General features: G+C 34.3%; 4 protein-coding genes across 5 annotated transcripts in view; 3 read left to right on the forward strand and 1 right to left on the reverse strand.

Annotated features, from left to right (window-relative positions):
- The first annotated feature begins 7,821 nt into the window (after nucleotides 1-7,821).
- On the forward strand, nucleotides 7,822-114,233 carry stg1 (stargazin-like protein). Of its 2 annotated transcripts, none has more exons than XM_073075452.1 (6): nucleotides 7,822-7,954; nucleotides 106,499-106,622; nucleotides 106,997-107,235; nucleotides 112,419-112,511; nucleotides 112,837-112,977; nucleotides 113,205-114,233. In XM_073075452.1, exons 1-6 carry the CDS (start codon nucleotides 7,879-7,881, stop codon nucleotides 113,987-113,989), a joined length of 1,458 nt encoding a protein of 485 aa, XP_072931553.1. In that variant the 5' UTR covers nucleotides 7,822-7,878; the 3' UTR covers nucleotides 113,990-114,233. The 2 variants fall into 2 exon arrangements, with proteins under 2 accessions (XP_072931553.1, XP_072931554.1); XM_073075453.1 differs by lacking the exon at nucleotides 7,822-7,954 and adding an exon at nucleotides 29,025-29,222.
- Nucleotides 114,234-114,508: 275 nt separating this feature from the next.
- Nucleotides 114,509-120,291, forward strand: LOC140744019 (protein I'm not dead yet-like). The gene is made up of 14 exons (XM_073075454.1): nucleotides 114,509-114,587; nucleotides 114,692-114,706; nucleotides 114,986-115,115; nucleotides 115,851-116,003; nucleotides 116,313-116,437; nucleotides 116,920-117,031; nucleotides 117,381-117,471; nucleotides 117,965-118,025; nucleotides 118,209-118,334; nucleotides 118,506-118,608; nucleotides 118,753-118,868; nucleotides 119,168-119,259; nucleotides 119,508-119,603; nucleotides 119,969-120,291. Exons 1-14 carry the CDS (start codon nucleotides 114,580-114,582, stop codon nucleotides 120,181-120,183), a joined length of 1,443 nt encoding a protein of 480 aa, XP_072931555.1. The 5' UTR covers nucleotides 114,509-114,579; the 3' UTR covers nucleotides 120,184-120,291.
- Nucleotides 120,292-120,322: 31 nt separating this feature from the next.
- Nucleotides 120,323-121,561, forward strand: LOC140744020 (uncharacterized). Its single transcript, XM_073075455.1, has 3 exons — nucleotides 120,323-120,479; nucleotides 120,818-120,973; nucleotides 121,266-121,561. Exons 1-3 carry the CDS (start codon nucleotides 120,429-120,431, stop codon nucleotides 121,449-121,451), a joined length of 393 nt encoding a protein of 130 aa, XP_072931556.1. The 5' UTR covers nucleotides 120,323-120,428; the 3' UTR covers nucleotides 121,452-121,561.
- Nucleotides 121,562-122,413: 852 nt separating this feature from the next.
- Nucleotides 122,414-123,415, reverse strand: part of LOC140744021 (protein I'm not dead yet) — a 9,420-nt gene continuing 8,418 nt past the window's right edge. The window contains exons 14-15 of the mRNA XM_073075456.1: nucleotides 123,407-123,415; nucleotides 122,414-122,558 (exon numbers count right to left, since the gene is read on the reverse strand). The exon at nucleotides 123,407-123,415 is cut by the window's right edge and continues 129 nt beyond it. Of these exons, the coding sequence (XP_072931557.1) occupies nucleotides 122,430-122,558; nucleotides 123,407-123,415 (138 nt within the window). The 3' untranslated portion in view covers nucleotides 122,414-122,429. The remainder of the gene's footprint in view (nucleotides 122,559-123,406) is intronic.

Genomic DNA, 123,415 nt, shown 5'->3' on the forward strand with positions numbered 1-123,415 from the left:
TTCAATACTTTTAAATAAAGCGTTACAGGTGGGTGGTTAAGGATAGCTAATGAGGCTCGATGGCTATCCAGGACGAGAGGACACTGGAGCTAATGAGATGAAAAATTATGATCGTCCGCCTGTGGTGACCTCTTTCGCACCCGTAAGCCCTTTGCTCGCTCAGTATAAATAAGCCAGTGCACTGTACCAAGTATAAAGTATTTTTATCGCCTTTCATTAAAGAAAAAACTTGTTGCGACAGCGATGAGCGTATTTGAAGTTTATTCTAGAAACTGTGTTGAACTGTGTCAGTAAGGGGGTGATTTTTATAAGTTTGAAATGTGGAATGAATATTAGTATAAGATATTTATTCTGATGTAGGTTTTTAGCGTGCTAAGAATTAAAATCTGTTGATGATGATGATGATGATGATGATGTCTGATGATGTTTTGTGTATTGCCTAAGATTTTAACGACGTTAAAAATATGTTTTAGCCCTTAGATCAAACAACCTGAAGTTACAAGCTTTTTAAGAAAGAAGAAGAAGAAGTTACAAGCTTTTTAGTTTATGAAGAACATGCACATGATTTAGCGTTAGTAGTATGATGAATGGGATAAATTATTTTTGTTTTAGTATATTATACAATCTCCTTATTATTATGTTCCTTGACAATAAAGCCGTTTATTTTTTTTTACTTATTTTTTTAAGACATGAAATTTAACTATGTTGATTTTAAAATATTTTAACAAATTAAACTACATAAATAAAATATCAGTTGATGATGAAAAATATTCGGGTTTACTATCTTCAATATACCTACGTCTTGAAACTTCAAGATTTTGTCACAAAGAAATAGTACTAACCCTTAATTCTCTATACGACTACAGAAGCGTAATGACACTAGTAAAAATTAACTAACCCATAATACCTTATACTACTACAGAAACGTAGTCTGTGTCTCTACGTTAAGAAGCTTTGCTAACCGCTAGACGCAAATGGTTGACCGCAGCCGTTTGCAGGAGGTTTTATTGACTCTAACCAAGGCTTTGCCGAGTAACTTACTGGTACATAATGATTTTGAACTGAATCACTTTAATGTTGTAGTTAAAGTTGTGTAACGAGGCGACGGTATCGTAATTAGTTATTGGTTTTAAATAAATCACTTTGTTGTTTAATATAAGTACTCACACGATTTATTGTTTACGTGCGGTTATTTGTTATATTTAAGTATCTAAATTAGGTCCTTGGCCTCCGACGTATTCATGCATAAATATAATTGTTATTTCAAATATGTTGTAAAAAAGTAGCCGAGAAGCTTTTTACCTGGAAAAATAGGGTTTCTGCACAATAATAAAAACAACATAAAATTCTTTTGCATAACATAAAAAAACAACTATTTGCTAAACAATAAGTACAAGGCAGTATGAAAAAGGTATAAAGTACTACAAAGTAAATTAAACAATCAAGTAAGTTAATTTCATAAATTGTAATATGAAAATATAATTTTCACAACTTGCATATTTTCACAGATTAGTAAAATTCAGTGATGAATAAATCAATTATAGTCGTACTGAAAGCCATTTGCAATAATGTATGCGGAGGTATGTGAGCCAATGGCGAGGCAATCAATTTATAACTATCGGCAAGACATACAAAGTTGGTAGAGTCCACACGTGGGGTTCATTAACGTTAGGGATGTGCGCAGCTAGGCATGCGCTGACGTGCTGTTTTTTGGCACTGCAATTTTATTTTTAAGTCTATTGTTTTTATTTGGAGTCTAAAATAAGGTAAATTATATTATTTCTCTTAATTTCTTCTATATCGTCAACATGCTATAAAAGGTTCTGCGTTTAATTGTATTGCTTTAATATTGATTTTTTACTAATAACTTAAAAAATCAGGATTTTTTATACAGCACATAATATATGACACTTGCTTAAAATATAATAATATATGGTAATAAAATCGACGAGTACATTTTATCGTTATCATTGAATTACGGTAAAACTTAGATAAAAGAACTAAGATTTACTAAAGGTCTGTTATCGATCTTTCAACGATCTTTATATTAATACTAGCTGACCCGGCAAACTTTGTGCCGCCTCAAAATCTATTTATCAAATATGTTTCATATCTAATATAGTCTATGTTACTCGTAGATAATATAGCTTTCGAATGGTGAAAGAATTTTTAAAATCGGTCCAGTAGTTTTTGAGCTATTCATTACTATCAAACAAACAAAGTTTTCCTCTTTATAATATTAGTATAGATTAAAAATATAACAAAGTCTACCTGGCGTGTTACATCCTTGGTCTTTCCCCGTACCTAAAACTACTTCTAGGGCTCTAGTGTACATTCCAACTTTATCGTCGCTCGTAAACTATCAGTAAATTAGTTTCGAGTTTCTTGGCAGGGTAGCACTAAGATTTTAACAGCTTCGCCTTTGATGTGTCACACTGGATAACTTCAGTTTTTCCAAAATACATAGTTGCAATAGGAAATAACTACCCAATTATTATCGTGGATACATTTTTTTTATAATATAGGAGTAGCAGACGAGCATGCAGTCCATCTGATGGTAAGTGGCTACTGCATTGACATCTGTAATCAATCCCAGATAGGATTAGATATTCCTGCCTGAGGTCGGCCACAGACGCGCCGCTACCCCTGAGGACTAAGCTGAAATGCCTCGGAAAAGTATGTCTCCCTTACCACACCCTTCAAAACAGAACACAGCAGTGCCTAACACTGCTGTTATTAGGCAGAAATAGGTGTGGTGGTGGTGCCGCCGGATTCGAACCACAAAGGGTTCTACGACCTTAAAACCTACCAATCCGCACTTGGCTGTCGTGGTTGATTCTAGCGTAAACCACTCTTACTCTAAGAGAAGACCCGTGCCCAGCAGTGGGACGTTAATGAGTTAAAGGTAGTATAAAATCACTATAATGCTTTAAAAAATAATCATGTAAGTATATTTTCGTGAGTTTTTTAATTATAAAATTTAAATAGTAAACGTAGATTAGGTGTAGAAAGATGATGTAGATGTAGTGTGTAAAGTTAAATACGAAAAGTTTTTCATATAACTTTTGTCGTAACCGAGCGTGTATCTAGCCACTAGTTTATGTATTAAGTACTTATATCAAAATTGTACAAATACACAGAATATGTTCTACGTATGCAAGATATCTTATATATAAAATTCTCGTATCACAATATTAGTTACCGTACTCCTCCGAAACGGCTTTACCGATTTTCGCCAAAATTTATATGCATATTCAGTAGGTCTGAGAATCGGCTACTATCTATTTTTCATACCCCTAAGTGATAAGGGTTGTTCACCCTTAACATTTTTTTATTTATATGGCAACACAACGTTTGCCAGGTCAGCTATTATTTGTTATAAAACGCTTTCTACACCCCACACTAGGATTCCCTGTATCGTGGGTTCCATGGACACACACAAAGACGAATACACAACACCCAGACCCCGAACAGACATGTAAATACATCATTCAGATGTGTGTCTGGCCCAGGATCGAATCCGGTACACTTTGCGCGTCAGGTATGGTGACCGCTCCGCCACGCGGGTCATCAAATGAAATTGAAATATAGCCTCAGTACCTACAATATTCCTAAAATTGAAATACACATTTGAAAATGTCTTATACATTTATTATAATCTTATGGGCTTAGTTATTATAAATAATTTCGAATTAATTACTTATAATATTATAAATTAAAATAATGATCAAAACTGCTTTGTTACTAAAAGTCGTATCTTTTTAAAATAATACGTCGAATAAATTATAAATCCTACTTTAGTACTTTTAAAAAAACATAGTTCCTAACAAGACTTCAAAGAAATCATAAGTCTTAGTTTCTCAAAATAATATCTTTATTCTAAGAAAAATGCGGACGACTACAAGAATAATTAACAGGAACATGAACTTGCGTGTTCTAATAATTACTTTGAAGGTCCCAAAAAAACAAGATTAACATTTCTAGTACAAAGGTCTTACTCCCTTACCATGAGTTTTCAAAACATCCCACAATTTTACGTTACGTTTACTCAATCCAATGTTCTGTTTCACTTGCTTAGTAGACTGAGTAAACGTAACAATAAGTAAGTGCTCAAATCTTTCTGTCTGTCTCACATGTTCGCAAAAAAGAGAGACAAAACATAAAGCGCCATTTTGTCAATTTAGACATTTAATGTTACGTTACTGACACTATAGTTAATACAATCCGCTAGGGGTGCTGATTGGATATGTGTGGGCAAATACGTAAACAAATACCAAAACAGTCATATTTGTCAAAACGTAAAAACTCATAGTAAGGGTACTGAACAAAACTAATTATGCCACGCGAAACAAACGGACTTTCGGCCCTCGTTTGAAATGCAAACATTTTTGTAATGCGTATGTTTTGTATTAACATTTAAACCGAAATATGATTGGATAGAATAATAAAGTTGTAAAACCATATGGTTTGAGAAAATAATTCTTTATTTTTGAATAAATTTCGAACCTAAATTCTAAGCACATACGAATAATTGTAGCTCAAATAAAGGATTGAATACTAAATTGTAAAAGCTTAAACATTGTTTATGAAGTAAATTTTAGAAGTGAAGAAAAAACATATTTCTCTTTTATTTACTAATCTATGCTTTTATTATAGAAGTAGCGAACGAGTATACTGTTACCATGAGTTTTTACGTTTTGACAAATATGACTGTTTTGGTATTTGTTTACGTATTTGCCCATACAAATTCCAATCAGCGCACCTAGCGGTCCACATGATGGTCAGTGGCAACTGTTGCAGGTAGGTTATGCCGCTCATAAGGTTTCAACCCCAAAAGATAAGAGTCTTACCAGGAGGCCGGCTGTAAACGCGTAACCCCAGAGGACTAATATGGATCGCCTTGTTATAATGTCTGTCTTCTAACATACCCTTCAAACCCAAAAGGGGCGCTTAAAATTGTTATTATTGGGTAGAAATAGGTTGTAGTGGTCGAAATACAAAGGGGTCTACCATTTTCAAAACCTTTCGACTGAATTTGACCTTTGGCGAATCAATTACAATGGATTCTCCAATCCTAACCCAATCTTACCCTTTTTGGGCCTCAAAGGTACAAATACCCTAATCACGACCTCAAAAGCAGATGTCTATAGGTTTCATTCAAAAAGTAAGGTTGTGGAGGAAACCGTATGATTTTATAATTCCAATTGTATTAGTTTCAAGATAATACGAATATGTAATATGAAACAATGAAACCTTCTAAATTACCTCTCTTAATATCGTATCTCTAAATTCCGACTTACAAATCGACTACTCTACTGTATAAAATATACTGTACCATAATATAGTGAAGAATACGTTGTTAATATTATTTAGGATTCAATGTTAGGTAACTGCGAAGGAAACTAAATAATATGCTATATTGTTTTGTTTTATGACTCAGGAAGCTTTCATAAAGTTGATTATATGTGGGAGAATGCTTAATTTAAATTATGTGGCAGAGTGAATTAGTATTATAAACCTTCTTTAGAAAGTTATGATAATTATTTTTATTTAATTTTTAAAGGTTACATTTAATTATTTACAATATTAACGTAATAAAAAAGTACAAAATAATAAATGAAACAGGCTTTAAAAATACTAATAATAAAATAGTTAAATGTAATAAGCTTCATCCAAATTGTTGTCTCTTGGAAGAGTCCCCAAAACGCTGGCAACATTACCTCGCTGAATAGCAAAGCTGATTCTTTGCCCGAGGTAAGCGCCAGCCCTTTGGTCGTGGGTGCACTCGATCAAACGCCTTGAAAGGTGGAAAAAATTTATATATAAATATAAATAAATTTGTGCTTAATTTTATATATAAATATTCTTTTTTTTTAAATCACATGATATTAATTTCGAACTACCGCTCCGTTTTTAATAATTGGCTTACCTGAATCATGGTATAAAAATAGGGCGCGCAACTGTCGACAGATCAGAAGTTGTCCAATAGTGGGTACGGCACGGTGGTGCTCTGAACTGTTTGGTATTTTGCTTGGGTGTTATTGTTACTATGGTGGCATTAATGCTTATTCATTTAATTATATTAACTATATTTTTAGAAATATGGGTAAAATTAGTTGAATCGAAATACCATTGTAGATCTATCTACCGGCGCGCCCACATATATTATGGGATCTATAAAATTAAGCAACGTCAGACACGGTCAGCATTTGTATATAATGATCCCTAATATATTTTTTGCCTACTTCCTTGCTTTAAACCACCTTAAGCCATCGGTCCCAATTGCTATATTTGAGTAGCAGTTAAATAATTTCAAACCTCCCATGTTAATAATACGCCGAAATTTAGTAACACATTCTGTGGGCTCGTAAATGCTCCACTCTCCAATACTTCACTTTGGCAAAGGGTGATCTTCCGCCTGGCTAGGTGATCATGCCCGGGGAGCGGCCGCGCGCCGACAGTCTCAGTTCGGAACTTGTATATATGCAGGATATTTAGAAAACTTCGATAGTGTGATTCAGAATACTCGTGGCGCCATCTCTTGTCGAGTAGCGGGAGATCGCCACACACTCAGTGCTTATTTACTCCTGGAAAAGCTTTAAAAACCATGTACGTTGAAACTTTAGTACATTTTTGAAGTAAAATCTTCTTTTGCGGCGTTGCACACTTTTTGTGAAAGGTAAAAAATATTCAACTCGTCATTATTATTACTTTACTATTCATATAAAAGAGAGAAAAATAACTTTGTAAAACTTTTAATCATTATTCCTTGCCACGTGACTCTAGAAATCATAGTGGCGTTGGATGCGTATTTGTTCTGTGAAGACGGTAAGCCCGTCACGTTTTGTAGGCGATAGCCGACTTGTCAATAGGGTTAGGCGTCATTTGGGCCCTCAGGGCCTAAAAGGGCGAAATTACCCGATTCAAAATAGTAAATTTCGATATATTGTTGAATTATTTATTTCAGGTAAAACCGGAGAAAAATGAAAATAAAAGCACAAAATTTTGGTAAAACTATTCTGACGTCACGTTATTTTTTTACTCTTAAAATGAAAACTGATAATTTGGTGTAGTAAAATTCTAAAGTAAGATAAATAAATATTTTCTTTATATGCGTTTTATAATACGCATAATATTTTCTATCGTGCAATTCAATCGTATCAATTTAATAAATATCACTATAACCACTACTAGTTATTTGCAGCCTTCCAAAAGCTTAAATGCTGTAAAATTGACCGTAAAATACAGTGAATTTTTGTCAAGTGACCCATCAAGGCAGAGAGAGACACAAAATATTGTTAATAAAGTAGAATAAACAGCAACCGAGTAACAAAAATAACACATCTAGGCCGAGCGTCTCGAAATTCAGTTCCACACATATACGTTTTGCTCCAACACGATCATATTGAAACTATTTGTGGACACTATAGAATAAATAGTAAATAGAAATGTCAAATTTTCATGCTTATGATAGTTTCCTTATTTAAAAGGCAATACACATTTTTCTACTTTTTATATTCAGGCTAATATTTACTCGTGATTCTGCCTGTATTGGACTTTATCAGTGTACATTTTATCTCTCTGTTTATTAAATTAAAATTTATTTTACATGAAAATAATATTATTGGCGCAGAATAACACAAATAATTTTGAGGACAATTTGAAAAAATACTCCTGAAAAATAGATCGATACTTCGAGTTAGTAAAAATAGTACAAAATTTGTTTTCGCAAGGTACTTCTATTCATTATTTACTCTATGCCAGCTGTGGATGCAAAGACGGATCTGCATCGAGATTTTTAAGCGTTCGACGCGAGAATAACACTGTCGCGTCATTTCTGCGCTGCCCGTAATCAGCGAAGGGAATTAGCGCGCGAAAATGTTTAACCACACTAGCAGTTCGTTAAAAGTTACTTCGGGGAGCTACGTTCCGAGGGGATCGAAATCAACCAAATGTGAGTTGAAAGATAATTATACCGCTTTTTATCTTCACGGTTTTAAGCCCGTGCGGATTTTCCCGAATCAGCGGTACGTCCGCAGACCGCGCACCAATTATCTACTTTGATACTGAACATGGTTTATCGATGTGATATTTTGTGTAATGACCGCATTTAGTGTTTATTGCCGCATTAATTTCGAAGTTGCTTTAATATGCCGTTATCGTCAACGCTTGTGAAGTTTATAAACATTTTGAATGGAAAAGTAAAATGAAAGAATACATTGTGTTGATGGAAATAAACTATTGTAACTCTTATTAGACGAATCTGTTAAATTTATGCTTACTAAGGATTAAAATTTGACAATGTTTAATAGGTAAAATTATCTTCCGATGGTAAAGGTAAAATATTGGATTGAAATCAACTCAATCTGATTTAAAAGATAATTATACTGCTTTTTATCTTCATTGATTTAAGCCAGTGCGGATTTTCCCGAATCAGCGGTACGTCCGCAGACCGCGCGCCAATTATCTACTTTGAAACTGAACATGGTTTATCGATGTGATATTTGTGTAATGACCGCATTGGTGTTTATCGCCGCATTCATTTTGAAGTTTCTTTAATATACTGTTATCGTCAATGCTTGTGAAGTTTATAAACATTTTGAATGGAAAAGTAAAATGAAAGAATACATTGTGTTGATGGAAATAAAATATTGTAGATCTTATTAGACGAATCTGTTAAATTTTTGCCTACCAAGGATTAAATTTTTCCAATTTTTAGTAGGCAGAATTTATCTTCCGATGTTTGATAGGTAAAATATTGGATTGAAATCAACTCAATCTGATTTAAAAGATAATTATACTGCTTTTTATCTTTATTGATTTAAGCCTGCGCGGATTTTCCCGAATCAGCGGTACGTCCGCAGACCGCGCGCCAATTATCTACTTTGAAACTGAACATGGTTTATCGATGTGATATTTTGTGTAATGACCGCAATGAGAGTTTACACCGTATCATTTTTTAGTGGCTTAATATACTGCTTTAACAGGTATTGATGAAAACGGTCAGAATGTATTTTATTAATTTTATTTAGTGTTATCGTTGACGCTTTTGAAGTTTATAAGCATTTTGTATGAATAAGTAAAAAATAGCTTATGGTAATAAATTGAGTTGATATAAAATATAACAGACTTTATGATTTATACCACAATCAGCTGAAATGTTTTTCTTTGTCGAGATCAAATGTTGATCTTTGATAATCTTTGGCAAAGCATTAGAGAGAGATAGATTGGTCATAAATAGTCGTCAATCTTTTTTATAGCGAACGTACAACCGTCACTACTATAATTTATATTTTTGTTTATGTTTCCCACGTTTTGGACTTTTTTATTCTGAAACTTATTTGGTGGTGAAATAATTTCAAAATCCCTAGCGTATGTCCTATGTCTAAAATATCTAATGATTTATTCATAGCAAAGGTAGGCTAGAAATTACATTGTCACGAAAACTAGCTGACACCCCTTTGTGAGTTCATATTTATATTATACGAGTATGACTCTTAGAATGTTGATAAAGCTAGATGACCGCCCGCTGTCACGCGTGTTGACGTTTTTAGTTGTCCCGTGGGAAATATGTGACTTATGGGATAAAAAGGGTCAAGGTATTAATCTGGAACATCTCTACAAACGCTTGAGCGAAAATAAATACAGAAAGCATGAAGCTACCGAAAAGTAATTATGAGGTTTATAATGTTTTGATTCCTGATTGGTAATTAAAATGTGATTTGTTTTGATTTGTACTTTTATATCTTGTAATTAATTTTTATGTAGGTTAATGATGTGAAAAATCTGATGGCAAACAATATCATAATTATTTTTAAGATATTTATTGACCTTAAAGCAAATCGATTTTTATTATTGTTTTGAATGTTTTGCACTTTAAAAGTTATTTTCTGTGTAAAGACCTAAAACGTCCTTATTATGTAACTGATGTGGATCGTTGGACTCCGATAATTACAGTTCTTAGTAGCGTACCGACGATGACGATATACGATGACTGATAATGGCGATATATTGACGATGACGATTTTCAATATATGCCCTGTACACATTTCTTCGTTAAGCTTTTTTTGTTATATAAATTCACCGCTTGATCAAAATCGTGTAATATCGTGTTTTTAATTCAAATATTACAATATCATTGTAACACATTTTAAGCTGAATGGAAGTTTATAAATAGGAATAAAACATCTAAAATAATTAATTCAAAAAATCCCGTAGGTCGAGCTTTGTAATCCGATATTTGCGTGGGCACTCAATGAGTTAAAGGCTGATTTGATCCAGCCTTTGAAGCCTTAAAAGCCTCTAGTAAAAACAATAAACTCGTTTAAATTTATATTAAAATATTTCAAAGTAAAATTACCTTTTAAATAAAAGTGTGTCTAAAATTATCTAAGAATACACCAATTTGAAAAAATAAACTGAATAAAAAAAATATTATTAGAACATGCAATGTAATCTTCACAATTTTTTTTTTTTCAAAACTCATACATTACAAGTACTGTTGATGCATTATGTAGTATATATTTTCTGAATGTAATTGCATGGTACAAGTGTAACACATTTTTACGAAGATATGCTACACTTGTCCAGTGCTTTCTCGCACTATACAATTTGCTGAGAAAATAAGTGACTGTGAACACCCTGTAATTAGGAATACTGAACTTTTGCTTGAATTATTCCATTGCTTTATAACTACAACAATAAAGAAACAAAAACCAATTATTATAAAATCTTGACTGCTTTAAAATGTAGGCTACCTAATTAGCACAGTTTAGAAGAATCCATCGACACCTCATATGCTAAAATGTCTCACCCCGTTTGCGCTGTAGGGCGTGCCAAAGAATGAGACATACCTACAACATACATACTCTAGGAAAACATTATCCACAATCGTCTAAAATCCAGTATATTTTAATACGACAGGAGATTTATATTTTCGGGATACAGCAGCCAGGATATAGAAAGACCGAATTATGTACTTATTTTATATTTATTTAATCGAAACCGAATGTTACAAATTTGGAATTAAATGTAACCTAAATTATATCTAACTATCCTAAGTGACTTGCTGGGGCGATGTTAGCACCCAGAGTGAATTACCACGTTCGGGACTATGTCGTTGCAACGGAGCGGTGGTGCAGAGTCAACGTTCCCACGGCACGGCGGCGGTACAGGATCGGATGTCTTCCTGATAATTTTGTTTAAGGCGAATACCTATCTATATAGGTTAAGGCCAATATTTAACAGGAGTATGAATTTTGTTTGCAGTCTACCCCATTATTAATAATAGAAGTTGCAAATAATTGCGAACGCAGCTGGTATACAAAAGAAATAGGTGTGCCGTTGATGCAGCTGCAGTTAAGCCATGAGCTATATAATATGAGATTTATCACAGTTGTTTCAAGCTACGTACTCGCAATAAAACACAGAGACTGCACTTGAAAATTACAGAATGAACTTTACTTAAGATTTTCCCCGCTAGTGCTGTGCCAAAATTATCTACTGAGAAATTAAAGTGGTCGTGAGCCGCATAAAATTAAAGTCTCCCGAAGTTGCTAGTTAGGTCTTAAGGTGAGGATTTCAGCTCATTGCAAACTTCCCGTGTTCGGATTTGCACACGTAATTAAATTAGTGCTGTTATTTTCTAGCTTTGTGTAGTATATTTTTGTAATGTGACTGCGTAAAATGTGGAACATCGTGTAAATAGTAGTGTGTAGTGTATTCAATGTAAATATACATTCGACGAGTACAGTAATGTGAGTTAACTAACAGTACTTGTAAAATGTTCATGTATAAATAAAAGAAATTCCGTATGTTTGTGTCCACATAACTAAAAGCGTAGATAGATTTTTTATATAGATTTACTTGAATTTTGTTTCGGAACGAAAATACCCAAACGTTAACGTTAAGCACCTATTTAAGTTGTAAATATAAGTGTTTTAAAATGCATTAAATATTAAAGTTTCTATAAAAATACGATCAGATCGACACAGCAAAACATGGACGGGCTTGGAAAGAGTTCTAATAAATATTAGTTGATTCACAATTTCGCACAGTGCAATCATTAATACAAGTCGAGGCAATGAAATTGCGTAAAATCGTAAAAACTAAAATAGATTGAATCAAGCAAGCTGCGAAATGAGTAAAAATAACAAACAAGGCGTGCTATAACGGAATTAACTTTCGTTTACAGGGTTTAAAACGAAATGTATTTAAACATCTTGGATTTTTTTAGATGAAACTCGAAAGTTCTATCTAGGTAAATGCCCCCAATAACCTAACCTAACTCTTTATACTCTTTAACCTAATAAAAGGGTAAAAGCAGATATGGTGAAGGTACGGCTTTACTTGAAATTTGTAAAACTCTAAAAATACAAACATGTTCATTTAGTCGCGGTCGCGAGTTGGATGGGTGACCTCAGAAGCTTTTCACGTAAGCTTTCGTTGTGGAGTAGACGTGCCCCCGGTTTATCTCGGTTATTATAATTGAACAGTATATCTATACTTAAACTTGTCCGAAATCTTTCCGGTGATTTAGATCCGTATTCCCTGCTTCCTCATGGTAAATCCCCTTTGGCAATAAGACGTAAAAAGGGTACAATATTACTGTATAGCCATAGGACTAATGAAAGAAAACCAGAGTTCCGTATAATCACGGCCATAATCAAAGGAGACATAAACTAAAGCAGAAAAATGCAAAGATAAAAAGCAAATGTTAAGTTTGACGTAAAGCACAGCTAAGGAAATTGTAAAGATTGTAATCATCGCGTTTTATGGAAGTTTCTGTATAAATCTTATATATAAAACTCTCGTGTCACAGTGTTAGTTACCGTACTCCTTCGAAACGGCTTTACCGATTTTCACCAAATTTTTTATGCATATTCAGTAAATTGGATTTCACACACATTAATTAACTAACCATATAACCGTTTTTTTCCTACCGGATATAATTTCTAATAGGCACATAAAACAATGTGCGTAAAAATATTTATCCAAGCTTTATCCTTATTATTTCTATGATAATTTAATCAGGTTATCATAAAATATTACCCCACAACGTACAATACTGTAGGCGGGTAGCAGAGATACCCTTGTTTTATTTGGAGTCAAAATGTAGAGCTACATATAACTCGGGCGGAGGATTCCTGAAAATGTCATACCTACATATATTAAATTCAACGGGTCGCGTTGTTTTCATACTACGTTAGTTTAATTCAAAACGACTTAAAGCGCGGTGTCTACTGATAGAGAAGAGATGGCGAAGCGAAGATTATTGCTATGGCCTTTTTCTATTTTTTACTCGACAGCCAAAGGTTATTTTTAAGAATATAGAAGTAATAACAGAACATGCAGAACTTGATTGTAAGTGGCCACGGCTAGAATTAGCAACTAACAAATATGGATCTCTGTAATCTGGTCATAAATAAGTATGTATATCTCGCCGCTCTGTATTTGAAGGAAACCATTAAATGATTTAAACGGCAGACAATTCTGTAAGCCGTTTAATGGCTGTCATGGTATAATTTACGCGGAACAATGCCGACATGCGCGGTTATGACACGAAATCGAAGAAAAAGTGCGAAGAAATATCGTTTCATTCGTAAATGATCTAAAAACTACATTTTTTTAATATTTCTCATACACGAAAATAGATGACAGTGACAATTGTCAAAAGGTTACATTTCATTGTTAGTAGCGAGTAATCTTTACTAATCTATGAATCGATATATAAATGAATTAAATTGAAGGTTGGCCACAGATGCTACCCCTGAGGACTAAGTTGAAACGTCTCGGATAAGTATCTTCCTTACCACACCATTCAAAATGGAACACCGAATTAAGCAGAAAAAGTGTCTTGGCCTTTAGAGTCGAATCACAAAGGGTTTCAAAACATAGTACAGTACCTTAAAAAAGGAAAAGTATCTACCCTAAAAAAGTAAAATAAATGTTAGCTGGTTATCTCCTGTAAGTATCAGGTTATCTACAAGATAAGTACAATTGTTAAGATGTATAAAATCTTATCACTTGCCACCCGTTCATTCCATGCTCTTTATTGCCACGAAGTTGGGATACTTTGTATAAGATTGCCATTGTTTTCAAAGCAGGAACGGGTATTATTTAATATATAAGCTTACAGCGTTTTGAAATTTATGAAGATTTTTTTTTTCATTTGTAAATTACATATTATTGTAATATGTGGAATTACACAATTGACCTCTTTAAAATTATTTCTTTGTACTTATATATTTTAGAGCGAATACCTATTCCTATGAATTTTCTCTTATCAGATTTATTTCGTTTTTTATATAAGATTTCTCAAGCTTCTATTACCTTAACCTTAACAGGCGGTAAATATTATAAAGTTACAAGTTACGCATATTTGCATGTAATTATTAATAGCACGCATTCAGTAAATATCCATGTTTGAATGTTGCTTTAACTTTAGCAAGTTAGTAGAAACGATCAATAAATACCAAAAATCGGAAATAATGAATCTTTTACACCTATTACAAAATCGAAATTTGATCATATCTGTCTACTACAGTTATAAAATCGATTATTGGGATTCAAATTGGATAGATTGATTATTGATTATTAATAACTCCTTAATCCTGTGACTTACACCATACACCAAGGATTTATCGCGAGCGTGTTAAGGTGTGCTTGTTATTACAGTTTGTTTGGCAGATAGGGCCGAAGTCGTTAGTTGGGACCGGGTACCTTCTTAAAAGACGGTTTATATCCAATAGGTACGATGTTCAACGTTTTTTATATTTTCCGTTTTCTTTACAGCGTCAGTTTTATAGACGTTGCGATTTTAACTGTTATTTTGTAATCGCAAGGAAAGTCTGCAGCACAGTCAGGATATTTATCCGTGATAATTCCGAAGTGATTAAGATATTCCTTGAAACTGTTGGTTAGCAACTTTTTTATATTTTACAAAATTTATATCTGTGGAGAAATACGTGGGTTTTGCTTAATAGAAACTCTTAAAACCCAGAGATAATATTAAAATGAGATTTAGCCAAAGATTTTGATTATATTTTTAGAAAACTTCATTGGCCGTCTTTAATGGTTTCAAAAAGTGAAGAATCTTTTTTGTAGATTATGGATATGGAAAACTGACGGAAAAATATTCAAGTGAGTCTATTATTCCGTTCATGCTTATATTTATGCTTCTTTCATGCTTATGCTACATTCCCAGAATTTGATCCTTATAAACGACAATATCACATAGTGGAATAATATAGAGGGTGTATTATTTTTCTCAAAATGAACTCTATCGATTCCCGGTTAGGGATAAAGAAAATTTAAAAAACGAATAATGCGGTTTTAGTTTTTATCAAAATCTGCCTCGTAACTCCTTTCAGCATTTTTCGCTAATCCTTATAGTTTCGGACTTTGCCCTGAAGGCCTATTTGAAAAATTCACCCTGTATATGTGATCTTGAAATTTCTTCAATTGGTTTGTCTATAATCTGAGTATACTTACATTTAAATAGCGAAGTATTTTTCAAGTTTTCAAAGACTGTTCTTCAAAAAGCAATTTTATTTGCGAGCATAAATGTTTAAAACTTCGTTTTATTTTCGTAAAATATGTCTAGTTTTGTTAAATTTACGGAGATTGCCGGCGCTACTTTTGCAATTCAATTATCAAAATGGCTTCTTTCTGATGCGAATACTCATCAGATTTTATGAGTACTTACCCATGAAATTTGTGCTATAAATTGTATTTTTTTCAAAATTGCATCTTACACAACATGTACATTTTATAATGTACATTAACAATGTAATTTTTAAAATATTTTTTCTTATCTATTAAACAAGATTAACCTAAATTAATTAAAAATTCGTAATATACAAAACATCTCTAACTTATGCCCGTGATTAATAAACAATTTATCCGATGTTTTGTCAACCGAGGATCGATTAGAATAAAGGAAAAGACCCATTTTTTACATACTCAATTGATGTCATACCTACTATGTTTATTTTACGATATGTAATAATTCCTGCCACGAACAATTTAGATTTTGAATTTGAGGTACAAGTATTCATATATGTAGTAGGTATCACAGCACCAATACTAAACAATCTACTTGATTTAGTTAAAAATGCTTCTAAGTAAATGAAAAGAGCTATCTATTCTTCCGAGGCTCCATTGTGTTGTTCCATTAAACTTATTTACTTTCAGACTTCTTTGTTCATTTTAACTGTGTTTATTGTTACAATCTACAGAAAACCATTTAAAGTATTGAGAAGAACCTTATCCAATGACGATTGTCTAACATCTTTGCAGCCAACTTGTATATATATACATTACTTTCTTCGGAAAAGGTTCTATCCTTCCCAGTATGATGTATTATTACTTTGATCTTAATGAAATCTTAGAGGTTTGGTACAAATTGAGAAAATGTTGATTAAAATTTATTAATATCTCGACCTCATTGCCTCTTGAATATAGTAATTTTATCATTTTCTATTTTGGCACTCAGCTCGGCGTGGTTTATTTATAGAACATAATTGCTCGTAATTAATATTATCAATAACATTACATTTTTAGATCAAAATTACTCATAATATTCATTATGACTAATTCTTTTCTATAAATATACCGTTTTGAAAATAACTACAGCGCTCTGATACTCGTAAGAACCGCATGTTAGTCCAATCTTGACAAAACAAAATTTTACGTAAATATTAGTCAACAAGTACAAATTATTTATCAAAGGTGTAGGAACACAAAAGATTCTACGAATCAAGTGCAATGTGCAATAATGTGCATGGCAAGCAATGGCGATCGTATTCGCTTGGTTCGTGGGAACGCTGTGTTACTAGTCTGCTCCCCGCCCCCGAAACAAATACCTGTGTCTTGGGTGGCTAAATAAATGTGATCAAAAGTCAACATCTTTAATTTAAATTCAACTAAGTACTCCTAATTTCAACTCATAAATAGTGGCCTACAAAGGCATTTAGTTCAATCGATGCTTCTATTTTTGTACAAATATTTAATTTTCATAAATAGGAAATTACATAAATAATACATGAAACAGTGATGCAATATATTCATAAGAAAAATACATTACTACTATGAAGAAAAAGTCCAATAAAATTCATTAAAGCAGGCCATGTGTGATATACTCGTAATTGTATATGTACGCTTGCGGTAAGTCGGTCTCTTGCTTTGTTCTCGCGTACTTTTTGCTTTATTATTCTTACGGTTTCACATCTCATTAAATTAAAGTGGTTGGGAGTACGGCGTTTCGCAAATAAACATTTTATCATTATATTTTTAACAGTTCTCATACTGTTCATGCTCTTGAAAACACAGACAAATATTACTACAACAGATATGCTTGCAGATTTGTTGCAATTGACTTGTCTTAATATAATTACATATAATGTCAGTGTAAGTAACATGTTCTCGTCGAGATTTCAATGTTATGTAAGCACATAACGTAAAATTATTTACCTACATACCTATCATTTGTTATTAACTGATTTTTATTCGTAATTTTTAATCACTTCAGTCATTTACGCCTGTCAGCCCTAATACTGCCATGCGCAGTATTGCATAAGTTATAACTGTTAACTAAATAAGTTATACTGTGCATAAATAAATATTTAGGGGTAGCAACGCGCTTTAAGCCGACCCGTAGAAATCTTATGTGGGTTTGATTACAAATCCCCATGAGCGACAGTAGCCGCTTACCATCATGTGTTGTATAATTGTTTCTTTTTACTTCCACACTATTAACCGATATGTTGATCCCTCTCTCACATTTGTCGCCAATGTCAAGAAACAATAATAAAAAAGCCAATATAAAATCCATTTTTAAGAAGCACTTTAGTGTTCTAGTAAAACGCGTTCATATTACACGCAGCCTATTTTCATGACTCAATGATCTCAGTCAACAAACGAACGATATACTCTCAATAGCGTTTGACGATAAAGCCCCGTCCCACTGTTTACAACTAGTTCAACGAGTTCAAGTACCTTATCAATCTGATTGATGATCGCGGTGAAGGTGCTTCAACAGCGTCTACTGAAGATAGCATCGCTGTGTAGCTTGTGTTGAATATTGACAGAAAGTGACGTGTAAGCAGATTTCGGTAAGCTAAAGAATATCTCAGCTTAGCAATGTATATATCAAAAGAATTGGTTTAATTGGCAATTGATCTTAGATGAGATTTTGACTAACAAGAATTTGTTCTTGCGAATATTCAAAATCAAAAAGTTGATCTAATAAATTATAAAATATCTTATTTCTTTTTCTTTAAAAAATAACAGAATATAAATCCAGGTACCCTTCGCTACAAAAAACTTAACTTGCGAATTATGACAATAACGCAAAAGAGTGTCTATGCAGTAGTATAAAATATTATGTTTTTAAGAAGATTATCAATACTCGTCAGTGTTACATTAGCAAGTTTTCATGACACAACGGTCTCAGTCAACAAACGAACGATATACTCTCAATAGCGTTTGACGATAAATCCCGTCCCACTGTTTACAACTAGTTCAACGAGTTCAAGTACCTTATCAATCTGATTGATGATCGCGGTGAAGGTGCTTCAACAGCGTCTACTGAAGATAGCATCGCTGTGAAGCTTGTGTTGAATATTGACAAAGTGACATTTAAGCAGATTTGAGTAAGCTTAGGAATACGGAGTTAGCAACACTACCATTTCTATCGAAGTGGTTTTTCTATGGCAAAACGAAAAGCATAGAGTTAGCACTTGACCTGAAATGAGGTCATGACTTTCGCGAGGATGTGCTAATGAATGATCTAAATTAAAAAGGTAATTAATCTAAAAATATTTCCTTATCTGTTTCTAAAAAATGAACGGCACATTTTAAATGTCTTACGCCCGTTATTTTTATTTTTAATATACTATCCTATCTTTACCTACCAATGATAAAGATTTGACAATGTCTATTATGAAGAAATTGTTAAATGTCCATCCTTGATAGGCAAAACATTGGATAGATTGATTATTAATTCCGGGCGATAAAGAGATTTATTTTACAGATGCTTTATACAACACGCTGTTTAAAGAGTACTGACGTCATTGTCATATGATTTTTGCAAACTTTTTACACCCTGTCCACATCAATAAACGTTTGTGTTGTACGCTGAAAGCAGTATTTTCAAATATTTTCGCGGCAAATTCCAATTTATTTCTACGTGAATTTATGCGCTGCTGTTCGCGTATTTCATGTAAATGTTTTATCCAATAAAGCCTATTTCTTTTTAGTTTGAACACACTAACTGTGAGCCTTTTTATTTAACAAAATATTACTCATTCCTATTTACTTTTTAAGTGTTTTATTGATAAATATAAAATGTGTAAAAATCTGGAGTATACTCTCGGTTACGAGTGTTACGACGCTAATGTTTATTTTAAACATTTTATAATATATTTTTATAAATAATCCACGTTCATAATTCCACATATTTTATGAATATGCTCAGCATGATTGGCACGAAGCTATGCTCGAATATAAGCATAGAAACATCAAGTTAGAACACAGTAGATGATTATTAATTTACAAATTAGTGCATTGATTTATTTGCGTACTTTAAGATATTAGTATATTTTGGATGATCTCTTATTAAAAGCATACAAATATAGAGTCAACGAATGTCGACAAATCAAATGTGTATGTCTAAACATTTATATCTATATATAATATTTATTTATTGCTCGGGAAAAATAAAAATGACATTTTAATGATACCATATAATGAATTAAACCACGCGACAATTTATCCTATCTTAAAACAAAAATCTTGTGTGTGTTTACCTCTAAAATAAAATGTGAATTGCCAACGCCATTCTTAATGCAATTTTATCGTAGTTTAAAACCCCACCTACCTAATACCGTCATAAACTTATAACGAGTTTAAACTCGATCACGAGGTCACGAATGAGTCGAGCACGACATCAAATGGTCGTTAGGCGTCGAATAAAGATCTGACGATTCGCAGATCTATCGGAATATCAGTGGATACGACGGGGTGTAAAATAAAATTGAATGCAATAAAACCGGTAATACTTACCTGGCGTGCGACCGCAGTATGCCGTGCTTCGACGCTACGATCGTAAGGGTGTATTCATATGGAACAAGACTGAATACATGTGTAAATTGTCCTTAATCTTGTAACGTTAATATAGAGGGTATTTTTATTGATTTTGTATTGGTGTTGTGCGAGTTTACGTTTTGTTTAGGTTGAGTTAGTTAGAGTCAATCTTTATTTTAATCCTATTCTAAATCTTTATGGCTCGGCATGAAGTGTGTACATTTTGGATGCTCATCAGGTACACCACTGAAAGGGGTACCTCCCTCTTGTGACATGGATGGTGTCAACTCAAGCGCAAGTCACCGTTCCGGGGCTATAAATGTAATACTAACGCTTCTCGTGACCCGGCACCCAGCGTCCAGAGAAACGCTGCAGGGTTTTAGTTGAGTATGAGTCCGATTTACCCCTTTCCACTCCCCTAAGCGAGTTGAACATGGGCATTTCTCCGCGTAAAAAATAATCATTTTTTTTAAATTACTACTTTTTTTGGTTATGTGTATCCGTAAGTTGTAATAATCTCTTTTCAGGATGACTGCGTGATGTCCGATGACTTATTTTTGGTTTTTATCGATATTGTTGCATTGCATGAGAGCTTACATAGGAATCTGATAGATATTCTGAGCGTGAACTACTTTGCGTGATATTACTAAAGAAAACGTATTGCTTTTCGACTATCAGTATTAACACCTACTTTGTGCTCAAACTACAAAAGCATTTTTCAAAATAAAAAGTACCGAGGACCGTAAAATAAAATACCTATCTTGTTACTTACAAACTAGTCTCAGTGGAGAGCTAAAGGCTAACAAAGGGTGATAATGTCCCCGCATCGGCTTACGGCGATACGTGCAACATAATGCGTGCTGCGCTCATAAAAGCGTTAATTCCGTTTTGTAAAAGTAGCTTCGGCTTGCGACGTATATGTTAATATGTGTGAATTATCTATGTGTATATGCATATGTATGTATGTATGCGGCACCAACGCCGCACCTATTTCTATCTAATAACAGCAGTGTTAGGCGCTGCTGTGTTCCGGTTTGAAATGTGTGGTAAGGGAGACAGACTTTTCCGGCGTTCCAGCTTAGTCATCAAGGGGTAGCGAATATCAGGTAGGAATATCTAATCCTATCTGGGGTTGATTACAGATTTCCATGGGCGGCAGTAGCCACTTACCATCAGGTGGACTGTATGTTCGTCTGCTGCTCCAATATTATAAATATAAAAAATCCAATATAAAAAAAATATTAAAATGCAGTAGAAATCTCACTTCTTTTGTGTACTTGTATACGAGTAGATCTCAGTACTTCTGAGTAATTCCCTCGTTTCAATTCTCTACCGATTAACTTGCTCAAACTACTTGTAAAAGGTCGTAAGTCCAAAGCTATTTGTAGGTCACGGGCTTCTTAGCAACTATTCGAAAAGTTCAGTTATTTGCGATTCTACAGTCAGCATAGGAGGATCGTTGAACTATTAATATTATTAATAGATCAACGATCTGGCTATCATCTGTAGATTTAGTCTCTTTAAATCCACACAAACAAAGTAACGGAAAAAATATATGTAGTTTTAATGTTTAAGAGCTTTGATTTACTTTTATTCATGTTAAAATATGCAATAAAATACAATGTTATATAATGTAGCAAACAATCATGCAGTCCATCTGACGATAAGTAGCTACTGTCTCCCATGGGTGTCCATAATCAACCGCACATAAGATTTGAATCCTACATGAGGTTGAAATCTCGGATAAGTGTGTCTCCGTAACTACACCCAGCAAACTAGAACACAGCTTCCCTTACCACTGTTATAAGGCAAAGATGACTTATCTCATTACCAATACTCTGTTTTACGAAGATTAAATAACATCAAAAAATATTTTTAAAATAAACAATATTATAAATGCACCTTAGACTTCGCGGATGTCCAAACGGGTACATTATACCCAATCCGAATGAATCGTTTTATTATGTCGATGTGTCCGCCGGTCCGTTGAATGTCGTTTTTACACTCGGAATCACAAAGCCCTTGCGCAGTATTTACATAATGTTACGTGCTTTGTAAGTTCATTTTGTAACAGTTTATTTACAGAGTGTAAAATGTAACGTGTTTATTGTGAAACCTGTGATACATACGCGAATGGGAATTCACTGCTGTTGAGGAGTAGTGTACATGAATGGTATTTTAATCAGATTTCGACTGTTCCTGATATTTGGAATGATAAACGAAAAGAAAATCGATAATCTCTTAATAAAAACATTTCTTTTTAACTTACATTAAATAAAGGTAACGGAATTTCTCTAAAATCATTGGTTTAAAAATAAGCATTTATATTTAATTTTCAAAGTATTTATTCATTTTTAAAGATCATTTAATCATTTCTTATATGAGACAATGTAAAGCGACAGATTTTTGTGGCGCTAGTAATTCAAATTTAAATACGTTTCATATAATTACAGTAAAAAATCTCCTCAAATAACGATTACAGTTTTACCGTGTATGCAAGTTTTAAGCATATGCGTGCGAGTCAATACACTTTACGGACTCGTGCCGATACATCATTATTGGACACCAGCTAATGAACACTAATGAGAGGGGAAACTATTCGAAATGATTTCCCTGGAGTCGGCTATGCGTTTATGTTATTTTGGCTGTAACCTTTTTATAATTTATTTCTGGGTTTGGATCTCTTACGGTAATATGGGAAAACCTACTATGTGCCTTCAATGTAAATTAGTGGAAAAGGGTAAAGATTTATGACCAACACGTCTTAGATATTTTTAAACTATCCATAAGGCTCCCATTAATGATAATAATCCAAATGCTATAACGACTATTTTAATAACTCATTTTTTTCATATTGTGTTAAGATAAACAATATTCGCATTTGTAAAAATGTTTTAATAGCCGAAGGTTAACTCACACATCAGCATGAGGTTTTATGAAAGACACCGGCCATCAACAAACACATTATAGAAATATCAATAAAAGCGATCCAAGTGGCCCAATAACAATTAGACCGCATACGCCCGTATCGTTACTTCCCCGCGTGCAGTTAACCGCTTCAGACCGGTTCCGGGCCATTCCGCTTAGGGATGGCGATCTGAGATCGAATAATCGAAGAACTGATCTTTTTAATCGATCTCCAGTAATGGGTGGATTCAGTGAATCGATGTTCCATCCTGGAAAATTGAAAGTCGATCTTTCTGAAGTTGGTTGAATGTTTTATAGACATTTTTTGTTGACCTTTTTTCGTTATCTTCGCCCTTTTCGATCGAAGATCAAAGATCGATTTTTGAAGATCCCATTTTTTGGGCCTCGATATTTTTGTAAATCGATTTATTACACTTCGATTCGAATCGATTGAAGAATCGATTTTTTTTAAATAATCGTCATCCCTAGTTCCGTTATGCTATTATTGGACACTATCTAATGAACACTAATGACACGGAAACCATTCCAAATGATTCCCCTCATTCTGGCCACCCGTTACTTTAATTGTAACGCTATTGGACGATATCTTCGATATCTATTGGAATATTAATAGGTAACCGTTATGTAGTTTTAAATTTTTCGTGACGTATAAATTTTAAATATTTTGAATATTTATGACTATAGGACACATTTTATTAAATAAAGTGTATGTAGTGTGGAGCTAAGGCGTTATAATATAAGATAGTGTTAGAGTAATATTAAGTTAGTTACAATAAAGACATCAAACTATAAAGACGCCTCTCAGTACATAAGAACCTGCAACCTCACTACATGGCGACCCTGCCCGGCCGGTGCGCGTGTGGCGCTGCCACGTTGCACGCGCACCGGGAGGCGTTCGAAATGGAAAATAAATAACAGAAACAGAAGAATTGAAAATGAAGATTGGAGAAGAAATATGAAAAAGTACTGGGAAGATTAGATAGAAAAATAAGAAGATATATAGAGTAATGAATATAGAAGAAATTTATAAGAAGATACAGGATTTGAAAAAAATAATGGATAAGATAGGAACTAAATACAAATAACTACCAAATCGAAGAGAAGAAGAAAATATTAAAATATAGACGTAAAGAAAATGTGAAACAGAAGTGGATTTGAAGACAGAAAATGTAACCAACACAAGAAGACGAAGATGAAGACGATAAGAACATCTTAATGACCAAATAAGAAACTAATCAATCGTGCAAGAGGACATCATCAATTCACGGCAAATAACATCGGCAACGAGTTAGCGGACCATGACCTGTCATCATCATGGCCCATCATCGAAGAAGACGAGTCGTCCCACCCTCCCGTGGACATCCCAACTCAGTCAGCAGACACCTTGTTGTAATTCAAAAAATAATCTGGTATGTAACTATTACTTTGAAATGTATGTAGTTCGTATAAAGATTCGTTTTAAATTTGATATAAGAAAATTTATGACTATAGTCTGTTTGTATATTTTTTTTACATTTTTCTACAAATTTGTTATTTAATGTAGTTTCAGTAGCCAATATTGTTTTTGTAATGTTTTAAAGTCAAATGTTTAAATCAGCTATTAGACAATTATTTATCTATAAAAAATTATCTCAAGTTAATAATATAATAATGTAATTATTATTCCTTTAATAACAATTTTAATTGAATTAATCTAATGGTTAACAGAAATCCATGTAAGTACTAAAATCGGAGTCATAATATAATTTTAATGAAATATTAATGTTAAAGTAAAACCAGGTAGCAACACTAGTTTCAGTTGCATTGTTTAATTATGCTGAGTACCGAAAACGTGTCGCGATTCGCGTTACATCCTTTACGGGAACGGAATGTTCTTCGATTCGGATTGCATAGATCAGCGGTCGGCAACCTTTGAACAGGCAAGGGCCACTCAGTGGCAAAATAAACTAAAGGCGGGCCGCACTTGAACCCCAACCGCAACCCCAGAAGCCGAATATACCTGTATAATTCATCAAATACCATTGAAAAAATTAAAATGCTCTTCAAATTATTAAAACATACAGAATTTAATTAGTACACTTAATGTAATTCATTTAAATGAATGATTGGATGATTGGAGATGATTGAATTTAAATGGAAATTAAAATTACAAAATTACTACTACTCGGTCATTTATTGTTAATCCGCGAGCCGAGCGAAGCGCGTTACACACGATTGACTATATAGGATTATTTGCGGTTCGTTCATGCATTTATTTTGATATTATTAAGACTTATTTACAAAACATTCACGGGCCGCAAGTAAGACGTACGCGGGCCGCATGCGGCCCGTGGGTCGCGCGTTGCCGACCGCCGGCATAGATGATGCAATACCGACGCCGCTTCTAATTACATTGTATAAGATTGTCATCTAAATCTAATTTGTATTGTGGCTTATGTTAAATTTTTAGAATTGAAAGAATGATGATGTCTTGCCTGGGAATTGATTATTTAATGATAATATGAGAATGTTTTTATTAAAACATGGAACACAATTAGTTTGAAAGTCGATAGCAATGTAAATGTTAAGAAGAAAAGGAATGTTGTATGGAAATTTTGTATGGATTTCATCTGTAAGTTAGTATTTTTAGTAATGATCGGGATTGATCCCCCGAGAGTTAAGAAGATATCTAACATACAGACGAAATATTTTGTATGTTGTTATTGGATAAGAACATTGAAAGTATTATGGTTGTAATCTGAATTTGAATAAAATATATCTTGATTATGCTGTATGATCTGCAGTCATCGGTATACAAGAGTAGGATCTTAAGAATTATTATGAAAGGAGTAAAAATGAGATGTTGTATATTAAAGAAAAGAATATGAGACCATTATCTTGATCATGTAGTTACGCGAGTCGTATACGTGAAAGAAATGGATCGAAAGAATATACATTTGAATGTTATTAAAAAAAAATGAAGGAAAGAATGACCGTTATCTTGATCATGATGCACGCGAGACGTCTTTGTGAAAGAAATGGCATATTAAACCCAAAGTTATATAAATGATGAATACGTAAAATGTATAAAAATATAAAATAAAAATTAAAGGGTTTAAATGAAAATGATAATAAGTAGGAGCTGATGGAAATAAATGTAAGCTCACATTAGGTGGAAATAAAATAAGTAATGTCAAGAAAATATATAAGTTAAAGTATAATTGTGTACAATGACTATAATAATTCATGATTATGACTGACATTTTCTTTTGAATAAACTATAGGCCACATGGTTTGTTCAAGGAAATGTATTTATGTACTTTTAGGTACATGACACGGAAATGAAGACAAATTAACTGGATATGACATGCGTACGTACGTAAATATATAAAATGACTAAGATTTATATAATATAAGATGAAAAATAAGTTTATGTGTAGTTTTTAGATAATAATTTTAGTTTATATAATATTAAATTCATCTTTTCTTTTACTTATGTTTAGTTATGTGTATTTTTAAGAACTAAGTAACTAGGTCTTAGCACACAATGCACCTACCGAATAAAATACTTCATTAAAATAATATGTTTAAAAAAAATATAAATTTTTAGTTAAATTTTATTTTTTTAAATAAGCCCCGGTGGTGTAGTGTGGAGCTAAGGCGTTATAATATAAGATAGTGTTAGAGTAATATTAAGTTAGTTACAATAAAGACATCAAACTATAAAGACGCCTCTCAGTACATAAGAACCTGCAACCTCACTACATGTACAGTAGATATTCCTTATTAGCATTAATTCTATATTTTTTCTAATTCTATTTTTTATTGAGATATGATTGTGGTAAATAAAAAGTCAGATTACGTATATCTCTATAATACCGATGTTATTAAATAAATAAGAAATAGAGATTTTTCTTCTCTTTCCAACTCGAGTTAACGACTTCTGAGACTATTTTTTTAAATGGTCGTGAATACCAGCCGTACCAACTAGAGTTCTAAATTTCTATTAAGTTTTTTGTTTGTTTATTTATCACTGTGTATCTATATGATTTTTGAAATTGTAATAAACCCTACAAATTTCTATTCCATATTGGATTAAACGACGGTTAGTTCCTACAAAAGTTATGACCCATTTCAACTAATACGTTCTACTACACGCTACGCTTAGAACGCTGTTATTTCATTTTCTTTTTTAAACCGCATAGCGTTTCACTGCAATCAAATTTTAAAATCTTTTTGTTCTTTTATTCCGAAATATGTCAAAAATGTGACTTTATTTGCATGGATTTTTTGTAAAATATAATTGATATGGACGTTACTGTCGCGCTGTTCATTGATATTTGCAGTATTCCTATTGTGCAATATTGTGAAACATTTCGCGTTTGAAAAGATCGCGTAAATGTTTAGACTTTTTTTCAAAAGGTGTAAATCACAATTCATAGGTACCTTAACTTCTATTGCACACAAGTATGATCTTCAATGATAACAACAGGTAAGATTTACAATAAGTATGAAATAATATTCGCGTGAAGCATTATGTTTCCGTGAAGGGTATAAATTGCAGCTTAATCTTATCATCGACTTGAAAAAAGCCTTGTTCGATATGAAATTGATTACAGATATCTATTGGCTGCAATGGCCACTAACCATCAGATAGACTGCATGTTCGTTTGCTGATCTAATCTTGAACAAATATTTTTCCTCTTTGCACTTTTTGGTTACTGAAAATAAGTAAGTATACGGAGATGTAAGAACTTTTATAAGATGTCATTACACTTATGTTGAAAAGTGTCTTACTGATATTATATAAGTGTAACATATCTTTTATAAGGGTTTTTTTTTTTTTTTTTTATAATATAAGAGTAGCAGACGAGCATGCAGTCCACCTGATGGTAAGTGGCTACTGCCGCCCATGGACATCTGTAATCAACCCCAGATAGGATTGGATATTCCTACCTGAGGTCGGCCACAGATGCGCCGCTACCCCTGAGGACTAAGCTGGAACGCCTCGGAATAGTCTGTCTCCCTTACCACACCCTTCAAACCGGAACACAGCAGCGCTTAACACTGCTGTTATTAGGTAGAAATAGGTGTGACGGTGGTGCCGCCGGAGTCGAACCACAAAGGGTTCTACCACCTTTAGGTAATATATTTTACTGATATCCTATAAGATTCCCAACTTTGCAAACACTTTGCAACCGCAAAAAAGCTTCATTTTCTTTAAAATTCTTTGGAAAAGATTTCGGGTCCCCGTACTTGATTGTAGGGCTTAACAAGGATACTACGCAATCCCTCGAATTTCGCAATCTAAGTGAAAACGTATCAACTAAAGGATTTAATCCCTTAAGCTCTTCTAAGCGGGTGCAGAACCCTTGTATAGACAATAAATTCAATATGTGCAAATCGGGCGGCCCTTAATAGAGAAGATATTTGTTATTATGTCACCATCACCTGAGTTTGAAGGGTTATTATTAGTTATTAAGTAACTTTGTTTTTTAGTTATGTCAGTGTTTGTATATTATTATATCTGTTCATCATTCGGTATTAAAAATAAATATTTCTATAATAAACAAAAAAATATCAAAAGTACGTTAGGTATTTAATTTTTATTTTAATATTATTCGGAAAGAATTATACATTGTACCTAGTATCTACTCGATTCTCCCATTTAAATTCAATATTAGTTTTAGTGTGAAAATTTATGCGGGGATAATTTCTCTAATATTTTGCAATATTTGTATGTGAAATAGTAACAATTAAAAACCTCATATTATACATACGTTGCCAATAAGCTGTTACTGTGTAATATAATGAAAAAGAAGGAGGAAAGAAAGGAAGGAATTCCTCGTGAGATATACGAGCGTAGGCACGACAAAAAGTATTCCCTAAAACAAAAACCTCACTAGAACTACTCATTCCTCACATTTCATTTGATATCAATCACGACTTACAGCCTCTCGGTTATGTTCGGGTGTTATCGGAAACGTTCGGAGATTTCCTTCGTAGCGACATTACTTCAGTGTACCAAGCGTGCTACGGGTGACGCACGTGTGGCCAGCTACGCCGTAGCGGGAGGTTCGGACGTCTACGATACGTAGAAGCCAGACGTACAAAGTGGACAAACTCTTTACGTACTAACTACGCAAGTGAGAATTTAGGTGAATTGATAGTGAGCGAAACACACACGGATTAAAAGTTGTTTGCAGTTTTGGTTTCACATTTATTATATGGTGAGTACAAGTAACTTTTTAATATTTTAATGTAAACATAAATGTCTTTTTATACTTTAAGGAACAGCATCTTACACATATTTAAGGCGCATAATAAACTCTATATTAATTTTATAGTATTCAAATATCAGTTGCTAATTTTAGAAGCTCACTTTAAAAATTATATTAAACACTAAGCTGACAGTTTGTTAAAGCCTGATAAGCTACAAAGGGTGTCAGTTTGTAGTATGACGCAGTATTAAACAAGATTAAATGCAAAGTATTTACGAATTCAACTATTTTTTGTAAGTTTAAATCATTACTTTTGTAAATTTACTTGAACTTTCTATCACGGAATAAGTTATTTAAAAAAATCTGATTACATATGGTGCCGGAAAAATAAATATATTTTGATTAGATTAACAATATTTCCAAATTAAGATAGAATATGTAATTTATATCAAAATTTACCTTCGTGGAAATATATATATTGTTACAATTAATAAATTTAATCAAAAATTAACTGGAACCCGAGAGAACATTAATTAAATTTAATTACGAATATGTACGAGAATTAAGGCTAATTAAGATTCAGAATACAGTTAATTAAAGTAATTATTTTATTCAGTGTATTTACGTCAATTATGAATAATTGCACTCTGTATTGTTAACTTGTCCTTTGTATTTAAATAAATAATATTGTTAAAGATACAATGAAAATTGTATAGTTATAAAAAATGTGTGATTAATATTTAAAAAGAAATGTATATTTTCATTAACTTTTTATATTGGCTTAATGACTTTTCATGTGGAAATGATTAATTTATGACCACAATTTTTATTCAATCTCAATTACGAATTCAAATCAAGCACCTCAGCAGGGAAGTGAAATATTTAGATATAGAATTTAAAAACGAAAGAGTATTACAGTGTACAAAAAATAGTATTTTTTGAGCATACTATTTACTAAAAGTTAATTGGTACGTAAGCTGTCCTAATTTATGAAGTCTTTAATTTTATGCTTTTTAGGGTTCTGTAACCGGTAAAACGGAACTCTATTAATGTGTCTCTGTTTTCTGGCTGTCAGGCTCTATCTCTTGAACTATTATAGTTACATATTTATGGTTTTTACAAAATGAAGTAAAAATAAAAAAAAAAACCTAAAAAAATTATCCGTTCATTTTACGAAATATAGATATTACGTTTTACGGTATATCTATTGAACCTAAAAGGATCACCTTATATAAATATAAAAATATGAAATGATAACAAATATAAAAATTAAAAAAAAACATGTGGTACGGAACCTTCCACGGGCGAGATCGAATCGCACTTGGCAAATTATTACTACATAATAGCACCCCCATTCGAGTTCTGCTATACCCCTGATTCTCAAAATATGTTGTCAATAGACCACACTAGCACACAAAGCCGTCCAATTTAGTCCAATTCGACATTGATGACGGGGCATTATCGACGTAGAACCTAAATAGGCTCCTAATGTTAGTCGTATTAGCGTTCCGATACTGTACCATATGGAGTTGACTCAACTGAGGGAGCGATAGATCCAAATCATATAAATATTCATGTATGGCTACACCTACGTACGTTGCTATGAGTAGATTCAGGTATAGGTACGGAGAGTAGTAGTGATGCCTATTGCCCACTGGTTAAAACATGGCCGTTCAAGTGGACGGATCGAGGTTCGAATCCTAGGCAAGCATCTCTGAGGTTTCAATTATCACTTGCTTTAACGGTAAAGGAAAACATCATGAAGAAGGAGAGCAGTTCTTTAAAAAAACTTAAAGGTGTATGAAGTCTACCAATTCGCACTTAGCCAGCGCGCTGGACTATGGCCTAATCCTTTTCATTCGGAGAGGAGACTCATGCCCACCAGTGGAACAGTAACGGGTTGACGACGTATATGGTGACACCTGGTTATTTCTAAGTATGAATATAATATTATAGTGTTCTTATTAAGGTAATTAGCGTGCCGTCGGTGCCCGTGATAGTGGAGGCCTTTACTATGGTGTAAATCGTTTACTCGTAATTAGGATTTTTCTTAGAGTTACAATATATAGATTTGATCACATTACACGTTATCACCAAAGCAATCATGAAATATCATGGTAACAGCGTGTGAGTTTACTCGATTAACTACATACCTGAGGGTACCGGGTTTAAACCTTGGTCAGTCACACATCTGAATATTAAACTTAGATCATAATCTCGATCTCTAGATGTATGATTATAAATTTTATGATCTCGAAAATACATGTGTGAATAAATCCAAGTATTAAACATGTAATAAAATATTATATTAATCTGATTTATGATACGCTTAGGCGTGACTTTGGTTTTATTAAAATTTAGACGCAACAAAGGTCGTAGGGACATCGAGACTTGAATATAAACTTTTTAATATAAATATGGCACAAATAAATATGGCATTTCGCCTGTACAGTTTTATTATATTAAATATTTTTTGCGGTTTCATTCGCTGTAAATTAGATTTTACTTTCCTTAAGATACTTTTTAAAAGAGAGTTATTAAAAATAAAAAAAATAATGCTAACAATATAAAATTATATTATTGTCGAACAAATATAGGTACATTTTTCTATATTTTTTTATATTCAGGAGTTTGTATAGTTTTCTTTTTATGGCAAAACTCTTTATAGTGAATAGGTATTTGACATTAGAAATACATAACCTCTCTTCCGTGGGAGGTCGGTTAGATAAAATTTACAGAAATAAATTAACATTCTAAGATGTAATAATCAATGTTACAATTACAGTGGCACTACGCCTATATCTTTTTGAGTGGTAATAGTACGAGATTTGATTGCGTGATTAATATGTGCAGGTGATTTTAATAAAAATACGAGTACCATTTCCTATCACATAGATACTAGAAATGGTATAACGCGTATTACCTATATCAATTTCGAGATTAAGTAGGAATTCAAATTTCAATTTACTAAGATTCCTAATAGATTATTCGGCCTCTCAGCTAAGGGTCAAAGTTCACAAAGGACAGAACAAGCCGGAGCCCTTTGTTTGGTGGAATATCACTCGGTCCTATACTTGCACTGTATTGAAATATTTCGAATACCGAAAGCCTCCTTACCACATGAGTGTTTTATCATATTACAATTTTGCTTCTCAGGCAAAATATTTTTTACCACGCTTTTATTTGCTTGGGTAGTATGTATGTATGTAACGGAATCTTTGTGCTCGATTTTTATCCACTTTGAACAGTCCGATTACTTTAAAATTTTGAACAGTTATCAAGAACCAATGACAATACACGATTTTAATAATTTTATCCCATTCTACTTATCAGGATCGTCAGGAATCAGGATTAACGATTTTCCTTGAGCGATTTTAGCGTGGTTTTTAGTTTTTAAACTATGTATAATTATTATTTATGTTAATTTTTATTAGGATTTTGTATAATAATAAAAGCAGAAGGACTACCGGTTCTAGAAAGTTGGCAAATGTTATTACGATTACAGATTACATCTGTAACATATACCGTGTACATCTTATATATAAAATTCTCGTGTCACAATGTTAGTTACCGTACTCCTCCGAAACGGCTTAACCGATTTTCACCTAATTTTATATGCATATTCAGTAGGTCTGAGAATCGGCTACTATCTGTTTTTCATACCCCTAAGTGATAAGGATTGTTCATCCTTCACATTTTTTTTATATGGCAACACAACGTTTGCCGGGTCAGCTAGTAACTATGTAAATGAGGAATAGATAGTCTCATGAATGTTGAATTGCCTATTGGCCTAAGACCCGACTTTGTGATTATTATATCCATCTGATATTTAAACTAATATGGGAAGAATCTATTAGTGAATCGTGAATCCGGTGAATCTGTTACATATTGAAATGTATCTGAGTTTAAATTTATATTGCTTACATTTATTGCTCATCAATATTATTATAGGTATAAGATTATGCTGAATTGAAACGGATGACCACTTTATATATTTTAAATTATAGCTCCATCGCTTATTACCTTAATGTGGGACCGGGCAGAATGTTTGACCTTTGACTTTTACTAAAAAAATATTATTTCAAACACAGATTGTACTGTTTGGAATAAATATTACAATTTATTTGTTGGTTCTATTGTTTGAATGGGGAGGGAATCCGAAACTTTTTCATTCATTTGATGGTACACAAACGTCCTACGCTTCTAATATAACTCGTCATCTGTATAAGTCATTACTGTGGTATGTTTAGTTTATTACAATACTTGGGATAAGTCGTCGCATAACTCACGTGCATCTGTAATAAACACTTTCTACACTCACAGCCCCACACTAGAATTCCCTGTGTTGTGGGTGCCATGGACACACACATAGACAAATACACAAACAGCCAGACTCAGGAACAGAAATCTAAATTCATCATTTAGATATCTGTCTGGCCGGGGATCGAACGCGGTACCCTTTGCGTGTCAGACCGGTGTGGTGACCGCTCCGCCACGCGGGTCGTCATCAATACATGTTTGGCTCTCCCTCCCTTTGATAAATGTTTAACATATATTTACGAAACTTACTGAATGAAACTTAAGATTGTCTCTAATCCCAAAAACAGTTGATAAAGTCGTGACCACAGGTTATAAGGAGCTACATATTACTATTTGAAGAAGGCAGTGATAGCTTAGTGGTTGAAACTTGGTCTCAGAATAAGGTTTTCAAACCTCTATCAATATACTGTATCATGGATTAAAGTGGACAAAAAAGTGCAAAAAGATCCATCAATGGATTTTTGCACTGGATCTTAGTGGACATCGCCAATTTGCAGTGGACTATGCACTAAACCATTCACATTCTGAGAGAAGGCCCGTGGCCCGTAGTGAGACAGTAAATAGTTGACGATAATGCTATGACATCTATATCTCAGAAGAAAATGTTTTTCTTTTGGTATAATACAACTTTTTAAATAATTCAATGAGATTAAACTATTATACCATTATTAAATTTTGTTTTTTGTAAAACTATCCAGATTTTGTTCATACAAATTGTTCAAACATAGCATAATATTTCGACACGACTTGCCCTCTTAGACCCATTTCAAGTTAAATTTGCTGATTGTTATTGAAATTATCATCATCGTTTATTTTCTAAAGGATTTTGGTTCCATTATCCAATTAAGGATTCTCTTTATTGCCAGTAATAAATTTTAATAACGGATCTGATTTCCAATTATAAGTCTTTGAGAGTAATGGTCAAAACGTATTAATGGGTATAAAATGGGTGGATAAAGGAATTCTTAGTCCTTTAAATAATTTTAAAATATTTGGTTGTCCAATGTATATTTGTCCATTGTCCATCGAGCACCGGCACCGTCACCGAGCCACCGCACCGTCACCGAGCCGAACCGAGAACGAGATTATTTTGGGGCCGATTTTAATATGTCGTGACGGCGATACTTTGTCCACCGCGACCGACATCGGCGGTTTATTTTGTTCCTGCTGGCACGCGTGTAGCAGCCGTGTATGGACAAGTTCCAACGTGTTTTATATTGCCGGCACATCGGCCCGTCGACGTCTCGATGCCGATCTAGCGGTCACGCCGATCTACTGGAAATATCGGCGGCCGGATAACGGTGCTCGGGTAACGGGCGTGCGGTGGACAAGCGTCTACAGTAAATGTATGTACGCTTCAGCGCCGTCATTAATTATCGGTATCGGCTCGGTGACGGTTGCAGTGGACAAACAGCGTAAGGGTGTGGTAAAATATACTTATACGAGGCGTTCCAGCAAGGTCAAACTTATGGATAGCCGCACATATATGGCCGATAGTAAATGTTCATGGGAAAAGTTGTCATTTAATAAAATTATAATAATAGGTATTGTATAATTATAATTATAATAAGTATGTTAAATCAAATAAAAAAAAAGACCTCGGGGAAGATCACCAACTAGGTGGTCTGACCAGATCAAAGGCCTCACCAAGATGTTTGTTACGGAGTGCTTTAGAAAAGCAGACGACCGAGCACACTGGCTGGATATGCAGCACACCTGCATAAAATACTTCCAAAGCAGGCACGAACTTCAGCCATGAAGGAACGACTAAGAAGAAGAAGAAATCAAATAAGGATTTCCACTTCTATATACAAGATATTTTAAATGTTTTATATGACTAAATATATGTGAATAAAATAATAAGTAAAATGCTTTCTAAAGGTTTCAAGTAAAATGACTACGAAATTTGAGATTAAAATCTACGTAATATCTAAAGACCTAACATAAAACAGTTCTAATGACTAATAAGAGCCCAAAATTAATCCTAAATAAATGTTTGACAAGCTACTGAACAATTTTAATTGGTAGAATTATGTAATTTGTAACACAAATTTTCATCAATTGAGAGTATTTTCATCAACTCAGGCATTGAGATATTTAACTCAAGTTGATATTTTTCGTAAATATTTTCCTTTACAACGAAATTTGACGATGAAAACTTATTGCTTTATAATTCTTAATTGGTTCAAACGAAATAGAGTGTTCCTAAAGAATTGCTACATACCTTTCGTGGAAGTATTTTCTTTTATGTCTTTTTTTATTTATATTTTTTATGAGTTTTTGCTTGGTTATGGTTTATTTAAACTTGATTCATATATATTTAACTTTATTATACATTTTTTAACCAAGACGTACATATATTCTAGATACACAATAATTTTACACACGTTGTAGTAGGTACCTATCAAAATAATTGTTCGCACTTTGTAGACGTACATATTTATTTAGGTAAAATATTGTCAAGTAACTTTTAGGGATGCTGCAGCTGCTTTGAAGGTGGTAGAACATTTTGTGGTTCGACTCCGGCGGCACCACCGCCACACCTTTTTATACCTAATAACAGCAGTGTTAAGCGCTGCTGTGTTCCAGTTTGAAGGGTGTGGTAGGGGAGACAGACTTTTCCGAGGCGTACGCCAGCTTAGTCCTCAGGGGTAGCGGCGCATCTGTGGCCGACCTCAGGTAGGAATATCTAATCCTATCTGATTACAGATGTCCATGGGCGGCAGTAGCCACTTACCATCAGGTGGACTGCATGCTCGTCTGCTACTCTTATATTATAAAAAAAACAAATATTTTTTATGAGTTTTATGTATCTTGCTTGGTTATGGATGCTGCAGCTAGACTGAAGGTATTTCTAACTGAAAACAGTTGACATTTTGTCTATAGAGTCGATTTAAGTTATGTGAAGTCTACCAATACATATTTTGCCAGCGCGGTGGACTATGGCCTAATCATTCTTATTCTGAGAAGAAACCCATGCCCAGCAGTGGGACAATAATGTGTTAACGATGATAATGTGGAGCTGAGAGAGTGGATAGGGTCTTTTTTAATGTGTTCATGGCATCGTTTTGGGTACCTACGTCATAGTCGTTATGAAAAAAGATTAATTATAAAGAAGGAATCCAATACATACACTGGTTTATTTTATAATTATTTGTAACCACCTTCCTTAAACAACAACAAAACAAAAACATATCGGGGACTTTCTCAAAAATTTAATAAGCACACAAACTGAATTATCCCATTTATGATAATAATGTTTACAGGACCTTCACTGTTGTCCTTATTTAATTAAATTCCAAACGCAGAGGTCGCGGCAAGATTTTTGTATGTTCCGGTCGCCAGACCCTTTTATATGACCCTTTCAACAATTATATTTGTGTGCGTAAAAATACATGTAAGTGTGTGTTTATGTAGAAACAAATGTGTTTTATGAGAAAATGAGTTAACCTCATGAATGTAATAATTTCGACTCGTTTAGTATGAGTGGCCTTTAATAACAATAAGGACCTTTGAACAAGCTACAAACTTGACGGCACAATACAGAGGGAGTAATATCCGAAATTATTAAACACTCATTACATGAATTCAGATAGGGCTTTGTATCGAGATGAATGAAATTTCAATATAATTTACGGTTAGCTAATTTATTTTGGAAGTGGCTTTGGAATGTTGTACATTTAATATTGTAGCGTCAGTATATAAGAATGGCGTAGAAAATATATTAATGGCGTATAAATTTAGTTAATAAAACTGGAACTGATAAATAAGATACGGTTTAAAACGTTAGGTCTGGAGGCATGATATTTTACTTAAGAGTTCCTTGTATATTGTAAATGAGACAATGATGAACTAAGCCTAAAATTAAAGTTACTTTCTACTATATACATATGCATAATGTAGAAAGTATTCATCCAAAAGTTATTACTAAATAGAAAATGAATATTGAAGAATATATGTACTGCCGCCTGTAAGTAGATATCTAAAGCCAACCACAAATGAAAAGAAATTCTTCTCGCAGTCACTCACTTTATTACTACCACTGAGATCGACGTACGAACAGCTCTATTTAATTATCATTTAATAAACCAAAATACAGCAGCACTTAGTAAGTGCTAAAAGGCAAAAAAAAAACATCCTAGCAATATTGAAGGTGTGAGTAAAATAATAAGCATATACATAATTTAATATGTATTAAGGGACATTAAATATTATAATAATCGTAAATAAGACTTTCGCGATAAGAGTGGAGCGTGACGTGTTTCTCTTATCCTTCCCGCCCTCTCACCTCATCTGTATTTATTACAGTCCACATGAACGCGGTAGTGCTACCAACTGTTCTTGTAAGATGTTGGACATTCCTGATTATTAGACACAAAGCAAGTAGTAAATTTAATTATAAAACATATTTGAATTTAGAACGCTAAATGCTTGAATATATTCAATAGAAACCAACAAAAGCAATATTTTCTAAGAATACTGTAAATAATTAAATGTAAATATTCCACATTATATCCTTTTCCGAGTCCATTACCTCGTTTTTAAATGACACTTAATGATTACACCCACTACGACATGACGTCTTTTTTAAATTACCAAAAAAGTAATAAGAAATTATTACGTGTGTATAAAGCACACGAACTTTTTATTATTTTCATTTTCCTATTAATACTGCAAGAAGTAAAATAGGTTAACGTAATTCGATAACGTATTTCAGTTGCGAATGACGAGTACATAACCCGTTTTCAACGAAGCTATCCATCGTCATACTCGCAGTTAGCTTGCCATACGCACGTGACGCTACGCGCCAAACGAATGTGACTGATGTTGAAGAGCGGAGCGTATAGTGATGTATTCCAATTAAATATTGCAATGAATGGAGCGACCATCGCGTAGTCACGAGGTCGTTACTCACACGCATTGCGTTCGTTGCTAGTATGTCGTTAATAGATTTTGGAAATTTAAAACGTAGTAAATTTAGGTAATGATAAAGCCCTTATAAATAAATAGCTAAAATTAATGTTACACTAATGAAACTATTTTTATATTCCACTACTATGTACCCCAAAATTGAGGCACCCCCGGAACAAAAAGATGATTTATTGCGTAGTGGTCAAGAAAGTGACGAATTACCGGGCGACGCCTGTCGATTGTCTTTAAACTGCTTGAAAAAGTTTGTCTTTCGACAAATTTTAATAACTATTGTAGTTATAACAGCTTGTACCGCCGGTTTACCGTGCATGCGAGCCGTGATAATATTCTTATATTAATAGTACAAGTTAAATGATAAATTTGCATTAAATTTTAGAATATTCACATTCTTAGTTTTAGTAATTTAAACGCTTTTCTTCATATATTTTGGTGCTCTTATTTCCTGTCCCGTATTTTTATTTGAATGCCTGGAAACAGTAGTGAGGGTATCATTTTATTGTGCGTGTGTATTTGTAACGACAAAAACAATTTATGTGAGACCTTCATACTGTTGGTGATATTTTTTTATTACCATGAAGTTTTCGGATACGATGAAAAATACTATCATTTTTATTTATATAAAGAAGTATAGAAGAGTTCGCTGATTCTATCACAGAAATGAGATTTGTGAAAGACTTAGTAGTTTTGTACAATTAAATTGAATATGTAAGGAATTGTTCTTAAATTGCATTTCAGATACATTTCTATCTGTCCAGCTTACATTTCCCAAAATACCGAAGACATTTAAATGTAACCCATAATAGCGATTCAATTTCTATTCTACCTAACATGCTTTGTTGGTAAACGAACCAACGTGTGTCAAAGCAAGTTAAATTTGATCCATTTCGTGGAATGTGATTAAACTGAAATTTGACATATGTTTGGATTGAAAGACAATGCCTGGTAAGCTCTGTGCCGTTATTCTAAATCCAATATGGCGTACAAGTACAAATAAACTAGGTAATTATACATTTTTGGCATCAAGGGATGATATCATGCGTAACAGTAGGGTTTATGGCTGCTGTGTTCTAGTTTGAAGGATGTGGTACTGGATATACTTTATGGTACTTATACAAGACGTTTCTTCTTAGTTCAGTTTGGATTCTAGTCCTATCTGAGGTTGATTACAGATACACGTGCGGCAGTAGCCGCTTACCATCAGGTGGACTGGATGCTTGTTTGCTAACTCGTATAAAAAAAAAAGTCAAATAATGTTACAACAAACAATATAAAGTTAAAATTAAGTTATCTAAAGTGCCTTTTAATCTCGTTCTTGTTAAAAATTGACTAACATTAGCGAAACGCGGCCTTCTTGTTACGCTGTGGGCGTCGTAATACAATTATTTTAATTAGTAAGCAAGAAGCAACCTTACTTTCAACCAGTTTACGTAAAAATTCAAAATTCGAATTACTTAAATCTAATCCATAATGGCGATTCAGTTTCTATTTTACCTAACTCGTCAATGCAAGTTAAATTTGATCCGCTTCGTGGGATCCGATTGAGCTGAAATCTTAAGCTTATTGACGTCAGTCTAAATCCAAAATGGCGGACAAATATAAATAAATAATGCAAATTTATTTAATTTTTGGCGTCATGCGTAACAGTAGGGTTTAACGCTACACATTTATAGAAGACGTTCCTACTTAGTCCCATAGTTAGGATTCTAGTCTCATCTGACGTTGATTACAGATATACATAGGCGTCAGTAGCCACTTACAGTATTTCAGGTGGACTGCATGCTCGTTTGCTACCTCGTATAAAAACAAGGTTACAATAAACAATATTAGTTAAATTTATGTACAAGTTAAAATTAAGTTATCTAAAGTGCCTTTTAATCTCGTCCTTGTTAAAAATTGACTAACATTAGCGAAACGCGGCCTTCTTGTTACGCTGTGGGCGCCGTAATACAATTATTTTAATTAGTAAGCAAGGAGCGACATTACTTTCAACCGGTTTACTTAAAAATAATTAGGCTACCGAGTCAACGTAAATTTATTAAGGATCTGAAAATATTTTAGGTTATTGCACGGAATATTAAATATCTTGTCTTTTACGAATTAATAAGGATGGGCGAAACTTATGTCTATTGCACAGAATTTTATATTAATTTGATTTTCACTTTTGGAATGAACCCGTATTATTTAATAGATATGATAATATTTTTATGTTTCAGTACTAAAAGTCAAGTAGTCCTTAAGTTTGACCTATGTTTAAAAATATTTTCTAAATTGAAATAGGTAACCGGATATTTCAGTGAGTATATAGCATTTTTTTCGATAGATATTCTAACATATGGGTAAAGTGTATAAAAACTAGAGGTTCCTGTACCTATATTTTTTTTCATACCTATCATTAGTCCACAATATGAAATTATTAAGGTTAAGTGTAGTCCACAGTCTTAAAGTACTAACATTACTTAACCCTTGAAGTATAGGTAAAACAGCATACCGAAATATATCTTCTTTTTCGTAAGCTTAAAAGACAAAATAACTGGCATAAAGAAAGGACTTGTAGAATAATGTAAAAAATAATGCTAATACACTCCTTTATTAACTTGAAAAGGGTAACCCGACAAATATGAGGTAATCTTAAAAAGTAGAACGCGGACCTTATAAAACCCTAAACAAATTGCAACACATGTGTAATGTAATATGTAACGATAAACGCTGTTGTGAACTTGTAACGTGTTAGAACAGGATGGAAAAATTAATGTATATGGGGAAAAAAACAAGGATACTTACGTTACTTATAAACATGTTGAGTATACATAACTTGGTCCATACATTAGCGTCAAAGGTGGCGCGACGAATTGCGCGACTATCTGCGCCACGATCTGCTTGATGTAGATAGATGCGAAGAGTCGAAGAACGGGTTCAGTGGCGTGCCTTAGGAGAGGCCTTAATCCAGCAGTGGACTAACGTGGGCTGAAGACTGAAGATTAACGACAACAATTGGTCTCCATTTTTATTGACCAGGCTAACATTTTGAAGGTGGAACCCTTATGTAAATAACCTTTGGTAGAAGTTTTAGTGTGTTTCGACTAAGGCGGCACCCCAGCTACAACTATTTCTGCCTAATAACAGCAGAAATATCATCATGATTACATATGTCCATGCTCTGCAGTAGCCACTTACCATCAGGTGGACTGCATGTTCGTCTGCTACTCCTATATTATAAAAAAAAAAACATTTCTTTTAATATGAAAGTAGCAAACAACCATGCTGCCCCTCTGATGGTTAATGGCTACTGCCGCCTATGGACGCCTGTTACCAACCCCAGATGAGATTATCACAAATGCGTTGCTGTTAAGGATTAAGTTGGAACGAATAAGTCTCTCTCTTACCACACCTTTCAAAAATAGATCACCAATATTGGCTCCAATATTGGCTCCATTTATTGGCGTTGTGAAACAAGAGTAAGGTAGTGAGTAAAAATGAAACTGGGAATTTGGCCAATAAGAGCGGGGGAGACAAAGCCCCTAAAATACGCATTATGTAATATTTCACGTCTACCGTTCTCACGCTCGCTCGCATTATTCACACATTATCTGGAGGCTGATTGAAGAGAATTACTTTTTCTGTGTTAACAGATAACTTATCTTCATGGCTATGGAGTGTAAAACCTGTGGTATGTACGTTAAGCTACCTTATATTGGTGAAAAGAACTCTTCGCGGTTCTACTGCGGTGATAGTACCGCTACATTTATTTCTCTTTTTTTGTAGTGGAACCTAATAACAAAGCAGACGTTCTACCTGATGAAAATTAGTTGATTATGGATATTTCCAACACCAGTCGCCAATGTGTCGCCGGATTTGACGGAGAACTCTTTTTGCACCTATTTTTAACCGACTTCAAAAAAGGAGGAGGTTTCTCAATTCGATCGTATATATATATATATCTCGTATCGATCGTATATATATTATGTTTATTCGGCGATCTTTTCACGATGCCGCGACCGATCGACATGATTCATACACCATTGTATGTGGCTAGTTTCACAGGGGGTCCCATTTCGAGGAAATTTGAAAATTTTTGGCAAATTTCCCGGAAAATTGGAAAGACCCGATTTCATATAAACTTGAATAAGTCGAGTATTTCTTAACCAATTTTAATTTTCTTTTGAAAGGGAAATTTTAATTTTCATATGAAAGGGAGTTTTGTTGCGGTACTTTCCTACCTTAACATTAGTATGCTCTGATGATTAGAATTTAAGTTATGGGGTGGAACTCATCATCACTACCCCTGCTTTTTACATATTTTATGACAACCTTCCTTCTGCCCACTCAATTCTCATGAAACTTAAAATGAACATTGAGTATCTAAGTTAACATGATATGATGGAAAATTTGACCTTCAACTCTTCAACACTGGTAATGCAGAAGTGCCTCCTGCCTCAACCATACAAGTTAGGCATTTGGAACGCTCATATTGGACACGCTGTTTACGCTGTTATCAAACGAAATATATTGAGCGCCGACTTCAGAAATATGTACTAAACCAACATTTATTTCAATTATTTTTTACTTTGTAGTGACATAGAAGTCGGTTTTATTTTTTTGTTAAAATTTTTTTCAATAGCCCAATGTCAGAGGACTCCAGGAATATCTCAAGTGGAAGTTCATTCCACATACTGCATGAACGTCCGTGCAAACCGTACCGATTTCTGTTTTATATATAAAATATGCTGTTTTCAGACTGGAGTTTTTAAAAAGATGGTAAGAGTTTACTTTCGCGTATGGATAACCAACTTCATTATAAAGCAGAGTAGAAGTGGATCATAAATGCGTTGCAACGTGCCTGAGGACTAATATGATCGCCTCATTATGTGAGCCTGCCAAAATTTACATTCTTTCACTTAAAACGCAAGAACAACTTCATCCCATAATAGGTGTAGCGATGTATTAGAACGTGAAAGAATCGTGTGTAATTCCATTCCGGCGGCACCACCGCACACCTATGTCTGCCTAATAAGAGTACTGGTTAGCGCTGCTGTGTTCTGGTTAAAAGGGCGGGGTAAAACAGGCATACTTTTCCGAGACATTCCAGCATAGTACTCAGGAGAAGCGACATCGACATTCATCTGTGACCGACCTAAGGGAGGAAAATAATCTGGTGTTGATTACAAATGTTCAAGCGGCAGTAGTCACTTACCATCCGATGGACTGCATTCTCGCCTGCTATTACTATAGAATAAAAACCAATTAAACTATACTTGTTCTACAACGTTTAGTGTACGTATCTTAGTAACACATTTTCATAAACATTGAATAGCTTACCGTTGTTTATAGAAGTTAAAGCGAAATACGAACTTGAATAGACAATGCGATCTTATCTAAGACAATGCTTATTTTGGTGCCAAGTAGCGACGCAAACTAAATCTTTGTGAATATTCATTATTTCTGTTCCATTCCCATTTCTTCCCCTTTGAATGTCTACCAAAGATATCCAATGTAAGGAAAAACAAGAAATACGAGTGCAATATTTCGGGAAAAATATCGTGAAAATATGGAGTGGAAATTCTTATTTGTTTAATTAATACATTACATGTAGCATACGCATAGGCTACTTTTTTCAGTTGGAATTGTTGGAAGGTCCAAATTATGCCGGATGTATTAACCATACATGTATATTCACTACTTAAATAACAATTAATTATATCAAATTCAAATATTCATTGCTCAAGCGTATTATAATTTTATTCTGATCTTAAATTAGTACTTGAGATATTTACAAAGACAGGCTTAAATATAGAGACCCAGATCTAAAAAAAACTGTTTTCATGAACCCAAAACCCTGTGGTACCAAAACCAAAACCAAAACAAACCTAAAACAGATGTGGCATCTGTGCAAATGATAAAGTTAATGCTGACTATTAAAACCAGCACAAATGTAGCTCTTAAAATAATACTTTACAACAGTTCTCTTAAATTGCTACCAAAATGGTCATAAGGTTAACTTACAGGGCGCTATGTTCACGTAACCAAAAGTTTTAATACAAATTTATTGTACGGGGAACCGCAGAGAACATAACTTTGAGTTTGTACACTTAAAACTTGTGGTCACTAAAATGCAGTATAGTTTTACAGCTGCCCGTTAATCTACAAGGATTCAATTTAACGATTTTGTGCACTTATACGCTATAATTCAGTAATACGAAAAAAAAAACAAAAATAAACGTAGTAGTTACGGTACGGTATGAAGTAAAATCAAACCCACATAAACACTTATGTAAATTCCGATACAAAATAAAAAAACAAATTCGTATACAAAAATCATGGTTTCTCAAAGTATTAAGATTTTAAATTACATCAAAATGCTGACTACAGTTTTATTCTAAATAAATTAAATACTCTACACTCACTCCTTATCTCTAGAGTACTTAACCGGATAACCTGTATTGTTGACTTAATTTAGTAAAATTAGTGTTTATCCTGTCATGCACATTACACGTCCCATGTATAATGTATGTGTATTTCACCAGAATCAATAAAGTAAAGCATCTATAGTCTGATTCATAATTAGGTGTCTAAAATGTAAACAAAGGTGTTGACCTATCAAGAAAATACGTTGGAAATGGTAGTTTGTTATTTTTGACGATATTAAAGTAATACGACAATAATAAAATAATAATTTAAATAAATTAAGATCAATTCACATTTTCCAATATTTATATTACCTCAATTTCGTTCCATACATTAATAATAATAAAAACAAAGTTTATGGTAGAAAATTAAAATGTGATAATGGTAACACAATTGGAATTCAAAACATTTCTTATGCCGTCATTTTTAAGTTCGTAGCTGATGTTATTCATTTTCTTAATTGTGATCGAACTCGAATATTTTCTCGTTTTCATAACGCGTTTGTTAAATTGTGTATAGTTGTTGAAGATTTCATTTTTTGTTGAGTTTGTTAAAGTTTTTGTTTCTTGCTAATTTTGACAGTGACATTTCTTTGTTTACATTTTGGACACCTAATTATGAATCAGACTATACAATGGTCATCATATAAACTCGCAGTTGTCAATGATGTATGAATAATCTGTTCGAAAGAAAAACATTTTATTTCTTTAAGAATGTACGTAAATTTTTGACCTTTTAAAGCTTACGTGGTATATTATTTTTATAATATTTGATTATTGGGGAAACCGAAAAGTAATCAAAATTTTGTGCACTGGCGTGAGTAGTTATTTACTCGTATTCTAAAAATCTTAATGCTTGTAAATAAAATTTTATAAAATAAAATTTCCATCATTTTCTATCATTCGCAAATAATTATTTTCGCCAACAAATAAGATTTTGATTACTTTCTATTTGGTTTAGTTTACTTTCTATTACAGGTCTACTTTCTATTACTTTTAGGCTTAAATATGTCGCCATACCAGTATAGCAACTTATTTAAGGCTAAAACTGAGGACCTGAGCTGGAACGCCTCGGAAAAGTATGTCTCCCTTAAACCAGTTAAGCAGAATTAGGTGTCGCGGTGGTGCTGCCAGAGTTTAACCACATAGGATTCTACCACCTTAAAAGTAAATAAGTTAAGTTTCATCCAGAAGCTTATTACATTACGAAATATGAGTGTATTTGGCATGCCAGAGAGCTTCAGTTTGCAGTAAGCATTCTTTCCTGAGTAAGCCGTGTTATATTTCAGATGTCGTACAATTTAACCATTTGTGCCGATCTTACTGGATTTTATCTTTTTATTTTAGAAACATTTTACATATAAATGCTTTTAAGTTCACATAATATTATGAAGTAGAAGTCGAGGTACAAAAAAGACAGATAAGAGATGTTACCAAATAGATACCACATAGAATTAGACTCTGATTGGGTCGACAAAGTATTTATTTTATGTTAGACCTACAATATCTATGGGTAAGGCTTCAGAGGATAATATCCTATACCTTCCTAGCAAGTTGATCAAGTTTGGTTCCCTATTTATCAACAAAATAGCAAATTTATCATCATCCCAACATCGTCAACCGTCCTCAGGAGAATGAACCGATCATCATCGTCATTGTTTACAAATTAAATGCTGGCTAGATATCTTATTTTATCAACATGGCACTGATGACGACCCTTGTCTATCCACTTACTTCTTCTTCACGAATAATACTTCTTAGTGCCGTGACAAGATCAATTCGCCATCTGGCGAAAGATTGTCCTTTGTGGCGTTCGTATACCTTTGATTGTAGATTCTCCGTTACATGTGAACAGCGTATTGCATTGACTTTGAGCTTTTTAAATTGTCATTTTTGGCACTCAATATCAGAAATACTTTCATACATACTAACAGCAAATTTACCACAATTTCCCCACCCATATATGTCATATCTTTCTGAAGAGTATGTATAATGAAAAACCGTTTTCGTTTATCGCCATAGAGTTTAGTGACGAACATTTTTTCAGTCCATCTAAGCTTCGTAATGGATCGCTAATCCTCTGCCCATCGTCCATCATTCATTTCACAAAAAAATCTTGCTCCCATTTGTAGCGTACAAACATTTGTGGCCTTCAAGTAAAATTTTCGATTCTCGAGTATTAAGGTTAGGGTTTTTTGTAGGGATATTATTAGGTCTTCGTGTGGGCGGATGGTAGAATGTAAATTATGTTGATACGAGCTTTACCATGGACTCTTGGTACTATAGAAATGTAATATACGAATCTACGTCATGACTTAATCATATTGAGTGTATTAACATTTATTCAAGGAATTTACTGCCTTACAAACGCATTTACCATATTTCCTTTATCGGTATAATGTTATCTTAACGGCCGTTACGTTTTAGATAAACTTGAAATATTATATCAATAAATTAATTTTAATGTAGTTTTTTTCATATGATAAATTGAATCAATAATGTTCCAAAATATAAAAAAAAAACTTAAGATTACAATAAGAGTAAGTAAGGCAAGAGATAACTGTGACATTCTTATACTCATCTATTTAATTATATCCGAAATCACTTTGGTAAATTGAAAGTATGGCGCGACTTAGAAGGGTGGACCGGAAAAACGCTCCATCAATCAAAATATATCATCAAGCGCTTTTCATCGATCAAATGATTGGTATAAGGCGGATGTAGACAAGTTGTATGAACGGGTCGCAGCTAAGAATCGAAAGATTGACACCAGGAATAAGTTGGAAACGTTTAGTATTGAAATATATTTGATTTGTGTGAAAGGAAATATAAATAGGCCTTTATATAAGTAAGTATACGTTTTTATAAATGTTATTTCCTCGTCCAAGTGAAAGTGAAAATTGTTACACTAAATCATAAAATATCAGTTATCTTTTCAATTAAATAAGATTAGATCAGAAAATAGGAGACGAGAAGAGAAAAAGATGGATCAAATTAGACCCGACCTTTGTCTATTTTTTATTGTTTTAAGAAATTTTAATATGAAAGGTCACAAGACTTATGGTTTTATACTTATTCATAGTATCTTAAATAACTATAATTCCATGACAAGACGTGTGTTTATAACGATTTCATTGCCCATTTTTTGTGAAATCGTTTATTCAGTGCTACTAGACCGATACAGTTTTATGGTGATAAGTTAGAATGATACCAAATTCTCATGCATTTTGAACCTTTAACTTTAGTTGTCGATGCAAATGCCGTGGAGTTAAATATATATCCGTGTCAAGCACCATTGATTCCGTAATGTAGTCTGAGTGAAATATTTTGTCACGCAGTGCAAGCTAGGATGTATGGAAATGTGATGGAGACGTATCGTATTCTCGGTGGAGTCTACTGAGTGCTTACTTCGTTTTGTATTCGCCACGTTGTTCCGTGTTTGATGCTTTTTGTAACGAAAACAATGGCTTCCATTTGGCGCACTTCGCATTAAGGATATTCGGTCGCTACTCGTTTGCTGGTATTGTTTGTGCGTGTTGATTTTCCATTGAGGATGTGACGGAAATGTTTCGCGAAATGAGAGTTGACTTCGAGTGGTATTCCGAGCGAACAAAGAATTTTATTGTTGCACGATTTCCTCGAAAAGAAATCGGAATGTTTTAATGGTTTTGTCAAAGCTATTTAAATGGAAATTTTTGTTCAGTTAAAGTCTGTGCTTTAATTAATTCTTTTTTAATGAGCGTGTGGAAGTAGTGCTGTTATTTTTGTAAATATTTTATATGTTGGATTCTGATTTGAACGGGGAGTAGGGATATGCTTATATGGGTCGTTATAATTTAGTCTTCATAAGATGCAGTATATTACCGTTGAAATTAAAATTTTCATTTAATGGTAGCTACTATCCATGGACTAAAATAACTAAAAATTAAACGGAAGCCGTTAGACAACCTACGATATAATATAATCTATAAAAGCCCGATAAAACTAAAACAGAAGATTTTAAAATTTTTATTTCTGATTTCTTTTATCATTATTTAAGACCAAAACCAAAGGTCTCATTTGTAAGCAAATCGCGTCGATTTTTGCGAACTTAATACATCCATTACCAAAGTAATTGAGTTCGTAATGAGGTGTCACATGTACGATTTATTGTATTCCCCCAAAGGCTCTTTAGAAAGATTGCTTTTGCTTCCGAAACGCTTGTTAATTACTGCGTCCTTACGAAGTAAATGTATTTAAATGGGATTTTAATCTTTAAGCGAGATTGCCTTGGGTTTTATTATTGCTATTATTTGGTGATGGCGGTTGGGTTAAGAACAGTTTTACTGTGACCGTTTGATCTGTTGTGATCATGTTTTATTGTATTGTCTCTTAGGACAGTAGCAAACATATACACTTGGTCTTCAGAGCCTGACTTCTAAACGTTGGATCACGTTAGTTTCCAATGACTTTGCTCTAGGTTATCACAAAGCTTTTGCAGATGTGTATGGCATATTTGGTCTCCTATCACAATCTGTCCTAGCTTTTAGTTTTCTTTGTTTTGAGAGCACTATCGGTGTCACTGAAAATGTTCACTACGGCCCCTAAACACGTGGAACCCATCCCTTCATACACTGCTGTTTCTTGTGGCACCTTTAGTATCAAAATACAGGTGTAAAAAGAAATACGAATTTGAGCTTAACTTAAAATTTTATATACATTGATATTTCAAGAAAACTTTGATAAGTTTTACCTTAAATCAGACGGACTAATAAACGAAATAATTTTATTTGTGTAATCCAATTACTTAACACCTGCTTCAAAAATCTAACACCTGCTTGAAAAATCTAAATACTATTTGAAATTCGTACAGGGATTGGACAATTTTGGAATCTAATTTATCTAATGCAAGAAAAATCAATTTGTAAAATCTAGTCACTTTAGATTGAATTACCTATCACTTTATATTCGTATAAGTGCAATCTCTTCAATACCGTTCATGCTTTCACGGCTACGTTAGTCGAAGTCACCATCACCATGCAAACTATAGATAATAAGAATTGATAGTCATTTTATTCGAAAGTCGAGCTCGAGTTTTCAAACTGAAAATACCACTGTTCAATTTCCTCTTCAGCACATAAACTGCTTTTTAATGCAAGACTTTTCAACGGTGGCATTTGTTTTATAAATTGTCTCTCAGTGGGTACAAATCTTCAGCAGACAGAGGAATATTATTCAAACGGTAGATGGTTCATTAAAGCGTCCTTACTCAGAGATTGTACTTAATGGTTTTATTATCCCATTGTCTCCTGGGCGATGAGTTAGAGTGTGTAATAATGATTCACATTAGACCGAGCTTTCATATTAATGCTTAGTAAGTTTGCTAAAATAGTAGCAAACGTACAAGTTTGTTATGAGTTTGGCTACCGATTTGTCTTTGCTTTTTGGATAAATAGGTTGAAAGATTTGTATTGTATTTCATTGTAAATCATTTGTTTGTGTTAACATTGGAACATTTATAATATTCCAATTTATACTTAACATTGAAAAATTAATAATGTTCCAATGTTAAGTATAAAGTATAAATTCAGCGAGTGGTATATTTTGTAAATAAATTAAGCAGTGAATGAAACTTATCTGATGTTAACTCGTCACTTGCCTGTGGACAATAGATCTGTAATAGGCCTTAAATAGTGCTATTTAAGGTCTACCAATACGCACTTGGCCAGAGCGGTGGACTATGGCCTAATCCTTCTCATTCTGAGAGGAGACCCGTGTCCAGCAGTGGGACAGTAATGGGTTGATGATGATGATGATGATGAAGGCCAAGTTCTGTTAAGTCGATTGGTAACGCCGTGCTACAGGAAGCTGACCACTATACGAACTATACTGGTTTTATCACTTTCCAACTATTTTTGAGAACAAAACTGAAAAGCCTTATTTTGGTATTTCAGTCCTACTAAATCCCCTTTAAATCAGAATACAGTAGAAATAAAGAAAGTATCATGGTGAAAAACAAAAAATGTACCATATTTAAAACAAATATTATATATTTTAATAACCTAATCCTTTTACGTGACTTTTAAAGAATAATTTAGAATTGTTTCAACATTTTATTATTTCATTTGTCCAGAGTAGCGTAACACAACTGTTTCGGTCATTAATTTCATTATTTATAGCTATGAAAGGAAAATAAATATAAAAAGTTTTCTGTGAACTGGAATTGTGAACTTATTTTACGTAACTAGGTCCAATTAGTTCACATGCAGCCTTTGAGAACGAAGTACGAATTTCAAAGGCTCGACTGCGGTTGTACAACCTCCTTGGAAAAACCGCAATGGCAATTTTCGGAAATCTTTTATATAATTTTTTTGCAAACTTGGCCGACGGTTTTGTACTCAAATTTAAGTTTCTCGCTGTATGAATGTGTTTCTGTCTGAATTTATTTAAATGAAAAGTGATATTTATTACATTCAAAAGCCTAAATAAAATCTGCAATTATTTTCTAGATGGTAAATAAGATGTTAATATTCCTTTACTTTATATTCCTTATTCGTAGGCGGTAGTCGTAGGCGGTCTTTGTGCTAAAGTCATTTACTGCCAATCAATCTTAGGACGGTGAATGATCAAAGAAATATAGTTGCGAAATGATCTAAGCTGCCGGTTTTGTTAATGACGTAACGTTTTACTATTAATTATATTTTTTGAAAGACGATACGTTCTGCGTAGAATTCTAATTCGACGTAGGCGCTTTATTAATAATTAATCTGTCCAATGTTTTGTTTATCAAATTTCGATTTTTGATAATTTCTCATCATCATCATCATCATCAACCCACTATTGTCCCACTGCTCGGCACGGGTCTCCTCTCTGAGTGAGAAGGATAAGGCCATAGTCCACGCGCTGGCCAAGTGTGTATTGGTAGACTTCACATATCTTTGAGATTTTTTTAATAAATACAGGGAGAAGGTTTCCTCGCGATGTTTTCCTTCGCCGTTTAAGCACGTGATAATTAATTTCTAATACGCACATAACTTTTTAAAATCACAGGTGCGTACCTGGGATTTGTACCTTGGGCCCGTCGATCGAGGGGTCGAGTTTCTTAACCACTAAGTTATCACTGCTTATAATTTCTGCTAACTAGAAAATTTCAAATTCGATATTTAGTAGGCAAACTTATTAACGGGACGGTAATGTTACATTATGACTTTTGAGAACCATTAAATCGATCCCTAACCGAATCAAACCGACACAAAAGCATTACGTATACTTAAGGCCCGTGACTGATGATTTGAGAAGATTATTCTGTTTCCGTAGCCCAAGATTAAGTCGAGAAACGAAAGGGAACGCGCCCAATAACAGGCTGGATATCGCGCAGTCACCTTGTGTTCAAAATGCACGGAGAATAGTCCATATTTCATTTTCATCCGCCTCTCGAATACACAATGAGTGTACCACCATGAATACTAACTAGACAACAGTTTATTTCGTTAATCTTGCAAACAAGAACTTACAGTTTGCGCCGCGTTTTGACGAATGGTAAACAGCGGTACCTATTATGTTCGGATTATAAGTTAGCTCTTAAATCATGAGGACATTACTGTCCCTTACGGGCACAAACCTTATCTTAGAATGGGAACTATGGGCTATAATGCTGACTAAGGTAGGTAGGGATTGGTAGATTTCATAAAACTTGGGGAATGGCGAAAAATTGAGAAGTATCAAATGTTTACTCAGCAAGATTTCTTTCATCCTTAAATTGTTATTTTATTTAAATGGGCTGTTGAGGTCATTAGCGTGTGAGGCCTAATCTACATTCTAATTAATTATTAATTGGAATTAAATTACCAACAGTATGTTATTACTTTAGACATTTAATCTTAAAGGTTTTATTATCTTTTTACCCGACTGCCAAGGAAGGGTTATGTTTTTCGCGCGTATCTTGTATGTTTGTCTTTCTTTATTTGATCCGATCTAACAAACGGCTGGATAAATTTCAACAGTTAAGGTGTCATTATATTTGTCTCAATGACCCGAGTGTCCTTAGATAGATGTTAGTAAAAAAAAAACAAAATGGCGGATTTTTGGCGCGAAATAGTAACACATTTAAAAAACAAAGTTAACCGAACCTATCGAGTAGGGTATCAAATGAAAGGAAATTAAACGGAGATTATAAAAACATATTTGTATATATATAAAACAGCAAGGTGACTGACTGACTGACTAACTAAATGACTTTTTCATTTTTCAGAAATCAACGTACAGCCTAAACCAAGGACCTTACACTTCTGAAATTTTGCACATAGGTTCTCTATATAGCGTGAATAAGTACTAAGAAAGGCCTTTTGGAAATTCTACCCTAAAGAGGGTAAAATAGGGTAAAACAGTTTTTTTGAAATCCTTTAATTTTGAATCAACTGCTATAAAATTTTGTATTTGGCTTTCTGGACAGTAACAAGGACGCACTTATTTATCGCCTGCCGAAAAATCAACCCCGTAGAGCGTAAAATAAGGGTTTAAAGTTCATTTGAACAATTGTCAATTTTGAAGCAAACACTATGAAATTTTGCATCAGGCTTGTTAGATAAAAATAATGAAATTCTACCTCTAACGAGGTAAAATAATGACCGAAACTCTGATTTACAGAAGTTATATATTTTATAGACCGTAAATGGTGGATTTTTTCGCGAAATACGAGTAGTAACACGTTTTAAAAAAAGTTAACCAAACCTATCGAGTAGGGTGTCAAAATACAGGAAATTAAGAGGAGATTACACATACATTATATAATATATCTTATATATAAAATTCTCGTGTTTGTTACCGTACTCGTCCGAAACGGCTTCACCGATTTTCACCTAATTTTATATACATATTCAGTAGGTCTGAGAATCGGCCACTATCTATATTTGTTTACCCCTAAGTGATAAGGGTTGTTCACCCTTAACATTTTTTTATTTATTTGGCAACACAACGTTTGCCGGGTCAGCTACTACATATATACTCGTATATACACATCAAGATGACTGTCTGACTAAATGAGTGAGTTGCTGTACCAGAGATCGACGCAAGGGAAACCGCTGAACTTAAGCGTGCTGGAATTTTACACATTTTTTAGGTTCTTTATATAGCGTAAATGAGCACTACGAGGATAAAATAGGATAATATTGTTTGAACATCTTTTGTTTTTGAAGGAGACACCTACTATGAAACTTTGTATGTGGCTTTCTGGATAAAAATAACGAAATGTCTATTTCACTGCTTTTGGAAATTTTACTTCAGCCTTTTTGGTGCAGTCGGGTTTTTGATTTTTTAAATTAATTACTTGTTTAAATACCTAAATCTAAAAAAGTATTCAATTTGTCTCGCAAAGTATTTCTTTAGTATTTATATGTTCGACGATAACTCGGCGATGTCTCAACCGATCGAGATGATTTAAACGGTATTGTATGGCTAGGTCCAGATGTGATCTTATTTAATATATTTGGAAATTTATTCAGCAGTACCTATTCATAAAATATTGGAAGAACCCATTTCTAGTTATATTAGATAATTTAAATGTTTCTGAACCGATTTATGTTATAGGTGGGCGAGTTTGAGATAGTTTTTCATTGGCCAATAACATTTTTATCCTTCTGTTGGGAACGGATTTTTAAAGGTAAGTTTTTATAGCACTAGTGAGAATCACATACTTTAATGTTTCTTACATTTTTTACATTATATTCGTTTTTACACTATAGTAGCTTCTAGTGACTGATTGTCATATTTTTTTATACTAAAAGTAATCTGGAGCCCATGGGGATATGTAATCAACCCCAGATAAGATTAGATTCTCACCCGAGGTCGACTACATATGCGCCTTTGGTGTAGAATGTCTATCTATTTTGTACCTGTCTTTTTTGTCCAAATCGTAAGTGTTTTTTCAATAAGCAAAATAAAGTTCCATGTCCTGTTTTGTTCGGGTTTTCCTTACTATGAGTACAATCGATATTTTTTATCTTGAATGTATCTCCAACCGGGGAAGGCTGGAGCCTTGAAAGCGTCATACGATTAATGTGTCAGTATTTTGATACGCTACTCAGCGTACCAATAAGGAAATACACGTATTCTCGCATTGAGAGTCCTTTTTTATTTTCAATCTCCAAATTTAATGAAATTATATATTTGTGGATAGAATTGACGTGTGATTTTCTTAATTCTCTATGTTACTCTATATAAATTGTGAGTAAGACAAACTTAGTCCAAATACTTATCTGAGGCAACTTAGTCCTCAAAGTAAGTCACGCATGTGGTAGACCTTCTGTAGGACTTAAATCTGGTGGTGTGTTATTTACAGGTGTCCATAGCAATAGCCACTGTCAATGAGGTAGACAGACATGCTCGTTGACTACTACTAAAAGAAATATCTCTAAAGTAGTTATCTTTGTAGAATATTTTCAGTAAGTTGATAGTTGATCAGTGATCTTTTGCAAAAGTGCACGCAATGCTTTGTTCCCGATTGAAGGGCGGGAGAGCAAGGATGATTACTGACACAGAAATCAACATCGGAAAGGAAGTTCTTTGTGCGGTTCAGTCTCACTCGCTAGCAGTCTCATATAATGCATACAACTATCACTTGATAAAACAATTATGTTACAAAGTAAATAGCATAGGTTAATGTTTTTATGATATGAGGCGATTTTAGTTCTCAGAAGTCGTATCGTATACAGGATGTGTTATTTTTCAAAATGAAGTTGTTCGATTCTCGGATAGGGAATAAGATATTTTAAAAATGATGCAGTTAAAATAAAAAAAATCTGCATCCTTTTTCAGAGGATAAAAACGGAACCTTATTACTAAGCCTCCATTATCTGTCCGTTTTTTACAGGGCTCTATCTCTGGAACCGCAATAGATAGACACTTAAATAGTTCACTCAATAAGTACGAGTATAATGTTGCCAGTATAATTAAAAATATGAAAAATACAAATTTTCGGAATAAATGGGGGTCGCCATATTAGAAACCCCAATTTGTAGGCATTTTTCCCTTTATATATTGAACCATAATAGATAGATAGTTCAAGTTTACAAATTAATTGTATATATGCTATGATAACCAATAGTCTGTTTTTTTTTTTGTTTTTAATGCCATATATAAAACTCAGAAATCATCTCTATAATACAAATGTTCTCGCGTATTTCCATCATCATTACAACACTGTGCGTATTAATTACAGGCGAATTTCTCAAAGTTATCAATCGGCTGTGTATAACTGTATAATTACAGTTCGAGACACAAGTTTGCATTTGCTTTGGAGATCCCATGAATAATTAATTCAATCCGCCTTTACAACTTAGTTTGCGATGTATTAATACGGAGTAAACTATATGTCTCTTATGTAATTTGAAGTTGGGTTAGATTTAATTTTGATGTAATATTTTTATTAGCCGCTTCTCTAAGGACAGGTTGCTAATATAGTCAATCCGGCATCTAATTTATGAATTTAGAATTATATTCTAAGTCTGTTTAAGTATCCGTGGATCTGTGGATTCAATACAACAGATTATCTTAGTAAGGAATTGTGGGTGTTAAAAACGAACATATTATTGTTTATTAACACCTATTTCAGGTACTCTATGTTATTATGAAACTATATAAAATCTATTATTTGATTACTGCCCATGGACATCTGCAATCGTCCCCAGATATGATTAGATATTCCTACCTGAGGTCGGCTACAGATGCGCCGCCAACTCTGAGGACTAAGCTGGTATGCCTCGGTAAAGTATGTCTCCCTTACCACACCCATCAAACCAGAACACAGCATCGTTTAACATTGCTGTTATTAGGCAGAAATAGGTCTTCTACGGGTAATGCGGGTAATTTCCATCATCATTCGTGTGCTATCGAGGCCACGTTAAACAATCTCGCTTGTTATTGTTTGACAAAACTTTTTAAGTAAACCTTGTATAATAGACCTTCTCAGAACCCTTCGGGCGGTTTGGAAAACTTCTTATAAGCCGGTGGCATCATCGAAGCCATGAAAGCGCAGTGGTTAAGAAATTCGTCCCCATATTCGGGAGTCCGAGGTTCAAATCTCGGACCTTTGATTTTACACACTTTGTTACAACCCTTGTGATCGAATCTCAAGTAGATAGAATTCACTGTCAACTTTCTCGATCATTGATTAAGTATGCAGTCCAAATGTAAATGGTAAAGCTGCCTATAGATATCTGTATCTCGTATCCGTATTGTATCCGTATTGGTAGAACCCTTTCGTGGTTCGACTCCGGTGGCACCACCGCCACACCTATTTCTGCCTTATAACAGCATTGTTGAGCGCTGCTGTGTTCTGATTTGAAGTGTGTGGTAAGGAAGACATACTTTTCCGAGGCGTTCCAGCTTAGTCCTCAGAGGTAGCGGCGCATCTGTGGCCGATCTTAGGTAGGAATATCTAATCCTATCTAGGGTTGATTGCCGATGTCCATGGGCGGCAGTAGCCACTTACCATCAGGTGAACTGCATGCTCGTCTGCTACTCCTATATTGTAAAAAAATCATATTCCTGTCGTACCATATTTTTAAACCAATATTGATCTCTTATATCATCTTACCGCGAGCCTGAAGTAGTACCAATAACTTCAAAAAATAATTAAAGTGAATGTAAATGCCAGTGCTAGACATGAATATCAATTAACCTATGGCAATTGAAGATGTCATAGTATTAAGTCGGCTTTAATAAATCTTGCCCACGACCTCTTTTTACCCCTTTGACCTAAACTATGTTACTGACAACTATTTGTAATGACCCAGAACATGCCTCTGGAAGCTTATTTCGCATTCTTTTGTACACGCTCCAACCGAAGAATCTCGAAAAAATTACTCGGTTAACAAAATAATAAGGCGTAACAGGACCGGCCAAACGGGCTTTTGTAAGCATTGTTTTAACTTGGTTGTTACACAAACTCGTTAATTAAGTGAACTTGCATCATTACCAAGAAACAAGTGCCACTCAGTATGCTCGCGATAGGGTAGATATTTGGGGGTTTTACACTTGTTGAATGATTGTAAAAGTGAGATAAACTTTCATAGTTTGACTTGCATGCTAGACTCTGTAACAGCAGTGCTAGGCGCTGCTGTACTCTGCCTTGAAATTGAGAACACAGCAGCGCATTGCAGTTATAAGGGAGAAAGAAAAATAAATAAATTTGGTAGTTTTGTAGATCAACAATTACTTTCATGTATGCCTATTAACCTTAATACGCAGAATTATTTGTTGTTGTGTATACGTGAAAAGTTATATTGTATTTTTCTTTTGAAATCCCTTGTAAATTACTAGGCAAAGATTTTCAATCTTTGGCATTGTAAAAATAATCGTATAATGACAGCTAGTTCGAAATCACGGACACTTATACTTTTTTTTTTATACCCTAGAAATTATTGCACGCTAGAAAGTCGAAACCTTTAAGGTTTAGCCATCTGAATACTAGGAACGTCGTACGTGCCTGTGAAAGCAGAGAGACTAGCACTCTTAAGATGCGTTATTAGACTCTTCTTCACTGGAACGATACGACACGGCACCGGCACAACAAACATAATGTGTAAAAGTGTAAAAAATAAGCCGTAATGGACTCGCTGTATGTACTTCAAGTATCACAAGGGAGAGCTCTTGTGCATTTATAGATAGTTAACAAATTGTACAGTTCGTATTAGATAATAAATTCTTTCATCAATTTATTTCAGTTGGATATCTTTGTTCTGAATTGAACAGCGAATCATTAAAACGCGTTTATACACGCGTGACACACGCGATATCTATTTAGTTTTGTTTCCATGGCTGGCATTGACAGAAGTTCTGTGTCGTTGCCGCGTCGTGTCGTGTCGTCTGAATAAATAAGAGTCGAGCTTCATCTTAAAAGCAAGGGTTCGTGAAAATCGGGTCGGATTTGCTCTATCAAAGGCAATCTTCAGCACACCCTTTGTAAACTGAGAATTTCTTAATATTTTCCCGTACTCTTTTTCCCTTTTCTTTCGAGAGGTTAAAGTTTTATTAGCGAAGACTAGTAATATTGATTTTGTTCTTCGGAATTCTCAAAATATTTTATTATTACTTTATTAATTAGCCGTTCCGGTTATTTTTATGAAGATAAATCAGTTTTATATAAAGCAGAAAAACTGACCAAATTAATATAACATTTATTAGAAAATTTGCTGTGTCTATCATTCTTCGAACCTTCAATATTGATTGACTCAAGTGATGTTCATCAACGGAACAGCTAGAAATATAATATTGCAGCCAACACAAAATCTAAAATAGTATGAAAATACCATAAGCGTCATACACAAGAATGTAGGATCCTAAACTAATATCTGAATGCTATTACGTGCTTTTTTTGACAGATTCTAGGTCTCACGTTGCGCAGTTATTGCTTGATGTTACAAGCAAGAGAAAGTTCGAACAAACTCGACGCTATAGCATAAAGAGCTTTATCGTAAGGTGAGTATCTATGACACTCTTGTACTATCCTTTAGTAAACTGAGTAGGATCTGCAAATTTTCTGAATACTCGTTTTATTTTCTTTAGGGAGGTATTTGTCTATTATGCACGGCAGAGAAATACTATATTGTAGGCAACACGAAATCGGAAATAGTAAAAATATACAATTCTCGTACGCTTCATACACAGGAATGTAGGATCCAAGACTAATATCTGAATGCGATTACGTGCTTTCCTTGAGCAAGTGTAGCTCTCACGTTGCGCAGTTATTGCTTGATGTTAAAAACAAGAGACAGTTCGAACAAACCCGACGCTAGAGCATAAAAAGCTTTATCGTAAGGTGAGTGTAGATCTATGACACTCTTGAACTATCCTTTCGTAAACTGAGAAAAATTTGCTAATAGAGGCAAAGTTTTATTATGAACGGCAAATTTGCTCGTATACTACTTAAAACAGTCAAACACATGTAATATGACTGTCCCTATTTACGAGTAGCAGAGAATATTTGATAGATTTTGTATGAAAGAATGAGTATGGATTTAAGGGATCAGCTATTTTCATAATACATTATTTTAATAGTATATTTACTGTTTTTAGATAACGACAATATTTTAACTGTCATTTGCGGAAATGCTCAGTGTGTGTGACATTCTTCAAACCTCCAGTTTTTGAGAAGTGACTAGTCTCAATGCAACAGCCAGAAAAAACCATTGCAGCCAATACATAAATCTAAATTGTTAAAATAAGTTCCATATACAAGAATGTAGGATCCATGACTAATATCTAATTGCTAGTACGTGTTTCCTTTGAGCAAGTCTAGCTCTCACGTTGCGCAGTTATTGCTTGATGTTAAAAGCAAGAGACAATTCGAACAAACCCGACGCTAGAGTACACAGAGCTCTATTGTAAGGTGAGTGTAGATCTATGACACTCTTGAACTATCCTTTTGTAAACTGAGAAGGATTTGCTAATATCCTGAATTCTCGTTTTATTTTCTTTGGAGAGGTAAAGTTTTATTAGGCACGGTAGGTTGCTCGTATACTTAGAATAGTCAAACACCTATATGACTGTTTATATGTAAGAGTAGCAAAGAGTATATGATAGTAACCCTAAATGTGATAAAAACATTTCTGTCTTACCTGTTGAGTTCATTCTATGCAAGAATGAGTATGTACTTAAGAGAAATATTATTGTAATATAATGTTAAATGTCTTTAGTTAACGACAAACGATAGAGGACATTTTAAATGTAATTTGTTTGAATGCTTAAATAAATTAACATAAAGTTTTTTTTAAAAGGTGGTAGAACCCTTTGTGGTTCGGCGGCGGCACCACCGCCACACCTATTTCTGCCTCATAACAGCAGTGTTAGGCGCTGCTGTGTTCCGTTTTGAAGGGTGTGGTAAGGGACACATATTTTTCCAAGGCGTTCCAGCTTAGTTCTCAGGGGTAGCGGCGCATCTGTGGCCGAACTTAGGTACAAATATCGAATCCTATCTCGGGTTGATTACAGATGGGCGGCAGTAGCCACTTACCATCAGGTGGATTGCATGCTCGTCTGCTACTCCCATATTATAACAAAAAAAAAACCTTTTTCCTTTCGGAATTCTGCTCAAAATTAGCACCGTTTAATATCATAGAACAAGTACGTGCACTAGCTAAATTAAGTTTAGAAGGGCTTTCACGGTGCGCTTTTACGCTGTGCTCTATTGAAGAGAGACTCTCGATAAAGAGAAGTGTTGATGTCAGACGAAATTTAAAATTAGGTATATTACAATGAGCAATAGCTTTAGTATATCGAGCTATTTTATATCACTTCTGATACAAATTAGATTGTTAAACGTTTAAATAAAGGTTTTTATAATATTATGACTGATAGAAAGGATTGATACATAACTTGAAAAAGCGTATTTTCTTCATCAAAATAAAGTAATTTTATTTCATAAATAATTGTTTTAGCGTTATAATTCTATTCTATATACTGTAGAAATCAAATGGACTCGATAATAGTAATAATAACAATTTTCAAATCATTGCCTAATATATTATGTAACATTACGTCACCAAGTTATGTGAAATAAACTTATTAGTAATATGTAGCAACTTATAGTAACTTCACATAATTGAGAAAAAATACTATTCAAAGTACTTACTTTGAATAGTATTTTTTCTCAACCTAAACGGTATACTTATACCGTTTAGGTTCCTTTGTGAACTAATGGGAACCAGTAACCGAAATATTGCCTGACTTTAGAAGTACACTTATGGAGTGCATGCACGATATGGGAACAAGTGGGTTTCGATAACACTATTAACGTTCATTGTAAAATTTCAGGAAAGAAAATGAAAATGAAAAATTGGTTTAAAAATATGTGTCAGTTATGGAAATTTCATTCAAGCGCTTTTCCGGGTGTTCCTGTTTTCAGAAAGTAGTAACTATATTGACAGTTTCCGAATCTTTTACATCAGCACTAAAAAATAAATACAATATAATCAAAAGCTAAGTTAGAGTACAACAGTATGAATATAATCTTATACTACTACAGGTATGAATATAATCTTATATATAAAATTCTCGTGTCACAATGTTAGTTACCGTACTCCTCCGAAACGGCTTTACCGATTTTCACCAAATTTTATATATATATTCAGTAGGTCTGAGAATCGGCTACTATCTATTATTCATACCCTAAAGTGAAAAGGGCTGTTCACCCTTAACATTTTTTTATTTATATGGCAACACAACGTTTGCCGGGTCAACTAGTAATATATGAAAATATTCATTTTACCAGACGATGTAATCCATAAAGAAAATGTTGGTACGGAACCCTCCATTTGCGAGCTCGACTTTCACATGACTAATCATTTTCGCGCTTTTTTTAATTTACAATATAAAATGTTTTTAAAAATATATTGCACAGTTACGAAATACATATTCTTCAAAATAGAGCTACCTGAACTCTATACCGTATGTGTGAACGCATACGGTAACTATACTAAGTTTTTAACAGGCAACACCTATCTTTAAAGTTGAATAAGAATTGCGACACTTTTAAACTAGTTTGCTTTTGCAAAATGATAAAAATAACGCAAGAAAAATACTTTTACCTGCCCTCTTTGTTGCCTCCATAGCGAAGCCATTCGTTATTATAGCAGATTTGAATGTGAATAACTCTTAGGAATGTTTTATGTAGTGTTTTTCATTTATTCCTTGGCTGCTTTTCATATTCTATATTCTCTGAAAATAGATGCGCCCTCGTAATATTCTACTATCATAAATATTTAGCATAATACGAATCGATGACTTCGTATTGCATTTCTAACAGTTCCTGTTCTAAACCAGAGGTTCTCAAACTTATCTGTCTACCATTTACTTTTATAAGTTTATTATCTAGCTCCCCAAATATATATTACCAATTTTCGCTCATTCATCATCAGCCCACGTTAGTCCAACGCTGGACATAGGCCTCTCCCAAGGTACGCCACTGAGCCAGATATTCGGCTCTCCTCATCCAACTAGTTCCCGCCGCCCGGCGCAGATCGTCGCGCCACCTTGCAGGAGGGCGTCCCACACTACGTTTGCCTAGACGCGGTCTCCACTCCAAGAGCCGTCTATTCCAGCGGTTGTCGGCTCTTCGACAGATGTGGCCAGCCCATTGCCACTTCAACTTGCTAGCCTTCAGAGCTATGTCGGTGACTTTGGAATCAATCCTCATGTTTTGCTCATTGTTCAGGATATTAGTTCAATAAAGAAATCCTTTACCGTCCCTCTACAGGCCTCCAGTGCCGGGGGCAGTACGCTCACTTTGGGCAACATTGTTCTTAACAATGATAACGACTCGAAACGTCTCGGTACATGTTGTGAAGGTAAATCAGATCCCATTACAAACAATATTGTAATATACGTACGTAGTATTAAGAAACAAAAAAGACTGATATCAAAATAAACGTATATTTGGATATCGAATATGTTTTCAAAAGATAATGAGTGAGCGTTTCTACAACGTATTATTTGTAGTTTATCGTAATGATTCCAATTTTTGTATGAAAGATCGTGAAACAAAGGAACAGTGTAATTGGGATATGAATATCTAGTGATTTAAATGTGATTTTCACGGCATATGAGGTTAAATATTGTAGATTTAAGGAGAAAAGGTTCGTGTTATTGAATTTTACCTTAAAATTATATCTCGTGTGATTTTCGTTGTATTTCAAGTTGATTCCAGTTGAGTATAAGTATCCATGGTAATCCAAAATACTATTGAAACAAACAACTAATAAATGAAATTTACGCCAGCACACAGTGATCGCAAATGGTTTGGATTTCATTTGTGGGGTCCTAGATTTGATTCCCAAGCGCATAATTCTGTTCTTTTTCCAAGTTGTGTGTATATTATAAATTATTTGTCATGTAATTAATCAGTGAAGGAAAACGTCTTATGTAGGTTTCTTGTTGAGTTCTGTAAAGAAAAATCTTAAGGTCTACTGTTCCGCACATGGCTAGCGCTAACTTTGGCATAAACCTCTCATTCTAAAAATCTAACCCATGCGCAACAGGGGGACAATAATGAGTTTACGATACCGTTTTGTTCCAATGCGGATAAGAGAAAATAATGTATTGTTATTAGTGAATTAGAAGAAGAGTTACTTCACTTGAGACATCGTCAATAACGAATATAGGTTTTGTTATTTGTGTGAGCGCCGCAAAGCCATTATCTACACATTTATTACATGCGTCGTAATAGTGTGTATCACACACGCGCATATTAACGCGACTTTGCGATTTCACGACTTTAAAACTTTACTTTTTTAATATAATATTTCATAGACTTTTAATTACCCAGTATTGTAATAACACGTTATGTTGTTTTAATTTCGTGTGTTTATATTTATATAAAGTGACTAGCTGGCTCGGCAAACGTTGTGTTGCCATATAAAAAAAAATAAAAATCTATGAAAAATTATGAAATCGCTGAAATGGCTATTAAAAATAGGGGTTGATGATAAAAAGGTAAAAATTTAGGGTTGTATGTATTTTAATGCCACATTATTGAAAAATAAAAACAAAAAAATATGTTCAAATATTGAAAAAAAGGTAAGGGTGAACAACCCTTATTACTTAGAGGTATAAAAAATAGATAGTAGCCGATTCTCAGACCTACTGAATATGCATATAAAATCAGCCGTTTCGGAGGAGTACGGTAACTAACATTGTGACACGAGAATTTTATATATAAGATATTTAAAGTAGGTATTTTTAATATAGAATTGTAGGACATTTTTTTCGCCTGCAATCCTTTTTATGTCACAGTGCTAAGTACGAGTTGTTCCTTTAACTGCTCGCTTGAAGCATACTTAACCATGAGGCTCGGCCGGTGGAGACCTAATTTTGAAGCCACACTCCCTTAATGGTTTTTATTTTGACCTTCTTGTAAATCACAATCACATTTCGTTTAACGGTGGTAGTACCCTTTCTGATAAGACTGGAAGCACTACCTATTTATGTTTTACAACAGCAACGCTAAATGCTGCATTGTTCTCGCTTTAAAGGTGTGGTGAGACTTACCCGATGCGTTCTAATTTAGACCTCAGGAATGTCAACGCATCTGAGACCGACCTCAGGTGTCTAATATTATCTGGGGTTAATAAAAGGTGTCCATGGGCGATAGTAGCCTCTGAATAACACGTGACCTGCACGCGCGTTTGCCACTTCTATCAAAAAAGTAACCCAAAACACCTAAAGTCGTGAAATCGCGCTAACATTATCGCCATCGCGCACACGCCCCCATACCCTTATCCTCACATTTTGCGAAAGTTCCTCAGCGAGTTGCTCGTCATTGTTATTGCCAGAGTTTCAAGCGGGCTTGATTGATGAGAGGGGGCGCCACCATCCACAGTGACATAAAAATAGCTGTAATCCGCGCTCAATTGCTTGATTATGGCTGTTAATCTCTCACCAAGATGGAAGCTAAAACGCCCGAAAGAACCTTTTTTATCGCTCCTGTTTTATTCGGTACGCCCAAATTGTAGGCAATCCAGACTACTTAACTAGATTGGAACACAAGATGTATACAATACTTCTTTGTCAGTGCCAGTAAATTATGTGTATAATTTATAGCTCTATCCTCGACCAGATTAAATATAAATGAATGTAGACAAATTAATAGCTTTTAGATATAATTATCAAAAAATGCGACGATTTTGGTGATATGATCCAAATCTTCACGTTTTTTCGAAATTTGTTAACTGATTACACTTTGACATAATTGCTAAAACGAAGGTTATATGTGTAAATGTGAATATAACTCAGTGCATTTTTAGCGTGGCCAATATTGTCTATTTGTACATATTATAAGAAGTACCACAGTACATGTATGTTATCGTCGTTAACACGAAGCTTGGATACTAACGAAATCGTATGTTTATAATAGCACTTTAAAATAATAAGTCACTCATTTGACACTACAGTTCAAACACAGATGCAGTGGGGACGTCAAGTGAGGATGATATCATGGCGGCACTCGAGTTAACAGAGAGCGGCATTCTGGTCGGAGACTTCAGCAAGAACAGTTTAATAATGGGGACATACGAGTAGTTATAATACCTCTAATCACTAGTGTATACTTACTTATGTGTAATTGTAATATCGTTACTCCGTACTCTGTGCCGTATATATAACTATATTTATACATGACTACCTTCAAGAAGACTATGATCACATGCAAGACATTTTTGAAAATTTAAAAATATCACAATTACGACTAGGGAACCCTTCACTTCGATACGCGCTCCGCCGGTTTTTTATGACTTTATGATCTTTCTCGCTGCCATAAGGTTTTCATATGTGAAGCGGGTAGCTGTCTTTATGTATAAATATGTTTGAAATATGTATGAGACCCACGTCACGTTAGGCACTTACATCTCCGTCTAAACCTAGACTTTGAATTTCCGCTAGAGGTCGTTTCCCTCGTTTATAATCCGGATTTCATACGCCAGGTACCTTTATCTTCAAGATTTATATATCTATACTAATATTATAAACAGGAAAAATTTGTTTGTTTGTTTGATTGTAATGAATAGGCTCAAAAACTACTGGACCGATTTTAAAACTTCTTTCATCATTCGAAATCTATATTATCAACGAGTAACATAGCCTATATTTTAAATATAATATTTGATAAATAGATTTTGAGGCAGTATAAAGTTTGCCGGGAGAGCTAGTCGCTTATATATTTTAAGATAGCCATTGCGCCTGGACTTGCTCACGTTTTTTATAATAACAAAAGGTTTTATTTATTTATTTCTTGGTTACTTACAGAATTAATTAATGTAGTGCAATTGGCGTCGTCGTTAGGTACCTGGGAATTGCGGACCACCGATTGAGGTCAAGTTTCAAAATAGTAAAGTATTACAGTTTTTCTTGAGGACCGCTTAATATAAATGGTAAAAAATGTCAAAAATAAATAATACCATTTAAACACACGAATGTATTACGCTTGACTGTGTAAAATTACGAAACACGAATTAATTTCTATATTCTTTTAGATATTACACAAAAATATATTTTCTTCTTTTTGCTACATTTGTAGCAAGGTATTTAGTTAGCTAGTACCTTCATATTTCACGCAGGAATAAAGTCACATTACAGTGTTTATTATATTAGCCATAAAGTCACGAACATGAAACGTATGTTTGGTGAGGTCCGGCCCTTTAATAACTATTGATATCACGTGTAACGCGTGGACTTTAAGAGGGCCGGAGTGGAGAAAAGGCCTTGAGATGATAATACGTTATTTATTACAAGTTTGGTAGATAGAGTTATTACGTACAGTATCAAATACCACGTTTTGCATAAATTGTATAACTTATGTGTAAAATTGAAGTAGAAAATTAAGTTAGTTGAGCAAAAAATTGGAGATAACATTTCTATAACTGATAAGGAAACTTAACATAAGTAACTCAACATAATCGTTGTTTTTTTGCTGATGATATATAAGATATGAAAAATAAATAAAGTCATTAAGGTGTGGCGCTATTCTACAAATTGTAAATAGAAAATTAGTAGGTAGGTAGTACTAAATTTAACACGAAAAATACCTTTGGTAAAGGTTTAAAATTAAGTCAGTAATATAAAAACTTACCTTTAAATTGGATTTGTCAGAAGCCCAAGCCACATACGTTTTATTAAGGGCGGTAACATACGAGCGACAGCTTGCAACAATCGCTGACGACAGACACCGATATTCGCGCGCGTACGACGTCGCTCATCTATAAGTTTACTGTCGCTTATGTGTCACCACCCTAATTAAGGTCGCATCACCATGTAATAAAAAAGACCGGATCTTGGAAGGATCGACCAACATAAAATTTATGTACATTTTTATGTTGCAAGAATTACGACGCCTGAAAGGGTGTTTTTATGTAAATATTATGCAACATATCAGCATCATGAAGGAAATAAATATTGATGTTTAATTACGAAAAGTTCTGAGAGTTTTTGCCTCTGAACCCATCAGTAATGGGATCAAATCACCAATTATGCTACATTGTTAGAATACAACCCATAGCTAGTCGCTTAAGGCTTCGTCCGCGTAATTTTAAGGATTGAGTTTCGTCGAAATTTTACTTATATAATGAATTATAGTTGAAAGTTTAACACGCTTACGTAAAAGATTTACGTAAAGATTATCTGCCAGTAACGTCATAGATAATACTAAGCTTTCTTCCTTCTAAATTAGTTCTAGCATGACTTTACTAAATATACGTACCTAGAAATATGAAAAAAAATATTAAATTGTATGTTTTTCAATTTGACAATATATAAAGCATACAAAGTATAACAACACAATATATTTTATATTTAAATCGAAATATAAATACCACAAACATGACCCGAAATATACTCGTACTTAAATCCTTAAAAATGAAAAAGTTCATTCAACCAGAATACTTTTCCTTTCGAACAGTACAGTACAAAATACGTCGAAACGTAACAAAGTCCACGGACAGGGCAAAGTTTGTGAAAACAGCCCGGTGATTTTCTCGGAACAAAATCGGATAGAAGTCCTGTAGGACCGGTTAAATGAATTAGCCACCTACACTCCCCTCAAACTGGGACAATTCAATATACTCAATGTATTGACTATTGTCAAGCAAATTGGACATACGTATACCACGTATCGAAGCGCTACAATAGATGTAGACGTAGGTTTTAAATATTCAATCTGTTCTTTGTTTTTCCTACTAAAGATTGATATTTAATAATTTCTTCAAATTTGACGTTGTCAAATTTCAATCTTTGGTAGGTAAGAAATTAATTGTCCCTGTTGTTCCGGGACCAGAATAGGGCTACGGTATCCCACTGCCTGTTGTAAGAGGCGACTAAAAGGGGGCTTCCTGGTTTGTGGGTGGCAAGTGTGGGAGCTCGAACCGCCCAGCCAGCGGCCCCGGGAAGGACGGCGGTATGTGTGGTCGCATACCGTCGTACGTACCAGACGGTGTGACGAGCGCCAAGCTCACCTGGCTGGAGCCCGACATGGCAACGCGCTAAGATGACTCCGGTTGCGTTCCTTTGGAGATCCCGGAACCCTTAACGCAGCGCCGAGGACGGCCACCGGGGGGGTTTTAGTGCGGTAAGAATTCCATATAACTCTGCGTCGCTCCTACGGCACCGGGTACCATTTGAAGGTTTCCCCCTCGTAATTAAAAAAGAAGGTAAGAAATTAAGATATAAAAGATATAGATTCTAATTTTCGATTCGAATTTTGATAAAATATATATTTAATGGTAATTTTCGGTGGCCCGTGAGACCGGTGATTCCACTTGTTACTGCAGGGACGGTGGACGACCACGAACAGTCACAGACCGCACTAAGTCTCTTCCAATAGTACTTGTCAGTATTGAGATTACAAGCCATTTTGTCATTCTAAAATGAAAAGTGAAAAAATGCAAAGTGAGATGTCAAAAACGGTTGAACCCTTAGAAGGTTTGTCTCGTGGTCGATTCAACGCACCGCTACGGGTTCATAGTTAAGTTAATCAAAACTTTCATAAAAGTTATTAAAAAAAATGTTATGCTCCTTTTATCGGGATGACAGGCTCTTGTTGTGACTCAAACCTGTCTCTTCAGATTAAAGGTCAAGAGAAATACTTTACTTATTATATTTAATCTAAGTATTAATGGGAAGAGACGCTTCTCAGTAGTTCATCGACCCCAAGGTTATATCATTTTCTTTATAGTAGACTTTATAATAGACATGTTACGTGTATTCATATTAATATCTACAGTGCAGTATCTACACTTAAAATCTATAATTAATATCGGCCTTTCATGTCCAAATTTAATGAGGTTTTCCAAAATAATGTATCATATAATAAAACTTATAAACCTAATAGGTTTCTGCTATTAACTAATTAACTGTCATTACTCATTAGTAATATCCAATCATACGGTGAATGGTTAAAGTAAATGAATCCTTTCATTACAGTCCAGTGCAAATTACACGCACAAGCATTTGAAATTCATTAATTGTAATTGGTCAAGATCTATATAATTGGTTAATAGATAGGCGTACACATAATTATATACGCGTAGTACTATGTTAGTGTAGTTTGTGTAGATGTTGTCAAAATAGAACCTGATTTCTGTTTTCTTATTTTTAATATAGTAGTAGCAGACGAGCATGCAGTCCACCTGATGGTGGCTACTGCCGCCCATGGACATCTGTAATCAACCTCAGATAGGATTAGATATACCTATCTGAGGTCGACACAGATGCGCCGCTACCCCTGATGACTAAGCTGGAACGCCTCGGAAAAGTATGTCTGCCCTACCCCACCCTTCAAAACGGAACACAGCAGTGCCTAACACTGCTGTTATTAGGAAGAAATAGGAGTGGCGCCGCCGGAGTCGAACCACAAAGGGTTCTACCACCTATTAAATTTCATACATATAACTATGATTGTGATACTATAACCGTTTGGATAAGATGTTCATCGTAATTTATAAAGGATCCCCTGTTGGCTTCGCGTTATAAATCAATCCGAATGATAATATTTACATGCAAAGACATGTAGGTTGGTAGAATTCATACATTGAAAACATTAAGAACTGTGAAGTCGCTAATTTTCTAAAATATCTTAGAGACACAAACAATTGTTTTTAATATTTACCAGAAACCAATAATGTTAACTACCGCAAGATAAACAATATACAAATGTACACTACACTAGTTCAACGTGTTATAAGAAAAGGGTAAAATAATTATGTATACTTTACAAAATAACTCATAATTAACTGAAATCCGTAATTTGATACATTACATAGTATTTGTAACGTAAGTATTTCTTTCAATTAAAAAAATGGTTTATTAATCTAATAAACCATTTTCAATTGCATTTATGAACCAGATATTTTCACGAATATCTGCAATAAAATCACGATACTGCAAGTCGCTAACGATAATACAATATAGACTCAAGTTATTTGAGTTAGTGTTACAATGACAACATTTACTGAGTGGATGCTGCACTGAACTGAACTCTGGCAGCACTCAGCGTGTAATTGGTGCTAATTGTTTATTGATGTGAGATTATCCGGCGTTCCGGTTAATGAAGTTAGGATAAGCATCGCAATAGTTACGTGTATAGAAATTATCAGGTATTTTTTGAATACTGCAAGTCGTTAACGATAATTCAATATAGACTCAAGTTATTTGAGTTCGTGTTACAATGACAACATTTACTGAGCGGATGTTGCACTGAACTGAACTCTGTCAGCGCTCAGCGTGTAATTTGTGCTAAATGTTAATTGATGTGAGATTATCCGGCGTTCCGGTTAATGAAGTTAGGATAAGCATCGCAATAGTTACGTGTATAGAATTATCAAGTATTTTTTTAATACTGCAAATCGTTAATGGTAATTCAATATAGACTCAAGTTATTTGAGTTAGTGTTACAATGACAACATTTACTGAGCGGATGTTGCACTGAACTGAGCTCTGCCAGCGCTCAGCGTGTAATTGGTGCTAATTGTTAATTGATGTGAGATTATCCGGCGTTCTAGTTAATGGAGTTAGGATAAGCATCGCAATAGTTCAGTGTATAGAATCGTCAGTCGTTTTTTGAGTAGCAACCTTGTTTGCTTTTAGAAAATAACAGTCAAGTGCGAGTCGAATTTATAAAAAAATTCCAGTCATTTTTTTTTGTTACATTTACTTGCGGTAATAATGCACTTGCAATCGAACATACTTAATTGTGTGACTTGTTTAATACGGATCAAAAAACTGCCCACTATTTAAGTCGTTAAAAGTAGTAGTAAGCTATATTAATACAGAACAGAGCGACCTTAACTTACACGGTCTCTCGTTCCATTTACCGTCTAATGACAAATTAAACTAACAAGCTCAAGCTAATAGGATAGTATTTAAGCGTTGCACCGAACTACGCTACAGATTGAGCGTGTAATTGGTAATTGTTAATTGATGCGAGATTATCCGCCGTGTTCCATTAAACAGAGGTTAGACTGCGTCTTGGAGGGAATGTGTATCATATAATTGTAAATAAATAGTATAAGATGGTGGTGCAACAATTCTTCAAGGTTCGATTCCATTGGCACCACCGCACACACCTATTTCTGCCCCATAACAGCAGTTAAACGCTGCCATGTTCTGGTTTGAAGGTTGTAGTAAGGGAGATATACTTTCCGAGCCGTTCCAGCTTAGTCGTCAGGGGTAGCGGCGTATCTGTGGCCGACCTCAGGTAGGAATATCTATTCCTACCTGGGGTTGGTAACAGATGTCTATGGGCGGCAGTAGCCACTTACCATCGGGTGGACTGTATGCGCGTCTGCTACTCCTATTATATGTAAAAAAACGTCTAAATATTTTGAAAGTCAAACCTTTCCAATTTTTCCATTTATAGAACGAGCAATATTGCCTTAGTTTAAATTTAAAAATAAGATCGACGAATTCTCTTGAAAATTATTACTTAAGTTTGTGAATTAGGTTTATCTTGCTGTAAAGAAGACTCGTAGGTATTACGGGGGCACATTTTCTCTCCATGCATGAAATGTTCTAAAAAGTTTAAATGTGCAAGTTCAATGTTCTAGCTTCTGTGATAGCCTTGTGGTTGATACTCCGCCACTCGATCGTGGATTTTGTGGTTCGAATCCCACCTCTGATTTCTTAAAGCAATTATCACCTACTTCAACTGCGAAGGAAAACATCGTGAGGAAACCAACAAAAACTTGAGAGATCTTATTGGCGCGCCAGTGCAGTGGGCTATGGCCTAATTTATCTGATTATGATAAGAGACTCGCACTCAGCAGTGGCCCAGTAACGAGTTGTCAACGATCAAACGTGTAAACTTTAATTTAACAATAAAGCTATATAAAAAGCCTGTAATTTTCAGCATGTAGGAAAGGGTACTAATTAAATTTAGATTCTCATCGGCCGTATGATAGCGGTGTACAGTATCATAATTGCTGATAATTGGATTAACATTCATTATTATCAACCACTAATTATGTTTTATGATCAGAGGCGTAGGTATTACATATGTGGTGATTATTTCACTGTAATTATCATTTGATCTATTAATGATATTGGTGTTATGTTTTGTAATTTTTTGTAGTACATAGTCAGAAACGGTAGGGTGAATATTTCATAAGCTAATATACGGGTGAGTGAAGTAGAAATTATTGTAAATACAAGAACCCGAGTATTTGTAAAAATAATTTAATGAAAAGGAAACTAGTGTAATCTATGTCACTACCATAACTTAGATGAATATTACTACCTCATAGATAAAAATCCGTCAAGCTCCTTGGCTGTAAGATTGCCAAATAATGAACATTCATACTTACTTACTTACGTATGTACATGGATATGCTCGAAAAACATTCCCCTCCGCAGTCGGGAAGAAAACAAAAAATATATCATGCTAGTAGTACCTACGGCTTCACCCGCGTTTAAAAAAAATAACGTGATAACATTGGAAACTCAAGTTAATTGGAATATTAGTGGCGCCATCTGTCGAAAATTGGCTGTACCTTCTCATACACCTTCGTGGGCTCATGCACAACAACTTTTCTATTTATAGATCATAATACGATCAAATACATAGTTTCCGATTCTTTAAAGGACATACAGGCAAACAATTATTTTCAACAACACAAAAACGAATTAAAACACCTTGGACGATGTTATGATAACCGCAACCCTTCGTCGGCCACGTGGTTTTACTTTAATTTAACTGTATATTACTACAAATAAATAAAATATGTATAGTAAAATATAATTACAATATCTATTTAATTTTGAGGAAACTCTGTTACTTAACTTTTCAATTTGCATAAACAAAACAGTCCAACAGTTGGCGGTACCGAAATGTAACAATAATATCTCTCCGAAATGAAATATCAATCAATTAGCACTTGCCGAAATTTCCCTCATTTCCATCCAAAAAGTTTTGGCATAATTTAATACAAAGAGGGCAAGTTTATCTTCCGGAAAAGTTAATCTCACAGGCGATTACTGCAGCGCAAATTGTAGGTGACTTCCTCTTTTACGGAAATTGAAGGTTTCGAAAGTCAATTCTGTTTCCCTTAAGGACGTCTTTGTCTTATTTTCTTTTTCGTGCTCTTCTATTATGTTTAAATTTGGATTTTCATGGAAATGTTTCGCTTTTATTGATATTTATACGACAGTTACTGCCACCTATAGACATCTGTAATCAATCGCAGATAAGATAAGATTCCTACCTGAAATGCCTCAGAGAACTCTCTTACCATACACTTAAAACCGGAATACTATTTTTAGGCAGGAATAGGTGTGGTGGTGGTGACGCCGGAATCGAACCATAGAGGGTTCTACCACTTTTATAATGTTAAATTAGAATGATTGATATAATGCTATGTTGATAATTGGTAATTAACACGCTAAGGCAAACAGTAGCTATGGCAAAACAATTCATTATTCTAGTAGTGGATTTGTTGCGGTCGGGAGTTCGATGAGTGACGGGTGGCGGCTAAATTTATAGTTCCGTGCGTTCAGAGGAAACATTAAGCTTTGGCCTCTATTTTTGCTACTGCAGTCATAAAAACAAAAATTTTTACAGGATGTGTGGGTTGTCAACTAAGAAATAATTATCTTTCTTCATCATTAGCCTAATCGAGTCGCTATCATTAAACCCACTCGAGACATCAAGTCATCCTTACGTGTGAGTAAATATCCTTACTCACCAACATACATACACTAGAAAAATTACTATAAAACAAATATTCCCACTGTTTCAACCGTATGCCAATTCCACAATTTACACGAATCCAACATATATGGTAAAAATCTGTGAAGCCGTTTAGGCTACAGGACGTACCAAAGAATGAGACATATTTACATACGCACTAAAACTATTACCCTCTCTAGTAGGGTTAAAAGATTTGGCTATCTTAACATAATGGCCTACTAACACCCGACGATACATGTAACTGACCCCAGGGGCACTCCTTGGGGTAGACTACAAATTAGTTGCTCAATAAGGATAAAGTTAGACCATCTCATAATACCATTTGCTAATAGGATAAAAAGTAAGAAAATCTCGAGCCTCACGTCAAATCAGCGCCGCTTGGCGTGGGATGGGGGTACTTGATTGATTATGTTATACTACGAACCCCACGTATTATTTTTGCAGCATATCATGAGATCACTATCATTTGTATCCGATTGCGTCGTTCGGGGTTTAATGACGTAATATAATAATGTAACCTAATGACGCAAGGACGGGTTCAGTAATACAATATCCGATAAAGATACTTCTACAGTTACTTCACAAATGATGTCATTTATAGATTCAAGATTATAATAGAGTTTATTTCGTTTTTACTTTCATTATATCCTTACTATTGATCTTAGGAATTAACATCATGTCATTTGATGCTCATTTCATTAAAAAGCTATTATAATGAACCTAACTTATTAATATCGAACAGGTTAGTTTGAATTGCCTCTCAAAATGAGAACAGTCTTTCTCGTTTAGCTTTCGATGTTTTCCTTCGCCGATAAAGCAAGTCGTTTATTTCTTCATGCTTTTTTTAGCTTCATGCCTTGAATTTGAGTTTGACGCTGGGTTTGTAGTTGACTGTTGTATCACCAATCACCATTTTGATTTACTTGTTGTAATGTCATGTGTAAGAATTATCTATAATCGGTGTTAAACGTTCTAACAAAATTAAATAAAGTAGCGTGGAACAAAAACATCGTCGCTTCAGCCGCCGCTTACTTGGAATGAGGGCGCTTGATTGATTACGTTATGCGTACATGCCGCTCCAGCATTTATTTTTGCAGAACTTGAGATTGCTATTATTTATATCTGATTGGGCTGTTAGGTTCTTATTTTTTTGTTAACGAGGGGTAAACCTTCAAAAGGTACTCGGTGCCGTGGGAGCAACACAGGGTTATGTGGGACTCTTACCGCACTAAATCGCATCTCTGAAGAGTGTGGTGTTCATACTATATTAAGTAATCAAAGGAGCAGTGGAATCCCATGACCCATATTTCGGATAAATATTGCACAATATTGTTTTGTACTTAAACGTAGCGACAAGGCAGACGGACTTGTTGATGGAAAGTACTTTTGGCTTTAGTAGTTTTGAAGAGCCCTATGTCATAACTCTCCAGACAATCAAGAGGAAGCACATTCCCCATCTTGCACAAAAACCTCCATGCGATTTATAATCATGTTATTTACAATTTGAGCCGGAGTACCGATGAAGTAAGACTGGCTAATGATTTCAAATGCCTGATATTAGATCGAAACCAATCTACCGTACTTCTTAAATTGTTGTATTTATGAATAGTAACAGAATAATACCAGTAACATAGGTTTACATAATGTTATTTGTCTAAAACGATGTGCCAAACACAGTATACCCAAATGCTTGTAAATTATGTAAGTAACATGCGTCAAGACTTACGTGATCCGCCGTTATGAACATCCGTTTCCATTTCCGTTTCTTTGTCTTATAATATTTTGAATAGAAAAGAAGGTAAAATATGCTATTATATTGTTGAAAGTAAATCATCATGCCGTCTACTAAAGTGGTAAACACAAAATACTAATAATATAATATAATAGATTCTTCCTTTAGGTTCGCAGCACTGGAAGAACCAAACTCGGAGGACTAACATAGAATTATCTAGAGTAAATGTAATTAAATGCCCTGAAAATAAATAATTTACTGCAGTCATTTCATGTTAGTAATATTAGCTTATATCTGATCTGTAACGCTGAACACTGCAAAAGATGCGGTGATGATACTACTGAAGATGAACCGCTAAGATCACATTTAATAAAATGGACTTAGCCTCACTTATTTAAATATATCATCATGTAGATACATTAACCTTACGGCGAACTAATGGATATTAATGAAGTTTGACTTAAATAGATTTTAATTAATGCGAACTTGTCATGTAGTTGAAACTAATTCATCTAACTTGAGACTTAGTTTGCCGGTCTTGATATTATACAATTTGAAACGGAACCTTACCACAAGCAACTTAATTTTTAAAGAATTATGCAAATTGTTTCCTCTAGGGTTTCGGATAAATGGTAAAAGTTATTGGAACGTCTTCTTTATTTATTTTTAAGGAGTTAAGGCACATGATACGAGTACGTAGGCTTCGTAGTAACAGCTTGGACGAACCTCAAAGAGAATAAGAGCCTTACTTGAACTAGACCAGTGATGCGTGGTTTCTATAAACTAAGTTGGAATGCCTTAAAAAGGTATTTCTGGCACATGACATCCTTAAAATAAATATAAAAGTGTGAAGACTGGTATTTAAAGAAAACTCGGAGGTTCAATCAAACTACCAAAGTTAAACACATGAATTAGTAAATAGGTCAAAAAAGACTTAATAAATTTGAGTCCGGCCTGCTACAATGATCTCCAAAGTAAACAAAAGTGTACTTATGCCGAGCCTAACGAGGAACATGTGTAATCACTTCATTGGGTGCAAAGGGCGCCATCGATCAAAGTCCATTTCGCTCTCAGATCCGGGATGAGCAACCCTACTCGCACTTATAATATTTAATCCCAACTGAGTTGGATTGTATGATAATAGACGGAGAATGATCGAGTAGCCCGCGGAACAGGTAGATCGATGTTGTTATAATTTTCATATATGAGTTATAAGGAAATATTTTTGGGTTAAAATGTTGTCCGTGCAGGTGAACTGGTTGATTACTGAACGCATTTGGTTACAACTTACAACACGATGGCGGTCGACGGCGTTAGTTTTGACAGTTAGACTGGAGATCCTGGTAATATGGCAATGATTGGAGGACTGCATCTGATTAATCGGGAAACTTGATTGATTGAAGATCTCTGTATATTTATGTTGATTTTACAAAGTTAATATTGTAGAAATTGACGTTTGTCGTTTACTGTCAATCTCGTTTCTTTAACATTATGCAACATTTGAACTTAATAAACAGCTTGTATATCGAAATAATCAGTTTATCATAAGGTACATAATATTATTCCAATTATGTAAAATGCTATTTGTGTATTAGTATATTCGGTTGTAAGGAAATTGTTACAAAAAAATCATAAGTAATGGTAATAACTTCACATCTAAACATTTATGTAGGTAACTGTCATAAACGCAACCGTATTTGACATGTTTTATCCTCGAAGCTTCGTTTAGCTTGTATATCAAAGGACTAATTTCGGTTCTTTGCATGTATCCAGCGTTTGGCCGCAAAGCGTGACATTTTTGCGCAAAAAGGCTATTGTTCCCGACGGCTTGGCATCCAAATCAAAGTCCGTCCGTTGCTTTCCACAGAGAGATCTCGACGAACAAATCGTAACTAGTACGTTGATTGGATTCACGAAACTGTATTTTTTCTTGGCGTTTTCGCGGCTCCGTACGTTGAATTGATCTGTCTGTTGGTTACGTCACGTGATAATTTATTTATTTTATTTATTGCATTTTAGCAAAGTCTATTAAATGTTAGTATATTCTTACGATCTATGTTAGTACAACAAATTAAAAATACAAAAATTATATATATTTACATTTAAATTACATTCATATTATTTAATCGTGTAGTAATGATGTTTTTAAAAATGCGTCTAAGAGCTTTTGAAAATTCCAGTTAGTCTCTAATAGTGGAAAATAGAGCTGGATTTTTTGTGATATAAGTTGGGCGGGTAACTGGTTGTTTTAGAAAAACAATAAATACCAATTTCATTTGTTGCTATTCGCCATATTCAGATCATAAGATTTATAATTAAAAAATATAAATATAATGAAATAAATAAGTAATAATAATCCAATAGGGCAATGAAGTTTAATCCAAAAAAATATATTCACAATGGAAGGAAATGTAAATTATGTATCATTGAAGTTAAAACGATTCGATTCGAGACATAACACAAATGTGTTATGTCTCGAATCTTGCAATAAGTAACAAACAGTCTTCAAGGATATTTCCGTTAAAGATAAACCTATGTTACGGTTTTATCAGCGATGTACCAAATCCGTACACGAATAGAAACTCCATATATCATTCAGAATACGGAATATTTCACGTTGTTATCCCAACAACGTAAGTATGCATAATGTGTCCTTATGTTATTCATGAACTTTTTTCCATACATCGTTAACTTAGGAAAAACTTTCGATGTTTTTATCCGTATGACCGCAGCGCCATAAATTTAGACGGATTTACGATATGAAAATATATGTATGTATACAGAAAGTACAGGGTTTAATTTTTTCACTCCGTTGAACAACAATGCGAAGGCGGAGGAAAGTTTGACGGCCACTCAATAATAAGAAACATTTCGATACTTCAATACAGAAACATTATATGAGTATCCATTTGGTATCGCTCAGTTTTCGTAATAATTTTCCCGTTATGCAAAAACTTGGTTCTGAGTATTGTTCGCGAGTTATATCGTAAACAAAGAGAAACAAAAAAATAACATTCCGTATTTTCCCTAAAAGTCACTGTTTACTATTCCTTTATGTTATTATGTAAATAACTTACATGAAATTATATAGAGTTGCAATTTAGTCACGACAGCAAATAATGAGTATAATTGTTCGTATTAAGTTTAGTAAATAACAAACATAAAAAATATTTTAATATTCAATATCTTTAGGCACTCGTTATAATCGTACGGTAGATATTTATTTAATTTGGATTAAATTTTAAAAAATCTAAAAAAATATTAATACACATTATTATTTAATTACATGTATTATTTGTGCCTACATTATAAAAAATCTGAAGATTTTGTAATTTTGGCATTTTATGCGAATAACAGTTTTAATAAAGTACCATATAGTACAGTAATGAGTAATAATATGACAATAATATGAAATATATTACAGTAATGAGTAATAATATGAGTAGGTATGTTATTACAAAGTCAAATGACAGTTATGACGTAATGTCCAGTCGCAATCCAGTCGTATAAAACCTTTAACCCCAGAACCTTTGAGTTTTTAAAGTATGTGCGTATTAAAAATTAGTTTTCACTTGCTAAAATGTTGAAGAAAAACATAGTAACACCTACATGCTTGAGAGTTCTTAAAAAAACGATCTGAAAGGTGTGTGAAATCCATCAATACAAACTTGGTCAGCGCAGTGGAACAGGTAATAGATTGATAACATTTGTATAACGATCAATGTGGTCAGTATCCACTACATTGTTGATTTGTACGTCAAAATGTGGTCCGTAAATAACTAAGCATTTTAATATAAAGCGTCTGTCCAAATATTGTGGTGTAGTTGTGGTTACATGTGAATAGGTACAATGTCGTAATAACTTCGTGCGTCATAATTTGAAAAATAGATCGATCACTCGTTATTCCAACTTCTGCCAGATCTGATAAAGTCGTACAAGTTCACGTCACTCCAGACAAAGTTCTAGGATATTACCATATCATACGAGAATGCCAGAAAGCATATAAGTTCCCAACCCAACGATATGACCAACGACTAAAGTATGCCTTCAGTATTTCGTGGCAATAACATTCATTTTTACGGTATTTCGTATGTAAGTTGAACTTATATGCTTTCTGGCATTCTCGTATGATATGGTAATATCCTAGAACTTTGTCTGGAGTGACGTGAACTTGTACGACTTTATCAGATCTGGCAGAAGTTGGAATAACGAGTGATCGATCTATTTTTCAAATTATGACGCACGAAGTTATTACGACATTGTACCTATTCACATGTAACCACAACTACACCACAATATTTGGACAGACGCTTTATATTAAAATGCTTAGTTATTTACGGATCACATTTTGACGTACAAATCAACAATGTAGTGGATACTGACCACATTGATCGTTATACAAATGTTATCAATCTATTACCTGTTCCACTGCGCTGACCAAGTTTGTATTGATGGATTTCACACACCTTTCAAATCGTTTTTTTAAGAACTCTCAAGCATGTAGGTGTTACTATGTTTTTCTTCAACATTTTAGCAAGTGAAAACTAATTTTTAATACGCACATACTTTAAAAACTCAAAGGTTCTGGGGTTAAAGGTTCGAGAGGCCGAGTTTCAACCACTAGATTATCACTTCTATTGAGGCCGTATAACTTTTAGGCAAGGCAACATAACGCAACCAAATCGCAACCGCTGCTTACTTTTATTACTGCTGTTTGGTGTTGTAATGATTACGAGATATGTGTAATTTTATACCATCGATATTATTGTGACGACATCCACGTCCACAGAATAAAGAGAAAATTGGGAATTTGTTTGACGTAGTAACAGCAATGTCAAATAGAAATTAATTATCTCTAATGTTGAAAATTGTTGTTAATTTGTATTTCTTTATCCGTATTTGTGAATTCAACATTGAATTAAGCACAGATTAAATTTTCACTGAGCAATATTATGTTCTTTGATGATTTCTTGTATTTGAAAATTGCTTTAGGAACAATTTTCTTAAAATTTAATAATAACACCTACTCACTATTTTTAAGGTCCAAAAATTATGCGATATAGGTTTTTAACAGTTTAGTAACGAAAAATACGTGTCGATCGAGTGCAAAAAAGCTAGTCATTTTTTATCGTAGCAAAGTTGCAAAATGGCGTCACTTAATAAAAGATCTCCAGGAGAAAGTAACGCAAATGACTCAATAAGATAGACGGTATCATCGTCGGGTAAAAAACCCGTAAAACGCGGGCGGGGAGCATTAAATAAATTGCAGGCGCCTACACCCCGCTGCGACAGCTGCCTTGACTCGCTCCGTTTGGAAAATCCGTTCCGCTTAGCGCGTTTCATATTTTAATTATGAGCCTTTTGATATATGGAAAATAAAAAATAAACTGAACCAAAAAGTAATAATTATGAAAATAATATTTTGATTACAGTATCATTTGCTTTTTAATAAAATGTGCGAGAGGCGTTTGGGGATTACTACTTTCATTTTAGCGGATTTGTAAACAAAATAGATACGTACGATAACTGCCCTATCTTTTATTATTAATACACGCGGTACTGGTTTTTAAATTCAAGGCTGTGATTTGGATGTCATTCTGTACATGTAACCTCTTGCAATGTAACGTTGTATTTGAAGATAATATCTAATATTTATCGAATTCAAATTCATGGAAATTAAAAAAAATGAAAGCTTTCAAATGGCGTAACTTAATAAGAGATATTTGCGACAAAGTGAAGCAAATGACTTAAAAAGATAGATGTTATCATCATCGTCGGGTAAAAAACCCGTAAGACGTGGACGGGGAGCATTAAATAAATTGCAGGCGACTACACCCCGCTGCGACAGCTGCCTTGACTCGCGACGTTAGGAAAATCCGTTCCGCTTAGCGCGTTTCACCCTTTAATTATGAGTCTTTTGATATATGGAAAAAATACGGTACCAAAAAGTATATTATGACTGGCGTATCACTTGCATGCCTCGACAGCTGCCTTGATTTGCGACTTTAGGAAAATCCGTTCCGTTTAATTATAAACTCTTTGAGATATAGGAAAGTAAGAAAACAAACTAAACCAAAAAGTTACATTTATGAACAGAAAATATCATTTGCATTTTAATAAAATGTGCGAAAGCTCTTCGGTTTTTTTTGCGAAAAATGTTTATATTCTTTACCCCTAGCTCTTTTATTATCCATTCCTACTCGTCCTGCTATATTCTAATTTATTATATGTAATACAGATAACAGACAAGTAGTTTATCTCACTTTTAGCCTGACTTAGCTTAACCTTTGTTTATTAGAAGATTTACCGAGTTACATTTCATCGGTTTTTAGAAAAAAAAACCGATAATGCTGCAAAATGGTGTCACAGAACAAAGATTTCGATGAGCAACTAACCGCGATCGATCATTACGGGTAAAAAGCCGTACAACGCCCGAGAGAGCATTAAAAAGTTGCAGGTGCCTACACCCCGCTGCGACAGCTGCGTTGACTCGCTACGAGTATGTTAGGGAAATCCGTTCCGCTTAGCGTTTCACCTTTTAATTACACGACCTTTTCGATGTGTAAGTTTGAAGTAAAAGTATCTATTATATGAAAATAGTTACGCATTCTCATAAGTGTCCTCATAAGTATAATAGGTATAGACAAAGTGTATGAATTGGATAAAAATACTGAAAGTTTGTTTAAAAGGGGAAGCTTGATGGTGTCATTTCAGACATTTTGTAAAATAAATTTCGCATTTAATCTATGAAATCCTATTTTATAATAATTAATAGCGAAATAAAATATTATCATTCTTACATTTTATACATATCGTGCTATTCTCGTACAATCTTTCACTTGAAAGTTACTTTGAAAAGAACGTAAACATGAAAAAAGGTCAAGAGAAACATTCACATAGTAATTGTTATAAGTCGCTGCAGAATTGTTACCTTTAACAAATATCATTATGAATGAGGACCTTTTATACAACAAAGCTCTTTGTTTATGATAATATACAATACTGTGAACACGTGCCGTCTTCTTTTATTTTATTTTTTAAATAAGCTGTGTAAATCTAATTCATAAACATTGTTAGGAAGTAGCAAACTAACAATGTGGGGGAAAAAGTATATAACTGTTTTTCAAGTTTTTTAAATGGCTTTTAGTGTGAATAGCATTGAATACGATTAATAAAGTTCCGTGGTACCGAAATACTAAATAATATAAACTGTCCTTATATATTACTGTTATGTATTTGAATACGGGTCTTAATATTGAATATTCTAGGATAAAACGTTCTTCTCGTACCTACTCGTAGCAAATCAAAGGAAGTATTATACAACACAAATAATCTTATGATATTAAAGATATACTCTTATCACGTACATCATTTTGTATGGTCATCGGGAATTTTATTAATAGGATTCTCCAACTACAATCAAACATTGTTACACAGAAAGCAATGTCATTCAGCCGATCAGACAATATACAATATCAGATTAGTTTAGATTACTCTGAGCTTTAGTTCAATTTTCGTGTGATTCAGCATCTACTTCAGTTACTTTGAGGCCTTTTGTCTATATCTCAGAAAATGCTTGGCTGTGATTTATTGTTCTAAGTCCTAATACAATATTGTTCTTAAATTTGATAACCGATATCTGTCCTATATCAAAAGGATAACTTAATTGTTTTACTAGTCAGCATTGAATTGTTCGATGAATCGTAAAGTAAATTTGTTTTATGTTTTGTATAGTCATCGCTTATTTGATGTAAATATTATTTTTCTACAAACTATTGTGCCTTAAATATTGTATTTGTGTACACGTTATTATAAAGCATAGTATTCAAAAAACATTATTCAGTTTTGCTTTCAATTTAGTTGAAATCTTAATGACTTTATATTTGTACGTTTATTCGATTGCGTTTTCGAGCGAAGTGTTTTCGAGCGCATGTATGTACCTATGTCTCATTCTTTGTTACACTTTGAAGGTGGTAGAACCCTTTGTGGTTCGACTCCGGAGGCACCACCGCCACGCCTTTTTCAGCCTAATAACAGCAGTGGTAAGCGCTGCTGGTTTGAAGGGTGTGGTAAGAAGACATACTTTTCCGAGGTGTTCCAGCTTAGTCTTCAGGGGTAGCGGCGCATCTGTGGCTGACCTCAGGTAGGAATCCTATTTGGGTTTGATTATAGATGTTCATGGGCGGCAGTAGCCACCTACTATTAGCTGGACTGCATGAACCAAACGGCTTCACAGATTGTAACATAATATAACTATGGGTTGTAGTTGAATTGCCTACATTTTTAAGCAGTTGGGGCAGCAGTTTTAACAATAATTATTTCGTTGACTATTGGATTCATTATATAGCCATTACTTAAATATGATATTTGGAAATGTGCCTAGTTTGTGAAATAACAATATTATAGTTTCCTGATACATCTACGATAGTAAACTTCTGATTTTGTAAGCAATGTTGTAGTTGGAAACTAAACGCAAGTGGAGCCCAATCTTTTGCGCCTAAATGAGTTTAGTAACTTTTATAAGTAGCGTCGCGACGCGGCTTTAACTTGTCGTCAGCGTCGTCCCCTGTAATTATGTTTAATGGCTCCGTTTATCGCCTTGACTACTATTACTTTCATAACACGTAATATAAATCTACTTTTGATATCTGTCATCTTTAATATGATTAGGTATTGATATTTGTTTGAGCTTTTTCGTCAGTTACGCTATAGTTTCTTTTGTTTGTACCTCAATATGGAGTGTAATGTTTTTCGAGCTCCGGCACGCCTTGCAGCCCAAAAAGGCTTAACGAATTTTAACAGGCATCGTTGAATTCGTGTAAATTATGGGAGTTATTTTTGTTTGTTGTTTTTAATGTAATGTAATTTAATGAATTATACATTTTAAAGAAATATGTAATTGTAAAGATAGACAATATTACTCGGAAATCATCAGTTGATGTTTACATTTTTTTATTTGGAGATTTATCGTGTTTCCGTTATTTTAATGGGATATTTACCCCCGTTACTACGCCTTTTGGATAACATTTGCTTATGTGGTCGTGCAGTTTATCTGTCGTAATATTGACTGGAATTTAACTAGCCTATTTCTAGGGAAAATCACGATATTATCGTTTTACAGGTTTGGTTGGCGACGTACTTTGTTTGATCGTATAAGTAGTAAAAAAATAATAACTTATTATAGTAAGTTATTATTTTTTTTACTAATTATATATATGCTCTATATTAAAGTTAAATTTGACTTATTACCGTATTATAAGCAGTGCAATATTGAACATTACATTGTCCAGTTACATTTACAGTTGTACCTATATATTTATAATTTAAAATGAATCACAAAAACATTAAACGTAAGTAGGTATAATTTGTCAGTACCATAGATAAGTTTTCTTAACGCTAGTCAGTGCCCACCTTTAAGTTTTACAAGTTTCATAAGTTGCCTCCACGGAGACAGTCTCGGCTTCTTGGGTAATTATGTTTAATGGGATCGCTTATCGCCCTCGCTCCTGTAACACACTTTGTTTTCATATTTCATCGTCTACCTCATTGTACTTGAAATTCTAAGAACTCTTTCGTTATTTTATAAAATGCTGTAACGTGATATGATGTTAAGATAACAATGTGAGATTCTTTTTTGACTACTTATTTTTCGACTCCTAAGAATTCAAAAGCCTCAATCTTTACATAAAAAATACAAATACTGGGTTTAACAAAGCTAGTTTGTAATTCAGTGCCAATACTTTTATGTATAATCCTAATTAAGAAATCCAGCAGTGGAAGAGCGAGGCGTTCCTATCACAAGTGTCTCTGACTACTTACCAGGAAGCCCCGACTACTAGTTTTAAGGATTTTTTCTAAATAAATGCATATTTTTTAAGCTATTGCATAGCTTTTATCGCGGGCTTTGAGCGCGGCGACCGAATCGAGAAATTCCGTAACGAAAATAAGTAACACCTTTCAACAACTCGGTTGCCTGGAGACTTGATATCCAACTATCAAGTCTCCAGGCAACCGAGTTGTTGACTGTCAATAGAAAAATATGGATATAATTGAATAAAGTATTATTTTACATTCCTTATTATTTTATTTGATATTGGCGACGAGATGTCGAATGAACTAAAAAACAATAAGAAAATACGAGCCACATTACGTGGGTTAATGAAACGAACCGAAAATTACATTTCGGGAATAGAAAAAATTGACAATGAAGAAATAAATATACGACTGAATTCTTTACAAGAAAATTTGAACAAATTCTACGCGATTCAAGAAAAAATTGAATGGCTTACAGAAAAAGAAAATTTAGAAGAGGAAATAAAATACAGGTACGAATTTGAAGAAATATATACAAAGCTAAAATTTAAATTTTTGAATGTACAAAAAGAAAATAATCGGCTAATACCTGAATGTTCTTTTATATCAGCAAGAGCGGAAGTTTATTTGATAAACTGTTAACTGTCAAGGCACGCTTGAGACGTACACCTAATACAAAAGAGTTATCACCTTATCAGTTTATGTTCGGCAGAGAGGTAAGAACCTATATGCATGCCTTATTTAAGAAATCCGCCCCACTATCCAGATTACATTACAATGCACCGCCAACGCAGGAGTTCGGACAAGGTGATAAGGTACAAGTCCGCAGTTACACCAACCCAAGAGTTAAATGGGAGTTCGGAGTCGTCATCCGAAGATTAGGTAGACTCCATTATGAAGTCAGAACTGAAAATGGCATACTGGTGCGCCGTCACCTTGACCAAATGCTGCCGGCGCCCCTGGTGGTGTAAGTGAAAATAGCGGTGGAGGACTGTTGGATATCAAGTCTCCAGGCAACCGAGTTGTTGACTGTCAATAGAAAAATATGGATATAATTGAATAAAGTATTATTTTACATTCCTTATTATTTTATTTGATAACCTTAATTCGTCAACTTGAACACAGATGGCAGTAATACACATTTTTTTATAATCCGTGCAGAAATCTTAAAATTGCGTGAAGTATATTTTATATTCCCATTATAAAATTCAAAATTATATTACCATATTATCAAAATAATATGTTTTATCAACATAAGCTATGTTGAATTCTGGATTGATAAAATAACGTAAAAGAGTGTTTGTTATTTTTAAACGTACAATTACAACTGACAGCCTTGACAGCACAAAATCAAAACACCATTATGATTTATGGTACAAATAATTTGCGTACAAAGCGTTTTAAATATGAATAAACAAAGTGCATTTATTAATGAAAAATGCGATGTACCTGTAACATTCGGCCAAATGTCACAGGCACATCGCATTGATCCATTTATATTGCTGGTTGTTAATACTTTACGTCACTTATTAAATACTTTTCTATTTTATATTTTAGAATGTTCAGTCTTGCTTGGAGTTATGAAATGTCAGCTGATATTTGCAATGTCTTATATAATGGAGATATGATAAAATAGTGGATAAAGATGTATTAATGTAAATGTTGATGATTATGGAAGAATATATTGTATTTCTGGAATTCCTTCTGAGCGTTTTCATAGCATAAAAAATGCTATGCAATAGCTTTACCGCGGCAGTCTCCGAGTGCCACACGTATTTTTTATTTTATTTAAAAGGTGTGCAGTAGCAAAAGCTTATAGATACATTATAGTAATTACAAAGACAGTATGGTCCTCAATATCAGCACTTTTTGTGTCACTACAGTCTTTTAATAATGAAAAGGGTTTAGTTCTATCATGCTAGACAAGTATGGATTAGTAGACTTTAGTCTTTAAAGATTCTATGTAAGATTTTCAGAGATATACATATATTTACTAGCTGACCCGACAAACGTTGTGTTGCCATATAAATAAAAAAATGTTAAGGGTGAACAACCCTTATCAATTAGGGGTATGAAAAATAGATAGTAGCCGATTCTCAGACCTACTGAATATGCATATAAAATTTGGTGAAAACCGATAAAGCCGTTTCGGAGGAGTATGGTAACTAACATTGTAACACGAGAATTTTATATATAAGATATTTCTGGCAAATGGTTTTGCTTACACATATAACTTAGAAAAGCTCCCAGATTCTAACTTTAAATTACATATCCCTGTTTTTTACTTTACTACTGGGACACAGTAATAATAATGCTGTGATTACCAATCATATTTAAGGATTAACGGCATTACTATTTCGTATTCCGATAATATATTAAGTAAACATATAATACAGAATTGTTTTTATGTTAAACATAAAATAATAATTACACTTACTTGATATTTGGCTGCGACCTACAACTGTTAGTACTAATCGTAACATTTACGACCACTCAATCTGTTTAACACTCGTAAATAGAAACATACGTCTTCTGCTACTGTTTATAGACTTTGCATCGTAAAAGTCAACGGAACATCGGCTAAGACGGTTAGTGCTGAAGGACAATTTATTGCCGCTTTTTGTTTGTACAATAGTTTTCTGTGACCTTGAAGCAAACATCAACTATGAAGTAGTTATAGACTGAGGCGGGGAGGAAAGTGCCATTCACGACTTATTACCAATTAGTTATTCTGAAGTTAGTTAAAGTTGTTCTTATGTATGATTTTGAAGGTGGTAGAACCCTTTGTGGTTGGACTATAGCGGCACCACCGCCACACCTATTTCTGAGACATAACAGCAGTGTTAAACGCTGCTGTGTTCCGGTTTGAAGGGTGTGGTAAGGGAGACAGACTTTTCCGAGGCGTTCCAGCTTAGTCCTCAGGGGTAGCGGCGCATCTGTGGCCGACCTCAGGTAGGAATATCTAATCCTATCTGATTACAGATGTCCATAGGCGGCAGTACCCACTTACCATAAGGAGAACTGCATGCTCGTTTGCCACTCCTATATTATATAAAAAAAATGTCAGATATTCTGAGATGGTTTCAACGCGAAGCAAAGAGCAAGAACGTATTTGTATAAAAATCTTATAATATCGACTCTATAACTCTATGTATTAAATTTTCCTCGAATGTAGCACAATTTGGAAAATGGTTAGAAACAATAACTTACATTTACTTAGAGATTGCAGCATGAAAATAATTATTGTTAGCTTGTAAGACTTCATATTGCTACGTAGAGCGTCGATTATTACTAATTTAGGCTGCAGACTTCTAGATCACAGAACACGTTTTCTTTACCAGCTACTTATTTGTTGCTGTTGTGTACGAATATGAAGATGTCATTTTTTTCCAAGTTTTTGAAGTCTATGTTTCTTAGATCTTTTTTCAGCGACAATGATTTTTTACAAATAGTATTATTATAAATAGTAGTACGACTATTTATAAATAGTAGTAACTGCAACATTTTAAATATATTTTATATAAATGAGAATATCTCTGAAAAAACAGATCAGATTTACAATTTTGTGCCTCAATTTCCAAGCAAGCGTTTCGCTTCTACTTGCTCTTGTAAGCCCATTCATAATAGAAATAGTATAAGACATATAATAAATAGATGTAAAAATAGTTACATATTTATTCAACACTCATGTTTGTTAGGTATACGCTTTTAATTTCACCGAAGCGTCCATATAGAAAGAAAGAAAGAAATAAACATTTTTTACGTAGTGACACTACAATACAATAATAAAAAAGAAAGAAAAGAAAAAGAAGATCTACAATCAAACGGTATTTGATTCAGATTACCTCCGCCAGTCATCATTAGCAAGCAACGGCGTAAGCTCAAACTATCAGTATCTGTGTAATTAGTTATCTATTATGGACGGAGACAAATGATCTGTCATCTTGATATATTGACATCTTGGCTCCGGAGAATCCATGACATATAGGCCCGGAATTCGTGATGTGTGCGGATTTCATACTTACTATGTGAAAACACATGAACAAGTGACGTAACGTGTGGACGAGCGATCACTGTATCGGTCCGATACGCAGCGGGTTCCGTGTTCGATCCCCGGTTAGCCAGACATCTTAATGACGAATTTAGATTTTTGGTTTGGGTCTGAGCGTGTTTATCTTTGTGTGTGACCATTATAGCCACAACATAGGGGATCTTATTGTAGGGCTACGAATGCACAAAGCGTTTTGTGAAATACCGTAAAGATATGGGGTGCTTAACTTAAGCTGTTATCTACTTGTTTCTAGCTGCAATATATTACTTTTTCTCTTCTAGGCTCTTACAAGTGTAACTAACCTAACTAATTTATGAAAGTTAATTCCATATTTATATCCTATTTATTCCCTTATTTTCCATATAACAGCAGTGTTCAGTGCTGATTTCGGTTTCAAAAGGTGAAACATTGCATTTTCACGATGCGATCTAGATCGCAATGGTAACAATGATGCGACAGCTCACTAAGACAGAACTCCAAATCTATTTGGCATTACGAGTCTAACTACCATCAGGTAAACAAGTTTCTTATAAGCAGTCATTAAAAATACTTTGAATATTTTATGCCTGTAAAAAATAATCATATTATATCACTAACAATACGATTAAGTATTTCTTTGCAAAATCAAACCGCACGCTATAGCTACTTAGAAACTCAAGAGCCCTGAATTTGTACGGTTGGCCATCTCTGCTCCTACAGCTATACTAAATTTGCTTGTTCACTACGTAACCCCAAAACCACTAATGGATAGCGTAATTTAACATGTTCGGTTTAGACATCCAAGTCCTATGTGAGATTTGGGTAACAGTTTGTTAGTTTAGTTAACGGGTTGCTTTATTTCAACACAAATGTATAATTGAGGTATAATATCCAAGTAATTTACAAATATATGTAAGTTTATGATTAGTGTAGGTATATAGATAATAGGTTGGACACTGCGAGCAAATGAAAGGCAAAAAATCGACACCTTTGAAATGTGGTGCTGGCGGAGAATGCTTCGTATCCAATGGACAGCAAAATGAACCAACATCTCAGTATTAAAAGAACTGAAATTAAAAACAAGGCTATGAACCACCTGCCTCCAAAGAATTCTGTCCTACTTACTGGGAGATGACTGCTTAGAGAAAATCATGGTAGTTGGGAAAGTGAAGGCAAAAGACCTCAGAGAAGATCACCAACTAGGTGGTCTGACCAGATCAAAGGCTTCACCAAAATGTCTGTTACGGAGTGCTTTAGAAAAGCAGACGATCGAGCACACTGGCTGGATATGCAGCACATCTGCATAAAAGACTTCCAAAGCAGGCATGAATTTCAGCCATGAAGGAACGACTAAGAAGTAGATAGATAATAGGTAGGTAGGTTATTTCTCTTGCTGGACGCTGGACACGTATTGGTCACGTGGGGGATCCGGGTTTGATTACCGATTATGCTGATATTGAAATGATGAATATAAAAAATGTAATTTAGATTTTGAAAGAGTATGTGTCTATTTAATTTATGTGAGTTCATAGCATTTGGATCAAATCATATTCTAAAAAAAACTCTAACAAAGTTTTTTTAAGAAAATTTTAATATGTTAATTATTTCAGTTTTATTACATATTCATCTTGTTATATATAGTGCTACGGAGTTAAGAGTAAAGTGATTTTGATTTTCGTGCGACAACAGATTCGCGGATTTCATTTCAGTAGCGCTGCTACACTAAACGCAATTTTGTTTATCACAGTAAAATATTACCCTTAAGAATTTACCTTTCTTATTTTCCGTTCTCCCTTTCAACAAGAATTTAGTATAAAACCGCCAGGTACTTTCAAATTCGAGGTAAAATTTCACCGCTTACACTAATCCGATAAGAAAACGACTAGTGGTGGTATAAATAAGGCTTTTTATCTGCAATTACATCGCTCGCGGTCGCAATTCTACCGTAATGTGACTCTTTTGCTCGTTAATTGATGATAATAAAGATATTTAGCAAGGATTTCTAAGAATGCTAAAGATTTTTTGAAGAAAATAATTTTTAAAAATGTCTATTCTGTATTTAATAAAAACACAACTCACTCTCACTCTCTCACTCAACTAATAGCAGATTCTACGGGTATTAAACTTAATTTCCATTTTATCTAGTATTCTAGTAAGGTGGAACCTATACATAATACCTGATTAGTACATCTGCCATATTACTGTACTTAATAGTCCATATATTGGTAGAATAAATGGTGGAGCAGTCCTTGCGTTTCGTTGAAAAGATTTGGATACTGGCCTGACATTATGAAGCGTCAACCTCTGTAAGCGCCTTTACATAGAACTCCTTTACTATTTATGGATTTGGTTCCATATGACAATTGGTGGCAGTAACCCCTTACCGATTACATGCCCGTTAGTCAGTTAATCCTATAAAAATAGTTACAAATTCTATTAATGATTATTTAAAATATACCTTTACTATGATCGTCCGTACATAAAATACAATATAAAAATATAGATACCAACATTAACTCCTCCTGGCCCTACAGAACTGAAACTTCAATACAGTTTGAGTGTTCTCTCGGCCACTTCTCGAGTAGTTCTCAAGCCCATTAGCCTGGAGTTTGTGGAGCGAAGAGTTTGCGATGGATTACGTTTCAAAATGTATTATAGGTCAAAAACCTTATACTTTGCGCGGTTTACTTTGTTTTTATTAAAGGAAAAGTGTATTATGTCTCGTTCCGTATAATAAATATTTGTGTTTACAACCTTATGATTAGACAATACTTGAATAGATGGTAGAACGTCTCTTCAACGTAAGTTCAACTCTGGCGGACCACCGTTACATCTATTAAACTACCTAATAGCCGTCACTACCTAATAAATTGTTCTGTTTTAAAACGTGTATTTTAAATTAAACTGTTTTCCTTAATTTGCTGTTCAGATCTTTAACACTAGTTATCACTTATATTCTAGACTAGCTGACCCAGCAAACTTTGTACCGCCTCAAAATCTATTTATCAAATATATTTCATATAATATATAGCCTATGTTACTCATAGATGATGTAGCTTTAGAATGGTGAAAAAATTGTTAAAATTGGTCTAGTGTTTTTAGCCTATTCATTACAACCAAGCAGACAAACAAAGTTTTCCTCTTTATAATATTAGTGTAGATAAACATCATTTTATTTTTCCCATGGCTTGATAAGTGGTAACTATGGAATGGAATATACAATCACCATCTTCGCCGTAGACCCGGCCACTAAGGTAAACCCCTTGGAGATTGTCTGACATTATGAATGACTAGTAAAGCGGCCAGCGGCTTACCTTAATAGATTTACTAGTCAGAGGACTCTTAGCTTTCATTAATTAGTACAGCGGAAGGTGATTTCGAAACCCAATTTACTTTTACTATATTAATATTATAAAGAAAATACTGGAAGAGAGTTTTAATAAAGTAGCTTAGGTCTATATTTATAACAGTTACTTTTTATGAGGCTTTTGTTAGAAAGTACTTTGATAACACGATGATGATATATGATAATATTTTTAAGTAATAAAAACCATCATCATCATCAACTTGTTTCTTTTTCACTGCTGGGCTTCCCTTCTTAGAATAAGGACTTCGGCAATAGTCGCTGACCAAGTGCTATTTAGCATTTTGATTACACCAACCTTTGAGAACCGATGTTTTGATATTGATATTGATATTGATGATATTTTTATCTACTTATTCTTCTCGATGTGGATGCCAGCTGGCTTACATATGAGGTCCATCACAGTCCCTAGAGTGGCAATCCATTTGTAATCGGCATCATGAAACACCGCTGTTCTAAATCGAGTTCGTTAAAAACTTCTGTGGGCACCAGTGGCCAAGTGGTCGGTCACTGTCAGTCAGTCTCAAGCTCCCTTTAGTTCAAACTTGTAATAAAAACGTTTTATTTTTAATAAGCGACGTATTAAAAAAATACTTTATATATTCGAAATATTTTTTATGACTGCAAACTTCATAGTAACCTACTCCAAGTACTGGAAATATAAATGAAGAGTAATGTAATTATATTATGTAATAAAGTTAATAAACTAGTCGCTGTAATAAGATAATGAAACTTGTATAAAAGATACAAAAGAGCAATTACGCGTTTGCGCAAAGTAGGCCGGATCAAATCAAACATTTACCAGCAAATACGTTACAGCGGCTCTTCACAAGTCAATGATACGAGCGCATTAATGATTCTATCAACGCTCCCGTGGACCAATTTGTTGAGTCTGTCTACACACGGCATTATGAATTGTTTTGGATTGTCCTTTTATCTTTCTTTATACACATACTTATATAAATCACCTGTCACTTTATTTATATTCGCTAACTCCAGAAATGGCTCTATTTACTTCAATGATTTTTTGTGTAGGTAAATAAAATAAAGTTAACGGTAACGGCGGTACCGAAGGATAGTGTTGCTGTCTGTTTCGTTTTTAGAGGACAAACTCTTTCCGAGTCTCTTGGTATGTGCTACAAAAATGTATTATAATAATTATGTAAAAGATATAAAAGTGCAATTACGCGATTGCTCAAAGTAGGTCGAATCGAATCAAACACTTACCAGCAAATACGTTACAGCGGCTCTTCACAAGTCAATGATACGAGCCTCGCGCATTAATGATTCTATCAACGCTCCCGCGGACCAATTTGTTGAGTCTGTCTACACGGGCATACTGGATTTCGTTGTATTTTCGTTTTATCTCTTTTTAATATTTGAAACATTGTGTTACTGTGTTCGTATTTGGTAATCTTTAAAATCGCTAACTAATTTCTTTGAAATTTTGTTAACATAATTATATGGTCGGTTTCTGCTGCAAAGAGAGCATACTTTTGGTACCGGTATGTGGCAAAGTTGCCCAAATTTTTCCTTTTATTTAAAAACTTTTCCTCAATTCCACCAATATGTAATAAAATTCTATGACAATAAATCTGTAATTAAACTTGTATAAATATAATACAAATACAAAACAGTCAAATCAAACACTTACCAGCAAATACGTTACAGCGGCTCTTCACAAGTCAATGATACGAGCGCATTAATGATTCTGTCAACGCTCCCGCGGACCAATATGTTGAGTCTATCTACACGGGCATACTGGATTTTATTGTATATTCTTTTTATCTTTTGTAATAAACATATTTATAAGTCACGTGTCACTGTGTTTCTGTGTCAAAGTTATGACAAACGAGTTCAGTAGAATTTTGGATCCGATAAATGAGTATAATGTCAAAAAGTATTTTTTCATAAGAGCGTTATTCTCATCTTGATTAATATTTTTAACTAAATACAAGTTTTCCTACAAAGTAAAAGATAATTTAAATATAACTTGGTTAGGTATGCAGAGCTGAATTTAGCACTTGTAAACTATTATTTTGCACAACATTCACACGTTAGGTACTTACAGTACGTCTGTACGTCGCATGACAAGTTAAACTGTGTCCATTATGAGCGCTCACTTCAGTACCCTTACTATGAGTTTTTACGTTTTAACAAATATGACTGTTTTGGTATTTGTTTAAGTATTTTCTCATACAATTTCCAATCAGCCCCTAGCGGATTGTATTAGAACTATAGTGTCAGTAACGTAACATTTAATATCTAAATTGACAAAATGGCGCTTTACGTTTCATCTCTCTTTTTTGCGAACATGTGAATGTGAGGTAGACAAAAAGACTTGAGCACTTACTTATTGTTACGTTTACTCAGTCTACTAATACAAACGGAACAGAATAATGGATTCAGTAAACGTAACGTAAAATTGTGAGATGTTTTGAAAACTCATGGTAAGGGTACAGAACTGTATACATAACTAAATTTTATTTAAATTATATTTGTATGTCATATTATTTAAGTCAATGATATAAACTCATTAATGATTCTATCAACGCTCCGCGAACCAATTTGTTGGGTCTGTCTACAAAGGGAATACTGGATACCGTTGTATTTTCGTTTTACAACTGATATTAATGCAAAGATTTGAAATACGGCCGACTCTGAAGGGCTCTGGAAACACAAAGACAGATTTATACGAGATTAAAAAATAAATAAGGTCCTTTGAAGCAGAATCAACATGCCAATAAATTTCTGTTTGCTCTAACCACAACCTACACTTTATACATTTGAGTCGATATACATTTATTAAATAAATTTTCATGAGTACTTGTTACATAATTAAATGTATAATGTAAGCGATGATATTTGTTATATCGAAATTGTTGTTCTTGAGAAATGTGTTGTATTACTGAATAGTTTAAGACAAGAAATTAATTTCTCTTCCAGGAATCAGGCAGACTAAAGATATGATAAGGTGCTTTATTGAAATTCCTCAACTGCAACAATTTTTAATTAACGTTTAATCGTGTTGGTATTTTATAAATTTCTAGTACAGGTTTCATGACTCTTTAGGTAGTGTTATGTAGTGTAGGTAGCTTAGGTATGCACATTGAAGGTAAAACGTAACAAGGAATTGGGTATACAACAAAAGGAAAAATATGAGGTAGATGGCATTGGGAACCTAAAAAAATGTTTCAATATTATTTACGAGTATACATCTGTTGTTAACGAGAATAAATTTCAATTAACGTAGATCAGTGTAATAATGGTAAATATTAATTTTCAGTCAAATTAGTCATAATGTACGAGGTTTAAGATTTTCATGTAGATATTTTTTCAGCCAAATTTCTACACCTATATAGCGTAATTTATTCAATTTCAGTGTAATTTAACAAGACATTTTTATGTTGCTAGATTGAGATCTTGAATTATACGTTTCCAATGATTCAGATTAGAATTTGAATCACAAATTGTTGTTTCCCTTTACGAATTGCCAAAGTGAAACACAAGTAGTATCTCGTCAAAAACCACTTTCTATTTTCTATCTCCGAGTATCTCTCGGGGGAGTAGCCGTGACAGGAAAAATAAATCGAATCGAGAAGTTAACCCTAGGGGTCAATTCGAGTTCAAAAGTCATGACATTTGTGGGAATTTCACTTTTATATTTCATAGATTACAAAGATGGCTATAACTTTTTGTATACAACTGCTGGGTACGAGTCTCTTCTTATAACAGGAGGATTTTTTGTTGACGAGGAGGAACCTTCAAACGTTGCCGGTTACCAGGTTATGTGAGATTTTAATAACGCCGAACAACGCCAGTTAGATAGATAGATTGATCTTAAGCAGGTAAAAATAGATTGATTATTAATTACGACTACGGTAACAAGTGGCTACGTTGAGGACTTTGGAATCTTGAAAGGAAACTTCAGTCTCTGCTATAATGTATCTGAAATGTTTAATCATCTATACTTTTTATGAAGGAAAAAACTATTAATTTATTTCTTAATAGGATTCGGACCAAACTATGTATTATTATGCTTCACAAGGAATGAACTCTGATAAATTACAATTTTATGTTTAAACTATTCCATTTCTATTTATCATCAGTACAACTCCGCTCTTTTTGCTACTAAAGGTTAGACTTAATCCAATGAGTTTTCTTAATTAAGCCACCGAAGCTTGACAACAAATGGTTAAAGAAATATAAAACGTACCGACGGATTCCTCTTTTAGTAGAGAAGACATAGCGTGACGGTAACATAATTGAATTTTATCTTAGAAGTGCTTTGAATTATTAAATTATGAATCGAGACTGTGAGGAACAATTTGGTTCTTAAAAAGTAAATCTTTATTATTATTATCACAGTATAAAGCTATAAATATTTGTACTGTGTCATTATTTAAAGGTAGCAATCATTGTGGTTCGACTCCATCGGCACCACCGCCACGCCTATTTCTACCTAATAACAGCAATGTTAAGCGCTGCTATGTTCTGGTTTGAAGATTTATACATTTCGAGGCGTTCCAGCTTAGTCCGGTGTAGCGGCGCATCTGTGGCAGACCTCCGGTACGCATCTAATCCTATCTGGGTTTGATTACAGAGCCTGAGCTCCAGCAGTCACTTAGGTGGACTGCATGCTCGTTTGCTACTCTTATATTGTAAAAAATAATTAAATAATGAATCGCGGTTGTGAAAAACAGTTTGTTACTTACAAAGAAAATCTTTATTACCTTTTGTGTTTAAAGTAAATGTTAAAATGATAATATTCAGCGGCTTTGATATAGGTTCTATTAATTTTGAGTAAAGACGAGTTCCTAAGTTACAATATTGGGTAACTCATTAACCAAGTCGTTACTAATTAAATACTAACTTTGAATAGTATTATGTAGAGACAATTCTGTAAGACAACGTACTTAGATAATTCTCTTTATTTCATATCTTATTATTTCTAATTTTAGTTATCAACTTAACATGGAAAAGTTACAATGGCAAGACCACTACCAAAACTACCACCACCGCCAGACCTATTTCTGCCTACTAACAGCATTGCTAAGCGTTGTTGTGTTCTGGTTTGAAGGTTGTGGTAAGGTTTTTGTAAGGATATTTCGGAAATAAGACTAGGTTTGCAAATTATATTTGGCATTTGTGCTGTTACATCATAAGAAATATGATACTTTTATTTTTATCTACTTCTTAACCTATTGCAGTGAATATTATATTTAATTCTCATATGTTTTAACATGAACGAAACACTCCTTAATTAATTTAAAATATACTATGAAGATAACGTTAACGACGTTTCTAAGCGAGGGTGGATATGAAGGCGGTTGATATACGTAAATAAAATAATAGGGAGTAAGGCCAGAGTTGAAAAGATCTTTTATAATATCTTTCTAAGTAATTATTGGTTTAAAGTTATGTTTAGAACCAGGTTCTGCTGTGGCATAGTCTTTGTGCGGAAATGTGGGCTAATACTGTTGTCTTGTTCCCAAATTGTATCAACACGTACAATGAATTAAGTTTTTTGATAGTTTTCCGAAGTTAGTTGATAAGTAAATGTAGAATAATCTAAAATAAGACCATTAGATTTTCAAAAGTCCATTGAAATGGTATTTGTTTTATACAAAACTAAAAAATAGTTGCGAGTAATGAAACAAGCAACCGTCTTAATCGCTAGGAACGGCAACCCATCTGCGATCTTTTTGTAGAACCTTTATTCGATATAGACTTAGTTGCAAGCGTCCATGGCCAGGACGACTACTTATCATCGAGTCGACTGCGTACTCGTTTTTGAATCTTGTAGAATAAAACACATATTGTACAAATAAACTCAACATTAAACATATTTTATTTTCCATTATTTGTCCGTACATCTAAGAATTACTGAGTAAATGCAATCTCTAGAAAATTAGCTCGCCAATTTTGGCAAGCACGAAAATAGTAGCGATAAAGAAGACATCGGCGTGACTAGAATTATTACGAGGAGCTTGGCTTTCGCTCAATACAGGTAATTTAGGAGATGCTTCGGGCACCTTTAAAGACAGTTAGCCCAATTTTCTTGGCTCAATTTTCTACGCTTTTCAAGTTATTACGGGGAGCTCCAATAATTTTGGCATGCTGAAATCATCCATCCGTCCTGTTTTGTTTTAAGGGCAATTACATTTTATTTTATCTATCGGCTATTGAAACTTTTTATAATATTGAAGTAGGAAGTAGCATTCCACCTGATAGTAAGTGGCTACTGGCCATAGACTTCTGTAATCAATCCGAGATTAGATTACATTCCTACCCGAGGTTGGTCATAGATTCCTTGATAACCCTGAGGACTAAGCTGGAACGCCTCGAAAAATTATATGTCCCTTCCCACACCCTTCAAACCAGAACACAGCAGCGTTTATCACTGTTGTTATGAGGCGGAAATAGGTGTAGCATCGGTGCGTCAGGAGTTGAACCACAAAGGACCTTTAACAACTCTGCACAATTTAATTTAATAGGTATATTATTTGTTCCACATAAATGCTATATTAAATTTATTCGCTTCGTATCGAATATAATGGTAATGGTTGAATGCACTGTATCTCGAAGCGTCCTAATTTGGTTCTCAGATGCAGTAACAGAATACACGTGTAACTGAATTCAAGACATGTTCATGATTGTACTATGATATATTGTACGTTGCGGTTACTGAATAATTGTCAATATAACCCTTTTTGGTTCGACTCCGGCAGCACCTCTGCCACACCTATTTCTACCTAATAACAACAGTGTTAGGCGCTGCTGTGTTCCATTTTGAATGGTGTGGCAAAGGAGACATACTTTTCCGAGGCGTTCCAGCTTAGTCCTCAGGGGTAGCGGCGCATCTGTAGCCGACCTCAGATATCTAATCCTATCTGGGGTTGATTACAGATGTCCATGGGAGGCAGTAGCCAATTACAATTAGGTGAACTGCTTGCTCTTCAGCTACTCCTATATTATAAAAAATAATATTGACTATTATTGCGGACTTAATTATGGATCCATTATTTCACAAAATACAAAACCCAAACTCGACTCTACAAATGAACACAAATACAGAAAAAACTAACCAAAAGTACAATAAGTATTAAGCAGATTTTTTATTTGTATAGTAATTCGATTAATTTTACGATTGAATTTACCACAGGTAGTACACGTTAGCGTTTACTTACAAAATACATAATATATAGGGACGTAATCATCAATCAATCAATCAAAACGTATAATAGGTGAATTTTCCTAATTTAAATACATTATCTACCTCAGGTAGGATTAATCTTGTCTGCGATAGATTACAGATGTCCATGGGCGGCAGTAGCCACTTAACAAATTAACACTCCTTTATATTTACCTTTTATAAATGCCATTATTAACATACCCTTATGCATCCCATTATATTTGGTCAACGACACTGCAATGACACTATTTCTTCCGCGCACATTTGCGGGGCTAATGGCTGCGGCTACTGAAACGGCCCCAGAACAGATTCAAGTATCAATTAGCGGTGCCATGGCGCGGTACATTTGCACATAAATTAACATCTGCATCGCAAAAAGTTAGCTTTACATTTTAAAGTTCGTAGTCAAAATGCCAAATTGCTATGCAGTCCTGTAAAGGTGGTAGAACGCTTTACTGACAAGCACATGACAAATGTATATCCATATTACACATAACACCCATCCATTCATTAGTTTTTAAAGTTGAACTATACTTAAGCCAAATTTTAGTTAGTCTTAACCCCTCCCTCTCCTATTTTCAACGAAAGTAAGTAAAACTTTTTACCCTTCCTTACTAACTTTAATATTACAATTGTACCGAATAATAATATTTTGCAAAAATAATAAATAAATATTGCTGTCGTGACCACTATCCAGATGCCCCAGGTCCCATGTCATTAAAAATAAGCGAATCAAAAACAATGCTATTTATGTGCCGTGCCAAAGTGTCATTTGTGATTTACCTGATATATGACTTCTCAAGAGTAGCAGAGGTAGTTGCATGAAAGCTGTAACGCTTAAATAATAATAATAATAATAACTTTTTTAATTCAAGCCATAAGACTCATAATTATGTGTTGGTATTACATTATAGACTTATCCTATGTTAGTACTTAATCTAAAACTTATGGTATAACATATTGTGAAATCATTGCTATGCCATTCCATTAGAAATGGCATAGCAATGACCCACGTATCGGCAGTCTAATCTGCTTTCAATCATGTTCAGGATGCTGTTGGTACCGCCCCGCAGTGTGCGCACAAGGGATCCACATCTTTTGCGCATAGTCGCATAAAAGCAGTCGACTCGCGCCTATTAAATCCTATACGCCATAATAATGCTCCCTTGTTAATAATAACATTGGAGTATCAACCCAAAATAGGATAAGTCTAAACTCAAGCCGATTAGGTGCAATATTAACCCATAGGACGTAGCGTCTTTATAACTTAGATGAGTAAAATACATAGATTGATCACTAACAAGAAAGTGTAATCAGTTTTGAGAATTTAAATTGTTGCGTGAATAAAGTTGTACCACGTCTCCGTTTTAAAATGCCCCTAAAATGTGTGAAATACTTATTTATTTATTACGTAGTATTAGTTATTTATACGTAAATTTCCTGTAAAAATGTTTTTTGTTCGTCAAGTATTCAAGAAATAAATGATAAAATCAATTTGTGGTTACATTCAATTTCAAGGCGGTAAAGTTCTATTTCTTTTACTTATCAAAACCTTCTAACATACATACTGTATTACATTATTTTAATCACATCAACCTATTACCTTACTAAAGGTATAGCGGTACTTATGCAGCTAATGACCTGCGGTGAGTGAAATAATCAGAACAGATTTCAAGTATCAATTAGTGGAGCGAAGTGAAGCGGCACTAAATTTTAAGCTAAATTAACATTATGCGGTGCAGGTAAAGTACACTACGGTACAGCGGTGTATGAACGAGATAGATTTAATGGTAGTAAATGTCTTCGGTCATGTGTGAACCAGGTTTGGTTTTTACAATGATATGTAGTAGTGGTCTGTTATGTAGATGTTCAGGGTACATTTCTGGGTAAGGATGGAGATAAAAAGTAAATAGAGAATAGTACCTACATTATCTACGTCATAAGTTTGAATATAAAATATATTTAATTGTTGGGGCTTAATTTATCGTAAAAAAAGTCAATTCCATATTATTTTATACCTATTTCTAATTAGAATTGGTATGGAGTTTATTTAAAATATGTTATGATCCAAATATTTCTATAAAAACATTTTTATTTCAATCTCAATATTGTTTGTATTTCAGAATAGTTGCTACATTTAAAACAAATATAAAATAAAAAAATAAACACTTTTCAATAAATCTTATGTGAAACAAAAAAACTGTTTAATTAAGCCAACGTTTTCTAATATGCTTCCTGTTTTCTTATACCTACGTAAAATTTACGAAAACATTGAAGTTTCCAATCTGCGGATATAATTTTAAAATGAGTTAAAATAAGCCACGTCTAAGGCAAACTCCGGCCGTATTTTGTAATTAAAGAAACTGAATTCTCAAGTTTCAATACCAAACTTGAACTGGGTACGAGTCACTTGCGAGTTCTGAAAGGAACACGAAATTCAATTTGGAGATGAACGTCCAACAGGAATTTTTATGTGCTTACGGGTCTGCTTTGCGGACTTGAATTATTAATAAAAAGTAGTAGCCGACAGTTTTATAAATCTTCAAAGTTAGATACGAAAAGATTTGAGTTTCTTTAACGGGAGAGATAAAAATTATTTAGTTATTATAGTGTCTCGTACATAACACCTATGATTGAAATAGCTTTTTATATTATTTCCGAGACCTGTAGGTACACAAAAAAGTGTATTCAAAATGTATGTTCAGAAGTAGGATATACTTAATACATACATACAGTTACCAATCTTATCGCTGTCCAATCCTTTTTAATATTACTTTAATAATAAGTAAGTAAGTTTCCACACACCACACGTATATAATATATTTCACTGTTACCATACTACAATACATCATGCCAAATGGCAAGATAACTTCATTGGCTATCTTTCTTCAGCTCGATTAATCCCTAATCCAGATGTTCTGATTCATGCATTATATACGAGGCATTAAACAAGAACTTAGATCAAATCACCGGGAGGTAATAAATTCGAGGAGTTTCGCCGGTCACTAGATCCCAGGGGATCGCAATATGCCATTTGTCTTGCCCACATGGAATTGGATGGAGCTATGTAATTTTCCTACAGTGTCGGTCCTTTAGAAGCTATGCGACGAATTTGAAGATAATGTTGCAATTTTGAACGTCCGAGAGATATTAGTTTGCTGGGATCTTTTAGGCAGATAAGATGCTTGTTATGAGGATTTTGCAACGCTCCAACGGAATATTTAGACATTCAGAATTTTCATCAAACTCACACAAGTGCTTCTTAAGCATTTGTTGGGAGCTAAACTCGGCAATCTCTTTAGATATACACTGTAGAATGGAAAATTTAAACAGTATTTACATGCAATGTTCGTGCTACATAGCATACATTGTTCATATTAACAGCAATCAGGTAAACTAAAAAATAATTTAAGGCAGATTTTTAATCGATATGCCATTGTGACGAGCAAAGCGGACATCGATATCGATATAATTAGAATATTTTATCGTTATCATGTATATCTATCATGTATCGTTATGCGTTACTTATATCGGATTGGGTATAACCCGACTACAATAGCTTAAGTGACTGCTGTTTATCAAGAGATCAATATCGTTTTATATCGTTTTTGATCAATATTGTTATATTTAGAATAAGTGTTTTTAAGTATTCTTTGCTTTGGCAATTGAGATTTTTTAAGTCTAATATTACCCTAAAAATCTTGTACTCATTAAAACAAGGAAAGGAAAATTTTCTTTCCTGGAGTGGTTCTGCTTACAAATTTATTATAATTTGGCTCCTCAAACCGTTTACTCAATAACAAAATTGGGTGTATTTCATAAAGATTTTACGCAACATACTCGTACGATCAAAAGAATATGCACACGTAACCATAATAATACCATAACGCAAATGTGTGGTCGTCCGCAGTATGAAAATGTTAAAGTTTATTCCCACGGAACATCTGCAAATAAATAGTGAGGACGATAATGACCATAACGCAACGATACTATACAAAAGGCGCTGGACTCTATAATAGGGCAGGCGAACCTTTATGCATCAAAGTGCCATTTCGTCTAAAGAATGTTTAATGGGGTCATTGACGTGTCATCAAATAATTTTGACTTTCTGATTATTTGGAAAATAGTAATAATACATACTATCAAAACTCTTTATTCACCGAACACTCCGTAGCGTAGGATCACTCGCGTTCGATCGTCATAAAATACTTATTTAACACATTTTTACACATGTTTTATGATCGGCGACGTGTCCAAAATATTGGGTCGCGTACCATCAATGGCACGCGTGCCATTGGTTCGCCATCCCTGCTTAACTAACAACTGCACGATTGCCTGCTGCTAACAAGTGCTTTTTAGCAACCACAACGCAACCACAACGTTACTAAAACGCAACCACAACTATAACCACTACATCCTGACATTGTTGTTGCTGTGTTATATGTGTTACGTTACGTGAATATACACGAAACATTTGAATCTAAATTAACTCTAAACTTACTCCAATAATCGTAATAATAGCAGTCTATGGTAGTTTATAACAAATTTAATCAACTCCAATATCAATAAAACCTTAGCCTTTGATGAACGTATAGACAAAGGCAGCTATTCGTTAATTACATTACAGAGCTTTCAAGGCTTTAATTTAATTGATCAACCGTTTAGTGCGCCGATATGTGAAACTGGAAGGCACGATATTAGTTGTTTAATTACGTTCATATCACTTCAGTATGGTTGTTTAGCGTTCTAATAATATTCATTGAGTATAATGTGGTCGGAGTTCGGTTATATAGTCATAGTTAAGTCGTACTTTATTGATATTGCGTTTCTTGAAATACCTTAACGCGGTCTAACAACATGTTCCTTATTATGTAGTTCTTAGTTCATTTATTATCCAAATCATGTAGTTTATTTTGTCATTTGATACAGGTTGCAAGATGAAGGTTTTGTATTTGTCATATATTAAGACATACAATAATTGTGTTACATTAAAGGGGTTTTTTATTTTTACATTGGCCGCAACCCTTATTATTTTTCAATTAGGTATTTAGCAATCGACCTATCTTTTACGCCATTTCCAATGTCAATAAATCATCTAAAAGGAGACGAATAAGTTTTTTTAAAAATAGTCAAATCAAATCGCAATGTGTAATTTGAAAAATTCAAATGACGGCAGCGGTTTCTTCTGTATTGTTGAGCTCAGTTTTTTCTTTTTAGCTAATAGCAGACATCCTTTAGCATTTAGCAGCTTTTCGGAAATCAATTCGCAAATGTTTGAGCTCGCAGGATGAAGCTATTGAGCGCGAAATTCGCATTAATTCACTCGCATAAGCCTGTTTTCGATACTACGGCCGAATGCAGTACGTCACCAAAACGTGGTAGAGCATCGATGCAAACGCTACTACACGAATCGCTGACGCTAAAAGTAGTTAATCTGCTAGGGCTGTCATTATAGCATGACGGTGTCCAAACCCCTGTAGGCCTGTACGTAAGTCAATTTATTATTTCTTGTAAAAATTGAAAAGTAAATACAAAAACAACTAAATAGGTATAACTATTGAGAATGTATAAAAAACCATTATTTATTTATTTATTTTAATTTATAAAGGGTTTTTTTCGCTGAGCGAACATATCATCCGGTACAAACATAATATAAAACAGTTCATTCATCATAAATAATGAATATTAATCAATTAAGATAATAGTTACACATATTGAAAATTAAACTTTGTTTTTTTAATTGTATTAAATTGTTTTTTAAAAGTAACCTTTTTAATTGTATCATTATTTTTGTCACCAGTAAAACGAAAGCAAGTGATGTGGGGCGGCGGCGCGCAGTGCGTGCACGCCTCGCTGCCGCGCGGCGCGCGCGCACAGCCCGCCCCCACGCTCAGCGGTGCCATCGCCAGCCGCCGCCCGCCCAGGTACTGTATTTTTAGGGTTCTACGCCCAAAAAATAAACTCGGAACCCTATTATTATTACTAAATAGGAGTAGGAGAGAGCATGGTGTCTATGTGATGGTAAGTGACTAGAGCCGCCCAAGGACATCTATAATCAAACCCAAATAATAAGCAACTGATCCGCCGTTACCCCTGAGGACTAAGCCGGAAGTATGTTACTCTCACCACACCCTTCTAACGAGAACTGAACAGTGCTTAACATTACTGTTATAAGAAATAAGTAAGTGGGGTGTCTAAGAAGATGAAATAGTAATAATTACTAAGTATGGTTTACTTTCTACTTGAACTTTATAAAAAATATAAATATACTCCAATAAACTTCTCTCAAATGTTCCAGGCCGACGCCTCCCTCCCCGACTCTAGTGGCTCAGATCGACTCTTCAGTAGCTTGCCTCTGGCTGCTTACGCCCCTGTCCGCCGGCACCGCAGTAGTGGCTGTGCTGGTAGCTGTCTCCACCAACAACTGGCTCCATACCGAAGAGAACATGCTGAATCCTGCGTTCAATGGCACTGGCAAACACGGACTGATTGCGAAGATCACTGTGTCAGGACTGTGGAGGATATGTCATACGAATGGTGAGTTTGTCTTGTTAAGTGTATTAATTATGTGGTGGAATAAACATAAACATAGGTAGTGCTTAAGCCTGTTTATAGCAGTATCCCCGTCTCCGCATTCTGGTCTGCTAGCTATGTTAAGGTTGACTAGTTATCTATGAGTTCTATCTATGTAGTCCTTAGCGGCTGCAATGCATCTTTAATCGATTTGGGACTTCAGGAATCCGTCCTTTTTGGAGTTGGTTTTATCTGGTCCAGTACTTTTAGATTGTATAAAACCGGGTTGCCTTTTTATAAGTAGTAAGTTTCGCATAGTTACGAGTTCCTGCTACAACTGCTCAAACTAGCTGGAATTACGGCAGTAGCGCTTAATTATTGTTGTTATTTTATTGTTAGACTTAAATGTATGCCGATGATGCTTCCGAGTTTTGACTCGGAAAAGAAACTACTACGAACGAACCATCCGTCTCACTAAATATTACTTGTATACCAAAAAAATATTTCGTATGTACGTGTTTTTTTATCAAATTTTCCCAACCACGTGACATGTTAAAGAAAGAAATACGAGTACGTTTAAACATGACACGCACGTTCGTAATATCCGTCTATGAACGTTTTTACGCTAGGCGGAACGAAAATGCCGTTTCTATTTTCCTTAACAAAATTTACTCTAATAATATATTAAACGAATGGTCTGTGTATCCGTTGTAATCAGAATGATGAACTCGAGGATATGTCAGTATTTTTTTCATATATTAGTCCTTTGTCAGAAATATATGTGGAAATAGTTTTACTCGCGACGCCATTTATATCTCCATGCTATAAAAGTAAAGTTAAAGAAGTGGATTAACATGGTCGACTCATATATAAGTCGACATGAATAGAGTGCTTTTATCGAAATGGTAGAATTTCTTAACGTTAAAGTAAGTTGTGGTGGTGATAACTCTCTGGTCTAGTTAGACAAGAGAGCTATCAAGAATAATCTTGAAAAAAGGTATAACTTTTGAGCCCATTATGTGTAGCGGCAATTTCAAATGAACGATGTGACGATATTGTTTCCTTACTAATCTTTATACTTATAATATATATACAAATGAATGTTTGTCTGTATGTCTTTTATAGAATCGTAAATTGTAAATTTGATCATGCCATTGTAATGATAGTTAGCAAAGATGTTGTACATGAGACCACGAAGGTTTCTGAGTTTGTTCAATTTTCGACAGATGGCGCCACTGTCATTATAATGAAGGTACACATTTTCAGTTACATACATGTACCTACAGGTATAATTTTTTTTATAGTGGGCGAATCCGCGGGCACTACTAGTTTCAAATATTAGTACCACCAGCTGAATATTAGTTGCCCAGATCAAAGGATCTAGTTAAACTTGCGCTAACACCCATTTTGAACTGTTTGAAGATAATATTTATGTCATGCTCATAAATGTAGGTGATCGATCATCGAGCAGTCTTCTCATATGGGGTGTACAAAGCTTTCACAATTTGTCATAATCAGAACACCCCATTACAGCATCAGTTTGCTCATGTCGGTTTTATTAAATAAATCATATTATGAAGGAATTTTGTTTATGTACAACAAAAACGTGAAGAAGAATAATGAATATAAAGTACAGTTACGTGTCATGTGATTACTACATATAGATATTAATACGATCCGTCGAGCGAATTATGGTAAATGCGTACCTACTTTAAATAACTGAGAGAACTGTTCCGCAGCTTAGTTAAGAATAGTCATACGCATAATGGATTTGTGATGTTTAATGTAAGTGAATTATTATCGTAATATCATGCCTTTAAATGCCTAGCGAATATTTTTTATATTCTCTACTTGTGGATTAGTGATATTCAAGTCTGACAATTATTTTAAATGCGTACCCTTACCTCAATAAATTATGTGGTTAACTTTTATCACCATTAATTGTCGAAAAATTGTCTGTTACATTAATGATGTTTCATACAAGTTCGTCAGGTCAATTATCGTAAATCTATCTGTGAATCGATGAAAGCAATACCTCAATAAATTGATTTGATGAATCAGTAAGTGGACTAGTAAGCTTAAACATGTCCAACTGGCGAATTATCGTAAATGCGTACCTTTGAATCCGTGAAAGAATCTCATTAAATTCTATAGACTACTCCGCACACTGCCACGACTCGGGCAATAAGTTTCTACGAGGCACAATTACATTCACATATGGCTTCCGGGCCAAGACAGTTTCCCGGACGATTTTTGTACGGCTTACTTCCTTATCTTTCTCCTATTACAGAGTATTATGAGCTCAGTTTGATTAAGCGCGGGTTCAAATTTCTTTGTACGAAATTACGCTACACTTCACCTTCGATAGTTACGGCGTATTTGATTCGTATATAATTAATTTTATGTCAGAGAGAAGACAAGATTAGAATGAAATGAGTACATCACATGAAATTATGAAACTGAAGGATTTTTTAATTGTATTTTTATCTGTAAGTAAATTGTACATATTATTAAGAGAAATAAACTCTTAAACCATAATTAAATGAATTTAGGAAATAAAGTAGATAATATAGTAATAATTGTGATAAGCAATCATAAGTTGTAAACCTAAGACATGTAAGCTTTGGGCTCACATAAGAATTATTTTATAAAAACACCAAAGTCCAAAACAGGGGAAATGTATTTACAAAAAACAGATTGAATTAATTTAAAATTTTCTGCATCAGCTGCATATTGCATGGCCGAGAATCAAACATAGTTTCATTACCATCAATATGGTGACCATAGCCATACTGATTTTCAAGTAATCGAGTAATCTAAAGTTCCAAATGCAATCTACATGTACAACTTTACAAAGGCGAAACTTTATGATTAGGTTATCGCCTGGAGCGAGAGCATTGCGGCCACTTCACGGTCAATAACCAACGCCTCCATAGCAAACGATCAGCCTGTTTGTATAAATTGTGATAAACTATATCGTTACCTATAGTACCTACATTTACATCAGATAGAAAAGAGGTTATTAGTTCCCAAATGAATGTACCGATTTCAGACGGATTTATCAGAATGACACTTTTCTAGATGATCTTTAAAAATAGATACCATCTAAAGTTTCATCGGTTTACGACACATAGTATAAATTAAAATTTATTTGAGTGTGAACCCAAATCGACAAAATCAATAGACCTGGAATTATTTTATTAATGTGTAATGTTGAAAATATAATGTCTAGTTTCTATACTAATACGCTACATGAAATTTAAGGTGCTACGAGTCATATAAATGTGTGGCGGTTTCATCTATCTTCAAGAGTAGCATCAAACTGTTTATTAATTTCAGATAGAATTGCAGTTCTCAGTTGAATACAGATGAGCAGTAAACACTCTTCACTAAGCCACACTTTGTTACTATGCTACAATTACATAAAAAACAAAACAATTTTATCGAACACTTGTATACTTCAACTTGTTAGTATCATCATCGTATGCAGCATTGTGTAGCCACATCCGTCCGCACGGAAGTACATTGTGCTGCAGCCGGTTCTCTTGGTCCAGTTTCACAACTGTTCATTACCTATTTATTTTATTGTTACGAATACCTCTGCACAAGTTTGCTCTACTGGTTGTAGCGTGGAATGTGATGGTTATTTAGAAGTTTTATAGTATGCGATATGCTACATTCTAGATGAAAACATTGATTTGAGCAAATTTCAATGGTCGTAATAAGTTTGAAATATTCCGTGTTTTGATCGATGCTGCTTTTATTTAATTGACCAGAAGAGTTTAATGTTCTGTAACCGGACTATATTATGTGAAAGAAGTTGAAAGTATCCACCGGATTTAAGTTCTAAAAGAACTAGGCAAGTTGAAATACTCACTAACTATATAACCTCAATATAAAAATTAATACAATAACACAACACAGTATGATGTTCCGCTTTTGCCTCTGTACTTATATTACGTAGCGAAGTACTTCTTATAAAGTAACATATTACTCAACGCGCAAATATTGTTGTTCATCGTACCTCATCATTAACTATAAATTTTATACAGTTAGCTCATTACTGCGTGGGATGCGCCGTGTGTGACACGTGACGTGCCATTTCCGCCTGCGGTGGCACTGTAGTGCCCGGCCCATTTCCATTGCAGTTGCGAGAGCACTGATGCGTCGATGCCGTGACCGTGACTGGCCCATTTATGAGTATTCCATTTCCTGCGTTTGTGAAGCTGATATGGCCTTCCGTTTCTTGGTGCTTTGATTCTTATAATTTTGTTGGAGAGAAACTTAGAGATATTATCACCTTAGAAGGAATTTTGAATTTGTTAATTTAACATTTCCTCAAAATGTTCACGATAAAATTATCTGTAATAAAATCTTTCCTAAAATAAACTATTTTTAAATCTTATTCATAATTGTCTTTTACCATGAATTTTATAGTGTTCAAACATGTAAATTTTATTATTAATAAGCGAAAATAAACTAAAATAATTAGCAAATTATAATGTTCGCATTAGCATTGCAGGTTTGCTGTATTTAGTCACGAATGTATTTCTATTATGAATATGAAGCACTAAAAATACTCCTATTTATGAAATCTCATAACTAACTCGAAATTTTATACAGTTTGCACAAATTTCCTGCATGGGATGCACCGCGTGTGACGCGTGACGTGCCATTTCCGTCTGCGGTGGCACTGAAGTGCCCGGCCCATTTCCATTGCAGTTGCGAGAGCATTGATGCGTCGTTGCTCTCACTGTGACTGGCCCATTTATGAGTATTCCATTTCCTGCGTTTGTGAAGCTGTTATGGCTCAAAGCGTTCCGTTTCTTGGCGCTTTGATTGTTTGTTCTTTTGAAGAGAAAACATATCTATATTATATGCTTAGAATGATTACATTTGAACTTCTTAATTCTTATATTCCTAACAAAATGCTTATTATTACACTCTGTGACATTATTTTTCAAGAATATTTTTTATAATGATTTTATCGTGTTCACATATTTTGTTATAGGTAAACGAAAATAATTTAAAATAATCGGTAAAATACAATTGACACTGTAGGTATGCGGTATCTAAACACAAATAAAACAATTCGTGATAGTGAGAATCACGAAAATGAAGTTACTGTTAACAAGCATTATAGGAAAATACAAATCGCCTTTCTGTATTACTTAAATTAACTTCAAATTGCCATTTAAATGTTTCAGCTGGCAGTACAGTGTTCCAGTGCTTGGACATCCCGTATTTCCCGCTGTCACGATACGCGCCGGATCCTAGCGACTCAACGAATGCAATTCCATGTTAGTTATTCAGTTCTAATTTCTTTACTAAATTTACTTTTTATATTTATTCTTAATAACATTACAATTGACTTTTTTGGCAATATTATGAGCATCTATGTAAAGAAATTCTGATTTTTGAAAAGTTTCATAAGCTATAGGTAACTTCCAAATATTCGGTGGACAAAGGTATCCAAATTTTATAACTTAAGCATTATTAAGATCAAAGCTTAAGTTAACCAATTCACAGTTCTATGTTTATGCGTTTACTTCCATTTATTTAGTCAGTGCCAATATCCTGTAACGTTTTAGGCTGCGTTTTCATTCGGTCTGCAAATATTTTCAGATGTAGTGACCCGTTCGGCCGCGCCGCTACTGCTGGCAGTGTTCACTCAGGCGGTAGGCGCGCTCTGTTGTGTCCTGGGCCACTGTGTGAAGGGTCGTCGGATATGCACCTTTGTTGCCGGAGTGCTATTCATCGTGTCCGGTAAGTTGATTTTGTTTGCCTGTATAAAGTACTAATATGCGAGAATCTTTTATTGATTTGGGCTTTTTTATTATACCTGTATCAAGATATTCGTATTTGTATCTTCGTATTCTAGAAATTATGAAAGATCTTTCCAGTATTGTTTCAACATTAATATATATTTAAACGAAGATAATAAAAAAACAAATAAGTTTTAGTCATTAACTCCTTGAATTTTTCGTTTTCAGGTCTGATCATGCTGACTGGTATAGTCATGTACATATCTGTGTTTAAGTCACAATTGGGTCACAAGCTTCGCTACATGACATACTTCGATGCTCCTCGAATGTCATACAGTTACGGATACTCTTTCGGGCTTTACATCGGTGGTTTCATCGCAGCTGAGCTAGCAGGCACGTCAGCGATATTCCTTTTTCTTCAGTGGTATCAGAAGGATTGGATCACAGAATTGACAGAAAAAGCAAAAGCGGACTGTCGAGCTTGGGACCGCGAGTATGCGTTCTCTGATTTCAGAGAACGAGATTCGACGCTTTTGGAAAGGCGAATGATGAAAAGAGACACCTATCCACCGAGTGGGTCATCGGCTGCCACGCCTCGTGAGCGGCGGAGATTCGTTTTCGATGGAGACGAAATGCCACATTGTTCTATACATAAGAATAGAAGAATAAATTTAAGCTCAGCGTCTCTGAAAGATTTATCGTCGTCGACGCTTTACGGATTCCCAGCGGCTCCACGGCCGACGGCCTGCGACAATTACTTCGAGGAGTTCAAGGAAGTGCCTCAAAGTGCGAATACACTGAGTGGGCTTAGAAGTGCGTCGATCTTCCAATCACAAGCATCAGTTGCTAGTGGCAGATTTTTGGACACATCGGCGGTAGAACCGCCACCGTCTCGTGAGGAGGAGCTGGTCACGTTTGGTGCAGGAACCAGAACCTTGGTCCCCGAAGACAAGCCTCCGCGACATGATCGCGCTGTCGGCACCGATCCATACCGAAGGACTACGCCTGTCTGACTCGAGGCCTCGTCTCCAGACGATTCCAGGAGACTCCAGCAGGGTCTGTTACCCCCCAAAGCATATCGTTAAGTGATAACAGTGACACTGTTTTGCATACTATCATGTTCACCCGCTATAAAGACTGTACTATAGGTACGGGTAATGATAAAGACAAGTGATTTTCGAATTTATGAAGTTATGAACGTACGTAAGTGTCTTGCGTTGTAAAATTTTTAACTGTTACATTTCCTTAAAATAAACACTGCCATTTGTGTATAAACCTTGTTTTTCTTTGTAATTATACAGTATGTATCGAATTATAAGATTAACTTTAACTTAAAAAGTTGTATACATATTATGTACCATTTCAAATAATATACGTTCTATTATATGTATATCAGTAGTAATCTTTAAAATAATGCCACTATTATTAAAAAAAATAATGTCTACGTTAAAAGAGTTGAAATAGCGTCTAATAAATTCTTTTTGGTAAGCAATTCTATATTTGAACCTTAGATGTCTTTTTTTTATAAATTCACAATTTGACATTTTATTGACATGACTAACTTGAAAATTTTGTGAGATTTTTCAAAAAATAAATAATCAAAATGGGAGGGTAAGTATATTTAAATCTTAATATAATATTTTTACTATTAATTGTAAAATGTAAAAAAAATATATGTTTTAAGAGATACTAAGTAACTGTTTTATTTTTTACAGGTTCACGTCAATGTTGTAAGTGCACATCATCTTTATAATATCTTTATCATATATTTTTCGATTATATAAAATGGGTGTCTATTATATAGTTTGATCAACTCCATATTATTTGAAACCCGTATCTTTATTATGAATATAAAATAATAAAATGTAAAATTAAAATCTTTATCAAACGATATAGTAGTGGCTGCTTTGAATTGTTATCTTTTACTTTTCTTCATACCTTCATTTATATTGCATGAGTAATCCTATATTAATATAATGTAACATTGAGTAACGCTAATTATTTGACAGTCGCGGAGACCCGAGAACTCCCGTAGGAATAGTTCAGAAGTTCAAACATATTATTAGACAACATCCGAGAGGACTTGTTGGATGTATTGTACCTCTAGTGGTGTTACCATGGCTACCAGAAAAAGGAAAGGTAAGATAAAGCAATATATACTAAGTATCATCAAGTCTTAAGTTTAGTGATCGGTGTATTTAACAAGTATTTTCAACAAGAGATAGGTATGTCCATCACAATTTATAAATCTTATATATAAAATTCTTGTCACAATGTTATTTACGTACTCCTCCGAAACGGCTTTACCGATTTTCACCAAATTTTATATGCATATTCAATAGGTCTGAGAATCGGCTACTATATATTTTTCATACCCGAAAGCGATAATGGTTGTTTACCCTTAACATGTTTTTTTATTTATATGGCAACACATCGTTTGCCGGGTCAGCTAGTATTTATTTTAAAAAAATATGAACTTGCCGGGCTAAGTCATGCAGTCTCGATACATCGGCTTGAAATACTACCTCTTTTCTGAAGTTATGTACGTATCAAATCTCAATTACTAATTGCTTTAATGGTAAAAGAAATTAAGGAAGATATCGTGAGCAAATTATCTGGCCTGATAGTTCTGTAAAACTTATCAATGTTTCATCAAACTTTGGTCAATCTTCACATTGTCTTTTTTGGTATAGCTCTTCTCAGTTTGAGAAGCTTCTCTTGAAGATCTTTTTTGATTTTGATGATAAAAATGATGATCACAGTCTATAAATTGTGTATCACATAAAAAAAATGGAGACTATTATTGTGTATGTTTGGCGTTCAGCAAACTAATACAACATATTTAAGAATTAATGGAACCTTTTTTTCCTTCAGAATGACATAACCGTCCAGTGTATGTGGATGTGGATGTTTTGGAGTTTCCTCGTGCAGCCGGTCAATATACCGGTGACGGGGTTCATTCCACTGTTCCTGTTACCAATGACTGGAGTACTGTCCAGTGCAGCTGTTTGCCAATGTTATTTTAACGTGAGTATTTTAGATCAAGTTATCATAACATAAACTGTATTGTAGATTCCCTATAATTTAATACTTATAGTAAAGTATATTTTATTAGTGACAATTTAATTAAAAGTTAATTTTGATGAAACAACGCTGTACGTTTTTTTGCGCTTTGGAAAAATGCCAAACAACCTATAAAGGTAACTTTGGTCATTTGAACTGAAATAATATTCTTATCTACCAATTCATGTGTAACTCGTAATCTAAAATATACAAAAGTTACACTCTTTACTTTTCTATTTCCATTTAAGAATGGTATAATTTTATTATTTTCAGGAAAATATAGTTTTATTTATCATAGGAGGAATGTTAGTTTTACTGATGAATAACTCCGGGGTGGATCGTCGCATCGCGTTGTGGCTGATATGCTCTGGTGATGCGTGTCAATTTTCTGGTAAAAGGTCAGTTAATTTATATTTTTTCGTAAATTTCGATGAAACAGTTAATAAACTATAAATAATCGCATTTTATTTCTGCCGTTAATAGTGCCTGTGGTGTGCCTCTACTGTTTTCTGATATTAAAATTAGTCATATTTTATTTATGCCTACAATGATGATTTTCTGGTCCCTATTGTTATCTGATCTGAAATTTGTTGTGATCAGATACGGTGGTAACACACGGTTACTAAGACATTATTTCTTAGGCCTCATATATGTATGGTAGGAGTTGGTTACATAATATAAACTTTGGTGGCTATGTATACTTTAAATAATTATTATTTAATGTTTGATTTATTTTATTATTTATTAATGTAATTATGTTGTTGTAAATAAATATTTATTTCTAACGACTGGTAATCTGTACGCCGTTTGCTACTATTACGTCATCTATATGTTTTATTATATTGCCTATAATTAAAATTATTTTTGTTTTACATTCCAGGTTAGTGTTTAAAGCGAGCACAGCAGCCTTCTTTCTTTCAATGTTCGGCAACAGGTTGATAGCTACGTCTACGATAATACAGTATTTGACGCCGGCGTTGACGAATTTACAGGTATGTATGTACTTTATGATTTTGGATATACTTTTATGTTGCCTTAAAGCTGACGGCAAACGCGGAGACAATTGAGTATTGCCAGATTTTTTGAAAAGAAAAACAAACTTGTGCCATTTGTCAGTCATTCAAACAACAAAATGGACACTCGAGCTGCAGCAGCGTGACTTTTGAGTAGGGTCTAGAATTTAGCCTACGCAACTATTATTCGGGCGGTTAGGTTTTATTATTTCAAAGAGAACGCTTGCTGTTTAAATAACCATAATATAAATTATGCTTCGTGTTAAATTATTTCCACATGTTTTCTGTTGTTAAATCAGTACATGGATACTTTGTTTTTACATTACAGTCTTTGACATCGAGGTATAGGAGTACAGAACCGGATTACGACGAAATGCGATATATTATAATAAATTCAATTCAGACTGCTTCAGCAATTGGTATGTTACCTCACTTGAATATTATATTTTAAAATATTATTAATCCTCTTCTGTGGGCTCTTTTGTTATTAAGTTCTTCGACTTAAAACTACTTCGCAACAATCCACTACAAATATGTATGATGGTATATATTTTAAACCATGCAGTATGTACCACCCTCCCTCCCTCAAAGCATACGTGCAGATGCAAAATATAAAAAATATACACCACCTGATATAAATATACATTTAAAAAATATATACAGTCATACATATTTGTAGCGGATGTTGCTAAGTAGTTTTAATCTTAACTTAATAGCATGGAATTCCACAAAGTAACGCCTGATACAATTAACTATTGGCTCTTTTGTTGTCTGAAGCTGGTATAGTTTTCGTAGCTTAATGTCGTCCACTGCCAGAGTACCCACTAATTCTCCAGTTAAAGCACCAGTGTCCTCGTGTGATAAGGCAGATGTAGTATGGTGGTCATCAAATTCCTTTTTCTTCATTTACAGGTAGTACGGCTATAATGCATTCGGCTTTCGCGACGTTAGCCATGCGCGCAATCTGGTGCGAGTGAGTATTTAGCTTATAGTGTTATTTGGAATACTTACTACTTAAATATAAAATATTTCTTGCAACCAAACAAAGGTAGGCGCTAAAAACATAAGAGTCCTTTACAGACGCCAAACACATAATGTTTACTTAACACATATAACTTACCCATATAATGTTTAAACGGACCGCATGTCTTTGCAGGAGTCCACCCCAAGGAAAAGAGTATCCAGATATATTCAACTATTTGCAATATTCCGTCTTTGCTTTTCCTGTAGCTTTTCTGATGTTCGTCCTAAACTTCGCCTATCACATGTTTCTTATAAACTGGTAATATTTACTATTATTTATAACAATTTATAATCATTGTAAACGTATGTTGTACTAAGGCTCCCTAAATTAAAGGACATGTTTGTTATTTTTCTCATTAAGGATTACCAATATTTATGGGTATTATTATTATTTATAAATTTTCTTAATAGTTTATTGCACGGTTTCCAGGTATGTTATAAAACCAATGAGTGCAAGCAGTATGAACGAAATGAGGAAAGCCCTGTTGAAACATAAAAGTGCGTTGTCGAAAAGAGTCACCTCCCATGAAAAAGTGAGTTCAGTATTTATTTAGCGTTGCCAGAAAACAACAGCGAATGACATGGTTGTTATTGAGTAGAAAAAGATATGTGCCTCTGGAGATGAACCAAAAAGGATTGTACCTCCTTCAATATCTATGTTTATTAAATGTTTTCAGCTATCTGTATTCTTCACGCTCTTTGCTTTGGTGATGCTTATTTTCCGCTGGTGTGAATGGTTAGACATGGGATGGACTACGTTTGCGCGTGAAGAATCTTCGCCTAAAATTCCTGGGTAAGTTTGTTTCAGAATATACGAATAACAAAATGGTATGCAACCCGCCTGATGGTAAGTAGCTATTGCCGCCCTTGGATATTTGTAATCAATCCCAGATAAGATTAGATTCCTACCTGAGGTCGGTCACAGATGCCCTTGATATCAGAACACAGCAGCGCTTAACATTCCTTTTGTTAGTCATAAAGAGGCGTGGCGGTGGTGCCGCCGAGGTCGAACCACAAAAAGTTCTATTACTTTCAAAAAGATGTTCCTTATAATATCAATGCATTTGATAATTTTATTAATATTATTTCCAGAGTCAAAGACGCTACTGTCGTTTCAATATTCGTGCTCGCTCTTCATGTGTTGCCGCGTACATTTGGTTTTATGAAGTTTTTGACTGCACAAAGTAAGGATAACGAAATATTATAAATAAAGTATAGATATTAGTTAAGAAATCCACATACTTTACGGATTAATGGTAAAGATTTTAATGACACAAAATCCATGTAAATATCGATTTTAATGATAAAGATTTTAAAGTCAGTTAGATACTCGTAAAAAATAAACGTGAAAGAATCATATGATTGATGTAATAAACTATAGATAATAATTGGAAGTATTTACCTTAATGTATATTATTTTTGAATTTCACAGAAAAAAGTGAGCTAGGTGTTTTAAAGCCAGATTCATCTATAATGTGGTGGAGATTTGTGGACAAGAATACAAATTACGGATATGTCTTACTATTAGGTGAGTAATGAATTCTAAGAGATTTTTTTATGCAGATTGTTACTAACTTAAGAAAACATTTCTTATCTAAACATGTTAACTAAAATGTTCAAATTCTGTCTTCAAATAAAAGTTTGTAACGTAAAAGACTTTATCGACATTCAGATTGATTATGATTTATGATTATCTTCATTATTACATTTCTTCAAATGTTTATAACATAGATTTTATAATGAACATACTGATATGCAGGTTGCCCGACAGGACGCATTTCTAAGAAATGCTGTAGCTTGGTATATTTTACTGGACTGGAATATGGCACTGGATCTTACAACCTGTTACTAAATTAATGTTTGAAATTAGTAAAAACATATCAAAATTTCTAGGTGGTGGCATAGCTCTGAATACAGCAATACGGGAAAGCGAGTTAGCAAAGACTCTGGCAGAACATCTCGGCAAGAAGATCACCGGCTACACGTGGAACACGTCCGTCCTCGCTGTCGTCCTCGTCGCGGTCATCCTGGCGAATCTAATGAGTGGCGTTGCGGCGTGCTGTGTGTTCCTGCCCTTCGTTATAAATATGGTAATAACGACTTTGTAAACACCCATAGGTATTTTATTAAGTTCACACGAAACACGTCCGTCTCCGTCGTCGTCCTCGTGTCGGTGATCGTCACGAATGTAACGAGTGGTGTTACAGCGTGCTGTGTGTTTCTGGCCTTCGTTATAAATATGGTAATAACAACTTTGTAAATTTCTTTAGGTATATTATTGAGTTCACATAGATACACGCGGAACACGTCCGTCTTCGCCGTCGTCCTCGTCGCGGTCATCCTGGCGAATCTAATGAGTGGCGTTGCGGCGTGCTGTGTGTTTCTGCCCTTTGTTATAAATATGGTAATATTTTTTTGCACTCACAGATTGATATTAGGAAACAAACACATGAGACATATTAATATTCAGCATTAAAAAAATCACCAGCTCAAAATAAAATTGACATATTTTGCGTGGAAGACTGTCTTTTAAAAATTGGATCAAATTCAAATTATTTATATTTTTTATTAGATTTATCTTTGTACATTTTTATGTTTATGGACTGTCCCTTTGTGTGTAGTGTTGAGTATTAGACAGACTACATGTTTAATTACAGCTCGCTCCATATAAAGGCGAAACAAATAATTACTATCAACCTGGTTTCAATTAAATGATGAGAAAATGTGTTTATTTCTTTCCAGGCATATCCAGAGATAGCTCCAGAGCCTTGGCCGAAGAATGTGTATCTGGGTACCTTGGGTGTCGGCATTGGATCATCATTTGGATTCATGTGTCCTTTTCTCTTTACTCCAGCGTATTTCTGCCACTTTGTCGGAAAAGTGCCTATAAAGAAAATGGTATGTATTTTCGCTTCTTATTCGTAGTAAATTGAGGTTTTCAGTGAAGACATTAATTTTGTCTAGTAGAGTCTAGATAATCAGCAAAGTTGAACGTAGGTAATAGAATCCCTAGTGGTTCGCGACAAGAACTTGGAAAGTTAATATTTTTTAGTTTGGTTTAGTTACTTTTGTTAGGAAGAAACTTAAATTTAATAAAATAGTAGTTAATTATCGTCTTCAACACACCGCCATGAAACAGGTTAAAAGTTTTTCCATGCAAGGAACATTCAAGTATGCGATTTATTTTCAGGCCAAATACTCGGTTGGTAGCGCCATCATCTGCATATTAATATTGTGGCTCGCCCTCTGTCACTACGCTCCAGTTATTTGGGATCCCAACGGCGAAGGGATATTACCAGTGGATGCCCCGACCAAGGGAGGTGGTGGTGGAGGGGGCGGGGAAGAGGCACCCCCAGCTGAAGAGGAACGAGTGTAGATCTGGATATATGTGCTATTTATATAAGATATGTGTTGGTTTTTATTTCACTTTAGGTGATTGTTTAAGTTGACTGTACTGAAGTGATAATAAATGGATTGTTTATCTTAGATTGCTTTTTTTACATTTGTATTTGGATACTCTTAAATGAAATGATACATCCTATTTTCTTAATAACAGCCTTATACTCATCACTGAAAAATAATATTACATTATTAAGTTAGCACAGTCACTCCGCCGTTAGATGACGCTGTTAGCATCACAATGGATCTTGAAGCAGATTGCGACAGTGAACTACTAACCGGTTTAACAATTTGATTTCGGACGGAAAAAGATTGTGTGGAAATAATTGTTCCATAAATTCAATCGTAAGAAACGACACGGAATAATATCTTTATAAAACTATAGCTGCTGCTAAACGACTGTCTTTACAATGATTAGCGTTAATTCAGCAATTGATATTGGAATTCCTTTCTTTTTAATGTAGGCAGCTACACGGTGCGTTACACTTAATGTCTAGCAAGGAAATATCGTTAGCAGTATCGCTGGCATAGTTCACAGTGTTTTTTTTATAATATAGGACTGCATGCTCGTATAGCATGCAGTCCACCTGATGGTAAGTGGGTACTGCCGCCCATGGACACCTGTAATCAACTCCAGATAGGATTAGATATTCCTACCTGAGGTCGGCCACAGATGCACCCCTACCCCTGAGGCCTAAGTCTGTCTCTCTTACCCTTTCCCTTTAAAACGGTTCCCTTTAAAACGGAACACAGCAGCGCCTAACACTGCTGTTATCGCTGTAGAAATAGGTGTGACGGTCGTGCCGCCGGAGTCGAATCACAAAGGGCTCTACCACCTTTAAAGCCTTTTATTAACAGTCAAAGGCAATTTTACAGCTCTAAAATAGTGTGCGCCAATAATAATAGGTAGCTTCTATAGAATGTAATGAAACAAGAGCAGTGTTTTAATCTTTGTTTATTCGTTTATCAACGGGTCTTTTTCATGCACAAAGAGGAGATCAGGCCATATTACGGGTGCCCAGAAATAAATCGCGAACCATGATATTGTTATGGTAGATATCGTGGGACCAATTCCTGCCAATATCTGCAATTTAACACATAAAATTAACTTTAGAAGGATATGTCGTTCATAGCCGATGTTACTATCAATTTAACTTTCAGCAGTAAGTTAGTAATAAAGGTTTATTAGCAATAATTAACAAAAAAGGGAAACAGTTATAATGTTACAAAGCAAGAAATTCCCTGGTGGTATACCAGGGAAATCCTTTTAAGGCGGTAAAACCCTTAAACTTCGACTCTGGAAGCACTATCGCCACACCTGTTTCCCTGTAATAACAGGGCTAAGCGCTGCTGTGTTTGGTAAGGGATCAGGGGCGGATAATCTATAGTGCAGGATGTGCAATGCACACACGCGCCTCCGTCTCAGGGGGCGCGGCGGCGCTCCCTGAGCCAGCTAAGAGCATCGTCTTGGACCATCATACAACAATGATATGATAGAAGCGGCCAGCCAGCGCGGTGGCGCTCGTCAAACGCGAGCGCCTTATGCGAAAATTGGATAAAACTTTCTTGTTACGACGGAAAAGTTAATAGTTATAACCTCTTGGGGGGTGTTAGGCCTCCGGGGCGTCAGGGTTACATTGCACACTGGCGCTACACGAGCTAGAGCCGCCCCTGTAAGGGATACTTATCCGATGCGTTCCAACTTAGTATTTACGGGTAGCAACGCATCTGTCTCAAACTCTGATCTTTTTTGGTGTTGATTACAGGTGTCCATGAGCGGTATCAGTCACTGACCATCACCTGAACACATGCTCGTTTACTACTTTTATATTACAAAAAAATGCAACAATAATGTGTACAACAAATTCTATCTAGCATTAATTTTATTTTCAAAGTGCAATAAAAGTCATCAAGAAATTAATATTTACAAACCATTTTCTT

The sequence above is a fragment of the Epargyreus clarus genome, unplaced genomic scaffold (assembly GCF_041222505.1).
Source record: "Epargyreus clarus isolate Ecla_fem2 unplaced genomic scaffold, WU_Ecla_fem_2.2 ptg000008l, whole genome shotgun sequence".
Lineage (NCBI taxonomy): Eukaryota > Metazoa > Arthropoda > Insecta > Lepidoptera > Hesperiidae > Epargyreus > Epargyreus clarus.

Excerpts from the sequence above, each read along its gene's own strand:
- stg1 (XM_073075452.1), top strand. The coding sequence starts at position 7,879 with ATGTTTAACCACACTAGCAGTTCGTTAAAAGTTACTTCGGGGAGCTAC. Across the intron at positions 106,623-106,996 it reads GCCAGCCGCCGCCCGCCCAG|GCCGACGCCTCCCTCCCCGA; the intron begins GTACTGTATTTT and ends CAAATGTTCCAG. Across the intron at positions 112,978-113,204 it reads AGTGCTATTCATCGTGTCCG|GTCTGATCATGCTGACTGGT; the intron begins GTAAGTTGATTT and ends TTTCGTTTTCAG.
- LOC140744019 (XM_073075454.1), top strand. Across the intron at positions 116,004-116,312 it reads TTTGCCAATGTTATTTTAAC|GAAAATATAGTTTTATTTAT; the intron begins GTGAGTATTTTA and ends TATTATTTTCAG. Across the intron at positions 118,609-118,752 it reads GAGTCACCTCCCATGAAAAA|CTATCTGTATTCTTCACGCT; the intron begins GTGAGTTCAGTA and ends AAATGTTTTCAG.
- LOC140744020 (XM_073075455.1), top strand. The coding sequence starts at position 120,429 with ATGAGTGGCGTTGCGGCGTGCTGTGTGTTTCTGCCCTTTGTTATAAAT. Across the intron at positions 120,480-120,817 it reads TGCCCTTTGTTATAAATATG|GCATATCCAGAGATAGCTCC; the intron begins GTAATATTTTTT and ends ATTTCTTTCCAG. Across the intron at positions 120,974-121,265 it reads AAGTGCCTATAAAGAAAATG|GCCAAATACTCGGTTGGTAG; the intron begins GTATGTATTTTC and ends ATTTATTTTCAG.